We start from the raw sequence: 129269 nt of genomic DNA, 5'->3' as shown, positions 1-129269 counted from the left end.
GGATTAGTCACCCCCGAGCCCTCCGGGGCTGCAGGGTCAGGGCTGGAGGCCCCAGGAGGTCAGGAGAGGAGAGATGAGCTGGAGAGGGGTTTTGGGGGGAGACTTGGGTTTGTCAGTGTTGAAAATAGGTTAGAGACTGTTGTTAAATAGGTGATAGATGGTTAAGCATGTACTGTTAGTTTGGTTATGTCTTGGTTTGGAAAGGCAGGTGTCTGCTAAGGAAGGCAGGAGCCTCCCCTGAAATGGAGAATATGAACCCTTCCCACCCCTCCAAATTGCTGTAAATTTTAAATTAAGGGGCTCTCAGGCAAAAAGATGGGAGCAGGAATAACAGTTCTTTAATAGGGAAGAAAATCAAAGGACGAAATGAACAATGCAGTGACCAAACCAACAGTGCCAGAGTCAGAGCCCAGCCTGACACCCTGTGGGTCAGGGTGCTGGCAGCAGCCCCATTGGAATTGTGGCTCAGCCCTCCTGCAGTGCCAGGGGTGGCTCTGCTGGAGCAGGGATCCTGGAGAAGGGTGGAGTCTTCCTCTGCAGATCCAGGGGAAGCAGAGGCAGCTGCTGCTCCTCTGGGCAATCCAGTGCAGAAGCCGTGCTGGTGTCTCAAAAACCTCTGGATTATATCCAGGGAGGAATGCTTGGCTCCTCCCTCTGGGCTCACATCTCCCAATGGGATGCTGTAGTTCTTATCAGCCATGCAGGGACATTCCATGGCTGTTATCAGCAGGTGTCTCCTCCCAAGGGAGGAGTGGGTGTGGTCACTCAAAGAGAGAGATAAAGCAAACTGCCCGCTTGACAAAAGATAATCTGCCATACAGATGGTAACAGAAAACATCTTGCATTGCAATCTGGAACAGTTATTATATTGTAGAAGGGGTTAAAGGGTAGCTATGAGAAATAAAGTACTCAAGGTACCATAACACAGCTCAGTAAAGTGCAGCACCCCCCAGCCTGGACAGAGCTGTAATGGGCCAATCAAGCACCTTAAACCTTCATGCAAATGAAGGATCCCAAAAGAAACCAATCCAAAAGGACAAAAACAGGATAAAAAGGAGCTTCTGACCCACTGAATTGGTGCTGCTCCATCTGGGACATCGGGGCCATCGCTGCTGAGCAGCCCCAGCGCCGGCGCTGCTCCATCCTCGATGTTCCAGGTAGAGCAGCACAGCTTCCCTGGGTCAGAAGCCCCTTTTTATCCTGTTTTTTGTCCCTTTGGATTGGTTTCTTTTGGGATCCTTCATTTCCATGAAGGTTTAAGGCGTTTGATTGGCCCATTACAGTTCTGTCCAGGCTGGGGGGTGCTTCACTTCACTGAGCTGTGTTATGGTACCTTAAGTACCTTATTTCTCATAACTACACTTTTGTCCCCTTTTACAATATAATAACCAAACTAACAGCACATGCTTAACCATCTATCAACTATTTAACAACAGTTTCTAAGCTGTCTTTAACATTAGGGCTGTGGGAAGGGCTGAATCCCATCTCTGATGGTGCCCCCAGGGCAGGTTCTGGGATCTCAGCTTCCCCAGGAGGAAAGGACCTTAAATCCCACCTCATTTCATGGGCATGTGTCCCTGCCCGTGAAACAAGATGGGATTTAAGGTCCTTTCCAACCCAAACCATTCTGGGATTCCCTGTCCACTTCCAGCTGGGGAGAAGCTGGCCAGATTCCAGGGGCACCTAATCCATGCAACAAATAAAGCCTAATTCTGCAGCAAACTCGTGGTTCTGGGTATAAACACCCTAGGAAAGGTCTCAAAGCTGCAGCAGCTCAGCCCAGCATGTACTGTGGTCAGAGCCTTTGGGTGGGGCAGGATCACACCTGTGTTGGGGGGTTTAGGTTGGATATCAGGGAAATTTCCTTCCCCCAGAGGGTGCTGGCACTGCCCAGGCTGCCCAGGGAACGGGCACGGCCCCGAGGCTGCCAGAGCTCCAGGAGTGCTTGGACAGCACTGCCAGGGATGCCCAGGGTGGGATTGTTGGGGGGTCTGTGCAGGGCCAGGAGTTGGGCTCTGATCCTTGGGGGCACTTCCAGCTCAGGGAATTCTGTGATTCTGCTCTGGTTCTGTGCTCTGGAGAGTGATGGGGACAGGCAATGTGTGTCTGCTTTGTGCTGCAGGGACAAACAGAGACTCCCTGGAAACGCCCCTGATTTTCCCTCTGCTCTGGGCCCTGATTTTCTCTGTGCTCTGAGCTCTGATTTTCTCTCTCTCTGAACTCTGATTTTATCTCTGCTCTGAGTCCTGATTTTATCTCTGCTCTGAATCCTGATTTTCTCTCTGCTCTGAGCTCTGATTTCCTCTCTGTTCTGAGCCCTGGTTTTCTCTCTGCTCTGAACCCTGGTTTTCTCTCTGCTCTGATCCCTGATTTGATCTCTGCTCTGAGCCCTCTCCCTCCTGGACGCCCCAGCACAAACCCATCCAGGCTGCTCATTTCCCTGCAGATGCAATCCCCTCTGCCAGGGAATTTGCTGGAGCCTGGACCAAATAAGGAGCTCCTGGCTAATCTTGGGGAGCAGGAATCAGTCAGAGTCAGGCAGGGCTGGGAGCTCCCTGCAAGCTCCGTGCCTCTCAGGGCTCCTCACGCTCATCCGGCAGCTGCTGGAGCAAAAACAGCTTTGCAGCAATATTTAGAGAGAGGAAGGAAGGAAGGAAGGAAGGAGAGCCCCAGAGATTAAAAAAAAAACAACCTTTTCTTTACCTTTATGTCTTAATATACATTGTAAAACCTGGAGTGTTTCTTTGGGCTGGGGCTCAGATGGCTCAGGAAGTTTTTTCCATGTTTTTCCCTCCTGTGAGTCTTCAGCTCCTCGGGGTGCTGGGAGAGCTGAGCTCCACTGAATCCTCCCAGCTGCATAATCCTGGAATCCCGGAAGGGTTTGGGTTGGAAGGGACCTTAAATCTCATCCCATTCCAGCCCCCTGCCATGGGCAGGGACAGCTTCCACTAGACCTGGTTGCTCTGAGCCTCATCCAGCTTGGTTTTCATCCTCTCCATTCACTGAAACCTCTTCCCACATTTCTGCTCCAGCCAAGCTGTCAAGAATCCCTCGTTCTATAAAAAATCATGTTCTGGACCCCATAATTGCAACTCTCCCCAAGGAAAACCTCTCTCCCACAACACCTGTGATGTCCTGGGCAGAAAGATCCATGGCTGGGTCACGGCTGGAGGGTGGGAATCACCTCAGCATGGGTGGCTGTCCTTGAGCAAATCCTGGATCCACTGGGAAGTGAATCCATCCCTGGATCCTTTGGGAAGTGAATCCATCCTTGGATCCTTTGGGAAGTAAATCCATGCCTGGATCCTTTGGAAGTGGGTCCATCCTTGGATCCTTTAGGAAGTGGGTCCATCCCTGGATCCTTTGGGAAGTGAATCCATCCTTGGATCCTTTGGGAAGTAAATCCATGCCTGGATCCTTTGGAAGTGAATCCATCCCTGGATCCTTTGGAAGTGGGTCCATCCTTGGATCCTTTGGGCAGTCAATCCATGCCTGGATCCTTTGGGAAGTGAATCCATGCCTGGATCCTTTGGAAGTGGGTCCATGCCTGGATCCTTTGGGAAGTAAATCCATCCCTGGATCCTTTGGGAGGTGAATCCATTCCTGGATCCTTTGGGAAGTGGGTCCATCCTTGGATCCTTTGGGAAGTGAATCCATGCCTGGATCCTTTGGGAGGTGAATCCATCCTTGGATCCTTTGGGAAGTGAATCCATGCCTGGATCCCTTGGGAAGTGAATCCATGCCTGGATCCTTTGGGAGGTGAATCCATTCCTGGATCCTTTGGGAAGTGAATCCATGCCTGGATCCTTTGGGAATTGTGTCCCTGCAGCAGGCCAGGACCAGGAGCTGCTGAGTCACGAGGCGAAGCTGAGTCAAGGAATTGAGAGGAAAATGAAAGAGAAGTGTTCCCAAAAATGGAGATGTGGAGAGCTGGGTGCTGTGCTGGGGGGACCTGCCCTGCTGCCAGCTCCCTCAGGATGCTCCCAGGAAAGGAAACAGCCCCAGGGGAGGCAGGGAGATGGAGAAACCCCTCAGGGTGGCCTGAGGGATGCAGAGCCACCCCACAGGAGGGCACAGACACCCAGAGAGTGTCCCTCTGTCCTTGGCACAGCTCAGAGTTCGTTCCTGCTGCTGGAGAGGGGCTCCACATGAGGGTTCTGAGATGGTTCCTGAGGGATGAGCTCAAAGCCAGGGCTGTGCCAGGAGACCTTCCTGGGCCAGGGGGCAGCTGATGGGGCCTGGGTTTGTTCTGTCTGCTTTTGCAGAGCCTCAGAATTGCTGCTGTCACGTTTGGCTGGTGTTACCCTGCAGATTCCACTTATTCAGGGTGGAAGAATTTTCTTTCTATCATTCCATGAAAGGAAGGGGTAACCAGGTGGGGGTCAGGCTGTGCTCCCAGGGAACAGGGACAGGAAAGAGGAAACGGCCTCAAGTTGTGCCAGGAGAGGTTTAGATTGGGTATTGAGAAAAATTCTTCACAAAAAATGGTTTGTCCAGCCCTGGCACAGCTGCCCAGGGCAGTGATGGATTCCCCATCCTGGAGGGATTTAAAATCCGTGTGGTTGTGGCACCTGGGGACAGGGGCAGTGGTGGCCTTGGCAGTGCTGGGGGGAAGGTTGGACTGGATGATCTTAGAGGGCTTTTCCAACCTCAACAATTCCATGATTCTATCAGGGGGGTCACCAGAGGCTTCTCTTTTTCTTAGGACATGAGGCCAAAGCCCGTTTTGGTGCTGCTCCAGGGAGCTCCGGGTGCACAGCCCTGTCCAAGGCAGGGCTTCCTGGCCCTTCCTGCCAGACCCCCGACCTCGGGCAGGGCTGGTTTCCCTCATCCAGGGCAGGAACGCTCCCAGGGCTTCACTGCAGTGACCCACTAACCCAGCTGGCAGCGGGACCCAGCTGGCCGGGCGGTGCCAGCACCGCCTGAATCCCTGCCCTTCTCCCAGCCCTGCTCCCTGCAGGCATCCCAAATCCCCCAAATCCCCCAAATCCTCGGCATCCTGCGAGCCTCCGCTGCGTGCTGCAGCCCCCAGCCCCGCTCCCGCCGCCGGGAATGGCGCTTCCCTTCCTTTCTTTCCACCCGGGAGAGGTGAGGGTTTCCTGCTGCTGTCCTTATCTCTGCTCAGCAATTCCAGCGCTGCCAGGCTCGGGGGAGGGAGAGCCTGCCGGGATTTCCTGCCTCTGCAGCCTCTGAGCCAGGGATTCCTCTGCTTTTCCTGCTCCTGGCTGGAGCCCAGGGCAAGGTGAGACTTCAGTAGGACAGGGAGGTGCCAGCCTGGCAGGAGAGTGTCCGGTGCCTTGTCCTGGTGTTCCCGGTTTAGCACAGGGATTTTTAGCACACTCCAGCTGGGAGTGTCTGCTGGGTGGGGACAGATCCATCCCCAGCCCCATCGCAGATCTTCCCCCATTTCCATAATGTCAGCACATCTGTTTCTGCCCAAAATGCCTCCCAGGAAACGGCTCTGGATTGTTTTTATGCCCAAACTGAGAGAAAGGATGGACCCTGCAGCCAGAGGCTCTGCCGAGGCACATGGAAGTGATTACAGGGTCCCTGTGCCACCTCCCTTCCCAGCACAGGGTGTGGGCGAGCACAGCCTGTCCCTGTCCCTGTCCCCATCCATATCCTGTCCCCAGCCTCATCCTTGTCCCCATCCCCATCTTCATCCTCAGCCTCATCCTCACCCCCATCTCCAATCCCATCTACATCCCAAAACCTATTCCTGTGCCCATCCACACCCCCATCCTTGCCCCTTTCCTCACCTTCCTCTTCATTCTCTATTGCCCATCCTTGTCCTTGTCCCATCCCCATCCTTGTCTCCATCTTTATCCCTGTTCCTATACCCATCCCAATCCTTGTCCCCACCTCAATGTCCATCCCTGTCTCTGTCCCATCCCTATCCCCATCACTACCCATCCCCATCTCCCCATCCCAATCCTTGTCCCCATCCCAACGTCCATCCCTGTCTCTGTCCCATCCCCATCCCTGTCTCTGTCCCATTCCCACCTCCCCATCCTCATCCCTGACCCCATCCCCATCACAGTCCCCATCCTTATCCTCGTCCCCTTTCTTGTCTCCATCCTGTTCCTCATCCTTGTCCCAATCCCTGTTCCCACCCCCTCTAAGGCTCCCAGCTCCTCCCAAAGCCACAGGGATGCCCACACCAGCAGGATTCTGCTCCCAAGGCCAGGACAGGCTCCAGCTCTTCCCATTTTTTAACTGACTGATGCCAGTTTGGCTCAGGGAGTTGGGAAAATTCACTTTTTAGCATCCTAAAGGCTGCGGGAAGCCTGGCAGCTCCTCCTTCCCTGCCCAGAGGATTCTTGGGGCCTGTGGTTTGGATTTTCAACAGCCCCCAAAGATTTCATGGAACAGCAAAGTTTTCCCCCCTTTCCCTCTGCCCCCTCTGCCCATTGCCACCTCCCAGGTGCCACCAAATGCCACCAATCCCTGTGGGGGTTTCATCCCAGCTGGGATCTCACCAGGCAGAGGAGCTGCCAGCCCCTTGCAGCTCCCAATTTCCCTGGAGAGCCGTGGAGGTGTTTGAGCTTCAAAGAAAAGCCACATTTTGGCACGGGGAGCTCCTCAAAGGCTGCAGATCGTGTCCAGCTGGCCTGGACCCCGCTCAGAGTCCTAATGGTTTTCCATGGCCAGGCAAAGGACTCCTTCCAGGGGCTGGAGCCAGCCAGCTGCTGCAGCCAAGGGGCAGTGGCTTCACAGATGTGGCCCCAGAGCAGTGACATCCCTGGAACAGCCAGGCTCCAATCCCAGCACCAGTGGGAGCTGCTTTCCAGGGTGTGCACTGGATTGCAGTGGATCCTCTGCTGGGATGGAGGGGGCGCAGTGACAAATCCCATTGTCACTGTAGTAGACAGGGTGGAGGGTGTCCAGCTGCTTCCCGTGTGAGGAGGATTCCTGTCGGGAATGCCATGAATGTGTCCCTGATTTGTTTCTCTCGACAGCCCACGGGGGGTTTGACACTTCCCCTCTTGTTATCTGGCATTCCTCGGGCATGGCTGTGCCTCGGGACAGCTGCAGTCTCCAGGCCAGGGAAAAGGGGAAAGCGCTCCAGGAAGCTGCAGCAGAGCTTTGGGCTGCTCCCAGCCCGGATTTCCAGGAGCACTCATGGAGTGCAGCTGCCGGGATTTGAGCTCTTCCTGCCCTCCACCACCACCGTGGGTGCTCCCACCCCGACCCGAAGGCAGGGAATTCGGAATTCTCCTCGATCGCTGCCGAGCTGGAGATGATGGATGATGGCATCAGGGGAAGGATAAACAGCCCTGACCCTGCGTGCGTGGGGGCCGCTCGCTGACCCAGCTGAGCGCAGATTTTGGCCGGGGGCTGCCGTGTGCTCCCCCCGCGGCTCCCGGGGGATGAGGATCACGTTCCCTCCCGCCTCGGGGGAGCAGGATCCGAGCGGGGAGCGGCCGCAGCCTCCCGCCCAAGCCGCGACCCCGGCCCCGACCCCGGCTGGACGCGGGGGCGTTGGGGCGACCCGGGGGGAATGGGAGGCTCCAAGAGGGGGGTCTCTAAGAAGGGGGGTCTCTAAGAGGGGGGGTCTCCAAGATGGGGGTCTCCAAGAAGGAGGGGCTCCAAGATGGGGGGCTTCAAAAGGGAGGGTCTCCAAGATGAGGGGCTCGAAGACGGGGAGTCTCCAAAATGTGGGGCTCCAAGGGGGGGGGGGGGGTCCAAGATGGGGGGCTCGAAGAGGGGGGGGTCTCCAAGATGGGGGCTCCAAGAGGGGGTGACTCCAAGATGGGGGCTCCAAGAGGGGGGGTTCTCCAAGATGGGGGCTCCAAGAGGGGATCCCCCCTCATTCCTGGGATGTCCCCTCGGGACATCGCCCCTGCCGGGATGCCGGTACCGGGGAGGGGGGTGGGGGCTTCCACCCTGGACGGATTTTGGGTAAGATCTGATTGGCCCAGGCCGGGGCCGGCCGCCGCTGGGCCCCGCCCCTCGGGCTGCTCCCTGTCCCGCCCCGCGGGGCCGGGGTCGCCCCGTCCGCTCCGTCCGGCTCCGCTCGGCTCCTCCCGCTCGGCTTCTCCCGCTCGGGGCTCCCGTGGCCGCCGCGGGGATGCGGGCGGTGGCGGCGCTGCTGGCGGCGGTGCTGGCGCTGGGGGCGGCCCTGCCCCGCCCGGGGCTGCTCCCGCACGGCCCGGCCCGCGGCGATGCCCGGCTCCGGCCCGGGGACGACGAGAGCTCTCCGGGGCTGCTGCTCCGCCGCGCCCTGCGCCTCTACGGCCGCACCGCCCGCCGCCTCTACGTGAGTGCCGCTGGCCCCGCTGCCTTCCCTGCCCTGCCCTGCTTCCCCCCGGCCGCTCTTACTCCCCACCCTGCTTCCTCCTCTCCATCATCTCCCTCTGTCCCTCCATCTTCACTCTGTTCCGTCTCTCCATCCTGTGTCCCTCTCTCCATCCAGCCCTGTCTGTCTCCGTCTTCCCACTCTGCTCCCCTCAATCCCTCCTTCCCTCTAGCTTTTCACCCCTCCATCTTTCCATCTTTCCTCCTTCCTCCCCTGCCTTTACACCCCCTCCTCCTCCTTCTGCCCGCCCCTGTCCCTCCATGTGCACCTTCACTGTCCCGCCGCACGTGTTTTCCCCATCCATCCATCCATCCATCCATCCATCCATCCATCCATCCATCCATCCATCCATCCGTCCATTTCCCCCTTCCCGCGGTCTCCTGAGGAACAAGAGGGCTTTCTCCTCGGCTTTCTCGCCCGCAGCTGTTCCCCGGCTGCAGCTGGGATGGCCCCCGAGCCGCAGCTCCCTGGGGGATGCAGAAGCCCGAGGTCTTTGTTTTCTGCCCGGCCCGGATGGGGCCACGCGGCCTCGGGGCTCTCACTGCACCGAGCAGGGGGGGACAGGGCAAGGGGACAGCAGTGGTGACACCTCTGCAGCTCCTGAGCGTCCTGCACTGCTCTCCCCGCAGGTGGGGACCAACGGGGTCATCTCCAGCCAGGATTTCCCCAGGGAGACCCAGTACGTGGATGACGATTTCCCCACGGACTTCCCCGTCATCGCCCCCTTCCTGGCCGACCTGGACACCTCTGGGGACAGAGGGAACATTTACTACCGGCAGGATGATTCCAGGGACGTGCTGGAGCAGGCTCTGGGATACATCCAGGCCGGGTTTCCCCGCTCTGCTGCCACCTTCGTGCCCACCAATGCCTTCATTGCCACCTGGGAGGAGGTGGGCGCCTACCAGGAGCTCTCTCAGGACACCGAGCCCTCCACAAAGGTGAGGCCCAGGGGCTGAGCTTGGTTCCCATCCTACACATCATGGGAGGATGAGTTTCTCTTGTGTGGCACCCAAAATCTCTTTCTGAGCAGCTGGGTGGTGGCTCCATCCATCCATCCATCCATCCATCCATCCATCCATCCTTGGGTGAGCACCAGGAGGAACATGGAGCTTTCCCCCTCTGCTCAGAGCTCTGGCAGGGGTGGGGCTGTTGGCCAGAAGAGGTTTAGAGGTTGCCTTCATGGCTGGAGGTGCTTGAGCAAGGACATGGAGTGACAGAACAAGGGAGAATGGCTGCACATGGCTTGGATCAGATGTTAGGAAGAAATTCTTGGCTGTGAGGGAAGGGACATCCTGGCACAGGGTGCCCAGAGCAGCTGTGGCTGCCCCTGGGTCCCTGGAAGTGTCCAAGGCCAGGCTGGACAGGGCTTGGAGCAGCCTGGGATGGTGGAAGGTGTCCCTGCCATGGCAGGGGTTGGAATGAGATGAGTTTTAAGATCTCAACCCAAACCATTCCATGATTCTGATTCTTTTCAGACAAAGCTTTCCAGTGCTGGTGGCTCTGGCTTTGCAGGGCAGAGGGTGGCTGGGGGCACCCTGGTTTAGGTCACCCATTGTGCTCCTGACCTTTACTGGTGGCTCGGGGTTGGCCCTTCCTCCTGCCCTGCGCTGACTGCGCTGCTGGTGAGCAACCAGCTCTGGAATTTCCACTGTGGGCTGATTTTGTGCCTGGAAAACAAGCTCAGAGGTGGTCTGCCAGCTCGGGGGGTGACCTGTGCTCTCCACCCACGGGGCTGATAAGGCTCCTGCGTGGGTGGACCTCCAGCACTGCCTGTCCCTGTCACATCAGGCTGATGACGTGCTGAGGAGGTGACAGCAACGCTCTGCCAGCTGCAGGGACTCCAACCAGCTGAAAAGGATGAGAAAAACTCTGGTGATGGACACCCAGAGCTGGGTGAGGGGTGATGGGCTCTCCCCCAAAGCCCAGAAGCAGCCACCAGGTCCCCAAGGGCCACCAGGAGCCATGCAGGGCCCTTCAGCAGTGCCTCGCTGAGAGGGAAGCCAAGCAAGGCAAGAAGCTGAGGTTTGGAAGGAGACAAGGCACATTTTTTCCTCTCATTTAAAAGTTGGGAAAACAGCTGAAGAGATGCCATCAGGGGCCTCACAGCGACCTCGTGGCCATCGAAAACGCAGCCTCCTCTTCTTTTCTCTTCCCCGTTGTGGTTTTTTTCCCCCTCTGAGAAGTTTTGGATCATGCTTTAAAATGAAACTGGTCTTGTTTGGAAACGAGGAGCTCCAGGGAAAGCTCCTGAAATGCAGCTTGTGCCTGTGCTTTGCTGAGCTCCCCCTTCGCCAAAACTGCTAAAAATCTCCCCAAACACCACTTTTTTTTTTTCTTTTTTTTTTTTTCCCTTTCTTTTTTTCCCCTGACCAAATGTGGTGTTTATGGAAACGCTGCCCTCCTGCTGCTCAGAACCAGGACTGACTCCAAAACCTTTCCCCCTGCCCTGGAAAGTCACAGCTAGTCCCTTTTGAGCCCCAAAAAGTAGAAAATTGGGTTAAGATGGGGAGCAGAGGATCCCCAGACCCCTCTTTTCGGGGGTCCTGCCTGGGTGGGAGGTCTGGCAGTGCCGTGTCCCCTCCAACTCCTCGGGACACCCTCCTGGTCCCTGCAGTGACATTTTCCCGGGCTGCACAACGGGACAAGGCTGAGCCTGCTTCTCTAGGAGCAAAACTTGCCCTTTTGGGCTGGAATTTGCCCTTTGCAGCTCTTTGCTGGGGGCTTCCCCCCCCTCTCCTTCCCTTCACCCCACAGTGCCAGCACATCGATGTCACCCGGCGTGTCCCCCTGGCCACCCACCACCCCAGCCCTGCAGCTGCTGCTGCGATTCGGCTGCGTGGGGGAGGAATCCAGCCCCGGGGGGAGGGAGGGAGGGAGGGAAGGGGGGGTTATTCCACCCCCCTCCAGCTTTTTGGCCGCCTTTTCGGGGTCTCTGAATGCCCGAGTGTGTGACAGGCACAACAAGGCTCTTTATATCCCGCGGGGCCGCCGGGAAATCCAGCGATGCTCCGGGGGCCCTGCGCCCCAAAATCAGCGCGGGGGGAGCCCCCCAGCCTCCCTCCCTCTGCTCCAGGGGGTGAAACTGGGAATTCAATCACTTTTCCTTCGCTCGGGCGCCGTTCCCGGCGGGAAGGGCTGCTGCTCCCTGCTCGGAGCAGGAGCTCTGTGGGGTTGGTTTCTCCGTGGTTTTGGGAGATTGGGATGCTGGGTGGTTCAGCAGGGCTTGGCTGGGCATGAGCAGCCCCAGCTCCTGCTCTTCCCCAGGAGGTCTCTGCATGATCATGGAATGGTTTGGGTTGGAAGGGCCTTAAAGAACATCCAGTGCCACCCTGTGCTATGGAGCAGGAGCTCTGTGGGGTTGGTTTCTCCGTGGTTTTGGGAGATTGGGATGCCAGGTGTCTCAGCAGGGCCATGCAGGAGGAGCAGGAGCTCTGTGGGGTTGGTGTCTTGGTGGTTTTGGGGCGGGTGGGATGTCGTGGTGTTGGTTTCTCAGTGTTGTTGGAGATTGGGATGTTGAGGGGTTCACCAGGGAGGAGCAGGAGCTCTGTGGAGTTAGTTTCTCAGTGTTTTTGGGACATTGGGATGCCAGGTGGTTCAGGAGGAATGAGGCAGGAGGAGCAGGAGCTCAGTGGGGTTGGTTTTTGGGACATTGGGATGCCAGGTGGCTCAGCAGGGCTGTGCAGGAGGAGCAGGAGCTCAGTGGGGTTGGTGTCTCGGTGGTTTTGGGGCCGGTGGGATGTCATGGGGTTGGTTTCTCAGTGGTTTTGGGGCCGGTGGGATGTCATGGGGTTGGTTTCTCAGTGTTTTTGGGACATTGGGGTGCCGGGTGTCTCGGTGGGGCTGTGCTGGCTCCGGAGCTGCCCCGTCCGGGGGTGGTGGCCGTGGTGCCCCTGCCTGGCACAGCCCCAAGGCTCGCAGGGCTGGCAGGGCAGGCGGCCAGCCTGCCTATAGCGGGATGTATGGGAAGCTGGGATGTTTTTTCCGCAGGAAACCGAGCTAAAATTGTTCTCAGGGACGAGCGGGGGGTGTGGGTTTCCCTCTGGAGCAGGGGGTGTCGGTGGGAGGACAGGAGTGAGGGGCTCCCAGTGCAGGGGTTACATGGCCAGGGATGCTCCTGGGACAGCCTTGCACTGAGGGAGTGGCCTGGCTGTGCCATGGGCTCCTAGGAGGATGCTGAGCATCTTCCCAGGATGTGGCACTTGGGGTTTGGCTGGGCATGAGCAGCCCCAGCTCCTGCTCTTCCCCAGGAGGTCTGTGCATGATCATGGAATGGTTTGGGTTGGAAGGGCCTTAAAGAACATCCAGTGCCACCCTGTGCTATGGGCAGGGACACCTTCCACCATCCCAGGTGGCTCCAAGCCCTGTCCAGCCTGGCCTTGGGCACTTCCAGGGATCCAGGGGCAGCCACAGCTGCTCTGGCAATTCCAGCCCAGCCAGGAATTCCCAATTCCCAATCTCCCACCCATCCCTGCCCTCTGGCACTGGGAGCCATTCCCTGGCTCCTGTCCCTCCATGCCTTGTCCCCAGTCCCTCTCCAGCTCTCCTGGAGCCCCTTCAGGCCCTGCCAGGGGCTCTGAGCTCTCCCTGGAGCCTTCTCCTCTCCAGGGGAACATTCCCAGCTCTCCCAGCCTGGCTCCATGGAGGTGCTCTCTGTCTCAGGGCCCTTTTGGGGTGGTTGCAAGCTCCTGTGGTGTGTGTGGGGCCGCCTCTCACATCCCTGCTCCCCTTCCTTCACTCCTCTGCTGTGTTCCTGCCCCTCAGTGCCATCCCTCTGCTCTCCCTTTGGCAGCTCAACACCTTCCAGGCAGTCATAGCCTACAACGATGAGGACACCTACACCATCTTCCTGTACCCCGAGGGTGGCCTCCAGTTCCTGGGGACACGACCCAAGGAGTCCTACAACGTCCAGCTGGAGCTGCCAGCCAGGGTGGGCTTCAGCTGGGGGGACAGCGACGACCCCAAGAGGGACGGGCTCTTCCACAGCCTGGCCAGCAGCGAGCAGGCTCTGAGGAGCCTGGAGAGGTGGGTGGAACCTGGGGGGCTGTGGCTGTGGGCAGGGGGAGCAGGGTCACCTTCCCCAGGCCTGGAGCCTCTCAGAGCCTGGAAAAATTTGGGGAGTGACCTTGGCGTGCTGGGCTGCATCAGGGGCTGTACTGGGATCCTGGAGGGGTGGTGCCACCTTTGGGGTGGCTTTTCCAGCATGGCTGTGGTGATGTTCGTGTGTGCTGTGTCCACAGGGAGAGCAACACGGGAATCCCTGGCGTGTGGGTTTTCCACGTGGGCAGCACGGAGCACGTGGAGCCAGGGGGTGGCCAGGGAGCTGCTCCTGCTGTGCCTCAGAGCCCCCCTGAGCACCCCAACCCTGGCACTGCCAGCCACCCCCACCCTGTCTCCAGCCACACAGCCATGGCCCAGCGTCCCAGCCACGGTGGCCCGGTGCTCCTGGGCTTTGTCCCCGGCAGGAGGGACACCCAGGAGCCCAGAGGGGACGGTGGCACCGGGCAGAGCTTCTCTGCCAACCCCTCCTCCTACAGCTCGGGCCAGCACGGCGTGGGCGTGGAGGAGGACGTGCATTTCAACCCCGATGGTGAGCGGGGACAGCCCAGCAGGGACAATGACCCACTGGGGACAGTTACCCCTAAAAAAGGCCCCTGGCTGGAATTTCACCCCGTCCCAAGGGCTGGTGCAAGAGGAGGAGCTGCTCCTGCAAAGCTGCTGGCCTTGCAGCGCCTCCTCTCAGCCCATCCTGCTGCCAAGGGGCTGCTGGAGCCACACAGCCCTGCCTGCCAGCATGCCAAGGGGAAGGAGGGAGGTCTGGAGCTTGGGATGGGGTGGGAAGCTCAGGGGACAGGTCCCAGAATTGGCCTTGCCACCCTCCCCGCCACCGGGCCAGCTGTGGAGCCACCGTGGCACGTGCCCAGGGGAGCAGAGCCCTGTCCCCAGCCAACTGTCTCCCAAAAATACCGTCAGGAATTTGATCTCGTGCCCTCTGTCAGATCTGCCTGAAATCAGGCAGCAGGTTCCAAACCCTCCACCCCTCCTCTGCATCCCGGGTGACTCCCTTGGGAACCGCCCCTGCCAGCTGGCTCCTTCCCAGGCGCTGCTTTTGGTGCCAAGAGGGCAAAACACCCACGCCGTGTGAAGGGTGGCCTTGTCACCGTGTCCCCAAGCTTTTCCCCTTGTCCCCAGTGTTCACCTACAGCGCAGCCAGCAGGGAGACATGTGCCCAGCACCACGGGCAGTGCTCCCCTCACGCCTTCTGCACCGACTACGCCGCCGGCTTCTGCTGCCACTGCCGGGCCTCCTTCTACGGGAACGGGCGGCAGTGCCTGCCCGAAGGTACGCGGGGCGGGCGGCGGGCGCGGGCAGCCCCTGTGCCCGGCTGCCCGCTGCCAGGGGTGCCCATCTCCCCACCCAGGCGCCGTGCATCGCCTCAACGGGAAGGTGAGCGGGAGCCTGAGGGTGGGACGGGCGTCCGTCCGCTTCCAGGACGTGGATCTGCACGCCTACATCGTGGGCAGCGACGGCAGAGCCTACACGGCCATCAGCGGCGTGCCCCAGCCTGCTGCCCGTGCCCTGCTGCCCCTGCTGCCCCTCGGGGGGCTCTTTGCATGGCTCTTCGCCCTGGAGGAGCCTGGCTCTGAGAATGGCTTCAGCATCACTGGTGAGAGGGGATTTGGGAGGTGCTGTTGCTCCGAGGGGTGTGGCTGCTGCAGGGTGGGTGGGGGATCAGGGGTTCGGGGTGGCTCTGTGGTTTCTCCAGTCCCGCTCACCTCTCGCTGCCAGCCCTCCATGCTGGAGTAGCAGGGAAGGACGCTTTGGGGTTGTCCCTACAAATGGTGCCCATTCCCTTTTCCTGCCCAGGCGCTGAATTCACCCAGAGCCTGGAGGTGACATTTTACCCCGGTGGGGAGACGGTCCAGGTCACTCAGACAGCCGAGGGCCTGGGGCCGGACAATTATTTAAGCCTCAGGACACACATCCAGGGTGAGGTGCCATTCCTGCCAGAAAACGTCACCGTCCACATCACTCCCTACAAGGAGCTCTACTCCTACTCCAGCTCAGGTAGGACCTGTGCTCTCCTACCTTCAGTCCCCTACACACACACCCAAAAACATCCGAGCCACGTCCATGCTGACGCCATTTTCCCCACATCCCACGGGGCTCTCCGTGCCATCGGGCAGCCGTGACATCCTCGGGCCATCGGGAGTACGTGGTGGCCGCGGGCACTGCCAACCAGACCTTGTCCTACCGCCTGCGCCAGAACATCACCTTGGCAGGGTGCCCGCACGTGCGGCCGCCGGCGCGGCAGCGGCTCTCGGTGGCGCGCGCCTTCGCCCTCTTCGACAGCCATGAGCACGTCCTGCGCTACGCCCTGGCCGCCCGCATCGGCCCCGCACCAGGTGAGCGCCAGCACCCGCCCCCGGGTGCCAATCCGCGTGCCAACCCAGGGTGCCAGCCCCCAGCGGGGGTGCTGCTGTCTCCCAGTGCTGTGGTGTGCTGGCTTTGCCCAAAACCAGCCAAAAAGGAGGCGTTTTCCAAGCGGTTTGAGTGCAGCGCTGCTGGCACTGGGTGGCACGGCCATGGTTCCCTGCATGGGACAGTGGTGCTGCAGCACGTCGGGTGTAAGTGGGGGTGGTCACTGCCTGTGTCTCCCAGATCTTTTATTCCCCCCAACATCCCTGTGTGCCTGTAAGAGCATCACGGGATTGCACAGTCGGGACAGACGGAGACGAGAGATCTCTGAAGCCAGGTCATGGAACTTGTGGTTTATTGCAAAGGGCCTGGGTGCAGGGCCCTGCTGGAGCTGCCAGCCACAGCTCAGAGCAGGACTCAGAGAAGAGAGGGGTAGAGAGTATGAGAGGGTGAGAGTGTAAAAGAGGCAAGAGAGCCAAAGCATAAGAGAGTAAAAAAGGTAAGAGAGTAAAAGGCAAGAGCCAAGAGAGCAAGGTTCCCATTACAATACAATAAATCATCTTCTGTGTTGAATATTCCGATTCTCACTAACCAATCTAGTGCAATATACAAATCCTATAGCATTTCCATACAGCCTATAAAAATCACTACATTCCCACACTGTGTTACATTTTAAACCCTAAAACCTCCTCTTTGGACCCCTTCTGCCAAGCTAGCAGGGTCTGCTCTGACCCTTGGAGCTGTCTGCAAGCAGAGGGTATTGTTTGATCAAAAGGGGATCACCTTCAGCTGGCCACACCATTGTTTTCCAATTGTTCAGTAACTAAGGGATCTCAAAGCTTGCTTTCATTTCTCGCTTATAGTTTCTATATTCTCAAAATCTTTTGCCAGACAATCATATATTTATAAGGCTTTCCTGTTTCACCTTCCCCAACACGTGCCCACAGATGATGCTGAGAATCCCCGGGTGAGCCCGTGCCACGATGGCAGCCACACGTGCGAGGCCCCGGCGCGCTGCCAGCCCGGCGTGGGCACCGAGTACACGTGCGAGTGCATGGCCGGGTACCGCGGAGATGGACGGGGCTGCCGAGGTCAGCAGGGCTGGGGGGGAGCTGGGGGGCAGCTCTGGTGCCCACAGAGCCACAGGTCCCTGGGGAAGCGCTCCAGAAGCAGACAAAAAAGAGGAGGGAAAAAAAGGAGATACAGGAAAAAAGCAAAAGCAGTCGAAAAATAATTCCCATGTTTCATAAATCCAGCCGGCTTTGTTGTTGTTTTCCTATCACTCCAAGCTTTGCATTGCAAATTTATCTTCCAATTTTACAGTCCCTTTCCACAAGGAGCTGCCCAGTGCCAGTGAGTTGCACTGCACAGTGATGCTGGCAATGAATTCCAGGATCCTGCCTTTCAATAAGGAACAGGTTTCCCTCTCCTAAAATCCCAGGTTAAGTGACTAATCTGATCACTTAATTTCAGGAGAAGGAAACCAGGTTTTAAACCACAAATACTTGAGAACACTGGTGTGCCTTGAACAAACGCTTCTTTGTCACAACTATACACCAAAAGCGATCTTGTTCTTTTTTCCCTCCTATTTTGAGCTGATTAGAAAGTTAATTCCATAGTTGATTAAGTTTGGTGACAGACGTGGGATGGGCAGCATGGGGCAGGATATTCCCTGTCACACCACCAGCAGCCAGACCATGAGGATGGGGGTGTCCCACCACCACTGGGGTGCCCAGTGTCTCCTCCTTTCCCCAGATGTGGACGAGTGCAGCGAGGGCCTGAGCCAGTGCGGGCCCTTCTCCGTGTGCCTGAACGTGCCGGGCAGTTACCGCTGTGAGTGCCGCGGGGGGTACCAGCCGGCGGGGGACGGGCAGGCGTGCGTGCGTAAGTGCTGACCCCACCCGAGGTGTCCCCCACTCCTGTGCCCTACGGAGGGGCCTGAGCACCCCTCCCCTGTCCCCACAGCGCTGGCACCACCGAGCGACCCCTGCGAGGCCGGGCGGCACCGCTGTGCTCCGGGGGACCGGGCGCGGTGCCTGTCCCGCGGCGACGGCCGCGCCACCTGCGAGTGCCTCCCCGGCTACACCGGTGATGGCATCCACTGCTCGGGTAAGGCGGGCACGGGAGGGACCCCGCACTTGGCTGTCGGGGTGTCCCTGTCCCTGCTGATCCCATTTTCCCCTGCACAGATGTGGATGAGTGTGCTGAAAGCCCGTGTCACCCGGCTGCCGTCTGCTACAACAGCCCCGGCTCCTTCTCCTGCCGCTGCAGGCCCGGCTACGCGGGCGACGGCTTCCAGTGCACGATTGGTGAGGTGCCCGCTCAGCCCCACGCCCTCCCTGCCTGCCACAGCTTCCCCACTCAGCCCCGTGCCCTCCCTGCCTGGCACAGCTTCCCCAGCCCCATTCCCCACTCAGCCCCATGCCCTCTCTGCCTGGCACAGCTTCCCCAGCCTCACTGTCCCCTTTTCTGGCTTTCCAGCAGTGGAGGGGAACCCGCAGCGCCTCACGCCCTGCCAGCACGAGCGGATGTACCCACGGGAGGTGCCACCCCTGGGCGATGGCCACGTGCCCCAGTGTGACGAGCAGGGCCGGTACCGGCCCCTGCAGTGCCACAGCAGCTCTGGGCACTGCTGGTGTGTGGATGCTGCAGGGCAGGAGATCGCTGGCACCCGGACAGCACCGGGCACCACCCCACCACGCTGCGGGAGCCCAGGTCAGTGACACCCTCTGGGGCTGGGTCCTTGGGCATTTGGGTGGTGTCCCAATGGCTTCCCACTTTGGCCCACCTGCCAGCAGTGTGGGGACAATGAGGCCACAGTGAGGTGTGGGGAGCCATAAACTAAACAACTATAAATTTTAACTTGAGAAGTTTCACCTCACTCAGCATGAGGGAGAATTTCCCAATGCTGAGAGTGGCAGAGCCCTGGAAGAGCTGCCCAGGGATTGTGGAGTCTCCCTCTCTGGAGATATTCCAAACCCATCTGGACACATTCCTGTGTCACCTCCTCCAGGTGACCCTGCCTTGGCAGGGAGGTTGGACTGGAGGATCTCCAGAGGTCCCTTCCAACCCTAAGGACTCTGTGACCCTCTGCCCAACCACCCTTCCGGGGCTTCGCTGTGGGCAGGGTGCTGTCAAGTGGGTGCATTGAGGGGCTCCTGGGTGTTTAGGGTGCCCTGGCCCATTGGGTTACAGTGGCTGTGGCCATTGGGCCACCTCCTGTGTCAACTCATGTGGGGTGTCAAGGGGGCTGGAGTGGAGCAGCCCCAGCCCAAGGGGTACAGGTGATAAGTGATGCCAAGGTGCCAAGTGGCTCCAGAGGAGCTGGTGGCACCCCCTGAGCCCGGGCTGGGGGCGTTTGCTGCCAGCAGAGTCCATCCAGCAGCTGACGCCCTGCGAGCACGCGCGGATGTACCCACGGGAGGTGCCACCAGGGCCGTCCCCCGTGGGCGATGGCCACGTGCCCCAGTGTGACGAGCAGGGCCAGTACCGGCCCCTGCAGTGCCACAGCAGCTCCGGGCACTGCTGGTGCGTGGACGCCGCCGGGCAGGAGATCGCCGGCACCCGGACAGCGCCGGGCACCACCCCACCACGCTGCGGGAGCTCAGGTCAGTGATGCCCAGGGGGTGAGAGGGGCACACGGGGCTCTGCAAAGCCCCGAGTCCCCCCAGTAGCATGGTGACTGTCACCGTCCCTTTGCAGAGCCCACGGAGAGGCCCCCCAGCATGTGCGAGCGCTGGCGGCAGAGCCTGCTGGAGCACTACGGGGGCAGCCCCCGCGGGGACCAGTACGTGCCACAGTGTGACCCCAGCGGGGACTTCACCCCGCTGCAGTGCCACGGCGACAGCGGCTACTGCTGGTGTGTGGAGCAGAGCGGCAGGGAGATCCCGGGGACGCGCTCCGAGCCCGGCACCACCCCGCCCTGTAAGCGCCCCAAAGCCACCCTGGGCACCCGCAGCTCCCGGCGTGGAGCCGAGGGGGTGACACTGCCTGAGCCATCTGTGTGCCCTCTGACCTGCCAGGTCTGCCCAGCGTGGCCCCACCCAGCGTGCGGCCCGAGCCCCGGCCCGACGTGTCCCCACCAGCCTCGGGGACGTTCCTGCTCTACGCCCAGGGCCAGCAGATCGGATACCTGCCCCTGAACGGCACCCGGCTGCACAAGGAGGCGGCCAAGACCCTGCTCTCCCTGCATGTACGGTACCCTTGGGGTGGGCAGGGGGTGCAGCAGCACCCAGCGGGGTTGGGACAGGCTGAGGCTGCCACTCGGTGGTTTCACCTCTCTCTGAGAGTGCTTGTCAGGGTTTGAGGGGTCACCTCTTGGGGACGTTGGCTGTTGGCTGTGCTGGATGCCTTGGTGGCACTTTGGACAAGTGACAGGATGAGGGGGCTTGGCTTCCCAATAATGGGGGATATTGGGATGAAAATACTGACTGAGGGGTGGGGAGGCCCTGGCAGAGGGTGCCCAGAGAAACTGTGGCTGTCCCAACCCCTGGAAGTGTCCAAGACCTGGATGGAGCAGCCTGGAATAGTGGATGGTGTCCCTGCCCATGGCAGGGGTGGAACTGAATGTTCTTTAAGGTCCCTTTAACCCAAGCCATTCTGGGATTCTATGGATTCTATTTTCACCTCCCTCCAGCCATCCCCAGCAGAGAGAGAGGTCTCAGACAGGTCCCAGACCTGAGGCTGCTCACAAAGGTGCTCCCAGAGCTCCCCAGGGTTGGTTTCAGCCCAGACTTCCAGCTGCAGGGCCGCCCTTTTGTCCTTCCTTGGACTCCCCTTGGAGCGTGGCCACGTGCCTCTCCAGCCAGGCCAGACCAAGGCAGAGGAACGCTGAAATCTGGGCCAGGACCCTCCCTGCACCCTGGGGAAGTGAAGGACCTTGCCAAGTATTCCCTCTTGCCAAGTATTCCCTCTCCCCATCCTGAAGGTCATTCCCCAGGCTGGCTTCACTCTTGGAGCAGCCTCTCCTTCAGGCAAAGGGTTCAAATCCATCTGGCTGTGGGTGTGAGCTTACACCAGCTAGCCTAAAATCCTCTGCTGAGGGATTCAGCTGGGAGGGTGCAGTGGGAACAGAGCAGAGTTTTGCTGGGGAAATGGGATTTGAGTGTCATTCCCACTTTCAGCATGTCCCAGGTGGCTCTCAGTGCCATCTGATGGGCTGAGGTTTCTTCCTGAGCCTCCTGGCAGGATCTCACCCCGTTTTTCCATGCTCTCCTGACCCTGGCAGGGCTCCATCGTGGTGGGCATTGACTATGACTGCCGGGAGAGGATGATCTACTGGACTGACGTGGCCGGCCGGAGCATCAGCCGGGCGGGGCTGGAGCCGGGCTCTGAGCCAGAGACCATCATCAGCTCAGGTGGGCTCCTGTCCCCAGGGTTTATTAAAAAATGTGGATATTGATCTAGGACTGATATCCAACTGTGAGGGACAAAACCTCTCTAACAGTTTAACGTTAGAAAGTGTGTGTTTATTGTGGGATAGCTCCCAAATACACACCACAATTTACAGGTGATCACAGACCCCTTTTATCTGTACAAGGATTGAATACCCAAAATACAAATGCATATTCATAACTTGTGAGGTGTTTTACCAGGGGCAAGGATCTTTTGCACCTGGCTTGGTCTTTCTCTGCAAAGAGCTTTGTTATTTTGCCTTTTATTGAAACTTTTCTGTTTCCAACACTGCAACAGAAGCCATCCTGCTGATTTTATGCCTTCTAAGCTAGCTGAGCTATCCTGGGTGTGAAATAGATTTCCAAGAGCTTATGAGACCCGGCTTGAGGAGACCCATATTTCATGATTTACCCCAAGTGTTGAATTTGTGGGCATCCCCGACATGGGAAGAGATGAGAATCTTGTCTCCATGTTTCAGAAGGCTGATTTATTATTTTATGATATGTATTATATTAAAATAAAATTATATATTAAAACTTAAAACTATACTAAAGGAATAGAAGATAGGATTTCATCAGAAGGCTATCAAGGAATAGAAAGGAATGATAATAAAATCTTGTGACTGACCAGAGAGTCTGAGACAGCTGGACTTTGGCAATTAATTAAAAACAACCACGAGACCAATCACAGATGCACCTGTTCCATTCCACAGCAGCAGATAATCATTGTTTACATTTCATTTCTGAGGCCTCTCAGCTTCTCAGGAGAAAAGATCCTAACAAAAGGATTTTTCATAAAATATGTCCGTGACACCCAAGTTTGCTCCCTCCCCAGCTCCCTTTTGTTTAAATGTCTCGGGGCCTGAGGTGTCCTTGAGGAATTGTTGTATCTGACCAAGATGGAAAAACAGCAGCTCATACTGTATGTGCAGTTTAGAGTTTATATGTCGTTTATACACCAAAGAATTACAGGATTACAAGTATGTCGCAGACATCTTTTATGAAAAATCCTTTCCTTAGGATTTTTCCTCCTCAGAAGCTGAGAGGCCTCAGGAACAAAATGTAAACAATGATTATCTGCTGCTGTGGAATGCAACAGGTGGGTCTGTGATTGGCCCATGTTGGTTGTTTGTAATTAATGGCCAATCACAGCCCAGCTGGCTCAGACAGAGAGCCCGAGACAGAGCCTTTGTTATCATTCTTGGTTACTCTATTCTTAGCCAGCCTTCTGAGGAAATCCTTTCTTCTATTCTTTTAGTATAGTTTGAATGTAATATATATAATAAAATAATAAATCAAGCCTTCTGAAACATGGAGTCAGATCCTCGTCTCTTCCCTCAACCTGAGACCCCTGTGAACATAGTCACACAAGTATATGAAAAATTTAAAACCTAAAACCTTAAGGCATCACCATCCTCCACCTTTGGGCTGGCAATGCCTGAGGGCTCCCGGAGCAGCGTTTCCCCACCCTGAGCATTTCCCCACCATCTCCCAGCAGGGCTGATCAGCCCCGAGGGCCTGGCCGTGGACCACCTGCGCCGGGCCGTGTTCTGGACGGACAGCGGGCTGGACAGGATCGAGCGGGCACGGCTGGACGGCTCCGAGCGCCGCGTGCTCTTCGACAGCGACCTCGTCAACCCCCGCGCCATCGCCGTGGACCCCGTCCGAGGGTGAGCACCACAAATCCCCCACGGGGAGCTTGGGATTTGTCTTGGTTTCAAAAGCCGGGTGTTTGCTAAGGAAGGCAGGAGACTCCCCTGAAATGGAAAATGTAAAACCCCCCCTGTGACGGTGTTTGGAGGGATCTTAGGATGAGGGAAGAGACGAGGGTCTGACTCCATGTTTCAGAAGGCTTGATTTATTATTTTATAATATATATTATATCAAAACTATACTAAAAGAATAGAAGAAAGGATTTCATCAGAAGGCCAGCTAAGAATAGAAAAAGAAAGAATGAATAACAAAGGCTCTGTCTTGGACAGAGAGTCTGAGCCAGCTGACTGTGATTGGCCATTAATTAGAAACAACCACATGAGACCAATCAGAGATGCACCTGTTGCATTCCACAGCAGCAGATAATTATTGTTTACATTTCATTTCTGAGGCCTCTCAGCTTCTCAGGAGAAAAGATCCTAGAGAAAGGATTTTTCAGAAAATATCATGGCTACACCCCCCTTTTTCCAAATTGCTGTCAATTTTAAATTAAGGGGCTCTCAGGCAAAAAATATGGGAGGAAGGAATAACAATTCTTTAATAGGGTAGAAAATAAAAAGATAAGCAATGCAGTAAGCTAAGCCAACAGTGCCAGAGTCAGAACCCAGCCTGACACGCTGTGGGTCAGGGTGCTGGCACAGCCCCATTGGAATTGTGGCTCAGCCCTCCTGCAGTGCCAGGGGTGGCTCTGCTGGAGCAGGGATCCTGGAGAAGGGTGGAGTCTTCCTCTGCAGATCCAGGGGAAGGAGAGGCAGCTGCTGCTCCTCTGGGCAATCCAGTGGAGAAAGCTGTGCTGGTGTCTCAAAAACCTCTGGATTATATCCAGGGAGGAATGCTTGGCTCCTCCCTCTGGGCTCACATCTCCCAGTGGGATGCTGTAGTTCTTATCAGCCATGCAGGGACATTCCATGGCTGTTATCAGCAGGTGTCTCCCTGTGGTGGTGTTCATAGGGGTCTCAGGATGAGGGAAGAGATGAGAATCTTGACTCCATGTTTCAGAAGGCTGATTTATTATTTTATGATATATATTATATTAAAAGAAAATGATATATTAAAACTATACTAAAAGAATAGAAGAAAGGATTTCATCAGAAGGCTATCAAGGAATAGAAAGGAATGATAATAAAATCTTGTGACTGACTAGAGAGTTTGAGACAGCTGGACTTTGATTGGCCATTAATTAAAAACAACTACATGATACCAATCAAAAATGCACTTGTTACATTTTACAGCAGCAGATAATTACTGTTCACATTTAGTTTCTAAAGTCTCTCAGCTTCTCAAGAGAATTATCTTAGCAAAAAGATTTTTAATAAAATATGTCTGTGACATCTCCCCAGTTGTGGAAGGGATAAGGAAAACTGCCTACTGAACAGGAGACAAATGCCATACAGATGGCAAATAGAAAACAATTTGCTTGACAATCCAGGACAAAGGTGTAGAACTTGGCCATGCCAAAGCTCCTGTGGACACCCTGGGGGGACATTCCCTGGTTTTGGGGGACACAAGAAGTGATGTGACCTCCAGCTGGGGTTTGGGGTATCCCCAGCTGGCTGTGGCTGCTCCGGTAGCACAGCCTTGTTCAGCACAGCCGGCCTGGGCTCCCAGGCAGTTCCCAACCGTAGCAAGCTCAGCTCTCAGTGAGATCAGCTCTTTAGTGGTTATCAGCTCATTTTGATTTCAGCTCTTTGGCTTGCTAAGAGCCTTTGGCAGATGCAGGGGGAGAGAGGAGAAGGCTGTGTGAGGTTCCACAGCGATGTCTTTATTTGCAGCCTCTGTGAAAGTCTCAGGGACAGCTCTTCTGCCGAGCTGGGCAAAAGTAGCTCTTTATGTAGGGTACAGGAGTTTTAGGAATTGTCCAATAGTAAGGGTCGAGGAGAAAGTGACCTATACTCTTACAGAGAGATGAGCAAGGGTCTGAAAGCAGAAAAAGGGGCTTCTTAGGCCCAGTCATCATGAATAGGCATCTCCTATCTTGGGCTGCTGAATGCCAGGGAGGCCTTGCAGGCCCTGTGCCTGCCACACTGAAGCTTCCCTCAAAAAGCTGTTAGACCCCATTGGCTCCTTCCCCCGTTCCTACATCTGTTCCTCTGTCCCTGAGCTGCTCCTCCTGTGGGGATACCAGTTGTGAGTTTTTCTGGGTCTGGATTGAAGGCACTTGAGACAGTAATTTGTGTTCAGACTCAGTTGTTTATTATTTCTTATCAGTAAAACAGTCTCACTGCTGTGAGTTCAGCAGATTTTCATTGGAAGGCACAAAATGGCCAACAATCTCTTGGTACAAGGTCTTTTAAGACTAAACCATCCAATTAAGAGCTGACACCTAGATTATTTTCCCTTTTAACCCAATAACTGATCCCAAAGGGCTGCAATGGGGACTTTTCTGCCCAATTACAAAATGCCACCCAAACCCATGAAGAAGAAGGAAGAAGCAGCATGAAGAAGAAACCCAGGACCACACCCTGTGCCCTCCATCTTGCTGCCATCCACAACACACTAAAAACCCCAAAACCTCAATTTCTCACCCAGTGATACACCCACACTGCTCTCCATAATCTATTTCACACTTTTGCGGGTTCCAGTCTATCTTGAAGTCAGGAAAACTTTCTCCATGAATGAGGGTCAAAGTCAGAGCTGCCCTGGCGGTCAGGGCACTCCAGAGCAGACAGAGAAATATTCCTGGTGCCCTGGGTTTGCACATCCTCCCTACTCCCTGACTGGCCCTCATCTTTGTACTGCCCTGAGAGCAGGGTCACCCCCCAGGCCCCTGGGCAGAGAGAAGCTCAGACTCTCCATGTGTGGTTGCTGGGGCAGGATCATCTCACCACGGGGCTGAATTAAACATCTGTGGATGTTATGCAAAATTCCTTTTTGCTTCCTTACCCCAGACTACACTAGCAGCAATTCAGCCTGCTACAGGCCCCATCCTGACCTTGTCCTGCAGGAGGGATTGGCTCTGCTCCCCAGCCCCTCTTTTTATTGAATTATTCGAGATCTGGCTAAAACTGCTGTTTCAGTATCAGGATGTAGATTATTTTGAAGAGCTGTGCCCCCAGGGTGCTGTTGGGATACAAAATGTGCTGCTTCTCAGGCTCGCCCTCGTTGAGGAGCCGCGGTTCGGGTCGTAAACATGTCTGATATCGTTCTGCTTTGTTTGGAGAGGTTTTTTTCCTAATCAAATAAAGATGGTTCAGGCACTGATAAGGGAAAAACCAGGCCTTGCTCCTGGCAAGAACCAGGATAATCTCCCACCACTCCTTACTGTTGTGCCCTGTTTGTGCATTATTTCCCAAGCAACCTTTACTGGACGGACTGGAATCGCGAAGCTCCCAAAATCGAAACTTCCACTGTCAATGGAGCCAACAGGAGGGTTCTGGTGCACACAGACATTGGTTTGCCCAATGGCCTGACTTTTGACCCCTTCTCCAAGCTGCTGTGCTGGGCAGATGCAGGTAATGTCCCCAAGGATAGATCAGAGAAGGTCACAGTGAGCCTCAGGGGAAAATCCTGGGTGTCTTCAGCCCAGTGCTACCTGTGAGCTCCAGTGTTGTGCCTGTCGAGGTTTAAACTGGATTTTAAGAAATATTTCTTCGTGGAAAATGTTGTTGCTCAGAGCAGTGCTGAGTCCTTGGCCCTGGAAGGGTTTAAAAGCCATGTGGATGTGGCACGTGGGGACAGGGAGCAGTGGTGGCCTTGGCAGTGCTGGGAATAGCTGGACTTGGTCTTAGGGAGTTTTTCCGACCCTGAATTTTATGATTCTACATCTTCAGGCTGAAAAGCTGTTTCCAAATGTAATCAATCAGGAAAAGGCTCTTCCCCCAGAGGGTAATGGCACTGCCCAGGCTCCCCAGGGAATGGGCACAGCCCCAAGGCTGCCAGAGCTCCAGGAGCTGCCAGGGATGCCCAGGGTGGGAGTGCTGGGGTGTCCTGTGATTCTCATGAAATACAAAGAACATATTTGGTGTGGCATTTCCAGGGGGATGAGGAATATTTTGTGTTGGAACAGGTACCAAGCACCTGGAATGCACATTCCCAGACGGCACCGGCCGGCGCGTCATCCAGAGCAACCTCAACTACCCCTTCAGCATCGTCAGCTACGCCAACCACTTCTACCACACAGACTGGAGACGGTGAGCAGGGAAAATCCCAGCCCCTGCACGCCTGGGAATGCTCAGCTCCCCTCCCTGAGAGGAATTCCAGCCTGCTCCCAAATCCTGGAGCCTCCCCAGAGCTCTCCTGAGTCTCTGAGCGTGGCTTCAGCAGCACCTGCTTGTAAATCTCAGCACGGAGGAGTTGTTTAGACACAAGCCCAGCTCCCTGGGAGGGACAGAAACAGTGGTTTGGGGTGTTTTTTTTAAAACTGAAACTTGGCTGAAGTCTCTGGATGTAGATGAGGTCCAAGGAAAGATCCTGTCCTCAGCCGTTCCCTTCAGCAGCTGGAACTTGCCTCTCTTCCCACTCCAGCTGGAAGCTCTCACAGCTCCCATCCAGTCTGAGGTTACAACAAACACTTAAGGGCTTGCCACGCTTGGAGGAGACTCTCAGGGAGATAATCTCTCCTTGGAAGGCTCTTTTCTGTGGCTGCATCACCACAGAGAAATGCACTGACTGAGCTGGAGGAGGATTTTACGGGGCAAATTTCTTTCCACTTGTCCTGCAGGTGTTCAGAGCAAGCTTTTCAGCTGTCCGTTCTTAAACACACATCAATAGGGGAAAAAACCCCAAGTTTCATAGGTGAATAAAACACTTCTTCCCCTTTTTTTCACCAGGGATGGGGTGATAGCTGTAAATAAAGAAACAGGCTCCTTCACTGATGAGTATCTCCCAGAGCAGCGATCCCACCTCTATGGAATCACAGCAGTTTATCCCTACTGCCCTGGAGGTAAAAACCCACCCCAACCCCATCCCCTTCTGAATTCTGATGGCTGCTGGGGGCCTGAAAAATCTCTACTTCACACTAAAAAAATCTCCATTTCTCCCCACAGCCAGGAAATAGTGACTCCATTTTCAAGGAAACAAGGATCTTTGCATCCAGAGGGATTTCAGACCCAGAGAACTGTTGCTGCATACAAGGGGGGAGAAGTCCCTCTCCAAGGCCAATGAAGTGCCCTGCTTTCCTGCAAAAGATTTTCAAGTATTTTTTATAGTTATACCTCAAGACTTTACTACTGTATTTTTTTACCAAATGGAAAATGTGGAGATATCACCAAAAAAAAAAAAAAATCCTGGGAAGCTCAAGCCATGACTCGAACTCTTGCTCATGCAAGATTTAAAATGTAGCTTTTTTTTTACTACAATGTTTTATTTTATTGGAAGAAGAATGGATTCATTTGTCATAGTTTTGACAATCTGACCAAGAGGTCCTTTTATCCAAAAATAAGAAATTAAGTGCCTATGGGAAGCTATGGATGCAGTAAATTACTGGGTCTAATTAACAAACAGCCCTGAAGACAGAGATTGTGTGTGCTCCAAAATCCTGCAGAACAGGGATGGGATGTGGCAAAGGCATTGAAGATTTTCCAGAGGATGATTCTGTGTTTTCACCACTGCCTCCATGCATGTCTTTTAGTATTTATATTAGAAGAATATGCTAGAATTGATCTGTTCATGCTTGTTGGGTCTTCCAAGTGCCTTCCTAGACCTACCCAGTGTAGACCAATACATGTTCAGAAATACCAGTTACGTTGTAATGCTTCACTTTTTCTAAGTTACTTCAATAATTGAATTAAAAAAGGTTGGTTTTAAGTTGCCCTTTGGATTCAGTTTTTCACTATTTTAGTTGTAAGGGAATATTTCAGCGTGGGGAAGCAGCAAGCAAGCCAGGAGCAAGCTGTTCCTAGGGCAAGACCTCAGGAAAAGAAGATTTTATGTAACATTCCCCTTCACACAAAGCCAAACACAATGAAAAAGAGACACACACACACACACACACACAAAAGTCCTATTTGCCAACTCAGAGCTCACCAGAACAATCTGTTTCCCTCAATTTCATTTATTTCAAGAAAAACCTGGTAATTCATCAGAAGTCAGAATTCAATTTCCTGTTTTCTTTCCCAAACAGGCAAATTAATCCCGTTTCAAGCTGCATGCCAGAGTGGAGCTGCTCCTAATTGCACTAACACACAGGGGGCTGGAAGCTTTTGTCCCTTCATCTGCCCACTTTGCCCAGTCTGTGGTCAGTCTTGGGGTCAGCAATGATGGCCTGCACGGCCACGATGGCTTCGTTGATTTTGGTCTGCAGCTCGCGGAGCTCCTCGATGTGCAGCAGGCGCAGGATCTGGGCAGCCTCGTTGATAACAGCATCTGGGGAGGGGCACGGAGAAAAAATGCAATTATTCAGCATTTTACCCAGCAGTTTCAGCTCACAGGAGGGATTTAAGGGAGTTTCAGTGCCCTGCATGGTGTTCCTGCTGGTGGTTTCCAAGGTGGAAGCAGAGAACAATTTTCTGTGCTGCTGGAGGGGAATGGGGTGGCCTCCAAACCTTCCCCATCATCCTGCAGCCCAGGGGGCAGGGAACGAGGGAATCATAAAAAATAAAAATACAAAATAATACAAAAAAACCCCAAAAATCAAAGCAAACAAAAAACAACCAAAAAAAAACCAACATAAAACCAAAATAAAAACAAGAAAAACTCCAAACAAACAAAAAAATCCCCAAAAACAAAACCAAAAAACCCACAAAAAAACCCAAAACAAAAACCCCAAACAAACAAAATAAAACATAAAACTCCCACCAAAACAAAAAAAACACCAAGAAACAAAAAACAAAAAAAAACCTCCCATAAACACAAAATTTAATTCACAACCCCTAAAAAAACTTAAATTAATATAAAAATAAAGCATACAAACAAATATAAAATAATAAACTTATACTTCTCTAAATAGAAATAAAAATATACATTAAAAAAACTATCTTAATAAAATAATAAAAATTTAATAACACAGAGATATAATTATATAAAATAAGAATTTCAATATTATAATAAAAATGCATTGCATAAAATTATATAAAATAAGAATTTAAATATAATAAAATTTCTAATATAAAAATGTAATTATATAAATAATATTTTAAATATTACAATAAAATCTAACAAAATAAAAATTCAAATATTATAAAAATATATACATATAATATCAACTTATTAACTTAAAATATCCACATTACAATAAAAATTAATAGAAATAATAAATTAAAAACACAAAAGGCTGGAAGGTCCTTAATGATCATCTCATTCCAAGCTCCCACTCCAAGGTTGGTGTGAAACATTCCAAGCAGTGACTCAAGTAATGTGGAGCTCCAGGTCACCTGTCTGACTGTTCCTTATCAATAATCCATCAGGTTTATCAATAACCCATCAGATTTATCAATAGCCCATCAGGTTTATCAATAACCCATCAGGTGATGCCAACCTGAGGTGCCTGGATGGGATTTTAGGCAAGAGGAGGCAGCTGCAGTGCATGGAGCAGCACAGCTGTCCTCTGCTGGTAGCAGCAGGATTTACCAACAGCAGGATGCATTAAAAGCTGTTATTTCAACAGATTCCAAACGGATTGGATTGAGGCTTTGCTGTTCCAAACCCAAAATGCTCAGGGATGCTCATAAATAACCAGCTGGGAGGGAGGAATTCTTTCCACTGCAGGGATTTTTACTGCCCACATCAGCTCTGGATTTGACAGTAATAACTCTGTCAAAGGCAAACATTCCCATTTAAAAGTCACATTAGGGGCAGTGCTCACCTCCCGTGTCAAATCCAAGAATGTGCTTTTCCAGAGCAACAGGCAGACCCTGGAAAAGGAAAAAAAAGAAAAACAAAACTGTTAAAAATGTCATTTAAATGTTTGGCAAATCAAATCAAGTACTGCAGCAGGTACTGGGGAGAAAATACGGGTTTTGCTTAGAGAAAAATGTGTGAAAAGTTTGAAAAGTTGATTAAACAACTCCCTTTGTGTCCTGAAGCACCAAACCCAGATTATTATTACAGAAAAATCTTCCTGCTTAAGAATCCTTCAGTGGATACACAGTGCCTGCATTCAATCCTTAAAAGGCCAACAGCAGGACTGGGAGCCATCACCCAACCCTGCAGCTTCCCAGGAAAACAAAACTGGGCTTTCTTAGAAACTTCTGCCTTTCAACAGCTGCCAGCCTTTGAGCAGGGGCTGACAGCAAAGAGCTGCAGGAATTCTCTGTAATCAACTTTTGCTGAGCTCACAACATCCCCAGAAGCATCTGCTCAAGTGTTAAGTTTAGGAATAAAGGGAAATATTCCATTTTTCTAAACATTTTATCTATTAAAACGCTCCAAAGCAAAATTTGTGAGTGGTCATTTCTGAGCATTGCTCTGTTTCCTCTGTCCAGCTGCAGAGGAGTGGTCACACTAAATCTTTACTCAGGGAGCTTCAACATGCACTTAAAATTAGATTTAAACATTCCAAATCCCAGAATTTGCTTTTATTACCCTCAGCAAGTTTTTTTTTTTTTCAACATTTGCCAAAAGCCTTGCATTTTGCACAACAAGAACATCAGAGTTCAATACCATTAATTTCTGCAGGGATGGGGCTGTAAAGCTTTTAGACAGTGAAAATTTCCTTTAAAGGCTTTTATACACATGGAAAAAAAAAAAAGAATCTGAGCTGATCAAAACACACATTAAACACAAACTGGTGGCTGCAACTCATCTGCAAAAAGTGGGGTTTTTCCATGGCCTTTATAGTAAAATCCATGTTCAGCTGCAATCCTAAAAATCCATCTCCACTGTTAAAATTGGTGATCAAAATGCCACTAAAGCCACTTCAGAGAGATTCCAGAAACATCAGACTTCCTACAAGGATTTTTTTTTTTAAGAACTGAGGTTTGTACTTAAGGTTCCTGCCAGCCTGGGGTGTTTCTGAGGAAAAAATGTCATTTTTTGTCTTTTTTTCCCTCTCAGTTCTTTGTGGATGAATTCCCCAAGGTTCCCCCAGTGTCACCTGGTAGCAGGAAATTCCTTACCCTCCCTTCTTCCCACGCTTTTGAGTCTGATCCTTTTTAGGGAGCTGCCTTTGGAATCCCTCAGCCCATCCTAAACAAGCTCATGATCCTTCAAACAGGATAATAATACTAAAAAAAGAGGATAATAAACTAAAAAAAGAGCACCTTTACATCAGGAACTACACACACAACTTCACTTCCAGCCTCATTCCCTACAAATCTGATTTATGAATGCTGCACAAAAATGTGGCCATTTAGAAATCAGTCAAAACCTGCAGAATATATCTAATAATCTAATTGTCCTTTTTTTTATTTATATATTTTTTTTTTTAATCCCAACCCAGCCATCCTCTCTGCTTTGGAAATATTTCCTTTTTTTCCCCTGGCACATGAAGATGTTGATGGTCTCTCCTGGCACAGATTTTGCTGCTTCTCACCACTCCCTTTTCTCCACACCCCTTGGAATGTGGCACTCCTAAGGAAAAAAACACTCCCAGGTTATCTCCCAGACAGAGACCTGCTGAAGCTTTGAAGATCTATGAAAAATGAACAATTCCCTGGCAGGAAAAAAAAAAAAAAAGAAAATCCCATTTTGATCCCAGCTGTGCAGCTATGAAAACAACAACTAAAAGCTGCTTTTTATTAACATTACAGAACCTTAAAATGAAGACAACAGGCTCAGCTGTTTTCCTATTTTCCTGCTCTTTGAACAGTTTTATGGATTTGCAGGTCCAAAGCTTTGATTAATAAATAAAGAAAGAAATAGATCATGGATTGTTGTGAGCAGCTGCCAAAAAAAAGAAGGAATTTGGGTTCTTTGAGCAGATGCAGCTGTTTTTGCAGGCACACTGACACTCATACACCTGCAGGGCAGGTGAGGCTGCCTGAGCCTTTCCCAGCTCTGCCAAATGCTGGAGAGATCTGGAATGATGAGGAAATCCTAAGCTAAAAACCCCACAGTCATCCCCTGGAACATCTTCCCATAGCCAGCTCATGGTTAGCAAAGAATTCTGCAAAAATCTGACTTTAAGGGCAGAAATTTCCTTCACTGCTCCTTTTTTTTTCCTTGGGGAAGAGAGGAGGGAGGAGCTGCATTTCCAACATCCCATTTCTTGAACACATGTGAGGTGTCCATATGAAAAAAAATCACTCTGAACAAGGAATATTTCAACTTCTTTATGGAGCCAACACTGCTAATCCCAAGGAAAAGCCAGGCCATGCATTTCTCCTCACTCCATAGGGCTGCTGCACTGAACAGTCAGGATAATCCTGTGGAAAACAACTCAGGGAAGAGTTTTTCCAGGATTTCTCACACAGGTGTGTTTGTATTGACATGGAACAAACCCAGCCTTGTGTCCTGCTCTCCACAATCCCCCAGATCTGCTGGAACCAGCATGGCTGGGATAAATGAAGCTGCCCCCATCCTCCTAAATGAAGTGGTGGGACAGAAATGGTTTTGACTGAGGGGACAGAGCTTTATCTTCATTAATTAGCATGGGGTAATGAAGCCATGGGTACAAACCTCCTTGGACTGGCTGGCTTTGGCTATGGCATCCTGTGTCAGGCGCTCCTGGACCAGAATCCGAATTGCCTGGGGAAAACATGGAAAGGGAACAGGAATTAATTCATGTCCTGAGGCATTTCTCAGTAATTCCAAGAGAAAAGGAGCCAAAATTATAACCTCAAACCCACTTTTGTGACAGTTTTTTTTTTTTTTAATATTTTTCCAGCCCTCAAACCTTTCCATTTTGGCATGTAGGATCTCACCCAGTGAGAGAACCAGAAGTGACAAGGACATTGATTTTATACCATTAATTCCTGCCCCTCCTGGGACAGAAGCTGCAAAATAGAAGGAATACCCTGGAAATCTTGGGGTTTTTAGCCTGGAGAAAGGGAGGCTCAGGAGGGTGACAGGAGGGAGGAGCCAGGAGGAGGTTGGGATCTCCTGGCAGGGAACAAGAGACAGGACAAGAGGAAATGGCCTCAAGCTGTGCCAGAGGAGGTTTAGGTTGGGTATCAGGGAAAATTTCTTCCTGGGAAAGGTGGACAGGCACTGGAAAGGGTTTCACAGTGGTGGAATCCCCATCCCTGCAGGGATTTCAAAGCTGTGTGCATGTGGCACTTGGGGACATGTGGCAGTGCTGGCAATGGTTGGGCTCAATGGCTTCAAGGTCTTTTCCAACCTAAACAATTCCATGATTCCAAAATGAGCTGATCACAGCCCCAAAGCAGCAGCAACAATCTTCTTTTCCTGAATTCTCACACCTTGAACTCTGCAGCAATGCAGCTCCTCTGGAAAGGAAATGCTGCCTGGGGATGGAAATGCTGCATTGGGAAGGAAATGCTGAATTGGGAAGGAAATCCTGTCTTAGGAAGGAAATGCTGACTGAGGATGGAAATGCTGCCTTGGGATGGAAACCCTGTCTTGGGAAGTAAATGCTGCCTGGGGAAGGAAGGAAATGCTGAATTGGGAAGGAAATCCTGTCTTAGGAAGGAAATGCTGACTGAGGATGGAAATGCTGCCTTGGGATGGAAACCCTGTCTTGGGAAGTAAATGCTGCCTGGGGAAGGAAATGCTGTCTTAGGAAGGAAATGCTGCTTTGGGATGGAAATCCTGCCTTGGGAAGGAAATCCTGCTGCCAGCATCTTTTAGAGGTGCTGAACCTCCTCCCACATGCAGAGAAACCTGGAGCAAGGCTTCCCAGGCAGGCTTGGAAAAGACTGAGAGCAGAAAGGAATTAATTTTTGAGAGCAGAAAGGAATTAATTTTAGCCTTGGGAACAAGAGCAGCCTTGACTTTGACAATCCTGGTGCTCATCTGTTTTCCCCAGCTCCAGCACATGGGGTGAAATCTTATCAGAGCTATCAGTTACTGATACCTACAGCTCCAAATGCCTCCAAAAATAACTGCAGGAATACCAGGCAGGCAGATTTCCACAGGAAAGAAGAACTGGCTCTGTCAAACACATTGCTCAGACTCTCCCTGATGAGCAGCCAAAAGTGACAGAAGCAGCTCTGTGTTTCTCCCCCAGGATTTCTCCCAGTTTTGGTCATGATTAAAGTTGAACTGATACCAGAAAGTTGTCACTTAAATACTTCTAGAAATCTGTCACTGAAGGAAGTGGCCTGGACAAAGGAATGGTTGGATGGGGAGTTTCATTCCAGCACTGAAACCAGACCTTGTGGAAGAGAATTCCAAGTGCTTTTGGCATTAGGAAATATCCAACTGTGTCCCACAGATGCTTTCTGATCAACTTGCCAGGTTTAAATGAAGAAAATGGGATCTAAATCTCTGGCCAGATGTCTGTGCTGTGCCTGCACCCTCTGGCTCTCCCAAAAATCCACTCCTGAGTGTCCAAGCCTGGACAGGGATCAGAAATTCCCTGCAAACCTGCTTATTGTGGGGAAAATTAGAGAGTTTGATTGACACCTTCTAATATCATCATCTCAACCCTAAAAGCAGCTTTGCACTGTTCCTGGAATGTGGATTTTTCACTGCAGGAATCCACTCTTACTGGAATTAAAAGCAAGAAAATTCTGGCTGATTTTGCCCAAATCTGTCTGAAAAAAAGAGATGTGGAAATAAAAATATTTATGCAGAATTATACACCCAGCAAAGTTTGTTTCACTGGGTGTGTATCATTCTGCATAAATTTATTTATGCAGAATTATAAATTCCCTAAAGTTTCCTTCAAAGAAGATCTGAAGGAATTTTGGTAAGAGCTGAACTCATTCAAGCTGCAAATCCTCCCTATCACCACACCCAGAATCTCCTCCCCCTACCTGATATCCCTTTGCACTGATTTCTGGGGGGTTTTGAGTGGTTTTTGGTGGAGGCTATGAGACCTCCATGCTCCTTAAAGACTGAAGAAAAATATTTTGGGAAGGGAAAGTAGGAAACTATACTGGAGAGAAGGGGAAAAAATGATGGAATAACTGCAGGCTGAGAACTCCTTAAAAAACCAGGTTACCATAATACTGTTCCAAGAGTTACAGACTTACACTAAATAAAACTCAATACCCACAGCTTTTGGTTTCTCCAAAATAAGTTTAGCAAATATCACAACTATTGCCATGAGCAGAACTTTAAGGGTTTTTTTTTTTTTTGAAGTTAAATGCTTTTATTTTTATTCCAAACCAAACAAAGTTTATTCCCATAGTATGACATGATCAAGTAGGAACTTGGGATTTTACACTCTCATCTATAATGTATTTTTTATTTTAAAAAACACAGTATGGGCCTGACCCCAAATCTATAGAGTTTCACCAGAAAGTCAGAAAATTTCTTCAAGATATAAAAAAGATGATTTAGAGAATTAATTAGCCTATTTAGGGCACTTAAACCCCATAATTAGTTGTCAAAACTAAATTAAACTGATTTCAGTAATGACAAGGAGCAAACAGATCACAGAATCAAAAGAAAAAGGAAACTTTTAACAGTGGTTCCTCCCTTGGATGTTGTTTTAAAACATCTTTGGCATCATTAACTTTTAAATTTTCAGCTTTCTCTGATTTCTAGCACTGGAACAGAACTTTCTCCTTTGAGGATGCTCCTTAAGGAACTCAGCTAAAATTGTTTACCAGGATAATTCTCCCTGCATGGATTTCCATGAAATGTGCTCTTATCTCCTTGAAAAGACACAGAGATTTTTTTTTTCTTTTCCCATCTTTGCCTAAAAATTCATGTTTATCAGTAACTGCACCTCAAGCTATGAACACACACCAGGCACTGGGGAAAAGAAGGAAAAAAGGGGGTGGGAAAAGTGTGAAACTCACCTTGAGCATCACCAAGTAATCATCATGTCTCTGGATCTGAAGCAGATTAGCCAAAGCCATCACTCCAGCCTTGAAATCAGGATTATTCACTGGAAAAAAGAAGGATTATTGGAAAAAAGGGTTATCATTAAAAAAAAACATGATAATTTATTTTGGTTTCACTGATTCCAGCAGGAAGAATTGTCTCCCTGACTCCATGGCATTGGATTGCTCTTCAGGATGGACAAGGGCAATTCCTCAGCACCCCTGAAGTGTTCCAAAAACAAGGCTGTGGCACCTGGGGACATCATTCAGTGCTGAGTGTGGCAGTGCTGGGTTCATTGTTGGCCTCTGTGGTCTTAGAGGGCTTTTCCAGCCTTAATTCCATCATTCCAAGCAGTGAGGAAACAATTTGGCTGCAGAGGAATCAGCACTGGGCTACACAAGCAGGTAAAGTGTTTGAAAATAAAGCAAATTACAGGCAGATATTCTCTTCTGAACATTATTTGTACATTTTTGTTGTTTTGTATCTTTTTATCCCTGCTGCTGCTGAGGGCAGGCTCAATCCCTGACTTTTTGGAGATGGAGGAATGGAAGAATATTTGGAAGATTTAGGGTTGATTTTAGCAGCTCTTTCCCACTACTTCCATTTATTGTGACTCTGCCTAGCAGGGAAAAAAAATTAAAATTATGATGACAGAACAGCTGGGGAAGAACTGAGGCAACATGAAATCCCTGACAGCATGGAAGTAACCAGCCTGCCACCATGTTGCCTTGGATATTTTTATTTTTTAAGGCACCTTGCTACTTCTCCCTCACTTACAAGAAGTAATTATGATTTACAGAGCAAAGCTGTTCATGTAAATGTTCAGATCTGCATTCCTAAAGCTTTAAATGGGGCTTTAAACAATCTACATCATAGGATGAAGCAAGTGAGGGACAGCCAGGCCAGGGAGCACATCCCCACCCAGGAGCTTGTGGCACACTCACCATCCAGGTTAATCAGTGGCTCTGCATTTTTTGCTGTGTTGTCTGCATTTTTAGCACCATCAGGGGTGGAATCCTTGTACTTATCAGCTGCAAAATGAGGAGGCAAGCACAAAAATCGTCAGCACTAATGGCAAAAAGAACTCAAAGTTTAACAAGGAGCTGTGGTGTTACAGCTGGATTTTTGGGGTGTTGTGGCTACCCAAGAGCCTTGTGGGATTATAAACTGAGATCTCTGAGTTTATAAACTGGGATTTTGGAGCTCCCCATTAATGATACCAAAAGCTGCAGAGAGATTCCAGGAGCAGCCTCAGAGCCTGCTCCAGGCTTTTATTTAGGGCAGGATCCTCTTCATTACAGCCTCACCCCAGAAGGCTGAACAAGTGTTGGAACCCTGGGAATTGCTGAGAATTTCAGACTTTCTGTGCTGCCAGGCTCTGACCCCCAGGAGAACACTGCACTGACCTGAGGCCCTGGAGAAGCTTCCAGAATGGAATGACAGAACTGGGATTGTGGGTGTGGGGTTTGGATAGAAGTGTGTGGTATCACAGGGTGGAAAACTCAGAGTTTAAGGGTTTCGAATCTACTAATAGATATAAAACAAGATGGAGGTTTTAGGGTTGGAGGCTGCTCCTTCTTCTCCATGGGTTTGGGTGGTTTTGTGTAATTGGATAAGAAAGTCCCCATTGTGGGCACGGGTGGTTGGTTATTGGGTTAAAAGTGAAAATAATTGAGGTGTCATTTCTTAATTGGACAGTTTATCCTTAAAAGGCCTTGGAGAGAGAGAGATGGGCTCCATTTTTAGCTTGTTAGAGAGAAGTGCTGCAAAACTCAGGGTTTGTGAGGCTGTGACAGAGATAAGAACTGATAAACATCTGAGTCCCAACAAGAAATTCCATGGTGCCTTGTGAAGGCTGGCCCAGAACAGAGGCTGGATGGAGCTAAAGAATAAAGCAGGGATTGATTCAAAGCATCTCCTCCATGGATCCACCTTGGGCAGCACAAGAGCCCAGCCAGGCCTGCACCCAAGATGAACCAAAATGGCCCCAAAATGCACGGCCGGGCACGGGGTCTCTCCCTGGGATCAGTTCTGCTCCATTTGCACCTTGCAGTTCATTGTCCCATCCCAGCTTTAGCCCCTGCAGTCCCACCCTGCTTGTTTTTCTCTCTCCAGCCCACGGGGTTTGTGCTCTTGGGCTGAGGTTTGGATCATTTGTCCTTGGTGCCCAGCTGGAGCAGGAATTGTTTTGTCTCCCTGCTCTGTGCACACAGCTCAGAACTGCACAGCATCAGAACCATCCCCTGATATGGAGCCCAGACCCACCCACTAAAGCAGCACAGAATCTGAAAATACAAAAACTAAAACCTGAGGCATCACTGCCTTGCAATTTAATCCCAACCCTGGCAAAAAAAGAAGCAAATACTCAGCAAAAAAACTGCATCTCCCAGATCTGCCACTTCTAAAATCCATCAGTTCCTCTGCCTAGAGCAGGGATCAAGAACTGGGGGATGATGTTGGTCCTGATGAGTAAATAAAACATTTCCAGCTCAGGGTTTGTTTCACAGCCCACACTGGGGATTTCCAAGCCTTTGGAGATGGAAATTTCCTGAACTCCTCCTTATTCACACAATCCCAAGGAACAGGCAGCTCCTTTTGCCCATCATGAGGGACTGAGAATCACAGCACAGGTATTTGTATCCCATCCCTGCTCTGGGCAGAGCTCAGCCCTACAGGAATTAAAGGAAATGGAAAAGCAGCACTGTGGCTGTTATTGTTTTTCCACCAGTAATTATTTGTATTCCCACTCTCTCCATAAGGAAATGGAACTGCTGTGACTTGGGGAGATTTAACTCCACTTTTCCATAACTTTGTCCTAGTTCCCAAGGGTTCCACATCCACTCCTTGTTAAAAAAAAAAAAAAATTAAAAAAGGGGTCTAAGAATAACTTCTCTGAATAAGTTAGTACTAAATATAATGCATTTAATACCCTTCAGAGGAAGTTCTCATCAAGGCAATCCCACAGGGAGAAAGGGGGTAAATATCTACAATGGGATTGGCTCTATCCAGAAAGAAGAGAAGAGAAGAGAAGAGAAGAGAAGAGAAGAGAAGAGAAGAGAAGAGAAGAGAAGAGAAGAGAAGAGAAGAGAAGAGAAGAAGAAAAAAATGCAATTATGCTGCTCCAGTCCCATGGGAGCTGAAAGGAAATAGTCCTCTGAGCAGGGGGTGGAAACAAGCACATGAAATTGTGGTTTATTTTTTAAAGGAGTGAAATACATTTTTGACACCGTCTGATTTTGATGAAAACTTAAAACCAGTGGGAATTTCTGCAGGGGAAGGTGCCCCTGCCTATGGAACTTGGTGTGTGCAAGGGCACTGTGACATCACAACTCATTTGGTGACCCTGTGGGGGTGCCAACTCCTGTCCCCAAGCTGCAGAGCTGCGGGTGCCACACAGGGATGGCCTGAGCAGGATCCCAGAGGGATGCTCAGCCTGGAGGAGCTCCTGCTGGTGGCCTTTGGGTTCAGCTGTTTCTACCCCAGCAGCACCCCCCGCTCCTGCCCACCCTCCTGGGCCACCCTGGTGTGGGATGTGCCCCAGCTGGAGAAGGGCAGTGCCCCCAAGGGCATCACCATGGCAGAGGTGCTCTACTGGAGCATGCCAGCCCTGTGCCTGCTGCTCCTGCTGCTTTTCCTCAGCAGGACCTACTGGAGGAAGGTGAGGGAGGGGTGGTACCAGAGGCCAGGAGCCCATGGGGACAAGGAAGGGCCTTCCCAGAGCGTGCCCAGCCCCAGCAGGCAGAGCTGAGTCCTGGCCACCGTGAAGAAAACCAGGACAGGCCTAACATTCCTGGGGATTGGAATGAGATGGGGTTTAAGGGACCTTCCAACCCACATCATTCCATGATTCCCACACAAGCTGCTCCCTGGGGCAGCCCTGAGGTGCCTCTGTCCCTGTCCCCCTGTGCCTTCCAGAGATGGGGCAGGAAGCATGGATGCTCCTGCAAGACCTCCCAGCTGCTCTCCAAGCTGAAGGAAGATCCTGACTTGCTGAAGCTCTACCTGAAGCACCTGCAGAAGTGCAGGACATCCTTTGTGGAAGTGTTCCAGGTCAGGCTGGCCTGGCAGGATATGGCCCTGCCCAGGGGGGGTTGGACTGGAAGGTCTTTACAGCTTCCTTTCAACCCAAATTTCTCTGTGATTCTCCAGAAAAACCAGCAATATACAGGAGGGCTTCGAGGAGGAGAAGACACATTTGGCTGTTTGCCAATTGATTCCCAGCTGTAGCAAGGATCCCAGGAAAGCTGCACAGTGGGTGGAGCTGTCCCAAAGCACAGGGACAGCACAGCTTTGGCAATAAAGGTTGCAGGTGAAATTGTCTCCAAGGGAAATGGAACATGGAATGGATGCAAGGAACAGAGGGAGTGGCCCCACACTGGGAATGCTGCAAAGTTCCTCCAAATCAAAGTTCCTCCAACCAAAGGGAAGGAATTCCTGGCTGAGATAGAATTCCCAGAGAAGCTGTGGCTGCCCCTGGATCCCTGGAAGTGCCCAAGGCCAGGCTGGATGGGGTTTGGAGCACCCTGGGGTAGTGGAAGGTGTCCCTGCCCGTGGATTCTTGAGGTTCTTTCCAACCCACACCACGTGAATTTCACCCATGATTGTGTGAAATTAATCAGAATCCCCCACTCCCCTCCAATTTTGAGGTATGAAATGGATTTCCTCCTACCATTATCTCCATACTCCAGCCTCACAGCCAAGCCAAGCAGCCAATCCACAGTTTCCTGTCGCTCCTGTATTTTGAAGGGACAGTTCACATCTTTCATGTACTGGGGAGCAAAAAAAAAAAGAGGAAAAAAAAAAAGATTTTAGTCGATGAATCACTTGGGAGCACAGAACTGTTGTCACTTTCCCACAGGCCTCACAGAAAATATTAATTAACAAGAGGTGTCACTGTGAAATTCCTGCTGTGGCATCTGATCCCTGCTGGAGTGTCCCAAAGCACCCCTAGCTCAAGTCTGACACCTGATAATGGAATTTTACTTTTAATGAATGTTTTTTATTGCCAGACTGTACCAAAATGCCCTTGCTTCACTCTCTGCTCATGTCACAGGGCAAATGGAACAAGGGAAGGGGGAACAAATTGGAACAAAGCCTTCCCACCTGGAATGAAGCCACCTAAGGCTTCCCCACACCAGAGCATTCCCTGCAGCAGCAGAAGTAAATTTCCCTTTTTTAGGGATTTTGTCCAACAAGAGAGGACAAAACCAGGCTGAGCTTCTGTCCCAGACCATGAGATCCAGCCCTGGCTGCTGCCAAGGCTCCCAAAAATCAGAACATGGTGACATCTGTCATGTCTCTTTGCTGCAGGGACAGGAGTGCCACACAGCTGGGAAAAGGAATTTCTGCATTCCAGGGGCTGGAAAGCAGGAATTCCCTGAGAATGATGGAGAAGACACTGTCACCAAGCCAGGAAATTCCAGATATTCCCATTTACCTCCAGGATATTGGAATCATTCATTGAGCAAAGCAAGAGTTTCCAGGAGGGGAAAAAAAAAATGGGATGGATGGGCACTGGGAATTACAGAGCAGGGAAATGGGAGCAAGAGCAAAAGCTCAAGAGCTTTGTGGTGGCTGCAAATGCTCAGGAGCACAGAGATCACCCAGAATCCATCTGGATGCAGAAAATCCATCTGGAACCAGAAAAATTCATCTGGGTCCAGAAAAAAAATAATCTGGGTCCAGAAAAATCCATCTGGGTCCAGACAAAAAAATCAATCTGGAACCAGAAAAAAAACCACCTGGATCCCAAAATAATCAATCTGGGTCCAGAAAAAATCCATCTGGAACCAGGAAAAAATCCACCTGGATCCAGAAAAAAAATCTGTCTGGAAACTGAAATGATTTGATTAGGATCAAGAAAAAAAATTACATCTGGGTCCAGGGAAAAAATCCATCTGGGTCCAGAAAAAATTCACCTGGAACCAGAAAAATCCATCTGGATTCAGAAAAAAAGTCCATGTAGGTCCAGAAAAATCTATCTGGAATGGCAGGAGGCGCAGGGATGAGGTTCCCCCACATGCTGGCAAGGCCTGCAGGAGCCTCATCCACCTCCTTTTGGGACAGAAGGAGCATTAATGCAGAAAAAATTTGTTTATTTGCAGTCAGTCCTCTTTCTGCTTCAAGAGCTGACTCAAATCAGGCAAAAAAAAAAAAAAAAAAAGAAAAAAAAACCAGTTTGGGATGGACACTCCACCTACTAAACAAACAATGCTGAAGGAAAACTATGCACAAAATTCCCCCATTGTCATAAACTCCCCCAGTTTGGCTTCAATAACACATTTAAATTCCTAGAAATGTAACAGGACAAATATTCAGAGCTATTTATTTGTGTTCCACAGCCACAGCAGCTGTGAAATATCATTTATATCATTTACAGCAATGTCTGGAGCAAGGAAATACCTTCTCAAAGGATTTGGGCCAGTCCTCACTGTGGATGTTCCTCAGATTCCCTCGGTCCTCGATCTTGTAGTGTCTGATTTTCTGGTCCTCCAGCCAGACAATGAAATTCCTGAACTCTGTTTCATCTGTGGGGAGGAGCAAACAGAGCAGGAATTCAAAAATATCCCAAGTTTTCATCTGATTCATACAAATCTTGATGCCTTTGAGCACTTTTCCCATTAAAAACCCCACATACATATAGAAACATATAGAAAACACACTAAATAGGTATTTAGTGGGTGATAAATATATATTTAGTGGGTATATATTTAGTTAATATATATTTACTAGTTAGTACATATTTATATATTTATAATATATATTTACTTATGTATTTAGTTAGTATATATTTTAGTTGGCATATATTTATATATTTAAAATATATATTAGTTTGTATATTTAGTTAGTATCTATTTATTTTAGTTAGCATACATGCATATATTTAGAACATATTTATTTATATATTCAGTTAGTATCTATATATTTCAGTTAGCAGGTATTTATATATCTATAATATATATTTCTTTATATATTCAGTTGGTATATATTTATTTTAGTCAGCATATATTTATATACTTATACTATATATTAATCTATAAATTTAGCAGGTATATATTTATTTTAGTTAGTATATATTTACATATCTATAATATATATTTATTTATATATTTAGTTGGTATATATTTATTTAGTCAGTATATATTTATATATTTAGAATATATATTTATTAATATATTTAGTTAGTATAGATTTATTTTTGTTAGTATAGATTTATATATCTATAATATATATTTACTTACATAGTTAGTATATATTTATTTTTGTTAGTATATATATTATATATGTTAGTATATATTATATATTTATTTATGTATTTCGTTAGTATATATTTATATATTTACATAATAAATTGTTGTTTATAAATTATATGAATATATAAATATATAAATATATAAATATATATTATATAATCTATATTTATATACAATATACAAAAATATATAATTTATGTAAATTATTACTTATATATTTATTTATTTGTATTTTTAATTGGTATATATTTATATAACTATAATATATATTTATAATTTAGTTAGTGTACGTTTATTTCAGTTATTATATATTTCTTTATTTCTTTATATATATTTAAATACATATTATATATTTATTTTAGTTAGCATGTATTTATAAATATCTATTAGCGGGTTATAAATATATATATTTATATATAAAACCCCACTGTATATAATATATATAAAACCCCACTAAAATTGTGCATTCACTGACAAAAAATCAACCCTGAGTGTTTTTCATTTTTTAGCTGACTGACCTCATTAAAGGCATCAGCCAACAGATTCTTTTTATTGGGAATACAATTATAACTTATGGAGCACAGGGAGAAAGGTGAAAAAACAGCAGAGAATTTGAGTTTCTAACTCTGTTTTCAGCACACACACAACACCTGCAGCACTAATCCCCAGCTGCTCTCAGAAAATATAAATACAGCATAAATATTGAGGCTGCACATTTTTTCATTCACTGTTGATTCCTCTTGACCCCAAATCCCCATTTTTGGGGGCTGGAACTCCACAACTCCCAGGCCGTGTGCGCACAGGGATGTCCAGGCTGGGTGACACAGGAGGTGACAGCTCTGGGGTGTCACTGCTGCCCCAAAGCCCAGCTGGGCCGTGCTGGCTCTGGATGAGCTTTAGCCATGGAATGGTTGGGGGGGAAGGGACCTTTTCCATCTCACCTCATCCCATCCCATCCATCCCATGGATCCCATCCCATCCCAATTCCACCCCACAGATCCCATCCCATGGATCCCATCCCAATCCCAATTCTGTCCCGTCCCATCCCATCCCATCCCATGGATCCCATCCCAATCCCATCCCATCTCATGGATCCCATCCCAATCCTAATCCCAATCCCATAGATCCCATCAACCCCATCCCATCCATCCCAATCCCATCCCATGGATCCCATGCCAATCCCATTCCATGGATTCCATGGATCCCATTCCAATCCCATCCTATGGATACCATCACATCCAATCCCAATCCCAATCCCAATCCCATCCCCTCCCGGTCCCCCCGCAGCCCCCTCACCCCTGCAGTTGAAGCCGGCGGGGTTGTGGTAGTCGAGCGCCGAGAGCTTGCGGCGGAACATGGTCCCGGTGCCGCTCCCGGAGCCGGCTCCGATCCCGACCCGGATCCCAATCCCGGTGCCGGCGCCGCCTCCCCCGTTCAGGCCGCGCCGACAGCACAGCACAGACCGGAAGGAGGGGAACGCCCGCCCCCTTCGCGGCGTTCCGCTCTCTCATTGGTCAGTGCGCTGAGCGGCGGCCAACTCAACCAATCAGAGAGCGGAACGGGCTGCCGGGAGGGGAAGTAGTCGCTCTGCCTTGGGTATGGACGCGGCGGCGGAGGGGGCGGGGCCTGTGTAGTGGGCGGGGTCCGTGTCGAGGGGGCGGGATTAGTATGAATGGGCGGGGTCAGTGTGAGGGGCGGGATCCGCGTGGGGCGGGGTCTACGTAGTGGGCGTGGTCTGTGTGAGGGGGCGGGGCTTTGGCTCTGTGTCCGCCCCGTGGGAAACTGGGGCGTGCGCTGCGCTGTATTGGGAGCTGTGCTGGGGATGCTGGGAGCGCTGAGCTGTTCTGGGAGCGCTGGGAGCCGTCCTGGGAGCTGTACTGGGGGGTACTGGGAGTGCTGGGAGCTGTACTGGGAGAGCTGGGAGCTGTATGATGGAGGTACTGGGGGCAGTGAGATGCACTGGGAACACTGGGAGCTATACTGGGGAGTACTGGGAGCGCTGGGAGCTGTGCTGGGAGGTCTGGCAGCTGTACTGGAAGCTGTACTGGGAGGTCTGAGAGCTGTACTGGGAGTACTGGGAGCACTGAGCTGTACTGTATGCTCTGGGAGCTGTACTGGGAGTATTGAGAGCGCTTTACTGGGAGCATTGAGCTATACTGGGAGCTCTGGCAGCTGTACTGGGGAGCTGTGCTGGGAGAATTGAGCTGTACTGGGGAGTACTGGGAGCATTGCACTGTACTGGGAACCATGAGATCTGAACTGGGGAGCACTGGGGAGCAGTGATGAGCACTGGGGAGCAGTGATCTGCACTGGGCAGCACTGGGAAGGTTGCAGTTGAAGGTTTTTTCCCTGGAGAAGGAAGGAATGAGCTCTGGCTGGGAGCGAGGCCGCCCCCATCCCCTGTGTCCCCCCCCCGCGTGGCTGGGGTGGCACTTTGCAGGCAGCCAGGCGGTGACAGCGTGACGAGCCACTGCAATATTCATTCTGACATTTCCTCCGTGCCAGCCCTTCCCTTCCCAGCTGGCACCGGCTGCAGGATGGCAGCAGGAGGAGCCAGCCCCCGCCATGGCCTCAGCGGGATCCAGGGGGCTCTGCCTCCCTCTCCCTTCAGGACATTCCCCTCCCATCCACTGGATCTCCTCCAGCTCCTTCCTGGAGTGGTGTCAGGGGCTCCCTGGCACCTCAGCCTCCTTCAGGTTTTCTGGAATTCCAGAATTCCAGAATGGTTTGGGTCGGAAGGAACAATAAAACCCATCCAGTTCCATTCCTGCCATGGCAGGACACCTTCCACTGCCCCAGGGTGCTCCAAGCCCTGTCCAACCTGGCCTTGGGATCCAGGAGCAGCCTGGGTCTTCTCAGAGCACCCTCTCCCACCACCCTCCCAGCCAAGAATTCCACATATCCAACCTAAACTTCCACTCTATCCCTTATCCCTTGTCCTGTGGCTGCAGTTCCTGAGGCAGTGTCCCTCTCCCACCCCACAGCTGGAGCCAGCAGTGACATTGAAGCCATCAGGACAGGGACAACAACCCCAGCATGGAGAAAAGGAGCTTGGGCCCATGGTGGCCTCAGCCACACGTGTCACACACTGTTTGTACCACCAAGAGTGACACGCAGTGACATTGAAGCCAGCAGGACAGGGACAACAACCCCAGCATGGAGAAAAGGAGCTCAGGCCTATCCCCATGGTGCCCTCAGTCACACACTGTCCATGCCACCAAGAGTGACAAGCAGTGACATTGAAGCCAGCAGGACGGGCACAACAACCCCAGCATGGAGAAAAGGAGCTTGGCCTCATCCCCATGGTGTCCTCAGCCACACAAATCCATGCCACCAAAAGTGACAAGCAGTGACACTGAAGCAGCAGGACAGGCACAACAACCCCAGCATGAAGAAAAGGAGCTCGGGCTCACAGTACCCTCAGCCACACAAGTGTCACACACTGTCCGTGCCACCAAGAGTGACAATCATGGAGGCAGTGACACCCCCCGCTCTCCACCCCTCCTGCCTTCCCCACCCTCAGAGCAGCCCTTCCCCCCGTTCCCTGGTGGCTCCAAGCCTTCCTGCAGGAGCACAAATGCATCCCCAGGAGCTGAGTTGTGCCTCTCCTCTCCCCGCTGCAGCTAATGAATGCAATTAGTGCAGATGGGTTTATTCTCATTAGGGAGCCGGGCCTGGCTGCGGCCTGCGCGCGGAGCAGCGCCTCGCCCACGCTCTCCATGGAAGCTCCTCACCTCCTCCTGCTCGGCAGATGCTGCTCCAGAGCCAAATGCTGGATGTGAGGATGGAAGGGAGAGAGTGTTGGAGCTGGAGGGGAGCCAGGGAGCCATGGAACAGCTGAGCTGCCTGGCAGGCCAGGACAGACTTGGCTCCTTCCTCCCCAGCGACACCATTTTGCTTTGGAGCTGCTGTGATGGACACAGAAAAGGATGGAGGGGCTGGGAAATGCTGGGAAAAACTGGAATATCAGCATAGATCCGTGCTGGGCTCAGTGCTGGTGGTTTTACTTCAGAATCTATGGTGACACCTTGCTTGGAGCAGCCTGGGATCGTGGAAAGTGTCCCTGTGAATGGCAGGGGGTGAAACTGGGTGATGTTTAAGGTCCCTTCCAACCCAAACCATTCTAGGTTCTGTGATTCCATGATTCTTACTCTGAACTACCAAAACACCTCCTGATCACATACTCTGCTCCTGCCAAATTCCCCACATCCTGAATTTCCCCTCCAGTTTCACGGGACCCTCAGGAGTGAGTGTTTGCCCACACATTTTGAGGCTGCTTGGCCTCAGCTCATTCCTGGGGTTCTGCTTTGAAGCTGCTCTGATGGACACAGAAAAGGATGGGAGGGCTGGGAGGTGCTTGGAAAAACTGGAATATGAGCACAGATCTGTGCTGGGCTTGGTGCTGGTGCTTTTATTTCAGAATCTATGGTGACACCTGGCTTGGAGCAGCCTGGGACTGCTGGACACTTTTGCTGACACATTTTAAGGCTGCTTGGCCTCAGCTCATTCCTGTGGTGAGGAACAAGGTATCACTGTAGGTTCTGAAATAAAAGCACCAGCACCAAGCCCAGCACAGATCTGTGCTCACATTCCAGTTTTTCCAAGCACCTCCCAGCCCCCCCCATCCTTTTCTGTGTCCACCAGAGCAGCTCCAAAGCAGACCCCAGGAATGAGCTGAGGCCAAGCAGCCTCAAAATGTGTGGGCAAACACTCACCCCTGAGGGTCCCGTGAAACTGGAGGGGAAATTCAGGATGTGGGGAATTTGGCAGGAGCAGAGTATGTTTGGTTCTGTGATCAGGAAGTGTTTTGGTAATCCAGAGTAAGAATGATGGAATCACAGAAGTCTGGAATGGTTTGGGTTGGAAGGGACCCTAAAAATCATCCAGTTCCACCTCCTGCTATTCACAGGGACACCTTCCACTGTCCCAGGCTGCTCCAAGCCCTGTCCAGCCTGGCCTTGGGCACTTCCAGGGATCCAGGGGCAGCCACAGCTGCTCTGGGCACCCTGTGTCAGATCCTCCCCATCCTCCCATTAAAAAATTCTTCCTTATATCTGAGCCTGAACCAACCCTCTTTAAGATTAAAACCCTTTTTGCTGTCCCTCCAGGCCCTATAAAAATCTGTCCTTCTTTAGAAGGTTTCTTCAGGCCCTGGAAGGGGCTCTGAGCTCTCCCTGGATCGTTCCTTTCTCCAGGTGAGCACCCCCAGCTCTCCCAGAGCATTCTCCAACCCCTGGAGCAGCTCCATGGCCTCCTCTGGATTTGCTCCTGTGCTGAGTGCCAGGGCTGGGAGAAGGAGGAAAGAGAGGGGAGAAGGGATGGGCAATGAAATTGGGGATTTTGGTGTCTCTCAATTTCTAGGAGCAATGTCCCACCCTGAACAAGCCTGTTCTCCCCTGACCTGCCCCATCCTGTGGGGCTGCTGAAACCTCAGGCCCAAAACTCCTGCTAAACCCTCCCTGACAGGGAGAACCCCTTGGGAACTGCATCCAACCACAACCAGGATGGGATCCCACCTCCCCAGAGCTCGACAGGCACAGAGCAGCATCTCCAAAGGCTTGAAACAAATCCAAAAGTTTATTTCCAACGAGTACACAGACCATGTGGGATGGGGATGCGCTACACCACGACTGGCTTTCGCCTACAGCCACCCCCTCCCCAAATCCTGCTGCTGGCAGGGTGACAACCCATGGACAGAATTGCCACCAGCAACCTTTGCAGACAATAAAAGTCCTTTTTCCAGTACTCCAGATATTTTTTTTTTCTTTAAAAGCCTGGGGGTAGTGGAATGTGGTTTGAGGCCAGGCTGGAAATCCAGCATGGGGATGGAGGGATGGGTGGGATTTTTGTTGTGAGGAGGGGAAACAACCTTGGCAGGAGATCTCTGCTTGGCTAACAAAGGCAGATCTGTGTAAATAGAAATACTGGGGTGAAATACCTGGCAGCACACCAATGGCAACACCACAACCAACAGAAAATCAAGCCCAGCAACGTAAAACACCTTCAATGAATAGTTTGGGTTAATTCAAAATCTCCCCCTCCCCGCTCCCCCATATTCATGCAGGTTTATTTTGTTGTCTAAGGTATTAAGAATTCGAGTTGTAAAATAGGCAAGTCATTAAAAAATTATTACAAACCACTTTTGTGACAGTGTTTGAGAAAGGGTGGGGTGGGAGCCCCGGGTCAGACCGGCTGCACTTCACTCTCTGTGACAATAAATCAGATTCAGAAGAAAAGACAAAACTCAGGATGGGGTTTTTACATCTCTGCCTGGTAACACCAAGAGTGAAACCAGCTGCAGAGCAAACCACTTCATCCACCCTTCATCCTAAAGCTACGGGAGCTGTAGTAAAAAGATCAAAACTGGGGGAATTAGGGGGGGCTGGGACCATCTAGGCTACTTGTGGCTTACAAACATTCCCAGGTGCCAAAAATTTGGAGTCCAGTGTGAGAAGAACTGGCCTTCTCCATAGAAGAACTAGAAAAAGAGTATGAAAAGGTAGAAAAACCAAAAAAGCACTTTTTTTTAACGGGCTAGAAAGAGTTACCAAAAGGTACCTAAAGACTTTTCCCCTCCCAGATCCATAGGAATTTTTAAAAGCTCACACCTGATTCAGAACTGCTTCAGCAGGGTCACCACAGGCCCCTAAACCCCTTTGTGACCCCCAGCTCATTTTGTACATAAATCCCCACATTATGATTCCCAAAGTGATGGTTCCCAAAGGGATGGTTCCCAAAGGGATGGTTCCCAAAGGTTCCCAGGAGGACAGATGAGCAGGGGAAAGCCAGGAGGTGTTTAGCAGCAGAAAGGAGAGACAAGCCACATCCACAGAAGCATGGACCCGAGGAGGAGCCCAGAAAGGTGGCATGTGTCCCCAGAGAGCTGGGAGCAGATGAAGCAGACCTGGAAATAACTGCCCAGCCTGGCAGGAGCCCAGGCTGTGTGTAAACAGGGAATCAGGCACCTCCGGGAAGGGGCGGCCCCACGGCTCCCAGGGCTGCTCCCCTGGCCCATCCCAACATGGGGAGGGGACAGCGGGAATGGGAGGGGAGGTGGGGGCAGGAAGGGGCAGGAACATCCCAATGTAGGGCAGCATCCCATGGAGGAGCAGCATCCCATGGTGGGACAGCATCCCATGGAGGAGCAACATTCCATGGAGGAGCAGCATCCCATGGTGGGACAGCATCCCATGGAGGAGCAGCATCCCATGGTGGGACAGCATCCCATGGAGGAGCAACATTCCATGGAGGAGCAGCATCCCACCATGGAGCAGAATCTCACCATGGAGTAGCATCCCACTATGGGGGTGTATCCTGTCATGGAGCAGCATTCCATGGAGGAGCAGCAACCCATCATGAGGCTGTATCCCACCATGGAGCAGCATTCCGTGGAGGAGCAACATTCCATGGAGGAACAGCATCCCACCATGGAGCAGCATTCCACCATGGAGCAGCATTCCATGGAGAAGCAGCAGTCCACGGATGAGCAGCAGTCCATGGAGGAACAGCATCCCATTTTGGAGTAGCATTCCACCATGGGGCTGTATCCCACCAAGGAGCAGCATTCCATGGAGGAGCAGCATCCCACCACAGAGCAGAATCCCACCCTGAAGCAGCATCCCACCACTGAGCAGCATCCCAGCAACATTCCAGACCAGCCCCAAGGGAAGGAAGTGCTACCAGGAACTGGGAAAAGAGCAGGACCAAGCGAGGAGAGCAGAGGCACAGAGGTGTAGGAGAAAGGAAAGACCCGGAAAGAAGTGGTCAACTTTGATTTTTGGATTTCTGGCTCGCCCTGCACCCGGGCTGGCACCTGCCCTGTGGCAGGAGGCATTTCAGGCACGTCTAAGGCATCTCAGGAGCTCTCTTTGCTTTCAGAATCACCTCTGTTCCCTCCCTACGGCTTCTTCCACCAGCACGTGGTGCCAAACGCTGGAAAAGAAAAGTCTGGAGCGGATGAACGGAATTAAACTCTCATGCACTACCACTGAATGTCATCACAGGGCTAGGAAGCACCAAGCACAACACAGGAACCACTTTTACTTGCAGAACCAAAGCTAACCATAGAGAGAATGGTAAAAAGTGGGGTTTGCTGGGGACACAGAGCTGCTGGTGTCCCCTTGACCCCCCCCCCCCCCGCTATGCTACGGCCAGAAATGAAAAAGCACAAGACCAAACATTGAGTAACAGCACAGCCACCAACCTGTCTGCTATATATCTGACAACTTAAATCAAAAATATTAGCTCAGAAAGAAACCAACAATACCATTCCAAGAAGGTTATACACATCCTTAGCAGTTAACTTTGCTCAGCACAGCTCTGGTGCTTTAAATATGGAACAATCGAACAATTTTGTGAGCAGAAAAGTGACACAGATTTATTCTTTACATGGGTTTTTTTTTTTGTTTTGTTTTTCTCTTTCTAGACAACTCTACAGACTTCAGATCTTTTGCCTTGCAATGCAGATCATCTGATTCCCCCAAAGGTGGCCAGGTTCTTTAAACATGCACATCTCTGTAGCTTCCAGGCCGTGTTTTTTACTTATTTTTGTTTAAATTCAGCGGACCAGCAGGTCGTCCCCATTCCTAAAAACTCTACATCAGTGTTCAGGGTGGCCTGAGTGCCCGTCAGGCTCCTCCTGGGTTTACAGGATCACACAGAAGAACTTCTTCTCTCTAAAGGGGTTTTCTGAGGCCGGGACAGGGGTCAATAGAGGGTCCTCCTTGGCGTGGGCTTCACAGTACGCCATCAGGTCTGCTGCTGCTTTGGACACCTGCAAAAGGAAGAGCCCTGGGTCAGGGACAGGCTGTGCTGGGGACATCCCACCTGGAGAGGTGCCACCAGGCTGGCAGCATCCCTGGGCAGGGAACCCTTTGGGCACCTGCAAAAGGAGGAGCCCTGGGTTAGGGACAGGCTGTGTGACCGTGTTCACAGGGGTCTCAGGTTGAGGGAAGAGATGAGGGTCTGACTCCATGTTTCAGGAGGCTGATTTATTATTTTATGATATATATTACATTCAAACTATACTAAAAGAATAGAAGAAAGGATTTCCTCAGAAGGCCAGCTAAGAATAGAATAGGAAAGAATGATAACAAAGGCTCTGTCTCGGGCTCTCTGTCCGAGCCAGCTGGGCTGTGATTGGCCATTAATTAGAAACATCCAACATTGGCCAATCAAAGATCCACCTGTTGCATTCCACAGCAGCAGATAACCATTGTTTACATTTTGTTCCTGAGGCCTCTCAGCTTCTGAGGAGGAAAAATCCTAAGGAAAGGATTTTTCATAAAAGATGTCTGTGACATGGCTGTGCTGGGGACGTCCCACCTGGAGAGGTGCCACCAGGCTGGCAGCATCCCTGAGCAGGGAATATCAGATCTGAGATGAGAACCTGACTGACAAATACAGCAGCACGTTCCTGCAGGGGCTGGTTCTTCACCTCTGGGCTCTGAGCTGTTCTGTCAGCCTGAATTCCCATTCCCAGCCTTCCCCCAATCCCATCCTTCACCTGACAAGGACTGACTTCAGCATCCCTGCTGGCTCTCCCACGCATCCCTTGGCAGGAACATCCACAGCAGCATTTCCTGCCCTCACCCACCAGCCTCGCTCTTTATATCAGACATGGCAGCAGCTCCTGAGCCACCAGAGCTCATCCCAGCCCTGGAGCACTTCTCTCCCTGGATTTAAGCTCTTAGCAAGGAGCTGAGATGCCTTGGGGACAATCATTCCTTCCCACCACCCCACAGGGCTCCAGGTGATGCTTCCAGCTGCCTCTCACCCCCGGGAGTGCCCAAGGCCAGGCTGGATGGGGCTTGGAGCAACCTGGGCTGGTGGAAGGTGTCCCTGGCAGGGGGTTGGAACAAAAAGGGCTTTAAGGTCTCCTCCAACCCAAACCATTCTCAGATTCTACGATCCCATCTCCCACTGCCTCCTGGCTGGATCTGCTCTCCCAGGGCCATGGCTGGAGATTCGGCTCAGCCTGTGGTTTATCTCACCTCTCCCCTCTTTTTTTGGTGGCTGGGGAAGGGTTTGAGCAGCAGAGCACAGCTCTCTTTCAATTTCCCTCTTCTTTTGATTTCCTTAATCTGGGGCTCTTAACACTGATGACTGAATGGTCTACTTCAAACAAGGGCATCCCCCACAAACACCCCCTGGCTCCACATCCCATCTCCCTCCACCAGCTTTGGGCAGCAGCCACCACCTCCCAGCCTTCCCGGAGGCATCTCCCAAGAATCCCTACCTTTATCCTGTCGATGTTGGCCTCCATCTTCAGCTGCTCCACCAGCTTGCGGGCCTGTGCTATGCTAGCAGTGTTGTTGCTAGCCATGGGCAGGCCAGGAGGGCTCCCGGGATGGGCTGTGGGCAGGAACACACCAGGATCAGCTGCTGGGCTGCTCCTGCCAGCTCCAAAATGGGGTTTTCATGGGATTTTTTAAAAAAAATATATATAAAAAATATATGTCAATTTATATATGCCAGCCCCCAAAGGATGGGCTGGGGTTGCATGTGTGGAGGGTTAAAGCCATCCAAATGAGGGGGTGAGGATGGGAAATGCCAACCCAGGACACGCTGCCAGTGGTGTCCCCAGAGCTGGGGTGGCACTGGGACTGTCCAGAGCCCAGCCTGCAGCAGCAGGAGCCCAGCTGAGCTGTGCTTTGCTGTTTGCTGTTCCATGACAGCCTCTGACAGCAACAAAACCCCAGGGAACAGGATTTCTGTGCCAGGCTCATTCCCTGCCCATCCTCCAGCCCCTGCCGGTGCCCAGTGTGTGTCCAGCGTCCCTTGGCCTCCCTGCCTTTGTCCCTGCTGCCAATTTGCACATTAAGATGCTAAACAGGATGCTGGAGTTTCCTGTTTCTGGAGATTTCTACCCCAGGCAGGAGGGGGATGCCCATTAAGGTCACTCCAGGCTGGATCCCGGATGTTTTTCCAGCACCTTCTACCAGCAGTGAGCTCTGGCAGAGGCAGCAGAATCCCAGCATCCAGCTCCTGCAGCAGCAAGGGTTTTCCAGCAGTGCTCCTGCCTGACTGGGGCAGCCTGCCAGCTTCAAAATGGGCTGAAAATTTTCATGGGATTATTTAAAAAAAATAAAAATATATACACAAATATATATACAAAATATTTAAAAATATATAATTAATCCTAATATAATATATATAATATTGTATTATATATATAACATAATATGTTAATTCTATATTAACATATTATGTTAATATAGAATATTAATATATTTATATATAGAATATAGAACATATTATGTTCTATATTCTATATATAATTCTAATATATAATTCTAATTATATATTAGAATTAATTATATATTTTCAATATCTAATATCTTACATATAATATATAATATATAATATATAATATATAATATAATATTATATACATATAATATTATATTATATATGAGATACTAGATTATATTAGATATTAGATATTACATTAGATAAAATAGATTACATTAATAATATATATAATATGTATAATATATAGTATGTTATACATTATATTCTATTATAACTAGATTAAATAGTACATAATATTATATATTTTGTAATATATAGAGATGTATATTATATTATATTATATTATATTATATTATATTATATTATATTATATTATATTATATTTTTATGGGGTTTTATGGGATTTATATGGGATCCCACATAAATCTATGGGATTTATAGAAGGAATCAACCTGGCACTGGTGCCTGTGCTTGGAGCACGAGCCATGCCAGGGCCAGCTAGGTTTGAGGATGAGGAGGGGAGCACAGGGAGGGGTTGTTTTTTACCAGAAGCTGATCTCTCCGCTGATCTGTGCCTCTAAGGGAAGCTCTGCTCCTCTTGGCCCTTCACTGCCCTTAAATAAAGAGAACAGAAAATGAAACTCAGCTGCATGGGACCATCATTCCTGGCACCAGGGACCCCACAGGCGCCGGGTGCCACATCCCCAGGTTCCCTCCGTGTGTCCCCCGCCCTGTGCCGTGCAAGCCCAGCCCCCAGGGACATTTTTTGTTTGCATTCAGCGAGGTTTTCAGCACAGGAAGAGGTTTCAGTCATGGGCAAGTAGCCCAGGGCATGGGCTGAACAGTCTGGTGCACAGGAGGAGCATCTCCTGGGGAGCGCTGCCAAAACGCTCCAGCCCAGCTCCTGGCTGGATCTGCTCCCCCCGGCCATGGCTGGAGGTTCAGCTCAGCCCATGTTTTGTGTATCTCACCTCTCCCCTCGTTTTTTGGTAGCTGGGGAAGGGTTTGAGCAGCAGGGCACAGCTCTCTTTTGATTTCCCTCTTCTTTCGATTTCCTTAATCTGGGGCTCTCAACACTGATGACTGAATGGTCTGCAAAGGATTCTAAAATGAATCTTTTGCTTCACAGGGCACCATTTGTGTTGGGGAAGTTTTTTCTCTTTCACAAACAGAACGAGACTAGTGAGAGACGTGCCTTGGAATTTTATTACAACATCAGCCTCATTTTCTCAACATTAGATAGCTGAGACAATAGAAAAATAGAAAAAGCTCACGTCCTACCAGCAGGCCCCAAAGATTTCTTTGTTACAGAACATTTTAAAAACTTTCTAGCCAGCAGCATATTGCCAAAGTTACAAACAATTGTTCTAACCAATCACTAAAGGTACACATACTTCACACAATACTTACTTATTTCTAAGTAAGAAATATTTCTTACTTAATAGAACTTACTTCTATTAACAATGCACAATACACCATTATTAAGCTTAAAACCTTCTACTATCTTACTAAACATATTTTTCTAGAGTCTTAAAGTCTATCTTAACCAAACCTAAAACTCAAGCTATTGTTTCAGGTCCTTATTTACTATTTACTTTACTTATTATAATATTGTAACTTTTTCCTACCTTCAAACTTTACAACTACAACTAATTCTAATTTCTCCACTCTTTCTGTTTTTAAAACCTACTTTCCCAACTTTCTAAAGCTCTTCTTACCTCCACTATTTCCCACACCATGGAATGTGCCATGGTTCTGGCACAGCAGCAGGTTCAACCAAAAACTGGGTTGGGTGCCACAGAGACTTTGCCAAGGCAGCAAATGTCATCCCTGGAAGGGTTCCAAAAGTGTGTGGATGTGGCACTTGGGGACACAGGTTAGTGGAGGGCTTTTCCAGCCTAAACAATTCCATGTTGTGCCCTTTCATACAAGGTCTTAAGCTGCACCAAGGGAAATTTAGGTTGGATATTAGGAAAAAGGTTTTTTTACAGAAAGGGTGATAAAGTTCTGGAATGTTCTGCCCGGGGAGGTGGTGGAGTCCCCATCCCTGGATGTGTTTAACAAAGCCTGGATGTGGCACTGGGGGCCAGGCTTGAGTTGAGCTGTCGGGGCTGGGTTGGACCCAATGATCTTGAAGGTCTCTTCCAACCCAGGGATTCTGTGAATTCTGTGAAAGGATCTGCTCCAGTGGCAGGGAATCACAATCCTAAACAGGGACTTCCCTGTTTAGGACCTATGGGAGCAGGGAGGGCTGCTGAGGGCATCTGTATGCCTGTTACAGCCCTGATCCTTGAAATAATTCTGTATATCCAACCCTGCTGCCACCCTCCTGCAAGGAAACCCTCCCTTGCTCTTACTGCAGCCAGCCCTAGGGACGCTGAAATGGGGAAAACAGCCCCAAAAATAAGGGGAGGGAAGGGTGGGACCCTCCTGAGAGGAGCACTGGCCTGTTGGGACAATGTTGGGGACTTTGGGACAACTCAGAGGAGCCTCCCAGGAGCCACCACACCCTGGGCCAGGCTCAGCCACTCTGCAGGTGCTTCAAGTAGAAATGAGAACCATTTTGGGGCCAGGGATGGTTTTAGAGCATTTCCACCCCTGGGGAAACATGGGGTGTTTCCTCCACCACAAATAAAAACAAAAAAGCAGCAGGTGACACTTCAAAGTGAGCTGGTGAATGTCCCACCCTGGACTACAGCCCTGGTGGAGCTGCTGCAGCACTAAAGCAGCTCTTAAATCCCAGAGAGGAGACCCCAGTGCACCCCCAGGAAGGTGTGGAATCCCAAAATTCCACGGGTGTTTTTGTTTGGATTGGATGTATCATAGAGAGATGGAATTGGGTTGTAAGGCACCTTAAATCCCATCTCATCCCACCCCTGCCATGGCAGGGACACCTCCCACTGTCCCAGGGTGCTCCAAGCCCTGTCCAGCCTGGCCTTGGGCACTGCCAGGGATCCAGGGGCAGCCACAGCTGCTCTGCTCTGGGCCAGCCCCTCCCCACCCTCATATTCCTTCCCAAAATCCCACCTAACCCCGCCATGCCCTGTGTCCTGTCCCTCCATCCCTTGTCCAAAGTCCCTCTCCAGCTTTTTGCGCCCCTTTGAACAAACCCAGCCCTTTCCACACACAGTAAATAACCCAAGGCCCCTCTGCACTACAGACAAACATCAAAACAAGCCGGCAAGATCCCGAGCTGTGATTACAGTGCAGAGCCCAAAAGAGACACCATCCATGTACTGGCCCTGTAAAACATCATTAGCATGAAAATAATGAGGAAGGACTCATTAACCTGTGGGCTCCAAGGCAGGAATCCCATTATCCAGGCACACACGTGCCATTAAGTGAGGGAAATAAGGCACTGCCTGAATTCCCTTGGGAGTGCCATAAAACTCCTCTCGTTGCAGGCAAAGCTCAGCACAACAGCACTGAGTGGGTGTGAGAGCAGCCCTGTGATAATGGGAAGGCCAGGAAATGAAATATAAATAAATAAAAATAAAATTAAAATTTAAAAAAATTAAATTTAAAAATAAAAATAAGCTCAGCACAACCACAGAGGGTGTGAGAGCAACCCTGTGATAATGGGAAGACCAGGAAATGAAATAAAAATAAATAAAAATAGAATTAAATTTTAAAAAAATTAAATTTAAAAATAAAAATAAGCTCAGCACAACTGCAGACAGTGTGAGAGCAGCCCTGTGGTAATGGGAAGACCAGGAAATAAAAATTTAAGTAAATAAATTAATAAATAAAATAAAATAAAAATACCATATAAATATACATGTAAATGTAAATTTAATAAAGGAAAATATAAATACAAAAAAGAAAATATAAAAATTAAATATATTTTTCTATTTATCTATAATATAATATATAAAATAATATATAGCATAAAATTATAATATATCATTTATAAAATTATAAATTTATAATATATAATATATTATATATTATATATAATGTATATAACATATAATATATATAACATATAATATATAATATATATAATATATATAATATATAATATAAACCATAAAATTATTATATATATGTAAAATCTATTTTATAGCTACATAGCTATACAGATATATTTATATAGATATAATCTATTTTATGTAGAAATATAAAATAAAAAATATAAACAAAAATTTCAAATCCAAAGGAATTTTGCTGCCTAAGGCCAGGAGCTGAGCTCTGATGGAGGGGACCTGGAGATGAATTGGGCTGATGCTGGCACAGCTCCTCAGTGACCTGTATCCAAGTGCTGCCATCACTCCAGCAGGCTGGGAATTCCCAGATTCCCCAAATGGGGTCAGGCATTCTCCCTGCATCCCCCACATCTCCAGCCCTGCCTCTGGAAGTTCCCATCCCTGTGCTGGCCCAGGGAGGGAGGTCACCGCCTGGAAATGCAATGCCTGGAAAATAAACTTCCCTCTAAATGCCATGCTCAAATATTTTGGCATTTTTCCTTGGAGCTGAGGACACTTTCCAGGGTTTTGCTTGCTTGCCTGCAATGAGTAAAGAGGAGCTGGGGGTTGGAGGAGAGGAGGATGCTCCACAGCTTGGCTTGGCTTAAATCTCTTCCCTGTGAGGGTGATGAGACCCTGGCACAGATTTCCCAGGAAAGCTGAGCCTGACACTGAGCTGAGCTTTGTGTCCAAGGCCAGGCTGGACAGGACTTGGAGCAACCTGGAACAGTGGGAGGTGTCCCTGCCATGGCAGGGGTGGCACTGGGATGGGATTTAAGGTCCATTCCAACCCAAACCATTCTGGGATTCCAGGAAAGATGCTGGAAATAAATGTCTGGACATGAAAATTTTGCTGCTGGTTTTTGCTAGCTGGTCCCTAAGCTCCAAACCCACCTCATTTGTTGCTCTCTGCTGAATGAAGAGCTTTGGGTACCTTTGAATGACTTTTTTTTTCTGTCACCAGCAGCACCCAGCCTGAAGAGGCACCAAAAATTGGGATTTAGGTGAACAAACAGCGAGGCACATCCCTGATCCCTGGTGCCAGCTCTTGGTCTGCTCATTCCAGCTTTCCCAAAAATTTCCCAAAGAATGCCCAAATATTGGAGAATTCAGTGCTGCCAAAATACCAGGGAATAAAGATACCCAGATACTGAGGGATAAGAAAGCCCATACAGAGGGAAATACAAATTCCCAGATATTTGGGAAATACAAATGCCCAAATACTTGGGAACAAAGATATCCAAATTTTGAGGAATTAAATAAGAATGTTCAAATACTGAAGGATAAGGATGCCCAGATACTGAGGGATAAGAAAGCCCATACAGAGAGAAATACAGATTCTCAGATATTTAGGAAATAAGGATACTTATTTCCAAATACTTGGCAACAAAGATGTCCAAATTTAGAGGAATAAGAATGTTCAAATACTGAAGGATGAGGATGCCCAGATATTTAGGAATAAGGATGCCCAAATACTGGAAAATAAAGATGCCCAAATACTGAGGAATTAGGGTGTCCAAATCCTGGGGAATTCAGGGATATCCAAAGACTGAGGAATAAGGATGTCCAAATATCAGGGAATAAGAATGCCCAGATACTGGAAAATAAAATGCCCAAATTCTGAGGAATTAGAAAGTCCAAATACTGGGGGAACATGGACACCCAAATCCTGGGAATTCAGGGATATCCAAATCCTGAGGAATAAAGATGCCCATATAAAGGAAAAAATGATTCCCAGATACTTGGGAAACAAAAATGCCCAAATACTGGGGAATAAGGATGTCCAAATTTTGGGGAATGAGGATGCCCAAATTCCAGGGAATAAAGATGTCCAGATCCTGAGGAATCTTCACCAAAATCTTCACCTGTTAACTGTGATGTGGAGCAACAAACGTGGATGTGGGGCAGCTTGATGGGCTGAGATTGGGATTGAAAATGCTCTGAGCTAAAAGCCACCATTGCTCTGGGCCAACCAGCCCTCCTCCATCCCACCCTCCTGGATTCCTGGATGAATTTCCACACCAAATGGCGCATCCAAGCCAAAGCAGGCACTGCAAAAGGAGCATTTCTTGATGCTGAGCCCTCCTGCTAAGCTGCCATCCCATTCCTCCCTCCCAGCCTGGGCTCCTGTGGGGCTCTGGCACCCCAGAGCTGCCAGCTCTGCTTGCAGGAATAATTAAGCTTCATTTGCCAGCTCCTCGTCAGCAGCAGCTGCTGCCTGCTCTGCACAGAGCTGAGAGGCTGTGGAGCAGAGAGGATCCTGGAATTTGGGTGCCTGGTGCTGGATCCATCCCCAGTTCCAGCTCCAAACCAATGGAATCAGAGCTGAACCACCTCCAGAAGTTTTTGCTCCTCTTTTAGTTGGGTTTTAGCTCAAGGTCCATGTGGGTGGAGATTAGAATTCTCCTAAATGTTAAAAAAAATTGCATTTTCCCATCCCTGGAAGTGCCCAAGGCCAGGTTGGATGAAGCTTGGAGCACCCTGGGATAGCAGAAAGTGTCCCTGCCCATGGCAGGGGATGGAAAAAGATGAACTTAAAGATCCCTTCCAGCCCAAACCATTCCATAGCTTATGGTGGAATGACCTTAGAGGGCTTTTCCAACCTGGATGATTCCATGGTTCCATTTTCCAGATTTTTTTCGCCTCCCAGCAAGGTTTTTCCCTGCTTTCCATCTCTCCCCTCTGAACCAAAAGGAAAAGCAGGAATGCAACAGAAAATGCTGACACTGGCCAGGCTGAAACCTCTCCCTTCCCTCACCACCAAGACTGAAAGCAGCATCACCCACCCCAAAACCAGCTCCTTTTTGGGGTGCAAGCAGCAGCCTCCCTGCTCCTTGCTTGCAAAACAAAGTCATATTTTCCATCCCTGATGCATTTTCCACTCACTTATAGCAAAGTGGGTGAACCCCACTGGGACAGCCAGGATTTTGGGGAGAGCAGGGATCTGGGTTGTTCCTACCAGGCAGGCATCACCCATCTGGGGGTTTGAACCAGAAAATGGGGGAATTTTGGACAGAAAAGGGGCTTTTTTTGGACAGAAAAGGGGTTTTTTTGGACAGAAAAAGGGCCTTTGGTCCAGAAATGGTTCCATGCTGGGTATTATAATGGAGAAATGGGTCCCAAATCTCATTCACTCTGGGATTTCTCCCTGTCCCTGTGCTTCCCAAGAGCTGAGCCCAGCCCAGCTCGCTGCATCCCCACTGAAACAAGCAGGATCTCCCAAAAACTGCCTTTTCCTCCCCAAAATGAGCCAGGATGCAGCATCCAGAAGGGATAACTGGGAATAGGGTCACTGTCTGGCTGGAGCGTGGGAATCCCTCGTGAGGGGCTGGATGCCTTTGCCAGGCATCTTGTGGCTTTTGCTAAAAGCCATGGCTAAAAATAGGTGGCTCAGCTGAAAAAAAATTGCTAAATATATCCAGAATATATAAAAATACAACAGGCAAAATAGAAAATAGCAGAGCCACGTTTTCCAGAGGGTGGGAGATGGGATAGTCCCACCAATCCCAACAGGAGTTACAGATCTGGCTGGGAAAAGAGACTTAATACACCCAAATTCCACATGTTTCACTCTTTCCTTAAGGAAAGAAAATTATCTGAGCTTGATTTGTTCCATGGGGCAAAGAAAACCTAAATCCTGAGTGCTGGTTCCAGCCCCAGCTCCCAGCCCCTCTCCACAGGGATTTTATTCCCTTTCCCAGCCATTTTTTTATCCCAGAGGTCCAATCTGGTGTTTAAATCCCTGGGAAGCAGCTTGCAGGTCAGAGATGTTGCTGGCAGATAAATAAATAAATGAATTAAAAGACAAGGGAGTGGAAAAACCAAGCCTGTTTCCATGGCAACAGCTTCCTTATCCCTTTGGCAGCATCCCTTCCCTCCTGGCAAACCCAGACAGGAGAGCTGGGATGGGCACCTGCTTCAGCCCCAATTACTGATCCCAGAACTGCCTGGGATAGAAAGGACCTTAAAGCTCATCCTGTTCCACCCCCTGTCATTCACAGGGATCCCTTCCACCATCCCAGGCTGCTCCAAGCCCTGTCCAACCTGGCCTTGGGCACTTCCAGGGATCCAGGGGCAGCCACAGCTGCTCTGGGCACCCTGTGCCAGGGCCTGCCCACCCTCCCATTAAAAAATTCTTCCTTAAATCTGAGTCTGAACCAACCCTCTCTAAGATTAAAACCCTTTTTGCTGTCATTCCAGGCCCTACAAAAACCTGTCCTTCTTTAGAGGGTTCCTTCAGGCCCTGGAAGGGGCTCTGAGGTTTCCCTGGATCCTTCCCTTCTCCAGGTGAGCACCCCCAGCTCTCCCAGAGCATTCCCAAGGATGGGAATTACCCAGACAAGGCAATAACACATTCTGCTCTTCCCTGATTTCTGCTTTAAAGGAAGAGCTCAGCACTGGGATTGGCTCTGTGCCCTTCACTCACCTTGTGGGAAGCTCAGCTGGAGTCAGGAGGCTCCAGCCTCACATTCCTGCTGTGTCCCCTCTCCCTGGAGCAGCCCCTGCCCCGTGGGCATCACGTGCAGGGGAACCTCAGCTGCTTTTGTTTTCTCTCAGGCCCTAACTGAAGGCTCAAACTGAATAAACAGGAACCAACCTCAACTTCCTTTTTATGTTTTTTTTGGGGGTTTTTGTGGGTTTTTCTTTGAAAAAATATTGTTCAGGTGAACAATATTTTTTTTCAAAGAAAAAATACCAGCAGCTCTGGTCCCTCCTGCCACTGTTCCTACAAGGTTTTGGCTCTTTCCATCCCAGTGCCACAAGGAGGGAGCACAGACCTGCTCCAGGGTTGGAAAAAGGGTCCAGAGCCATGGGAAAGCCACTAGGGAATGCACTGGTAGTTGAGCAAACCCCCAGGCTGCTCTGAAGTTGTTATTTGGGGGAAAATCCTGGGAAAAAGTGCTGGTGCACAAGGGATAATCCCAGTGGTGGGAGCAGGTCAGGCTCTGGGTGTTCCCTCACCTTCACCAAATACCAGGGAACAAGGATGCCCAAATTCTGAGGGATAAAATGGAATAACATGCCCAAATACCAGGGAACAAGGGTGCCCAAATTCTGAGGGATAAAATGGAATAACATGCTCAAATACCAGGGAACAAGGGTGCCCAAATTCTGAGGGATAAAACTGAATAACATGCCCAAATACCAGGGAACAAGGATGCCCAAATTCTGAGGGATAAAATGGAATAACATGCTCAAATACCAGGGAACAAGGATAGCCAAATATTGAGCAATGCCCAAGTACTGGGGAATTCAAGGACGCCCAAATACCAAGGAATACAAATGTCCACATAAAGGGGAAATAAGGAATTTCCAGATGCCTGGGCAATAATGATGCCCAAAGACTGAGGAATAAAGATGCCCATAAAGAGGGAATAAAGAATTCCCACCTACTTGGGAATAAAAATGCTGAAATATTGAGGAATAAGGATGCCCAGATACTGAGGAATTAGGGTGTCCAAATACCGGGGAACATGGACACCCAAATCCTGGGGAATTCAGGGATACCCAAACCCTGGGGAATAAGGATGCCCATAAAAAGGAAAAAAAAAATATTCCCAGATACTTGGGGAACAAAAATGCCCAAATTCTGAGGAATAAGGATGTCTAAATACTGAGAAATAAGAATACTCAAATACTGGAGAGCAAGGTTGACCAAATATCAGGGAATAAGAATGGCCAAATATTGGAGAATTCAGGGCTGCCCAAATATCAGGGAATAAGGATGCCCAGATACTGAGGGATAAGAAAGTTTATACAGAGGGAAATACAAATTCCCAGATATTTGGGAAATGAGGATGTCCAAATACTTGGGAACAAGGATATCCAAATTTTGAGGAATAAGAATGTTGAAATACTGAATGATAAGGATGTCCAGATACTGGAAAATAAAGATGCCCAGATACTGGAAAATAAAATGCCCAAATACTGAGGGATAAGGATGTCCAAATACTGAGGAATAAGGATTCCCAGATCCTGAGGAATATGGATGCCCAAATGCCAGGGAATAAGGATGCTGGAAAATAAAATGCCCAAATACTGAGGAATTAGGGTGCCCAAATTTTGGGGAATAAGGATGCCCAAATACTGGAAAATAAGGATGTGCAGATCCTGAGGAATAAGAATGCCCAAAAACCAGGGAATTAGGATGTCCAGATATGGGGAGGAAGGCTGTCATCTCCTCCTGCTGTGACTCAGAAGGGAAGGGGCCAGGCTGTCACATGCTGTGACACCCCAGTAGGGCACACATCCTGTCACACCACCTCCAGCCCCAGCCCCGTGCTCCCCACCAGGGCTCAGCCCTGTCAGGCTGCACTTGAGTGAAAATGAAAATGCCTTAAGGTTTAATGAGGTTTTTTGGGGGGGGTTGGGTTGGGTTTTTAAGGGTTAATAAAATGTTAAAAACACCCAGAGGTCACCAGGAGACTGGAGGCTGCTGCAGCACAGGAGGGGAGGAGAGGAGAACACAGAGCTTGAGAAATTCCCCAAAATCCATGGATGGATCAGAGTATCTCCAGCACACAGACCACAGAATCCCAGAGTGCTCTGGGTTGGAAGAAACCTTAAAGCTCATCCCACTCCAGCCCCCAAGCTCATCCCATCCCAACCTTAAAGCTCATCCCACTCCAGCCCCCAAGCTCATCCCACTCCAGCCCCCAAGCTCATCCCATCCCAGCCCCCAAGCTCATCCCATCCCAACCTTCAAGCTCATCCCATCCCAGCCCCCAAGCTCATCCAACTCCAGCCTTCAAGCTCACCCCATTCCAGCCCCCAAGCTCACCCCATTCCAGCCCCCAAGCTCATCCCATTCCAGCCTTCAAGCTCATCCCACTCCAACCTTCAAGCTGATCCCATTCCAGCCTTCAAGCTCATCCCACTCCAACCTTCAAGCTGATCCCATTCCAGCCTTCAAGCTCATCCCACTCCAGCCTTCAAGCTCATCCCATTCCAGCCTTCAAGCTCACCCCATTCCAGCCCCCAAGCTCATCCCATTCCAGCCCCCAAGCTCATCCCATTCCAGCCCCCAAGCTCATCCCACTCCAGCCCCCTTCCACAATCCCAGGCTGCTCATCCAGCCTGGCACTGAACTTTTCCAGGGATTGGGAATCCACAGCTTCTCTGGGCATTCTGTGCCAGGGCCTCACCACCCTCCCAGTCAGGAATTTCTTCCTTATCTGCTCATCCAGCTCCGAACTCCTGACCTTTAATTAAGGGAAGCAGGCAAGAGCTATTATTTCATATTAATTAACATATCCAGCCATGGGTTTCAGTTTTTTAACATCCTGCTCTTAAGTACTGGCCAGGGTGAAGATAAGGATCTTCATGGGAAGATGGGAAATGAGGATTGAAAGGGAAGGGAAGATGAAGGGAGAGCTGCAAATGGAGTTGTTTCTCCCAGCATCACATTTCCAAAAGGATTTTTCGTTGTGTCAACACCACATTTCCAAGAGGATTTGGAAAAGGACAAATCCACCTTGGAACGGGTGGAAAAGAGGAAAAAAAAAAGGGAAAAAGAGAGGAAAAAAAATAAAAGGAAAAGGAGAGGAAAAAGAGTATAAAGGGAAGGGGAAAAAAGAGAAATAAAAAGGGAAAAAGAGAGGAAAAAAGGAGGAAAAAAAGGAGTGAAAAAAAGGAAAAAAATTCCCTGTGCATTCTGTATTTCCACAATCCAGAACTTTGAAAAGGAATTTTCTGCAGCATGCATTCCTGCAAATCACCCCAAATTCAAGGCTGGGGAATGGTTTGACTCCATGATGTCAGGGATCTCCTCCAACCTAAATGATTCCATGATTTCCCAATCCCTGATTTGGTTAAAAGATCCAATTTTAGGGGCATCCTCTATGTGACTACAGAAAATGGGGAGGAAAATGTGGATTTTTCCACGCTGCTGGGCCCACCCCTCTGCAAATCAATTTTCAGCTCAAATAAACCCCAAATCTCTTTTTTTTTTTTGCTATAGCCTCATCATTTTCCCCCAAAAATCCCTCCTGCAGCAGGCAAAGCCTTGGGCTGCAGAAATCCTCATGATGAGAAATCAGCCCCCGATGATTTCACCCCCATCAAACCTTTATTAGAATTTTATTTTAAGTAACACTCACAGGGAGCCCAATGACCCTTTCCAGCCTCTGGGAATCACCCAACAAGTGACATCAGCACAGAAACAACCCCGTTAAGCAGCCCCATTAATTTGAGCCCCCTCCCCTCAGGAATTACCTGAGACTGCTTTAATTAGGTATCCACCGTGCAAAAGAATTAATTAATTGGTGATAAGCACCTGAACCACATTACTCATAAGGCTCTATTTCAAGCTTCAAATACAGCAAACAGGTCACAGCCCAGCTGAGAGTGTAGACAGAATTCCCAGGGCTCCTGCCTGGTATTTCTCTTCCCATCCTTGTCGTGGAAAGAACAAGGCTGGGAAATTTTCTAATTTTCTTTTACCTTTTTTTTTTTTTTTTTGGTATTAATTTTCCTTCCATCCTTGGAAGTGTTGGACAGGGTTTGGAGCAACCTGGGATAGTGGGAATTGTCCCTGTCCATGGCAGGGGGTGGGAATGAATGATTTCAAGGTCTCCTCCAACCCAAACCATTCAGGGATTCCATTTTTTTTTCCCCCCAGGTTTTTCACAGCTGCTGCCTTCAGAACTACTCCAATAGTGGCTGCACCACATGGAGATGGGGGGTTCTGGGATAATTTTGGAGGATTTGGTGTGGTTTAGGTGTGGGTTGTGGGGTAAAACCTCATTATCTTGGGCCTGAGAGAGCCATGATGTGAGTAAAGCATCTGCTGAGGGCCACAGCCCAATGGGCAGGTGGAGGGGCCACATGGAATGAGGAGGTTTCTGAGGAGGAAAAAAGATGAAAAGGAGAGGAAAAAAGGGTATAAAAGGAAGGAGGGAAAAGAGAAATAAAAAGAGGAATAAGAGAGGGAAAAAAAGCAAAAAAGGAGGAAAAAAAGGGGGGCAAAAAAAGGGAAAAATAATTCCCCCAGTGCATTCTTTATTTCCACAATCCATCATTTTGAAAAAGAATTTACTGTGGCTTGTGCTGGCTCTGACATTTCACAGCCTGGCAAAGCTGAGGCTGTGAGAGGGGTTCTCCAGGCTGAGGGGGATGTGAGCAGGGATGGAGAACGAGGTGTAGACAGGGACACAAGGATGTGGGCAGGGATGCAGGCAAGGATGCAGGAACTGATGCAGGCAGGGATGTGGACAAGATCTTAGCAGGGATGTGAGCAGGATGTGGTCAGGGATGCTGTCTTAGGCTGGAAATGGGGCTGTGTGTTCAATCCCCATCTGTCAGAGCTGGGGCAGTTCTCTGCTGTCCATGGGGCAGTTTTTCCTTTATCTCTCCCCCAGCCAATCCTCCCTGCAGGAGATCTCTGCTGTCCATGGCCACTGAGTGTCCCTGCAGGGCTGATCCAATCCCAGCATCCCATGGGGAGATGCTGCATTGCCCAGGGGAGGAGCCAAGCATTCCTACCTGGATCCAATCTGAGCTTTGGGACAGCCCAGCAGCCTTTGCCCAGTGCATTGCCAGAGGAGCAGCTTCTGCTGCCCTGCATGGCCAGAGGGAGCCCAGGCCCATCTGCAGCAGCCCTGGAGCTGCAGAGGAAAACTCCCCCCTTGTGCAGGATCCCTGCTCCAGCAGAGCCACAGCTGGCACTGCAGGAGGGCTGAGCCCCCATGGGATGGGGCTGTGCCACCCCCTGACACACAGGGGACAGGGCATGGTTTGGCTCTGTTTGTACTATTTTTGTACTATTTGTTTTCTTTTTTTGTACTATTGCATTTGTATTTTTAATTTTCTTTTTTTGTACCATTGCATTTGTATTTTTAATTTTCCCAATAAAGAACTGTTATTCCTATCCTGCAGGAGGGCTGAGCCACCATGGAATGGCACTGCTGCCACCACCCTGACCCACAGAGTGTGAGGTCTATTCTGACGCTGTCAGTGGGGTTTTTTTTTTGTTTGTACTATTGCATTTGTATTTTTAATTTTCCTAATAAGGAGCTGTTATTCCTACTCCCATATCTTTGCCTGAGAGCCCCTTAATTTCAAAATTATAACAATTCAGAGGGAGGGGGTTCACATTCTCCATTTCAGGGGAGGTGGCTGCCTCCCTTAGCAGACACCTGGCTTCCCAAACCCAGACTGATGCACACAGGGATGTGTTGGGGATCTGGGCAGGAGCTGATGCAGGCAGGGATGGACACAGGGATGGACACAGGGATGCACACAGGGATGTGTTGGGGCCCTGGGCAGGGCTGGAGCCGTGGCAGAGCTCAAACCAGGTTATTTGGGCGGGCTGGCAGAAGTAGGTTGTTGGTGCTGCTGCTCTGACCCATATTATCCCAATTAAATTTAACTCCCTGCCCCGCTGCTGCCTGCCTCTCTCTCCCCTGTGCCCTGCTGCATTCCAGGCTAAAGCTGGCCCTGTTTTTGGAGGCAGGGTGTACACCTGGGTCCTGCCCAGGAATGAGGAGAGGAGGGCATGGCCAGCATGGCAGAACTGGGGCAGCAGCAGCAGCATTTCTGATCCAGGCTTTTCACAGCATCCAGTAGTGCCTGCACCACAAGATGGGAGTTCTGGGATAGTTTTGGGGGTTTTGGTGTGTTTTAGGTATGGGTTGTGGAGTAAAAAAACACCAAATCCCCCAAAATTATCGCAGTTGTCTTGGGGCTGTGGTAATTTCAGGTTTCACATCCCTGAGAGCAGTGAATGAGTGAAGCATCTGCTGAGGGCCACAGCTCCATGGGCAGGTGGAGGAGCCACATGGAACAGGGTTTAGCAGGTTTCTGAGGGAGGGGGGAAGAAAAAAAAAGGTATAAAAGGAAAGGGAAAATAAAGAGAAATAAAAAGAGGAAAAAAAAAAGGGTGTAAAAGGAAGGGGGGGGGGAAGAGAAATAAAAAGAGGAAAAATAGAGAAAAAAAAGGGTATAAAAGGAAGGGGGAAAAAAGAGAATTAAAAAGAAGAAAAAGAGAGAAAAAAGGGTATAAATGGAAGGGGGAAAAAGAGAAATAAAAAGAGGGAAAAGAGAGGAAAAATGGTACAAAAGGAAGGAGGAAAAAAGAGAATTAAAAAGAAGAAAAAGAGAGAAAAAAGGGTATAAATGGAAGGGGGAAAAGAGAAATAAAAAGAAGGAAAAGAGAGAAAAAAAAGGGTATAAATGGAAAGGGGAAAAGGAGAAATAAAAAGAGGGAAAATAGAGAAAAATGGGTATAAATGGAAGGGGGGGGAAGAGAAATAAAAAAAGAAAAAAGAGAGAAAAAAGGGTATAAAAGGAAGGGGGGAAAGGAGAAATAAAAAGAGAGAAAAAAAGCAAAAAAGGAGGAAAAAAAAGGGGGGGGATGTGCTCAGCAGCTTCCCTTTGCTGCAGGCCTGACCCACCTACATTTTCCCTGACCACGCTGCTCCTGCAAAAGAGCAAAATTGGCTTTTTCCTCCCCATCTGCTCCCTCCGAGCCTTTCCCAGCCCATTCCCTGGCCTGTCTCCATCCTCATCCTCATCCTCATCCTCTCTTACTGACCCCCACAGAGAGCACCTCACCTTCCCTGCAGAGCCCCAAGCCCTGGCAGAGAACCCTCCCTGCTTTCCCCAGCTCTGGGTGACACAAGCTCAGCACACACTGGTGAATTTACACTCACACAGCAAAATAAGAATAAAGGATGAACAATTCCAAGCCTGAGGAACGCTGGAAAGGCTGGATGAAGCATCCCAGGCCAGCTGGATCCCCTCCCTCCCCATGCAGGGATCCCTCAGGTGTTTTCATTTATCCCAGTGCCCACTCCCAGAGCTTTGATCTTTCTGGAATCACTGCCTTGGCACCACGGTTTTTTGTGTTAAATATTCCATATGTGCTCTTTTTAAAGTATATCATTCACAAGTTTGAGCTTACTAGTTTAAGGTTAATTTCTCTTTTTCCATAGTTTGCATGTTTTTCCTATCAACTACTGCATACCCTGTGTTTTCTCCTTTTGCAAGGAGTTGTATCTCTGTATTTTTAATTTTCCTAATTTTCCTATGTTAGCTAACATAACTCCCAAAGGGTTATTTTTGGGGTGTCTCTGCTAGTATGCTTTTATTCCCCCTTTTATTTTATTTGTTTTTTTCCTGTGTCCAACTTTCTGGTTTTCTGTCCCATTTTTCAAGATTTTATCTATTCATCCCCTTCCTCTGTTTTCCACTTTTCTCTAACAACCCAAATACCACTTTTCTTTCAACTACACACACACAAAAAAAACCAAAAACCTTTTTTTTCCACACTACTTTTCAATACAACACACCTCCCTCCAAGGAGATATAGTGAAGCTTAAAATGCACAATCCACATTATACACAATATGCATTATTATACATTACACAATATACACAAGCTACATTACATCTACTTTCATTCCTCTACATTCACTCCCTTGTATTTCTCATTCCCCAGGGTTAAACACCTTTCCCTGCCTACCTGCTACTGGGCAATCTGTGTTTCAGTGGGTTTCTCTGTTTTTCCTGAGCTGTGAAGTCACTGGGAGCAGCTGCTCACTGGGGGAAATCTCAGTTCCAGGCAGGATGTGGGAGCAGCATGGATTCCAAACCAGCCTAACTTTTCCATCATTTAACAGAAACACTTACACAGGGCTTAGATTTTCAGGCTTAAAAAATAATAATCATTGCCTCCCTTATTTGCTGCTTATACCTCTCCTTAAGCCTGGCTGGCTGCATTAAAATAATCTTTTTATTCCCTTTATTCCCCGTTTTTATTCCCAGCGTGGAGGGAGGAAGGAGGAGGGAGAGTTTCCCCCAGCTCTGGCATTAAGTGGGGAGTGAGGGAAGCACCAGAGGTGGATCCAAATCCCTGAGCAAGGATGTGAGGCTGAGCAATTCTATTAAATCAGCTGATAAATAATGCAAAGGATTTGGATGGGGCCGGCCCTGCCAGCACCACACAAACACCACCGCGTCTCCAGGAGGTTCAAAATCCAAGGGATGCAGCAAGAATTGGCCCCAAAGCCTTTCCCAACACCTGAAGCTGCCCCAGGGTCACACTGGAGCTCTGTCCCCACCATGGCCTTGTCCTTTCCCAAGGTTCTGCACAAAGCCATGGAATCCACCAGGCCTGGCCAAGGTTCAGCAAATTTCCCAAGGTGGGGAAGCTCTGCCTGGGCCCTTTCCAGCAGCAGCCACAGGCCTGGAGGTTAATTAGAAATTAAAGAGGTTCAGACAGCTTGTGATGGTTCCCAAGTAAGGACCCCAAAGTGCTGCAGGACCAGAGAGGGGCAGGAAATCCCTGAGAAGGAACCTGGAACACGGAGAAAACCCAACCATGTTCCTGCAGGACACCCTGGGGACTCCTGGACCCACATGGACTCACACCAGAGCCATGGGCACAGCTCTGACCTGCCCTGAGTGATGGCTGAGAGCAGAGATTCCTTCCCAACATCCCATCCATCCCTGCCCTCTGGCTCCTGTCCCTCCATCCCTTGTCCCCAGTCCCTCTCCAGCTCTCCTGGAGCCCCTTCAGGCCCTGCCAGGGGCTCTGAGCTCTCCCTGGAGCCTTCTCCTCTCCAGGGGAACATTCCCAGCCCTCAGAGCATCTCTGTGGCTCCTCTGGACTCCTGGGCACTGAGAATTGTTCCTGTCTCAGGAGGCTCACACCAAGCCCTGCCTGTTTCTCCCAAGGTTTCTGTGCTGAGGCCCTTGGGCTGCAGACATGGCAATGACAAATGGCACAGGCAGGGACACTGGCACTGTCCTGGTGTCCCCTGGTGACAGTGGCATTGTGAAGACGTTTTCCTGGCACCCCTGACTCTCCACACCTTCTTTATCCTCCTTCCCTGCTCCAAAGCAAAACCAAAGAGGAATCAAATCAGAGCTGAGCATCTCCCATCAGCTGACAGCTGCTGCTTCCTTACCCAAAATACCCCAAAACGACCCCAAAGCACAGCTCCTCCAAACCCACAGCTCCTGCACAGGAACTCACAGCTCCAGGGAGGATTTTCAGCCAACTGAAGCCTGGAGAATCCTTCCAGCATCCCTTCAGCCCTCCCAGGCTGTGCCTGTTGGACACCTGGCAGTGCTCCCTGTGCCATCCCAGGGGATGCTGCAACAGGTTCAGTATTCCTGAACCTCATCCAGCCCCTGGTTTGTCCTCTGGGACACAGCCCAGATGGGAAAGCACAGCTCCTCCACACCCCTGCGGGCTCTGGGGGCTGCACAGGGACACTCTGCCTGTCCCCAGGGTGCCACCACCGTGGTGGCTCTCCCTGGCTCAGCACCACGTCTGTTCCTCGGGAAAATGAACCAGGAAAAACAAATCATTAAAAGGGAATTGGCAAAAATTGCGGAGGAATTTCAGAATTTCAGGCACTGGCTCCACAGGGTGGAGTCCCCAGCCCTGCAGGGACTGAAGAGCCGTGGGGATGGTGGCACTTGGGGACATGGGTGGGAATGGCTGCTGCGCTTGAAGACTGGAGAGGGCTTTTCTGAACAATTCCACAATTTCCTGGCACGAGAGAGACACGGCAGCACCCAAACGTTAATGACCTTAATGGCCCTAATTAGCACAGGAACCCAGCCGGCAGTGTCACCCTTGTCCCGCAGGTGCCAGCCCTGGGGGCTCCTCCTGCCCAGGCAGGGGCAGGAGGGCAGGGAGGGCAGGGAGGATGCTCAGCATGGATTTACTCCGGGAATGTGCCAGAATTAGGGGGTGGTGGCACAGGGCACCAATGAGGTCCCCTCTGCCTGCAGGGATGGGCACAGGCAGCAGGGAGAGCAGGAAGCAGCCAAGCCTTGGGGCTGGGATTGTCCCCCTGGCCCCTCAGAAGAGCAGCTGTGACACCAGGAACACCCAGGGGTTTGCACTGGGAACACCCCGTGCTCTGCCAAGGATTTTTCCCCTTTTGGGGGATTTTATATGACACGGGAAGGAGCACAAATCCCTGAGGAGCTCCAAGGCAGCTCCTTCCCACACAGATCCCTCTTGCAGCGCCCATCCAGGACCTTTCCAGGTGGGAAATCTGTTCCTGGGGAGCATTATGGGATGGACAGAGCCAGCTTTCCTTCCCAAAGCCCTCGGGAGAGCAGAGAGGAAGATAAAGCTGTTAAACTGAGCCAGCAGCTCAGCCAAAGGAGCTTATCCAGCAGCACCCCTGGAATAACCAACCTGCAGCTCAGGAACCTGCAGGAGAGCAGCAGAGAGCTCCAACCACGAGAGCTTCCCTGGGATAAACTAATTAACCCGGGCTCTAACGAGGATGATGATGACAGACGAGAGGGGAAGGAAGCTGCTGAGTGAAAAGCCAGGGAAGGACGAGATAAGGTGAAAACTAATTGTGTTTGGGAGGATAAGCAGGTCCTGGTGCAGCTGCTGCTTCCCAGGAATTATCCAGGCTGCCTCAGCTGCAAGGTGCTGATTTTTCGAGGCTTGGCCCAATGTGATTACAGAAGGGATTTTTTTATTCCCACCAATCCTGGTGCTTGGAGTCCATCATTCCCATGTGAAATGAAGGGATTTAGACTCCAGCCTCAGCATGGCTGCATCTGAGCCCATCCCAGATGGTCTCTTAGATCCCTTCCAACCCAATCCACCTGTGATTCCCTGATTTCCTGATCCTCTGATTCCCTGATCTGTGATTCTCTGATTCCCTGGTCCTGTGATTCCCTGATCCTGTCATTCTCTGATCCTGTCATTCCCTGATTCTGTCATTCAAGACCCTTGATTCCCCTGATCCTGTGATTCTGATTCCCTGATCTGTGATTTCCTAATTTGTGATTCCCTGATCCTGTGATTCCATGATTCCTTGATCCTGTGATTTCCAAATCTGTCATTCCCTGATCCTGTCATTCCCTAATTTGTGATTCCATGATTCCTTGATCCTGTGATTTCCAAATCTGTCATTCCCTGCTCCTCCATCATTCCCTGATCTGTGATTCCCTGCTCCTGTCATTCCCTGATTCCCTGATCTGTGATACCCTGATCCTGTCATTCCCTGATCCTGTGATTTCCTAATCCTGTGATTCCCTAATCTGTCATTCCCTGATCCTGTCATTCCCTGATTCCCTGATCTGTGATTCCCGGATTCCCTGACCCTGTCATTCTCTGATTCCCTGCTCCTGTCATTCCCTGATCTGTGATTCCCTGACCCTGTCATTCCCTGATTCCCTGCTCCTGTCATTCCCTGATCTGTGATTCCCTGACCCTGTCATTCCCTGATTCCCTGCTCCTGTCATTCCCTGATCCTGTCATTCCCTGATTTCCTGCTTCTGCCATTCCCTGCTCCTCCCTCCAGCCTCCTCCCTGCCCACCCAGCACCTCGATTCCCTTGCACATCCCTAATCAAAGGCATCATTAATTAATTAACCACTGGCCTGATCCAACACCCACACCCCACCAGCACCATCCCAGCCCCACCCTGGATGGGGTTGGGAGCAATCCTGGCTTCTCCATGGAGCCAAATCCCTCCAGCTGGATCCTGCCCAGCTCAGAGCTGCCTCTCCACGAGCCCCAGACCTGTCCCTGCAGCCACCCCAGCAGCAGGACCAGGACACCCCTGGCCATTCCCCCAGGGAATTTGGGTGGACAAAACCCCTCCTGTGCTCTAAAGGGAGTGGATTTGGGGGGTTTGCACCATGCAAAGGTGCAAAAATGCACGAGGGAAAAATGCACACGGAAAGCTGGGCTGGAAGTGAGCAGGGAATAAAACCGTGCGAGGACAAGCAAAAAAAAATCCCTGGCTCAGTGGAGCAGGATGCAGCCACATCCTTTTCCATGGAATGGGGTTTCATCCCTCCTCCCCACAAAGAGGCTGAGCCCAGAGAGGGAGAAAAGCAAGAGAAGAGCCTGAAAAGCAAGAAAACCTGAAAATCCGACCGAATCCCTCAGCTCCTTCCTCCCTCTTCCAGGCTGGCTGTGAACACACACGGACACATCCCGCTTTTCCCATCCCGCTTTTCCCGTCCCGCTTTTCCCGTCCCGCTTTTCCCGTCCCGCTCCGGGCACGGCAGGGAGACCCTTGGAGAAGCCTCGCTGAGGATGGATGCCACTCGAGCCTGAAATGCTGGTTTTTCCCAGGCTGAATCCCTAAATCCCAGCCCCAAAGGGGGCGATCCAGGCGGAGGGAGCGGCCCCGCGGTCCCGGTGGGATGGGGCGGGATGGAGCGGGACAGCCGCCCCTGGCAGCGATTTTTTGGGGATCCGTGGGGCTCCAGCACCGTCTCTCCAGCCCTAATTACTATGGAAACAGCCGGCGCCGGCCTGTCCTCCTTCGGTGACTCACCGGGATTCAGGAGCCCCTGGAATTCCAGCGGGAGCATCCGCGGGGCTGCCGGGGGGGATGGCGCTGCCCACCCCGGGAAAATTGCGTTTTTATTGCATTTTCCATTGGGCATGGGGTGGCAAAAGCAGCAGGTGGGATTGGGGATGAATAACAGTAATAACAGTAATAATAATAATAATTCCTATAAATATAACTAAATATATAATTATAAATATAAATATAATAGAGCTTCTTCACCAGCTCACAGCCACCAATCCATGGGAATCCCTCTAGGATTGCCTGCTCCTGGTCTTGAGAACCCCCATGCCACGAAGCAGCCTCAGTCACCACCTCCCCCCAGATCCAAAATGTGCCCCACCAAGCCACCAGCAAGGAGAAAACCCCACGAGATCCTTCAGGCTGGTGCACCATCCACTGGCAGCAGAGCTGGCAGCTCCCAGGGAAGCTGGGAGAGAGGGATGGGCACGTGTGGAGGGACCACGGGGCCTCCCAAGCTGGGAATGTCCCATTTTGGGGACAAGGCTGCCTCCAGGCCTTGTCCAGGTGATGCTGAGACAGCCAGGCTGATGCTCCAGGTGAGCAGCCAGCAGCACAGCGCACCAAGCAGCATCTCTGCCTCCTCCTGCAAGGCTGGAAATGCCTAAAAAAATCCCCAAAATTGGTGCCAAGGAGCAGCTGGGGCCATGCCCAGCCTTGTAGGGCCAACACAGAAGCTGGGGTGGGATGGGGCTGAGCCCCACCCCTGAATCCCACGAAACAGGGTGGGAAAAGCCTCCTTAAAACCCGGGGAGCACCTCCAAACCCCCTCCCAGAGAAAGGCTTGGCCCCAGGGCTTTCCTGGCAATAATTAATTGAGTCATATTTCAATCCAGCCAGCGGCCATATGGTTGGAAAGAGGATTAAAAATCTGCATGCTCCAGTTGCATTCAGGGAAATCCAGTTATAAGGAAAAATCCTCCGTGCCTGGCTGCAGCCTGCTACCACCCATCCACACGGCCCCAGCCCCTTCTCCGGGAGAGAGGAGCTGGGGATGATGGATCAGGAGCAATTCGGGAGGGCAGGGGGAAATGGGGAAAGAAATAAGAGCAGCAGGAAATGGGGAAAGAAATACGAGCAGCAGGAACAGCAGAGGCAGATCACTGCTGCTCCCAGCCCCTGCCCTTTGGGCACCGTGCTCTAAGTTCATTAGCAGCTCATTAGCGATTGATTAATGAGGGGGTATCGCTGTGAGGTCAGGATTGGCCTTAAATAATTTAATAAATATAAATCATTTTCCACCAGAATGGTGGGATCTCTGACAGGGATGGGAAGGGTCCTTAAAGCCCATCCCATTCCACTCCCTGCCATCCACACCTTCCCCAAGCCCTGTCCAACCTGGCCTGAAACAATTCCAGGGATTTGGGGCAGCCCCAGCTGCTCTGGGCACCCCGTGCCAGGGCCTGCCCACCCTCCCAGCCAGGAATTTCCTCCTCATTCCTATTCCAAATCTTCCCTGTGTCAGTTTTTTGCTGGATTCCCCCCTCCCAGCCCTGGACCAGTTTTCCTCGAGCTCATCGCGGTGATTTTCCCGGGAATCCTTCACCCAAAGCACTGCTGGGAAAACAGGGATTTGGATAGAAAGGAGAGGGGCATGGCTGTGGGGAGGGACCTGCACGGACATCAGCCCCAAATCCCTCCAAGCCAGGCTGGGGCTGATCCCAGCACAGGCTGCTGCAGGGATTTGGGATCGGGAAAGTCTCCCCATTCCTTCCTTCCTTCCTTCCTTCCTTCCCGTGATTACAAAAGATAAAAAAATCAGGGGAGAAAGAACACTACGTCTCATTCATCCCCGGAGAAAGCCTCGCCTGTGATGGCAAATCAGCTGATTAAGGAGGATCAAACCCTTTAAATCCAACCTTTGTTGGGAGCCTGAGCTCGCTGCACAAAGCACCTTCGGCCCCAGCCGCGCAGGGTGGGACCCCGGGCTCCCCTGGGCTGCGGGGAATTGGGGGATTTGGGAGATTTCTGCTGATTTAGGAGCGGCTCGGTCCCCACGGGGCTCAGGGACAGCGGGTGGGGACAGCCCTGCCCAGCCCCACCTGCGCCAGCGCTCCCAGTGCTCCCAGTGCTCCCAGTAACAGCCCTACCAGCGCTCCCAGTGCTCCCAGTGATTCCATTGCCAGCCCTGCCAGCGCTCCCAGTACTCCCAGTACTCCCAGTGCTCCCAGTAACAGCCCTACCAGTGCTCCCAGTGCTCCCAGCGCTCCCAGTGACAGTCCTGCCAGCGCTCCCAGTGCTCCCAGTGATTCCATTGCCAGCGCTCCCAGTGCTCCCAGTGCTCCCAGTAACAGCCATCCCAGTGTTCCCAATGCTCCCAGTGCTCCCACTGCCAGTGCTGCCAATGCTCCCAATGCTCCCAGTGCCAGCGATCCCAGTGCTTCCAGTGCTCCCAGTAACAGCCCTTCCAGTGCTCCCAGTGCTCCCAGTGATTCCATTGCCAGTGCTCCCAGTGCTCCCATGCCGTACCTGGAAGCGGTGCCCCGGTCCCCGCGGGGCGGGCGGCGGCGGGACGGACAGATGGACAGAGAGATGGATGGACGGACGGACGGACGGGCGGACGCTGGGATGGAGGAAGGGATGGAGGAGGGAGGGCCGGAGGGATGCGGCCGCAGCAGCAGCAGCAGCAGCAGCAGGAGGAGGAGGAGGAGGATGGTGGTCAGCAGCAGCCCCGGGCGGCGAGTCCCCACCCAGCTTTGTCTGCGCTCATCCCGCTGCCTACAGGAAGCGGCTCAGCCCCGACTTCCTCCTCCTCCTCCTCTCCTCCTCCTCCTCCTCCTCCTCCTGCTGATGCTCTGCACTCCCCCGGCGTTCGCGGATCGCTCCTGCCCAGAGCCCGCTGCCTCCTCCCTGCCTGCCCTCACCCTGCGCAGGTCCCGCTCCCTGTCCCTGTCCCTGTCCCTATCCCTGTCCCGCTCCCTGTCCCTGTCCCTGCCCCTGTCCCTGCCCCTGTCCCAGCTCCTGTCCCTGCCCCTGCCCCTGTCCCTGTCCCTGTCCCTGCCCCTATCCCTGCCCCTGCCCCTATCCCTGTCCCTATCCCTGCCCCTATCCCCGTCCCTGCCCCTATCCCTGTCCTTGCCCCTATCCCTGTCCCTGTCCCTATCGCTATCCCTGTCCCTATCCCTGCCCCTATCCCCGTCCCTGCCCCTATCCCTGTCCTTGCCCCTATCCCTGTCCCTGTCCCTATCGCTATCCCTGTCCCTATCCCTGCCCCTATCCCTATCCCTGCCCCTATCCCTGTCCCTGTCCCTATCCCTGTCCCTATCCCTGTCCCTATCCCTGTCCCTGTCCCTATCCCTGTCCCTATCCCTGCCCCTATCCCTGTCCCTATCCCTGTCCCTGCCCCTGCCCCTGTCCCTGTCCCTGTCCCTTGGATGGCCCCTTGTCCCTCGGCCACCCCATGTTGCCCCGACCCCGCACCCCAGACCCGCTCCGTGCCCACCCCACACCCGTGTGCACTCCCAGTTCCTACACCCGCCCCATATCCCCCCGAGCCCCTCCTGCACCCCCCTGCGCCCACCACACCCCTAAACCACCCCTGAGCCCCACACACCCATCCCTGCACCCCGCAGCCCCCCTAAACCCACCCCTGCCCTCTCTCAGCCCCTGCGCTGCTCCAAACACCCCATGCCTGGATCCTTCCATGTCCCTGGAGCCCCCAAAACCCCGGATCCCTCCCAGCCCTTCCCTCCCCACCAGCCCCCATCCCCCTGGCACCCCAAACCCCTCCCTGCCCCTCCAACCCTTTCCAACTCCAAGGTTTCCATTTAGGGCACAGCTCGGGGGATCACTCAGTATTTTTATTTTATTTTATTTTATTTTATTTTATTTTATTTATTTTGGTCTTTATTTTATTTTATTTTGTTATTTTATTATTATTTTATTTTATTATTATTTTATTTTGTATTATTTTTTAATTTATTTATTATTTTATTTTGTATTTTTTATTTTATTTTATTTTTTATTTTATTTTATATTATTTTTATTTTATTTTATTTATTTTTATTTTTTTTATTTTGGTTTATTTTGTTTTTTATTTTATTTTATTTTGGTTTATTTTGTTTTTTATTTTCTTTTATTTTGGTATTTTATTTTATTATTATTTTATTTATTATTTTTTTTTTATTTTTATTTTATTTTATTTTATTTTCAGTCAATATCAGCCCACATGCCCAATTTGGGGGATTTCAGGTGGAAGATTCTGGAGGCATGAGGGATGGGGTTTTTATGAGGTGGCTTTTCCCTTTTTCCTCCTTCTGCCCCAGCCCAGCTGTGTCCTCATGGAAATCCTTCCCTGGCAGGGTGGGCAGGCCCTGGCACAGGTGCCCAGAGCAGCTGGGGCTGCCCCAAATCCCTGGAATTCTTCCAGGCCAGGTTGGACATTGGGGTTTGGAGCAGCCTGGGATAGTGGAAGGTGTCCCTGCCATGGCAGGGGTGGGATGGGATTGGATTTAAAGCTCCTTCCAACCCAAACCATGTGGAATTCCATGATTTTCTGAAAGTGCACAATGATTTTCTGGATTTAAGGCTCCTCCCAACCCAAACCGCTCTGGAACTCCACGATTTTCTGAAAGTGCACGATGATTTTCTGCTGTGCCCTTTGCCCGGGGGCAGAACTGGGGAGGGGCACAACCCCCAAAACATCCCAAACCAGCCCCAAAACATCCTAAAGCAACCCAAACCAGCCAAAAAACCAGCACAAGGCAGCCCAGACCAGCCCCACAGCAGCAGCAGCAGCAGCGCCGAGGGATGCGGCTCATTTTGGGAGCATCCCCGCAGGGTGGAGCGGGAGCCGCGGGGGCCCCGGGGCCGTGTCCGTGTCCCCTCCCCGGGCCGGGCTCCGCTCGCTGTCGCCGCCCGGGTTTCCCCTCCGGTTTCCACAGCAACGCCGGTGACAGATTTCCGTCCGTGACTGATTTCCTCCGCTGCCCTGCGCAGGGGAGCTCAGCCCTGGCACATCGCCCCAAAAATCACTGAGCTGTCCCTGCACCCGGCTGGCACAGCCCAAAATCCCACCCCGAGCTGTCCCTGCAGCCCTGACACCCACCTGGGATATCCCAAAAACCCACCCAGCCCTGGCATCCACCTGGGATATCCCAAAAACCCACCCAGCCCTGGCATCCACCTGGCACATCCCAAAAAACCCACCCAGAGCTGGTCATACAGTCCTGGCACCCCCTGGGACACCCCAAAAACCCACCCAGAGCTGTCCCTGCAGCCCTGGGACATCCCAAAACCCCACCCAGTCCTGGCACCCACCTGGGACATCCCAAAAACCCACCTGCGACATCCCTGCAGCCCTGGCATCCACCTGGGACACCCCAAAAACCCGCCCAGAGCCTGGGACATCCCAAAAACCCACCCTGCAGCCCTGGCACATCACCCCCACATCCCAAAATCCCACCCAGAGCCGTCCCTGCATCCCTGTCCCCCCTCCCCAGTGCCCCCAGCACAGCCCAGGGGTCCCGTGGGACTGCACTCATCACAAGCTCTGCCTCCAGTGATGGTTTCAGGGTGCCAGAAATCCCCTAAAAAGCCCCGGGGGATGTTTGGTGATTGTCACCAGTTGGTCACTGCTGCCTCACTGGGGTGGTGCTGGTGGGCACAGCCAGCCCTGCCTGTTTTGGGGGGGTTTTGGTAAAAAATGAGGGTGCAGTGCCAGGCACCCACTGGGGCACAGCCATCCCTGCTGAACAGCAGCAGAAAGCAAAGGGGGGGGGAATTAATTAGTAAATTAAGGATACCACTGGAATGCCGTGGTTTTATGAAAGGAAGTTCCTGTGTCCCCCAGGCAGGGGGCACAGCAGAAATGGGGAGGGGCACAACCCCCAAAACAGCCCCAAACAGCCCCAAAACAGCCCCAACATATCCCAAACCAGCTGAAAACAGCCCCAAAACAGCCCAAAACATCCAAAACCAGATGAAAACATCCCAAAACAGCCCCCAACAGCCCCAAAACATCCCAAACCCAGCCCAAAACAGTCCAAACAGCCCAAAACAGCCCAAACAGCCCAAAACAACCCAAACCAGCCCCAAAACATCCCAAAACATCTCAAAACATCCCCAAACAGCCCCAAAACATCCCAAAATGGCCCAAAACATCCAAAACCAGATGAAAACATCCCAAGACAGCCCCAAACAGCCCCAAACATCCCAAAACATCCCAAACCAGCCCCAATTCACCCCAAAACATCCCAAACCAGCCAAAACCAGCCCAAACCAGCCCAAACAACCCAAAACAGCCCCAAAACATCCCAAAACATCTCAAAATATCCCAAAACAGCCCCCAAACAGCCCCAAAACATCCCAAAACAGCTCAAAACATCCAAAACCAGATGAAAACATCCCAAGACAGCCCCAAACAGCCCCAAACATCCCAAAACATCTCAAAACATCCCAAACCAGCCCCAATTCACCCCAAAACATCCCAAACCAGCCAAAACCAGCCCAAAACAGCCCAAAACAGCCCAAATTCATCCCAAAACAGCCCCAATATTGTGCATTTTGCTCCCTAAAATTGGCGTTTTGCCTGTGGTCGCCCTACAAATCCCAAATCTCCGCCTGCTCCATCCAGCCCGGAATTGTGATGGGAGCTGCAAAATTTGGAAGTGCAGCCCCTGGAGCAGAGATGGCCCCGGAGCAGGGGAGTTTGTTTTGGTTTTTTTGTGGTGTTTAAATCCATGGAACGGCAGCAGGGAGCAGCTGGAGCAGCTGGAGCATCCCAGGGAAAAGGGCAGGGATGGGAACTCAGGGACCTTTCCCTCCCCTGGGGACCTCCCCCGTGCTGAGATGAAGCAGGAATGGAGGTCAGGGCATCAGAGGGAAGGGGGATTTGTTAAATTCATTCCCATTCAGCCTCCTCTGAGCACAGCCCACGGGCAGGGCAGAGCTCCCTCCCCTGCTCACCCCCCTCCAGACCCTTCCCCATCTGGTTTGAGGAAAATTCCGGGGTTTTATGGGCCAGGCATGAAATCTGCAGGCTATACTTAGCAGCAGACAATGCAGTCCCCCCTCCCAGAAGTGGCTCATTCCCTCCTGCTCCTCCCTCCTGCCCCAAAAATGTCGGGTTTGAGCAGAAATCAGCAATTAGGGCCCCGGACCTGCCGATGGCCAGCGGGATATTTATAGAGGACAAAGGGAATGTGCTGGGAATGTGCAATTATCTCTGGAGCCTGTGGAAAAGGCTCTGGGTGCTCCTGGCAGTGGGCATGGGGAGGGGCAGTGGGGGCACAGCCCCACATCTCCATGCCAGGATCCAGGGCCCCAGCCTGCAGGGGAAAAAACCACTCTGGAGGCTTCCCTGATGCTGCTTCCCCATGGAAAACAGGCTCTTCATCATCATCATCATCATCATCATCATCATCATCATCATCATCTTCTTCTTCTTCATGGATTCCCAGCCTGGTTTGGTTTGGAAGGGATCTTAAATCCCATCCCATCCCACCCCTGCCATGGCAGGGACACCTCCCCCTGTCCCAGGCTGCTCCAACCTCACCTTGGACATTTCCAGGGATCCAGGGGCAGCCACAGCTGCTCTGGCAATTCCAGCCCAGCCAGGAATTCCCAATTCCCAATCTCCCACCCATCCCTGCCCTCTGGCACTGGCAGCCATTCCCTGGCTCCTGTCCCTCCATGCCTTGTCCCCAGTCCCTCTCCAGCTCTCCTGGAGCCCCTTCAGGCCCTGCCAGGGGCTCTGAGCTCTCCCTGGAGCCTTCTCCTCTCCAGGTGAGCACAATTCCCAGCTCTCCCAGTCAATGGGGACACTGAAAGGTTGTGGGTGTTGGCACCTTCCACAGTTTTCCTTGGCTTTAGGAAGGAGGTGCCAGGATCAGCAAACCTGGCCCAAAACTCACGTGGAAAATAACTGGCCAATTATGTTCTGAGTTTAATTAGCACCAGTGGGAGATGGGAGGGTGGTCCTGGGTGCTGTGGAGGGGAAAGGCAGCACAAACCTTCCATCAGACACTGGAGAATCCACGAGAGCCACCCAAAACCATCGATCCCACAGCTCCTGAAGGCTGGGAACCCCCCTGAGCATCCCACTAGGGACACTCCATGCTCCCACTTATTTCAGGAGCTCCCCCTGCACCTCCTCCCAACTCCAGAGTGTTGGAACTCCCAAAAAAATCACCAAAACCCACCAAAAAACCACCAAAAACCACCAAAAAACCACCAAAACCCACCAAAACTCAGGATTGAAAGGCTCAGCCCATCCACTGCCCTGCCTGAGGCAGGAGTTGCCTTAAGCTGAGCTGGGAGCACCGGAGCAGAGAACCCCAATAAATGCAAGGTCATCCTTAAATCCAGCCCTGCTCCATCTCCCCCTTAAGCCTGGGAGCATTTTCCACCTCCAAGAGCCAAAGTGATGCAAACAACTGTCACTTTATTGTCACCTCCAGCCGTTCTGCAAAAGGCACACAACAAACTTCATTGGTACAAAAGAATTTTGCTCCGGGGATTTTCGCTCGGTTTTCCTGGAGTTTGTTTTCTTTTTTTTTCTTTTTTTTAATTTTTTTTTTTCCTGCTCCTTTTGCAACACAGTCACTGGGCTCTCCCATCAGCCCTGATGGGAAGATCCTTTCACAGAAAGGATTATTTTTGTGCAGACAGACAGATCCTTATTGCAGGGGGAACAGCCCCAAGGGCAGCAGGGCACGGCCACCTGTGGGAAAACTGGGAATAAATGGCACCTGTGTGTGTCCCCCTATTCCAATGGCACCTGTGTGTGTCCCCCTATTCCAATGGCACCTGTGTGTGTCCCCCTATTCCAATGGCACCTCTGTGTCCCCCTGCTCCAATGGCACCTCTGTGTCCCCCTGCTCCCTGCCACTGCTGCTGTTTGTAGGGACAAGCTCCATCCCAACCCCACTGCTCCACCCCAGCTCTGGGTGCAGGATAATGGGATGGGGCAGCCCCCTCCCCATTCCTCAGCAGTGTTTGCACATTTCTTTGCACATTTCTTTACACGTTTTATCCCTTTTTTTCCCCTCCAGCTCTGTGTTTCTGCAGGGTGAGGGTCCCAAGGAGAGCACCCAGAGGGGGGCAGAGGGAGGGGAAAAAAGGCTGGGGATGAATTTGGGGAATTTTCCTGCCTGTGCCAGCATGGAAACTCACACTGCAAACCCAGCTGTGACTCACAAATGTTACCCCAGCACCCAAAGAGAGGTTTCTGGGGTATGTCCCCCAAACCAAAGCATCCCCCCAGCTGCTCTGTGTGGATTTAGGGAGACAAGGATGCTTCAGGGACCCCCATCCTGCCCTGCCAACATGGGATATTGACATTATTTGCCCATAAAACCCCTCAGGCAGGGCCAGATCAAGCTCTGGGTTAGGGGCACAGTGCCACAGTCCCACAGCAGCTCTCCCATATCCCAACATCCCAAGAGATTTTTATTTTTTTTTGCACTGTGCCTATAGCTCCTCTCCATTTCTTTTGGTACCAGCTCCCATTTCTCAGCTCCCTCCCCCAACATTTCTTATAAAAATAAGATTGTGCTTATTTATAAAATAATTATATTTTTTTTGTTTGCTTGTTTTTTTTTTAAGAAAAGCTTCCAGTTAAAAAAAAAAAAGGTGGTGTATCAAAATATGGCAAAACTTTGGCTGTCAATGGCTAAATTCTAATTAAAAATATCCACTACAAAGGCATTGTGCTGTGATAATTAACTCTGCAATCAGCAAATATTCCACCTGGGCTGTCTGCCTTCCCTGGGACACACTCAGAAACCACCCCTGGATTTTCCTAGCACGTCACCATCATCCTCTGGCAGAATTATTCCAGCTGTAAGACACCTAAGGATGCATGAAAAGCCTTGGGGAAAGGGAAGGGAGATGCAGTGGGAAGAGCCACACAGACAAGGCAAGGATGCACATTCTCCTCGAGAGGAAAGTCTGTTTTCTCACCTTGGTGCTTAAGAAAAAAAAAAATAGGATTGTTGATAGAGTTCATGAAAGAAGAGAGGCAGATCTTTTGTATAAAAGGTGTTTCAGAGCAGGAGTAAAATGCAAATGGGTCTATAAGATCCAGACATATATAAACATACATACCTTGATATATTTATATATGTATTCTCTAGATATTCAATGTTTGGAATGCATTATTGCATTATCCTTATAGGAGATTTATTTTTTTTTCCATCCTGCTTTGCTTTCTTTTTTTTTTTTTTTTTTTTTGTGGGGGGAGGGTTCTTTTCTTTTTTGGTTTTGGGGTTTTGCTCTCAAAAAAAAAAAAAAAAAAAAGAAAAAAAAAGAGAAAAATATAAAAAACAAGTTGCAAATGGCTCTGAGAGCTTCCAGCCATCATCCACCTGGCTGGGACTGCTGTGGCCTGACCTCCAGCACGAGTTTTTGGAAAAAGCTGGGCTCATGCTCTGCCCCAGGAGCTGCTGGCCATGCCTTCCTCCATGGAACGCCACCATGCCCGGAGACCCCTGGCTGGTTATTGCTTAATCCTCCCTTCCCATACTGGCCTTTAGGGTTATTTACATTTCTTTGGCTTGGCTTGAACACGACAGTCTGGCACTTTCCATCCACCCCAGAGTCACCTGGGGGCGAGGAGGGGGGGAGAGAGGCCACGACAAAACACAGGGGGGCTTCTGCCAGCTCCAGCTGAGCTGTGCCCCTGCCAGCCGGGACAAGACAACTTGTGTTTGGCACAAACTCCTCTGGAATCCGCTCCGTGCCCCGGGGGATCCCCATCCTGCCCCTTCTGCAGCAGGGACAAGGTCTCCAGCATGGTCTGCAGGGAGCAGGGCAGGGCGGCGCTGGAGCCTCGCCACGCTCACACCACGAACTCGGGCACCTCGTCGTGGGTCAGATCCAAGGAGAAATATTTGCTGGTTCTTTTCACAGGGAAGGTGTCCTGGATGTTGATGCACTGCTGGGCCAGGCAGCCGTTGCAGTAGAGCCCCTCGTGGTCCAGGCCGTGGGCGCAGCCGAAGGTGAAGCTCTGCGCCGTGTCCTGGCACAGGTTGGCCAGCTGCAGGAAGTCCTTCTGGTAGAGCCTGATGTCATCCAGGCTCAGGCTGTGCCTGTCTGTCGATGTCTTGGGTTTCCTGCTCGTTGTCTGGGAAAAGCCAAGAGGAGGCTCAGGATGTGCCAGGGCGCCCCCAAGGCTCACAGAATTCACAGAATTCACAGAATCACAGGAGGTTTTTGAGACACCAGCACGGCTTTCTCCACTGGATTGCCCAGAGGAGCAGCAGCTGCCTCTCCTTCCCCTGGATCTGCAGAGGAAGAGCCTCCACCCTTCTCCAGGATCCCTGCTCCAGCAGAGCCACCCCTGGCACTGCAGGAGGGCTGAGCCACAATTCCAATGGGGCTGTGCCAGCACCCTGACCCACAGGGTGTCAGGCTGGGCTCTGACTCTGGCACTGTTGGTTTGGTTCACTGCATTGTTCATTTTATCCTTTTATTTTTTTCCTTTCCCTATTAAAGAACTGTTATTTCCTGCTCCCATATTTTTGCTTGAGAGCCCCCTTTATTTAAAATTTATAACAATTCGGAGGGGTGGGGAGGGTTTACATTCTCCATTTCAGAGGAGGCTCCTGCCTTCCTTAGCAGACTCCTGTCTTTCCAAACCAAGACAGTGATTCCACCACCTCCCTGGGAAGAACATTCCAGTACTTTATTATTCTTTCAGCGAAAAATTTTTTCCTAATATCCAACCTGTGCCTTCCCTGACGTAGCTTGAGGCTGTGTCCTCTGGCTCTGTCACAGACCAACCCCACCTGTCTGCAACCCCTCTCAGGAAGTTTGAGAGAGCAATGGGGTCACCTCTGAGCCTCCTTTTCTCCAGGAATGTTGGGAATCCCAAAGCCCCAGCCCCACGTACCTGGGGTAAGGAGTCGGTGCTCTGCCCCCGCAGCTTCACCACCGTCTCTGAGGAGCTGGAGGTGGAGGAGCTGATCTCCTTCACGATGAGTCCTGCACAAAGGAGGGTGCAAAGCTTATTTTGGGGTGGCTCAGCTCTCCTGGCATCCACTCCTGCTGTCCATGGGGACAAAGGCTGCCCCAGTGCAATGCGGTGCCTTCAGCCCAACAGCTCCACTTGCAAACAGCATTGCCTATAAAGCATCCCAAATCTGCCCCAAATTGGCATCCAAAGCTGTCCCCAGGGAGCCTGGCATCCCCAAAGATCTCCCAGTAGCTCCCAGCTCAGAACTCCAAGTGACTTTTGGGGTGCAGGCACAGCTCCAGAGAAGATCATGGAGTCCAACTGTTCACCAGCAGTGCCAAGGCCACCGCTGTCCCCTGTCCCCAAGTGCCACAGCCACATGGTTTTCAAATCCCTCCAGGGATGGGGACTCCACCACTGCCCTGGGCAGCTGTGCCAGGGCTGGACAAACTTTTCTGTGAGGAAATTTTCCCAACATCCAATCCAAACCTTCCCTGGCACAACTTGAGAGAAGTTCCTCTTTTCTTTACCCCATCTCTCCTTCAACCCATTGGGTGAACAGTTTTTCCCAGCATCCCAAAGAGACACCTGGGGCTCACTCTGCCCTGCCAAACACCAAAGAACTACGGTCCTAGGGTGACGTTGTGATGTCTGTATCCCCATTCCTGTGTTCTGTTCATGCTGGATATCATGTTCTGTGACTTCCAGACTGGCTCTGAAGAGTGAATGTTTTGTTTTGTTTTGTTATCAGTTTTGGTTTCTTATCAGCCACTCCCCCATGGCAGGCAGGACACACAGACAGGGCAGTACCTGGTGCTGCTTTTGCTTTTTGCTTTACTTTTCACTTTGCTCTTGCTCTTGCTCCTGCTCATTAGTTAGTTTAGCTAAACAGCCCAAATTTTCCCTGGACTGTTTCTCCTTTCCCTTTTTTGGGCCTACTCAAGCCTGCTCCGGGCTGGGGCCTGGCAAACACCGAGAGTTTGCCCCTTGTGGCTGCAGCAGCTGCCCCAGCACAGGAGGGACTGAGAACAGAGCGAGCACCCCAGAGAGACTTTCTGAATTTGTCATCATTTCAGAGCGGTGACAGAGCGGTGTCACCTGGTATTGTTCATTCTGTGTGCTGGGGGTGCTGTGCCTGGTAAACAAACAGGTTCTTTCCACTTCTCTCCAAGGAATCCTTCCCAAACCGGTTGTGGGGAGGGGCTGTGTGGGTTTGCTTTCTGGAGGGGCCTCCTTTGGAGGTTTTCTCCCAAATTTGCCCTAAACCAGGACACGTGGAATGACCAGGCTTGGAAGAGACCTTAAAGACCATCCCATCCCAGCTCCCAAAGGCGTGACTGGCGCTGGGGGATTGGGAAGAGAAGCGGCCACCACCTTACCCGAGTGCCCGTTGAACTTGCGGGACAGCAGCATGTCCTCGGTGATGTAGACACACATGTCGGGGCTCACCTCCATCTCCCCAGCCTGCTCCAGCTCCCGGGGGTCATCCACCAGCATCTCAATCTCTGCAGGGCACCAGCAGACAGGACAAGTCAGCCGTGCTCCTTTGGAGCACTCTCTGTCTCATATTTTATGGAAAATCCTTTCTTTAGGAGCTTTTCTCCTTGGAAGCTGGGAAGCTTCAATTTCTCCATGTTTTGCTGCTTTGGAATGTGATTTGGAGAATTGTTTACCCAGAATGTGAAACTGTTTTTACTTGCTGACCAATGACAGCCACCTGTGTCGAGGCTGTGAGCAGTCACAAGATTTTATTGTCATTCTTTTCTATTCCTTGCTAGCCTTCTGATGAAATTCTTTCTCCTATTCTTTTTTGTATAGTTTTAATATGTAATTTTCTTTTCATATGATATATATCATAAAATAATAAATCAGCCTTCTGAAACATGGAGTCAAGATTCTCATCTCTTCCCTCAACAGTAACATCTAGCAGAAAGCAAATCTGCCATTTGTAGGAATAAATTGTGCGAGATGCTGTTAAAATAACAACTATTAGGAGCTGTTACCCCTCCTAAAGAAAAAAAAATTAAAATCTTTAGTGTCTGACAACCTACAATAATCAGGACCTGGGACCCCTGCAAACACCACCACACACTCTCCAACCAAGCACAGCACCTGGACAGCCTGTGATATTCACATGCCTCTGAACAGAGAGAAGCTGTGAGACGAGCAGAGAAGAAGGAGAACTCAATTCTTATCTGGCTTGCTGTGCCTGTGTTGTGCTAAAGTAGAATGCAGTATGGAGATTGTTTACCCAAAGTGAGGATGTTTTGTTCCCTTGGCCTATCAGGGCCAGGTGTGTTTGTGTGCTGGACTGTCATGGGATAGTCATGAGAGAATCAGAGATGAGTGCAGTTTTGTGCAGCTGTGAGCAGACTGAGTGCATGGCAGATTCAGTTTAGATACAATGCTTACGGTAAGTGACAGGGCTAATATGAATAAGATTATGTTTATTACTCTTCTCTGGATTTAAACCAGATTCTAAGGATTGGAAGTAGATTCTAATTAATATACTAGAAGAGTAAGATCCTCATCAGTAGATCGAAATGTAGAGGAATAATCATACGACGCCTACGAACTGTCAGTATCAGGCGGCTGCTTCAAACCCAAAGTGGTGATTTGATGTGAAGTAATAATAGTAATAACAAAAACCATAGTAATAAATAGTAATAATAGTAATAATAAATAGTAATAATTAAAAACACAGTAATAATAAAGTAATTCATTAGCCTTCTGATGATGGAGTCTGTTCCAGATTGCAATGCAAGATGTTTTCAATCACCATCTGTATGGCAGATTGCCTTTGTCAAGTGGGCAGTTTGCCTTTGAGTGACCACATTCACACCTCCCTTGGGAGGGGACATCTGCTGATAACAGACCATTGAATGTCACTGCATGGCTGATAAGAACTACAGCATCCCATTGGGAGATGCTCTGCCCAGGGGGAGGAGCCAAGCATTGCTACCCAGATATAATCCAGAGGTTTTGAGACACAGGCATGGCTTTCTCCACTGGATTTCCCAGAGGAGCAGCAGCTGCCTCTCCTTGCCCTGGATCTGCAGAGGAAGACTCCACCCTTCTCCAGGATCCCTGCTCCAGCAGAGCCACCCCTGGCACTGCAGGAGGGCTGAGCCACAATTCCAATGGGGCTGCTGCCAGCACCCTGACCCACAGGGTGTCAGGCTGGGCTCTGACTCTGTCAGTGTTGTTCTAGTGCACTGCATTGTTTATTTTATCCTTTTATTTTTTTCCTTTCCCTATTAAAGAACTGTTATTTCCTGCTCTCATATTTTTGCCTGAGAGCCCCCTTAATTTAAAATTTACAGCAATTGGGAGGGGTGGGGAGGGTTCACATTCTCCATTTCAGGGGAGGCTCCTGCCTTCCTTAGCAGACTCCTGTCTTTCCAAACCAAGACAAGTCAGATGCACCATTCTCTCTCCCCTTTGTCAGAGTCACCTTTGATTTACATAACAACCCGAGGTGGTGCCTCACCATCATCCTGGGAATCCTCCTCCAGCCGCTCCTTCCCGCCGCTCTCCACGCCCGAGGTGTGGGAGCTGCCGTGGCTGGTCATGGAGCTGCAGGTCTTCAGCTTGCGGTGGGCGCCAGCTCCAGAGAAGGCGTCCTCAGGCCCCATTTCCCTGGCCTTGGGGTCGGCCTCGATGCCGGAGGTGTGGGAGCTGCTGTGGGAGGCCGTGGAGTGCCGGGACAGCCGCTTGTGCCGGGCGCTGCCGGCGCTGCTGCCGCTGGCGCGGGAACGCTTCTCCAGCTGCTCCATGTCCAGGTCCAGCGTGTCGCTGATGTAGGACTCCCGGTACTGCTTCTTCTCTGCAGTGAGTAAAATATGCACAGACATGTTTTATGTAAAATCCCTTCATCAGGATTTTTCTCCTGAGAAGCCTCAGAGGAAAAGGAAAACAATAATTATCTGCTGCTGTGGAATGCAACAGGTGTGTCTTTGATTGGTCTCATGTTGGTTAGTTTTAATTAATGGCCAGTCCGGCTGTCTCGGACTCTCTGGTCAGTCACAAGATTTTATTATCATTATTTATTATCATTTTCCATTTCTCTTCTTTCCTTGCTAGCCTTCTGATGAAATCCTTTCTCTATTCTTCTAGTATAGTTTTAGTATATAATTTTCTTTTCATATAACATATATCATAAAATAATAAATCAGCCTTCTGAAACATGGAGTCAAGATTCTCATCTCTTCCCTCATCCTGAGAACCCCTGTGAACACCATCACATTTGGTGAACCCTGAGTGAGGAGCATTCCCACATTTGGTGACCCCAAGTGAAGAAAAATTCCCCATTTGGTGATCCCCAGTGAAGAAAAATTCCACATTTGGTGACCACGAGTGAGTGGCATTGATTACCCCTTCATGGAGTCATCACCACAGGGGGAAAAGGAATCAGAGTGATTCCCATGACCTCCAGGGCAAACTGGACCCTCTGGAAGGGCGCGGATGTCCTGGCACACAGAGGAGTTGTCACCCGAGCCCTGGCACAGCTGGAGATGGGCTCTGTCCCAGTGGCATTAGGGAAGGTGGGGCAGGAGCTCCAAAGCTCCTGTGCTGGGCTGTTCCTCCAACAGAGGAGGAGGAGGGAGAAGGGGAGGAGGAAGAGAAAGAAGAGATGTTTAGGAAGAAGAGAAAGAAGAAGACAGAAAATAAGGAGGAGCAGGAAAAGAAGAAAATAAATGAGGAAGAAGAAGATGAGGGTGAGAAGGAAGAAGATGAGGATGAGAAGGAAGAAGATGAGGATGAGAAGGAAGAACATGAGGAGTAGGAGGAGGAAGGGGATGTAACAAGGTGGAAGAAGATGAGGAGGAAGAAGAGGAGAGGAAAGAGGAGAATAAGGAAGAGAAAGGAAGATAAGAAGGGGAAAGACAAGAAAGGAGCCAGAAGAGGAGGAGGAGGGAGAGGAAGAGAAAGAAGAGGAAGAGGAGGAGGAAGAGAAACAGGAAGAGAAGGAAGAGGAGGAAGAAAATGAGCAGAGTGGGATGAAGATGAGAAGGAGGAAGAAGATGAGGAGAACATGGAAAAAAATATGAGGAGGATGATGAGGAGGAGGAAAACACAAGAAGAGGAGAATAAAGATGAGAACAAGGAAGAAGATCAAGAGGACAAGGAAGAAAAAGATGAAAAGGATGAGAAAGAGGAAGATGAGGAGGATGAAGAAGAGTACAACAAGAACAAATAATAAAAGGAGGAAGAGGGGAAAGAGGAAGATGAGGAAGACAAAGAGAAGGTGAGAGGAAAGAAGAGGAAGAAGAGCTTATGCTTTCACAAGGATGAGGGACATGGAGAAAGGAACACACAAAAAAGATGAGAAAGAGGAAGGAGTTGAGGCAGATGAGGAGGATGAAGGAGTAGGACGAGAAGAACAAATGAGAAAAGAAGGAAGAGGGGAAAGAGAAAGATGAGGAAGAGAAAGAGAAGATGAGGAGAGGAAAGAAGAGGAAGAAGAGCTTATGCTTTCACAAGGATGAGGGACACTGGGAAAGGGACGGATGAAAAGAAGGAGAAAGAGGAATAAGTTGAGGCAGATGAGGATGAAGAAGAGTAGGACAAGAAGAACAAATGACAAAAGAAGGAAGAGGGGAAAGAGAAAGATGGGGAAGAGAAGATGAGAAGAGGAAAGAAGAACACCTTATGCTTTCACAGGGATGAGGGACACTGGCAAAGCTGTGCTGAGACAGAACCGGGACGCCGGCGACGGCAGCAGGGCTCGCACCCACCCCACCACAGAAGAACCAGGAGCTCCCACAGGTGCCAACACCCCGCGGGGGCCCGTCCCGGTGCCTCTGGGGCTGGAGCACCTACCCTCGTTCTCCTCCAGCCGGCGCACCTGGCGCAGCACGGGCTGCAGGTTCATGTAGAGCCGGTGGCTGCTGCTGAGCAGCTGCAGGAGGTGGCGCGAGCGCAGCGGGCAGCCCGTGTAGTAGATGAGCTTCCGCGCCGAGGGCAGCCCGTCCGGCAGGATCTCGAACTTCTTGCCCTGCGTGGGACAAAGGGAGGTGTCAGCCCCAGGGGAGGAGGAGGCTCCAGTTCCCACCCAGCCCCGCTGCAGCTCCTCAGGGACCCCCTCAGTGGGTTGTTGTCACCTGCTGCAGGTCGGTGTTAAAGAGGCCCACACCCTGCCTGGGGACAGCGGAATCACTGAGGGGTTTGGGGTGGAAGGGACCTTAAAAAACACCCAGACCAACCCCCTTCCACCTTCCACTGTCCTAAGGAGCTCCAAGCCCCATCCAGCCTGGCCTTGGGCACTTCCAGGGATCCAGGGGCAGCCCCAGCTGCTCTGGCAATTCCAGCCCAGCCAGGAATTCCCAATTCCCAATTTCCCACCCATCCCTGCCCTCTGGCACTGGCAGCCATTCCCTGGCTCCTGTCCCTCCATGCCTTGTCCCCAGTCCCTCTCCAGCTCTCCCTGGAGCCCCTTCAGGCCCTGCCAGGGGCTCTGAGCTCTCCCTGGAGCCTTCTCCTCTCCAGGTGAGCACCCCCAGCTCTCCCAGCCTGGCTCCATAGGAAAGGGTGCTCCAGCCCATGGAGCATCTTCTGTGGACCAAGAGCTCCATGTCCTCCCTGTGCTGAGGACCCCGGAGCTGGAAGCAGTGCTCCAGGTGGAGATGGTGGCACTCACCACAAACACCAATTTCCCCACATTTGTCCATGGGAAATCGTAGAGCAGCTGCTTTTCCTCATCCAGGTTCTGCAAAAAGAGGAGAGGGAGGCACGGCTGAGGATTCTGGCAGGGGCATGGAGCTGGGCTGAGCCATCACCTTCATCACCTACCTGGAAAATCTGAATGCCCCGTGTTGTCAGCCCCAGAGTCAGGGAGGCCTCCACTTCCCTTTTGTCCTAAGGGGGAAAAAATGAAAATTTAAATTGTGTATTTAAATACACAATTTCCAGCATGAAGTGGTTAAATCCACCCCACCTCAGCCTAGGGATCCTCCCACAATCACCCCAGCCACCATTCTATGATTAATGTGCCAAATTGAAAATGGAAAGTGACTTTGGACACGGGCAGAGAGTGACAGGATAAGGGGGAATGCTTTTGAACTAAAAGAGAAGAGGTTTGGATTAGATGTGAGGAAGAAATTATCCCTGTTGATTTCAGCACATCTGTGATGTCAGCAAGGCCTGTGAGGGTGGGCAGGCCCTGGCACAGGGTGCCCAGAGCAGCTGTGGCTGCCCCTGGATCCCTGGAAGTGCCCAAGGCCAGGTTGGAGCAGCCTGGGACAGTGGAAGGTGTCCCTGCCCATGGCAGGGGTGGCACTGGATGAGCTTTAAGCTCCCTCCCAACCCAAACCATTCCAATCAAATGTTTTTTTAACCATTAATTAATTAAATTTAATTAATTAAAACACCTCACGCTCTCCCAGCAAACAAACTGCTTTATTCCCAGGAGAGAAAAAAACAGCATTTATTTCTCAGGGAGAGCATTCCCAAAGTTCAGATCCCAGCAGCCAGAGGGCCAGGGCTCACCTTGTACAACCTGTAGTAGTGCACGGCCACGTCGTCCAGCCTGACAGCCTCCTTGATGTACTTGAGATGGGCCTCTGAGGCTGTCAGGGCAAACTGGTCCTTGTGCATGTTGGGGACGTGCTTCAGGATGTAATCCTTGCCCCTCTTGGCAACCACCTGTTTGGGGAGGGAGAGAAGCTCGTCCAGCTGCCCCGTGCTGGCTCCTGGGAGTGGTGGTTTCAAGGGAAAAGGGCAAATTGGAGCTTTGTTCTAGAGACCTCCAAGCAAAAATGAAATCATTACAGCAGCCAGTGACTTCTTGCCAGCTGGATTTCCTGCTGGGAATTGTGCTCCATGTGGCCATTCCATGGTGGCACCTGTGCTGGGGCACTCATGTGGCTGGGGACACAGGCCCAGGGCCACCATGCCTCAGTGAGGTGTGTGAAAAAAGGAGAAATGGGCAGATTTTGGGACAAATCCAAGGAAAGAGGTTGGGAAGGAGAAGAAAAACCATCAGGGAGAGCTTTGAGCACCTGAAGGGGCTGCAAAAGAGCTGGAGAGGGGCTGAGGACAAGGGATGGAGGGACAGGACACAGGGAATGGCTCCCAGTGCCAGAGGGCAGGGATGGGTGGGAAATTGGGAATTGGGAATTCCTGGCTGGGCTGGAATTGCCAGAGCAGCTGTGGTTGCCCCTGGATCCCTGGCAGTGCCCAAGGCCAGGCTGGACACTGGGGCTTGGAGCAGCCTGGGACAGTGGAAAGTGTCCCTGCCATGGCAGGGGGTGGAACTGGATGAGCCTTAAGGCCCTTCCAACCCAAACCACTCTGGGATTCTGTGCCACCAGGTCCCAAAGGGCTCCACCTGATGCTGGTGGGGCAATGACCCCAGGAGCATCCCTGCAGCTCACAGGGAATTCCCCAGCAGCCCCAACCCACAGCTATTCCCACCCCCACAGCTCTCCTGTCACCATGATATTCTCTGAAAAATCCCTTCGCTGGGATTTCTTCTGCTGGCAAGCTGAGAGGCCTCAGAAAAGAATGAAAACAAGAATTATCTAATTGTTTGGGAATGTGGTTTGGAGATCATTTACCAACAGCTGCATCTTTGATTGGTTCCATGTGAATTGTTTTTAATTAATGACCAATCACCATCAGCTGTGTCGGACTCTGAGGCATCAGTCACAGAGCTTTCATTATCATTCTTTTCTAGCCCTCTGATGTATCCCTTCTCTTTCTTTAGTATAGTTTTAGTATATACTATACTATAATATATACTATAATATACTATATTAGTAATATATATATTATTACTACTTATAATATATATTATAAGTATTATAATATATATAGTAATATAGTAATATATATAGAGTAATATATATAGAGTAATATATTACTATATATAATATTATATATATTATATATAGTAATATATTACTATATATAATATATAAGTAATATAGTATATTATATTACTATATACTATAGTGTATATAGTAATATAATGTAATGCTATAATGTAATATACTATATTTTAATATGATATAATGTGATATGATATGATATAATGTGATATGATATGATATAATGTGATATAATATAATATAATATAATATAATATAATATAATATAATATAATATAATATAATATAATATAATATAATATAATATAATATAATATATCAGCCTTCTGAGAACTTGGAGTCTCATCTCTCCCCTCCTCCTAGGAGCCCTCACAAGCACCACACTGTCCCAGGTTATTTCCAAGCAGGACTAGCCCAGGATGCAGCCAGAGCAGCCCAGAGCAGGGAGCAGAGCAGGATTCCTTACCCAGGCAGGGAAATAGGCCTCGGGCTCGAAGTATTTCCCGTAGTGCTTGTTCCTCTTGAAGTCCCCCAGGTCGGCTTGGAGGGCGAAGGCAGTGAGCAGGAAATAAGCCTCTTCCCTCAGCACACACTGGGAGTGCAGCACCTGCTTCCTCAGGTGCCAGTAGTAGTAGTACCGAGCTGTCCTGTCACTGGGGAGGGACAGGGGACACAGAGGGGAAATTTTCCAGAGTGGAAATCTGTCACAGACACCTCATATGAAAAATCCTTTCCTTAAGATTTTTCCTCCTAAAAAAGCTGAGGAGCCTCAAGAACAAAATGTAAACAATGGTTATCTGCTGCTGTGGAATGCAACAAGTAGATCTTTGATTAGCCCATGTTGGTTGTTTCTAATTAATGGCCAATCACAACCCAGCTGGCTCGGACTCTGTCCAAGCCACAAGCCTTTGCTATAATTCTTTCTTCTTTGCTAACCGTCTGATAAAATCCTTTCTTCTATTTTTTAGTATAGTTTTAATATTATATATATCTCATAAAATAATTAATCAAACCTTCTAAAACACAGAGTCAGATCCTCGTCTCTTCCCTCATCCTAAGACCCCTGTGAACACCGTCACAGAAATCCATTTTGATTTAGGTGAAATGTGCATCTTTGAGTTAAGTCTGTAGTTTGAAAACATAGCTGTTTAGTCTGACTACCTGTTCTGGTAAAAAACCTATGCTCAGAGAAACTGCTTCAGCCAGAGGACAGAGGTAAGGGGGGGCAGACAAAAAAACCAGGAAGACTGCAACAAAAGCAGATCAACCTGACCCAGGAATTCTTTCTGATAATAAAGAATTAGCAGCAAATGTAACATAAAATCAGTAAAAATAAATATGTATAAACCTATTGTGAAATTGCATGCATATGTATTTGAGAGGAAGATAAAAAAGGATCTGGAGTTCCCAGAGGTGCCTGTGTCTTTCAAGGAGAGTAATCTCCACATGTGCCCATCGCTGTAATAAACATACCAGCTTTACAGCTTTCACACAGTTGTGGAGTTTGCTTGCCTCTGCAAAACACAGGGGACACAGGGAGGAGTCAGCAGCCAGGGGACACCAGCTGGGCAGCCCTCAGGGAGGGGGCACCAAGAGGTTTTGCTCCCTCTTTTCTATTTGTTAAAATTTGTCAAAATTTGTTAAAATTCTGCAAACGCGCAGCTGCCTCACCAGCCAGGTGGAGAAACCCCCTCAAAAAGTCTGTGCAGATGTCACTGTGTCCCCAAAGCCCTCAGGCCATCATTTTAGCCCCAAAGCAGGAGCTGCAGCTCCCACCCAGCCGTGGGTAAGTTCATATCAGGCTGTGCTAAACCCCTAAACACATCCTCCCCTGTGGAAGTCACATTCTCTGGAAAAATCCCTTTTGCCCAGGATTTTTCTCCTGGGAAGCCTCAGGGAAAAAGGAAAACAATAATTGTCTGATTTGCTTCTCCTATGTTTTGCTGCTTTGGAATGTGTTTGGAGATTGTTTACCCACAGGTGATTGTTTCATTGGATTTTTGGTGAGTGTTTTGACTCATTGGCCACTCTGGGCCAAGCTGTGTCAGACTCTGGAAAGTTTTCATTATTATCTTTTTAGCCTTCTGTCTGTATCCTTTCTGTATTCTTTAGTATGGTATGGTTTAGTATTCTTTAATATAATATAGCATCTTAAAATAATAAATGAGCCTTCTGAGAGCATGGAGTCAGATTCATCATTCCTTCCTTCGTCTGGGGGCAACCCAAATACAATAACCCCCAAATAAAACCCCCCAAAAGGCTTTGTCTGGGGGAAATGTCCCCACCTGGCCCTGTCAGAAACCACTCAGCACCCACCCATCACCAGCCCCAGCTTTTAGGGTGTGCTCAGCACCCCAGGAGGGGCACAGGCATGCCAGGAGGGGCACAGCCACCCCAGAAAGGGCACAGCTACCCCAGAAGGGGCACAGGCATACTAGGAGGGGCACAGGCATGCCAGGAGGGGCACAAACACCCCAGGAGGGGCACAGCCATGCCAGAAGGATCCCAGCCATCCCAGGAGGGGCACAGCCACACCAGAATGGGCACAGCCACTCCAGAACGGGCACAGCTACCCCAGGATGGGCACAGCCATCCCAGGAGGATCCCAGCCAGCCCAGGAGGATCCCAGCCACTCCAGGAGGTGCCCAGCCATGCCAGGAGAGGCACAGCCACCCCAGGAGGGGAACAGCCATCCCAGGAGGGGCACAGCCATGCCAGGAAGGGCACAGCCATCCCAGGAGGGGGACAAACACCCCAGGAAGGGCACAGCCATGCCAGGAGATGCACAGCCACCCCAGGAAGGGGACAAACACCCCAGGAAGGGCACAGCCATCCCAGGAAGGGCACAGCCATGCCAGGAGGGGAACAAACACCCCAGGAGGGGCACAGCCACCCCAGGAGGTGCCCAGCCATGCCAGGAGATGCACAGCCACGCCAGGAGGGGCACAAACACCCCAGGAGGATCTCAGCCATCCCAGGAGGGGCACAGCCACCCCAGAACGGGCACAGCTACCCCAGGATGGGCACAGCCATCCCAGGAGGATCCCAACCACCCCAGGAGGCGCCCAGCCATGCCAGGAGAGGCACAGCCACCCAGGAGGATCCCAGCCACTCCAGGAGGTGCCCAGCCATGCCAGGAGAGGCACAGCCACCCAGGAGGATCCCAGCCACGCCAGGAGGTGCCCAGCCACCCCAGGAAGTGCCCAGCCCCAGCAGAGGGGCCCGGGCAGGGGCACTCCGTACCTGATGAGCCGCCCGTTCTCCACGTAGTACTGCACTCGGAAGTGGATGATCATGGGGGGACCAAACTGGTCGATGCCCTGGAATGGAGGAGGTTTTCAGGAATGCCCTGGGGATCCCAGCATCACACCCCAGCCCCTCTCCTCATCTCTTTGGGGTCATGGCTGTCACAGCCACCCCTTGTCCCCCAGGGCACTGATGGAGTTTTTGTTCCTCAGTTAAGAGTTTGGTGCCCATTTTTCCATGTAAAATGCTGGAAATGAAGGGGATCTGGATTTTAAAAGGCTGGGTGTGACAAGCTCAGGTGTTCTGCAACACCTCAGTGCTGCTCTCCCTCTCCCAGACCATCATCCACCAGCAGTCAAGCCTGGACACCACCCCCTGAGCACTGAAAGAATGAAAAGGTGCTCTGGGGAGAAAAAACCCAAACTGATGTCAGAATTTGAAAGAAGGGACCTCAAAAATTCTGCTGAAGGATAAGGGAGGAAAAGAAAAATCAGAGGGGAAAAAACCCTCAGAGCTCCAGGGACAGAGCATGGAGGACCCATCCCAGCTGGGGCACATGGTGGCACTCAGAGTGACAGCCCCAGGGCTGTGGTTTTGCACATCCACCCCCAGCCCCACAGTGACCAAGTGCCCCCCCCACCCCTTGGCAGCATTCCCGGGTCCTGGGAGTGACCTGTGATGGGGACAGAGGTGGCCTCAGCTCTCCATGCAAGACCTCACCGCTGACCTTGCTGGCCTCCTTCTTCCACTCCTTGGGGCAGTACTTGTAGAGCTTCTGGGCCAGGTCCATGTACACATGCTCATTGTCTGTGAGGGACAGAGGTGGCATCAGCATCCCCACGTGTCCCCCTGCCTCCCAGTGTGACCCATTGGTGAGAGGGAATGGGGAATTGTGAGTTCCTTGCCATCAAAAATGGTAATTTTCACACTCAGGCCCTTGACTTACTCTGGATGACGCTGAGCCCGAAGAGGTGACAATCCTTCAGCCTCAGCAGGTCACACACCTGCACCAGTAATTCTTGGCACAAAATCTTCACCTGTTAAAAAAAAACAAACCCTTAAATGAGGCCTGGAAGCATCTGTGCCCACCAAACCCCTCAGCAGGACCCCAAGCAGGGTGGGGGTGACAGGGTGGGCTGTGGGGCTCAGCTGTGGCCCCAAAGCCTGGAGCAGAGCTCTGCCAGGGCTGGGATGCTCAGAGGACCACGGGGCAGCTCGAGAGCAGTGGTTGATGGAGGAACCCAGCACTGGGGAGAAGTTTTGGGGGCAGAAATCAGAACTTTCACAGTCTCATTCCACCCCACAGACACCTTCCACCATCCCAGGGTGCTCCAAGCCCGTCCAACCTGGCTTTGGACACTTCCAGGGATCCAGGGGCAGCCACAGCTGCTCTGGGAAACCTGTGCTAGGGCCTCCTCACCCTCCTAGGCAAGGATTTATTCCTATTATCTAATCTAAATCTTTCCTCTTTAAGTTTAAAACCATTCCCCTTAGCCCCTATAAGGATAAGGGGAATGGTTTTAGATTAGAGGAGGATATCATTATCCACCTCTTTCCATCTTTTTTTATAAGCTCCCTTTAAGTCCTGAAAAGAATTTCAACATTTTCCTGACTCAAAAGCAAGATTGGGTGAGGGTGAATTAACAAAAAAAAAAAAAAAAAACAAAACAAAACAACAAAAACTGGGGGAATTTCACATTCAATGCTCATCCCAATCAGAGCCAAACGCCCTCCTGTTTATTCCCTGGGCTAGAGGAGGCTGAAGAGCCACCCAGAAGGGACTGGTGCAGTGATGGGGCTCGTGGCATGCTGTGGGATGCCAAGCAGCTGGTCACCCTCCCCAAACCCAGCATCACATGGACCAAGGAGACTCAGGAGAGCCTGAAACACCACTGCAACCCCCAGGGGAATAACCCACGTGCATTTCCCCGGCAGAGCAAGGCCAGGCAGGCTCCAGAGGAAACCCAGGGTGTGCGAACACAACCTCAGGGGGTGAGGGAAGTGTCAAGCTCAGGAGGAGGAGGAGGTTCCTTACGTTGATGATGATGTTGAGGGAGTCGTCGTTGGGGAGGAAGATGCACACGCTGCGCCGGTCCTGCATGACTCTGTTGTTGTGGAAGGGCAGCTTGTTCATGGTGCTCTGGCCTGGGGGCTCGGGGGGGCTGCTGGGGGCACCTCACCGGCGGGCCGGGGCGGCCTCGGGCTCTGTGGGTGCCATCCCTGGGGAAAACAGGGGGGATGAGCCCTGGGCAGGGCACCCTCTGCTCCCCAGCTGCATCCCCCAGCCCTGCCACCCACCAGCACATCCCACACGGTGTGGGCTCATGGCTGGGGTGTCCCCCTGCTCCAGATTGCCAGGCAAGATGGATTCTATCAACATCTGTGTGGCAGCTGTCCTCTGCTCATTGGGCAGTTCTTCCTTATCTCTTCCACACTCACTCCTCCCTCGGGGACACATCTGCTGATAACAGCCATGGAATGTCCCTGCATGGCTGATAAGAACTACAGCATCCCATTGGGAGATGGGAGCCCAGAGGGAGGAGCCAAGCATTCCTGCCTGGATAGAATCTGGAGATTCTGGAACACCAGCACGGCTTCTGCACTGGATTGCCCAGAGGAGCAGCAGCTGCCTCTCCTTCCCCTGGATCTGCAGAGGAAGAGACTGCACCCTTCTCCAGGATCCCTGCTCCAGCAGAGCCACCCCTGGCACTGCAGGAGGGCTGAGCCACAATTCCAATGGGGCTGTGCCAGCACCCTGACCCACAGGGTGTCAGGCTGGGCTCTGACTCTGGCACTGTTGGTTTGGTTCACTGCATTGTTCATTTCATCCTTTGATTTTCTTCCCTATTAAAGAACCGTTTTTCCTGCTCCCATATTTTTGCCTGAGAGACCCCTTATTTAAAATTTATAGCAATTCAGAGGGAGGGGGTTCACATTCTCCATTTCAGGGGAGGCTCCTGCTTTCCTTGGCAGAGACCTGGCTTTCCAAACTCAGACACCCCCAAAACCCCTGAGCACACCTCACCCCACCTCAACCACCCCACCACAGCCACCCCCATGGTTTTAGGCCCAGCCCCAAAAACCTGAGCCAGCAGTTTGATTGTCCTGGCTCAGGCTCAGGAAAACCTCAGGAAAGGCTTTTCTGGTATAATTAAAATAAACAGAAGTTTATCCACTGGGAATAACCCGGTTGGGGCAGCAAGGAGCAGTGCTGCAAGCAGGAGGTTTCCCTGCCAGCCATGGAAAGGCAAGAAAATGCTGTGGGGTCTCCTAAGAGGATCCCAACATCCCTTCCAACATCCTTCCCCCAGTTCTGACCCTTCACTGGGGTGGAATAAAACAATCCAAGCACCAGCAGGGATTTACAGACTGGAATTGACATTCAGAACCAACAAATCCATCCTAACACTGACCCCAGGAAACTCTCATTTCCGAGGGTGAATATTCCCAAAGCACTTTTTACCCCACCATCCCTGAGGACACGAATTCCCACGTGACACCATGAGGAAGGACTTTAAACTCTGACCTAGTTCAGCCTTTTCCAAGCCCAGATTTACACTGGCAGACGACAGCAGAGTGTCTCCCTTGCCACCAAATATTTGCTTTGGTCTAAATGGAAGCGCCTTTGGCTTCCGAAAGCCTGGAATTCCCGCAGCAGCACGGGGAAAAATGCCCTGAGGTGACTTTTTGTTGGTGGTTCCTGGGGTTCTGCAGAAGTTGGGAAATCCGGAGGTGATGCTTTCCCACAGCCAGGGCACTCTGGGACTGCAGCACAGAGGCTGCGTCCCTGCGTCGTGGATTCTGGATTGCAGATGTGCATTGCATCCATGCATTGCATTCCTGCCTTGGGATGGTGCATTGCATCCATGCATTGCACCCATGCATCGTGCTGGTACATCACAGATTCTCTGCCTTGCATCTGTGCGGATCATGGCCCTCCGCTGCATCCATGCATCTTGGATTCTGGATTTCACATGTGCATTGCATCCATGCATTGCATTCATGCCTTGAGATGGGGCATTGTGGCCATGTATTGCATCCATGCATTGCATGCCTGCATCCCGGCCATGCACTGCATCTTCACGTTGCACCCATGCATGCTGGTGGTACATCATGGATTCTCTGCATTGCATCTGTATGCATCATGGCCCTCCACTGCATCAATGCATTGTGGCATCCATGCATTGAGCTGGAACATCATGGCACCTATGCATTGAATCTGTGCAGCACAGATGTGCAACCTGGCCATGCATTGCACCCACACGTTGCGTCCATGCATTGTGGCATCCACGTATTGAGTTGCAGCCTCATGGCATCCATGCAGTGCAACCATGCATTGCAGCAGTGCATCATGGCATCTGTGCACTGCAGCACTGCAGTGTGTCATCCATAAATTGAGCTGGAACATCATGGCATCCATTCACGGAATCTGTGCAGCACAGATGTACAACCATAAATTGTGTTGGCATCTCATGGCATCCATGCATTGCATCCATGCAGCACAGATGTGCAGCCTGGCCATGCATTGCACCTACACATTACACCCATGCACTGTGGCATCCATGCATTGAGCTGGAACATCATGGTATCCATGCAGTGCACCTGTGCATTGCAGCAGTGCATCATTGCACCTGTACATGGCATCAGTGCATTGTGGCATCCATAAATTGTGTTGGCACCTCATGGCATCCATGCAGCAAACTGGCCGTGTAGTGCACCCACACATTGTACCCATGCATTATGGCATCCATGCATTGGGCTGGAACATCATGGCACCAGTGCAGTGCATCTGTGCATTGCATCAATGCATTGTGGCACCCATGCATTGAGCTGGAACATCATGGCACCTATGCATTGCATCCATGCAGCACAGCCGTGCAACCATGCATTGCACCTACACACTGCATCCATGCATTGTGCCACCCATGCATTGGGTTGGAGCACTATGGCGTCCATGCAGCGCACCTGTGCATCGCAGCACTGCACTGTGGCATCCATAAACTGTGCTGGAGCCTCATGGTATCCATGCATTGCATCCATGCATTGCACCTACACATTGCACCCATGCATCGTGGCACCCACGCATTGAGCTGGAGCACCACAGCACCCATGCAGTGCATCCCTGCAGCACAGCTCTGCACCGTGCCTGGCCCCTCTCCATGGTATCCATGCCCCGAGGCCGTGGCCGATCCCGACGGGAGCCAGGTTGGTTTCAGGGCTCACTGAAGATCCCAAGAAGATCCCGGTGCTCACGGAGCGGGGCTGAAGGAATTTGGCACATCCTGGCCCGGCTGGGCACCGGCAGCTCCCGGGCACCGTTGGGATGTGGCTTGTGAGGGCTGGGCTGGGGAGGGGCCATGTTCCCGGCAAAGCAGCCGTGTCCCAGGGCTCCTGCAGCACCCTCCGTGTCCTGCTCCTACCCACAGGCTCCTCGACTCCCAGGGGGGCACCAGAGCTTCTTCCCGAGCCAGCTCAAAATTCCAGGCATGGGCAGCACCCACTGCTGAGCTACTGGAGAATCCATCCCTGGGATTCTCTCCCCCACTTGGGCAGGAACACTTTCCACCATCCCAGGGTGCTCCAAACCCTGTCCAACATGGAAAACTTCCAAGGATGGGGCAGCCTCAGCTCCTCTGGGCAGCCTGTGCCAGGGCCTCTCCTTCCTCACAGCCAAGAATTCCTTCTCAATATCCCAACTAACCCTGCCCTCTGCCAGTTTGAAACCATTCCCTCTTGTCCTGTCACTCTCTGGCATTCTGGGGCTGTTCATCCCCACACCAGTCCCTGCATTTCCTCCTCCTCCTCCTGCAGCCTGGATTGATCCCAGAGCACCAGGGATTAAACCACACGAGCTGGCGTCAGCAGAGCAGGGACATGGGAGAGGAAAAAACCACCCAAGCCCAAACCCTATATTTTGGTATTTGTATAGAAAACATCCCAGCTCCTGCTGCTGAGTGGGAACATTCCATCAGCCCACCACACAGGGACGGTCCCTATGGAGATTCCCTCAGCTCCAGGTGCTTCCTGGGGGCTTTGGCAGCCCTGGGAGGTGCAGGGATTCAGCAGGGGACACACAAAGCCCTTTCCAGGGTGCTGTGCCTGCAGCAGCCCTGGCCAGACGCCGGGAAATTCTTTCCAAGCATCTGCTGCTCATTGCCACAATGTGGGCTTTGATTCCCTGGGACCCCGCGCCGCTGCCCTCAGCGAGTCCCTGCTGCTCCAGAGGAAGTGCTGATAGCAGGCACAAACATGGAAGCATGGAATGGTTTGGGTTGGAAAGGACCTTTGAAGATCTAGCCCAACCTTCCGGGCTCCAAGCTGGAAATATGGATTGGAGGGAGAGCCTCCCTGGATTGCCCCACAGCAGATGGGGTGACACAGATCACTCCACACTCCAAGCAGGAACCTCCACCCCAGGCAGTCTTCCAAAGGGTTTTCCATCCAAAGTCAGCTGGAAAAAACACCGGGAATGAGGGCTTGGGCATGGATCATCAGAGTGAGGAGATCCAGGTCTTCCAGCCATGTTTTCCCTGCTACAGGGAAAAGAGCATTAAAACTCCATAGGAAGGCACTGCAAAGTGCTCATGACTCCAGAGTTGAGAAAATTTCTTGATCCACTGTGTTTTCCAGGCCCAGGCTGCTGGAATATTGTCTCCCTCCCTGGTGCTGATGCCATGGGATAAATCCTGTCACAAAGCTCGGCTGCAAAGAAAACATCCCACAAAAAACCTGGGAAAAGCAGCCGGGGCTGGCGCTGCTGACTCGGCGAGGGATTTGTTCATCCCAGGGTCCTGCAAACACATCCGAGGGCAGGCAGAGCCTGGGACTGGTTCACATGGAGATGCTGGAGCAGGATCTCGGCAGAAATAGAAATTTGGATGTAATTCCAGGGTGGGGATTGAACATGGTTTGAACTTGCTGGCTGAGGTGGGGTTTTCTTCCAGATTCCGTGCGTGTGAAGCGAGGCTGGGTGGATGGGCAGCGTTTTTCCCTCTTCGAGGATTTAAATGGATTTAAAAGAAGCTGATGAGTCTCCATCCTCGTGGGTTTGGGTCAGGTTTGTCCCTCTGTGGTACCCACCAGACATCCCAGTGCCCCCCATTCAATCCAGCCTCCAGGCAGATCCCGTCCACTTCTCTATCAACCAAATCCATCCCTCCTTGCAAAAATATCCACTTTTCCAAAAAATGCAGCTCTATCAGACATTGCCATCCCTGGAGGAATGTCTGATTTAACAGCCACGTGGCTGCGGCACTTGGGGACATGGGTTAGTGCTGGGGGAACGGCTGATTACAATCCTAGAGGCCTTTTCCAATCTAAAAAACTCCACGATTCCCTGATTCTAACCCACCTCCAGGCTTTTGTCCCAGCCCTCTGAGGCACCCCAGGGGCGAGGGAAGGGATCCAGCCCAGGACCCACACGTAGGCAGGGGCCATCCACAGCCAGAGGCTGCCCAGAGCGCGGGGCGAGACGGGAAGATGAATTCACGGGGCAGGAATTTCTTGTTTTGAAGAGTCTGGAGTGGGTCTCACCCCACATCACAGGCACAGGTATGCACAGAGCTGTTATTACAAGTTTTAGGGCCGTCCCTTAATGCAGCTTCTCCGAACCCAAAACCCAGATTAATTCCTGCTTGCGGTTGCCCCGTAATTAAAATCGTCTCCAATTCTTCATGAACTCAACAGTTTCCTCCTAATGAAGAGAGGCAGATGAAAGAGACCTTCACTGGGAAAAAGGACTCAGTTATAAATATTCCATTACTTCATCCACCACAAAAGCTATTTGGATGCTGGAAGCTCAGCCTGGGCAGCCAGGGGCCAGCCCCCACCAGCCTCAGCAGATACCCCCGAGTGCTGGGGGGATCCAAAAAGCCTCTCCAAGGAAAATTCCTCCAGGAGCTCCCCTGTATCCACCTCCTCTTCCTCATCCTCCTCCCCCTTGGCTATTGCATGGGACAACAGCAACGGGCAGGAATGGCTGGGCCATGTGAATCACCCTAAAAATGGGATGATGCCCCCTCCTGCTGGGGATGAGCCCCATGGGACATCACATTCCACGGGGAGACACAGGCTGAGCCATGGCAGCTCAGGAAGCTGCTGCCCTGCCTATCTCACCATGCACAGAGCAGAATCTAGCCTGGAAGCGCTGATTTTCCATCCAGCCCACAGCAGAGCCACCCCAGGCCTCTTCATTCCCTGACTTTGGAGCACTGAAATATAAATAAAGCATCCCTGCCTCCACCAGGGATGGACACAGAGATGGATTTCTCCTGGCAAGGGCTCCAGGGAGGGGAGGGACAATGCCTGCTCTTCCTCTTCCCTCCTCTGCTCCAGAACCAGCCCCTTCCATCAGATTTCCTTCCAGGAAACGTCGCCTGAGCCTCTGGGATTAGAACAATATCCAGACTGGGTTGGAGAGGGTTGTGCTCAGGGCAGCCCAGCTCTCCCATCCAGCTCCTGAGCCTGTCCCACAGCATTCCCAGGCATTTTAGGAACCATCCCCCAGCACCAACAAGCCCAAAGCTCCCAGAGCTCTGATCCCACTCCCAGGATGACAGGCATCACTCCCAAGGCTGCACATGGATGTGGAGCACTGCCTTTGCTCCCCTCTCCGTGGGCAGGCTGCAGCCCACACCAGCAGCAGCTGCCATAAATCCCTTGGGATTTGGCTGCGGGATCCCTGGACCACAAAGCAGCCCCAAGGGCCAGAGTCACCATCCCAAACCCTTGCACCACAGAAAGCACAGCCCCGAGTCTCCAAACCACAGAGATCCCTATTTAGAAATTAAAGTCATATTTTAAATTTAATTAACAATATAATATTAAATAATTAATAATGCCACGTAAATATTAATATTAATAATATGCAATGATGAATGTTTATGTTATTTTCTACAACAACACACTCCCAAGATGCTGTGACCCTGGGTAAACTCTTCCTTCCCAGTAGGAGGCACTTTTGGGGAGCCTCATTCCCAACATGCTGCTCACAGGCTCCTCTACACTGGGTGCCCAAACCCATTCCCACTGTGGGGAATGTGCAGTGCTTGCTGCACACGGAGAGGGAAAAAACGGGATGCAAAGTCCTCTGCAGACACACAAGAACCCAAAAACCAGCTCCATTTTATGCCAAAAAATTCAAATCCATGCCTGGACTACCCAGAGCTCCTGCTGCCCTCTGTGGCATCCTCGCCTCCAGCTCCAAATCCAGCAAAACAAAGCCAAACCAAGTTCCTGATTTTTTTAATCCTGGGGCGGGCAGAGGGAGATTTGTCTTCCCTCAGCAGCGCCGCTCTCCAGTTTTCCAGCTGGGAAAGCTCCTCAGCCATGCCACAGCCTCCATCAACTTCCCTGCCCCAGCCACAATCAGGGAAAGCTTTTTGGGAAAAATATCCCAAGCCCACTTTTCAGTCAAGGGGGGGAAAAAAAAGCAGGATAAAACTCAATTAAGGAGCAGGCAGATATTTTAACCAGCGCCATGGTTTGTGTACTCCATCTGGAGTCCAAAGGCTGCCGGGTTTTTTTTTTAGCAGGAGGGAACTGACATCATCTTAATTTCAAATTCCCATTTATTTTTACATCTGGTCTGAATTAATCTTTCTCAGCGTCCTGACTTTCATGTAATGGAATAATTGCTTACAGACTCGGGGTTTAAAGAGCCTGAATAAACCCAGTTTAAAAAAAAAAAAGAAACCCCTTTAAAAACCAGTAAAAATCCAGTAGTAAAAATCCAGTACCTAGAACCAAACTCCAATATGCCTTCGGGATTGGGAATTTTAAACGGAACATCTCTTTCAGGCAAGAGAGCTCGAATTAATCCCAGCTCTATCCAAGACTCCGAGAGGGAGAGCGAGCCCTGTGGAAAAACACCAACACAAACCAGCCCAGAATTAGGCAGAGCAGCAAAGCTCCATCGGTGCCACGCGGGAAGCAGCTCTGGAAAAGCAGAGTTGGGCTCTGAGGGGAAAACATCCTGATGGCCAGAAAGGCACTGGCCACGAGCAGGAAGAGGAGGATTCAGGAATGGGAGATGGCAGAAAGGTGGCAGGGGGCCAGGGGCATGGCAGGGTCGGGATGTGCCTCACTCCCACGGGCGAGTCAAAGGACACAGGAACACCAAGGATGGTGCTGGGAAAGCTCAGCCCCATTTCCCCGCTGTCACCAGGGCACCGGGTCAGATAAAGCCCGGCCTAGGAGCTGCATGGATTTATCCAGAACGTGTCAGGGATGGCATTCCCAGTGGGAAATGCAGAGAGGGCCATCGGGGACACCACCAGGGAGCAGCTGGCACCCTGAGCACCTCCATGGGGTGGGGGGCACCCGAGGGTGAGGGGAGCCCCAGGGACAGGAGGATCCATGGATGAGAGGATCACAGGATGGGAACCAAGAGATGGTGGGGACCACAGCTGAGGGGACCTGTGGGTCACCACGAGCCACAGAAAAGAGCTGGCACAGGCACAGAGCACCCACGGGTGAGGACACCCAGTGGGGATGTGTGACCCAGGGGTGAGGGGACAGTTGGGTGAGTGCAACCCAGGGACAAGGGGGCCTGTGGGTGAGACACAGGGGTGAGAGGGGACCCATGGGCACCTGTGACCCAGGGACAAAGGGAGCCATGCCCACCTGTGAACCAGGAATGAGGGGACCCATGGGTGACAGTGACCCACAGGTGAGAGGACCTGTGGGTGAAAGCAAGGGGTCCCATGGGTGAGGGGACGTGTGGGTGAGTGCCACCCAGTGAAAAGGGTCCCAAGGGTGAGTGAGAGACCTATGGGTGAGTGAGACCACAGGTGAGCGAGACCCGTGGGCGAGTGTGACCCAGGGGCAAGGAGATCCGTGGGCGGCTGAGACCCAGGGGCCGGGGCTCCCGCAGATGTGGGGACGAGTGTGACCCAGGGGCCGGGGGTCCCACAGATGTGGGGATGAGTGTGACCCAGGGGCCGGGGGTCTCGCAGATGTGGGGACCCAGGGGCGAGGAGTCCCGCAGATGTGGGGACCCAGGGGCCAGGGGTCCCACAGATGTGGGGACCCAGGGGCCAGGGGTCCCACAGATGTGGGGACGAGTGTGACCCAGGGGCGAGGGGTCCCGCGGGCGAGCGCGCCCCGGGAGCGGCTCCGGGGTGGCCGTGGCGGTGTCGCGGCGGTGTGGCGGCGGCGTGGCGGCCGTCGGGGGCCGTGGGGGGGTTCCGGCGGAGCCGCAGCTCCCGCGGGCGGGCGGGCGGGCGGAGGAAATGACTCGCATTCCTGCAGCCGGGGCCGCTCGCACCGCTCCGGCTCCAACTCGCCCCCGAGCGCAACAAGCGGCCGCGCCGGGCCCACCCGCGGCACGGCCCCGCGGGGGCGAGCCGAGCCGGACCGGGCTGAGCCGAAGCGAGCCGAAGCGAGCCGAAGCGAGCGGAACCGGGCTGAGCCGAGCCGGGCTGAGCCGAGCGGGAGCGCGGTGCGGGGCGCCGGGCACGCACCTACCTGCGGCTGTGGGAGCGCGCTGCGTGCCGGCCGTGCCGAACCGAGCCGAGCCGTGCCGTGCCGTGCCGAGCCGAACCCCGCCGTGCCGAGCCGAGCCGAGCCGTGCCGAGCCCAGCCCAGCCCAGCCCATCCCGCCGCCCCCGCCCCTTCCCGGGCCGCCCCGCACCGCCCCGAGCGGCACCGGCACCGCCTCCCGCCCCGGCGCCGGGCCCGGGACAGCGGGGACAGGGTCGGGAACGGGGTGGCCGCGGGCTTCAGAGAGGAGTGGTGGCCCCGGAGGAGGCGTAGGGAGCCGGGCACGGTGCCCACGGAAGGCTCCGGGAAGAGCCTGAGCAGGACATCCCCTGGGAGGGCACTCGGGCACCGTCCCTGCGGGATGGAGCCAGCGAAGGTGCCCGGGAGCGGAGCTGAGCTGAGCATCCTCCAGCCGGGAGCGCGGCCGGAGGAGCCTCCGAGGGCTGGGGAACTCCGCTCTGGAGGGCTGGGAGAGCTGGGGTGTCCAGCTTGGATTGACCTTAGAGCCCCTTCCAGTGGGGTTCCCAGAGAACTGGAGAGGGAGTTTGGATAAGGGGGAATGGATTCCCACTGCCAGAGGGCAGGGATGGATGGGATATTGGGAAGGAATCCTTCCCTGTGAGGGTGGGCAGGCCCTGGCACAGTTGCCTAGAGAAGCTGTGGCTTCCCCTGGAAGTGTCCAAGGCCAGGCTGGACAGGGCTTGGAGCAGCCTGGGATGGTGGAAGGTGTCCCTGCCCATGGCAGGGGTTGGAACAAGATTTTTTTAAAGATCTCTTCTAATCCAAACAACCTTGGGTTTCTATGATCTCCTAGGGAAGGGACTCACATGTCCTTTGGGGGGGTCCCAACAGCCTTGTGTAGGGGAACCCCCCACACCCATCCCAGTATCCCCAGCCCTGGGAGATCATAGAATCCCAGCTTTTAGGATTCAGGTTGAGGCAGGAGCAGAATTAAACCCCATTCCCATCAAATCCCCCCCTAGCAGCTGGATGAAGGTGAGTGGGGCTCCCTCATGTGAGGCCTGGCCACCCTTAGGAGCTGATGCACACACAGATCCCTTTCCATAGGTGACCCAGGCCCGGAATAGCAACAGCAGCAGCACCATAAATTAGCAGCAAAGCATCTCCGAGCCGCTCCTCCTTCAGAAGTGCCATCTGGCGAGATTGTTTTTGGAGGAGTTATTTATTCCTCACTTTTAACTGTCTAAAGGCGTTCCTCGGGCTGACCTGTGAGGCCGCCTCGGCCCCCGCAGTCTCTCCGAGGCTCTGGGAGAGAGGAGCCGCTTGTTCCCAGCCCTAAATAAAGAGCAGCTCTGCTGTGAGCACCCTGACACTCCTTGCTGAAATCTGTTTGCAGCTCAACAGCTCGTGCTGGGTAATTCCATTATGGGAGTGCACGGTGCCGGCGCTGGGAATCCAACGCGCCGCTCTCCTCGCGGAGAAAAACAACCTGGCTTTCTGCAGGGCTGGGGCTGGATATCCCTTGGGTTTGGGATCACTCTCGAACTCCTGTCCACGCCAGCTGGAATTGGGAGAGGGCTTCTACCCCATACCTCCTGCTCGAGTCCTTACAAAGCCACTGGTGCCACTGCCAAGGGCATGGAGAGCATCCTGTCCAAGCAGGGCCTGTCATTCCAAGCAGGGCCTGTCTTTCCAGCCAGAAATGTCTTTTCCCCCAAAAAAATCCCACTGGAAACACCCCTCCTGCTGTTGACACAAGCAAAGCCTCCCTTTGGCTCATTTCTCTGAACCCACAAATCATTTTAGGGCTGTGGGGTGGCACAAGCAGGACACGGCCCTGTTGCTGCGGTGCTGAGGGGGACGAGTGGGTCCTGCTGAGCACATCCCAGCCCCATCCCAGGCCCTGTGGAACACAGGGATACAGGAACCCAGCTCCTGCCTTGCTGCAGAGGCTAAATAAAGCAGCAGGAAGAGCTCTGGGATGCCAGCGAGGCGATGTATAAACACCGACGTGGATGGCGCGGCTGCTCCAGAGCCGGGGGGAAAATCTCAGCTCATTCCAAAGGGAGATGCTCCCAGGGCAGGAGGAGACACTCCAGGAAAAGCCATCCCAGGCTGCAACGTGGGGAGAGCTTGGAAAGATGGACCTCAGCCAGGGTCTGCTCTGCCTCTGCTCTCTGTGAGAGGAAAAGCCCAAAGACTCCGGTGACATTTCCCTCACAGTTCTGGAATTAATCTCCCTCAAAGTCCCAAGGAGCGGAAATGCAGATGGAAAATGGAAAAAAAAAAATTAATTCTTTTGGGGTTGGTTTGGGTTGGTTTGTTTTGCATTGCTAAGCCTATCTCAAAATAATAATAATTTAAAAAAAAAAAAAGGTGCTGTGGTTATGACTGAAAATACCATTCCCATAAAATACACAGATTTTTCTTGCACTGGATGTATTTATATGGAAAGGACAGGAAATAGCAGCAGCTCACTGTGATCCTGCATTATCACCAGGCGAGTGTCTCCCATCCCAGAATTTCAATGCTGGCATTGTCACTGGCAGGAAGGGACACAGAGACGTGGGAGCTCTCTTATCTCATAGTGTCCCTCGGATTTTGTTAATGGCATAAAAATTATTATTCAAAAAGCAACAAAATAACAACTAAACACGTCCCTCTCTGCATCCCATCCCCTTCCCAAAGGCTGCTGGATTAGGCTTGCTGCTGTCAGTGCCCAGCATCCATTTCTAGGATTTTTGGGATGTCCTGCTAGGAAAATTGACCCTGGAGCAGCAGCACAAGGACCTCAGTGCTGACCACAAGCCTTGTGGGGTGCATCTGGGGACAGGGGTGTCACCTCTGCTCGATGACACCTGGCACAGCATCAGGCTCCACGATCCTGATGGGCCCCTTCCAGCTCAGCATATTCCAGGGCTCCAGCTCTGGCTGCAGCTGGGATTTAGAAATTCCTCCCTGGACAAGAGAGGAAAACAAATCCCAGCTACTGTGAGAGGGCTGTGCTGGGGCTGGGAAGGTTTCTCAGCCCATAAGGGGAAGAAATTAAATAAAGAATCCCTGGTGTGGAGCCACAACAGCCGGAGCGTTGCTATAAACTGCGGAGAGGAGCTGGAGCTCGCTCCCATTCCTGCATTTCACGGGGATTTCCAAGGAAGCTCTGCCTCCTTCCCTGGCCAGGCTGGGGTGGCTGAGTCCCTGTCCCCCCAGCACAGGAGCAACCAGGCTGGAGGGACCCTCTCCAGCTTTTCCTGGGCTGTTTAGGAGAATTCCATCTGATTTTTGGCCATAAATACCCAATTCGTGGAGATCTCTGCTTCAATTTGGTTTGAATGTAATATCATTAATAAGCCTGAGCTTATTAATTAATAATAAAATAAATAAATAATAATAATAAATAATTAAAAGCCTGAGCACCCATTAGGACCCCTCCTCAGGGATTTTTCCTCAGTGCTGCCCCTGGGGGTACCCACCTGGGGAACAGCTCCAACTCCCTCCATCCCAGCTGAATTTTGGGAAAACTAATCCCTGGATGGTTCTGGGAAAGGGGGAACATCCCTGGCAGAGGCCTGGGGGACATCCCAGCTTAGGAGTCAGGTGGAGAGTGGGATGGCTCCTTAATTCTGGAATTTTGGCAATGCCAAACCACCCCTGGCTCCCCAGGAATTCAGGGGATGCTCCCAGAGGGGCTCTTCCCACCTGATTTTAGCTGAGGGAGGATGCTACCACATTTAACTGGCCCCCAAAAAATCCCCCACTGTATTTACCATGCCCAGCCTTTGCTGGGAAGTCAGCAAGGACGAAAATAAAAAGGAGCTGCATGAGATTTAAACCCAACGAGGCTGGAAAATGAGAAAATCCAGCCTGAATCCCCGAGTGTTGGAACCATCAGGAAAATCCAAGCGTGCGCCCGGCAGGGGAGCATCCTCCAGCCCCGCATCCTCCTCCTCCTCCTCCTCAGCAGCAGGGATGCCATTGGAGCCCGGGACATTCCTCGGGATGGCCGGAGGGAAAGGCGGGATCGCCCCCAAACCCAAACCCCCACTCCTCACCCAACCCGGCCCACCAAGGTGGGGTTTATCAGCAAATTATTGATAAATTCAGGGATTTTCAGGCAGGGATTTTCTATGGAGTAAGCCTGCTTTTCCCACGGCCCCATTCCCAAATCCACTCTCATTTCCCTCTTTAAAAACCCCATTTTCTCCCCCTCCTATCCTTTCTGGTTTGGGGGGCCCCAAAAAGGGCTTTTTCATGGCCCGGAGGTTATTCCTAGAGTTTGCTCCCAGGCTGGCAGAGCTGCTGCAATCCCATGGAATTGTGGTGTAGAGCAGGAAAGGGCGGTGGGGAGGGGCAGACAGGGAGGAAAGATCACAGGAGTGAGCAGGGGAATATTTTTAGCCCGTCTGTTCACCAGCACTCCATGATTCCAATCCCATCTGACAGAGGGGCAGACGCCTCAGGGCTGCTGAAACAGGAGAGAAACCCCAGCAAGGGCCCCCTCAGGGGGGTCACCAACAGCCCTGACCTACAAAACATCAGAGAATGCCCCCCTCAGTGGGATGGGGTGGGAGGAAAACTGGGAATTTCTCTGTTGGAAAAAAAAAAAAAAAAAATTAAAAAATGGAGTTTGGGTGGTGAAAGACTTCAAAGAGCCAGGGCATCCATCAGTGCTCCAAAGGAGGAGGTGTGTGGGGTACATTTTCCCCTGGCACCCCGGTGATCCAGCTCCTTGCTCCATGCTCACCTGTGCCCATGGATTTTCCATGGCAGCAGGGCTGGGTTTGCAGGAGCCACAGTGAAATTTGGGAATGGGGTCATGAAGCCAAAGGTTTTGCTCCAAACCTGATCCAGGGTGGATCAGGTGGACCTGGGATAAAGCTGGAAAAAGGGGTCAGGGGGGCAGGGCTGGGTTTTCTCTGTGCAAAGTGCAGCAGCATCAGGAATGGATTGGGCACGAGGGGTCATGGACCAGCACCACATTCCCACTGGGAGAACTGGAGATCCTCCAATGCACTTCCTGAAGGGAACCTAGCAGAACTCTCACAGCCCGAGCCAGTTAAATTGTCACTCTGATTTTTTTAAGATTTTCTAAGCCTTCTGATGTTTACACTCTTGTAACAAACTTTCTTACACGCTTTCTGTAAATAACTTCTTGTTTTGCATTCTTTTATAGAGGAGGAGAAATTTGATGGACTGTTGGTTTGTCCAGTGTCATTGGAGAAGTGGCACTTTCACCCTCCAATCCACTGTCACTTTTAAAAATATATAAATGTTAGAGTCAGAAAATAAACTTCCTTTTTCCACCTTGAGAACAGCAGCGTGTGTGCATCGTGTTATTTCATGTCCTATAGTGACAGTTAAATTAGGATTTCCCCATGATTTAATAATTTAATTAAAATAATTTTTAAAAATAATTAATTAAATACGTTTAGTATTTCCCCATAATTTAATTTAAACCCCAGCTCCATCACAGAAGGACACAAAGGCTCCCATCCCACCCTGTTCCCTTCACCCACACCGCCGTGCCCTGGGGTGGCACTGCCCTGCTGGGATGTGCTTTCCTTGGCAAGGTTTGTAACAACCCTGGTGCTAGCACAACTTTCTGGGGGCCTTCCTGAATAACCCTAATCCTAACCCTAACAGCTCTGCTGGTCCTGTTCCCATCCCCAGGGAAAGCAGGCAGGCACCTTTTGCCTGTGGAAACAGGACACCAGCCTGGTGCTGTGTAAACAGGATATTGCAGCAGGGAAAAGCCAGCCCAGTCCCCCCCTCGATGCCCAGGGAGCCCAGGGAGCTTGGCCATGGCCCCATGTGTCCATCAGGCACCCATCAATGATTTACTGCTGCTCTGAAGAGCTGTTTGTGCTCCCAGCCTCGCCGCTGGGCCCGGCCAAGGTCAGCGCTCCATTTGGCAGGGAAGGGATGGATGCCAAAGGGGAGAGGGGATGGGAGGCCAGGGCAGGGAGAGGCTGAGCCCCCTTGGACCCCAGCAGCAGCCCCAGGGGCTCATCCTGAGCATCCCTGCTCCCACCAGAGGAGCCTGGAGCAGCTGAGGACAAATGATTCCACATTTCTACGATTTGGGTTGGATCTTAACGCCCATCTCATTCCATTCACCACTTCCACACACACCTCACCCCCCTGTGGCACCCCAGGGATGCCAGGGCTGGTCCCAACAGCCCCTGCCTGGGGTTTGAGTCACAGCAGGGCTGAAAATCCCCTTTGGAGACAGCGAGAATCACTTCCCACCGGGAGCACCAACATTGCCTAAAACCAGTCCTGGGAGCACCAGCATGGCCTAAAACCAGTCCTGGGAGCACCAGCATGGCCTAAAACCACTCCTGGGAGCACCAATGTGGCCTAAAACCACTCCTGGGAGCACCAACGTGGCCTAAAACCACTCCTGGGTGCACCAACATGGCCTAAAACCACTCCTGGGAGCACCAACACTGGCCTAAAACCAGTCCTGGGAGCACCAGCATGGCCTAAAACCACTCCTGGGAGCACCAGCATGGCCTAAAACCACTCCTGGGAGCACCAACGTGGCCTAAAACCACTCCTGGGAGCACCAACACTGGCCTAAAACCACTCCTGGGAGCACCAACACTGGCCTAAAACCAGTCCTGGGTGCACCAACATGGCCTAAAACCAGTCCTGGGAGCACCAACACTGGCCTAAAACCAGTCCTGGGAGCACCAACACTGGCCTAAAACCACTCCTGGGTGCACCAACATGGCCTAAAACCAGTCCTGGGAGCACCAGCACCAGGATGCTGGGGTTGGATCAAACCAGGCACCTCACACAAAGGGTTCCAAAGGTGCCAGGGCTGCCAGGCAGGATTTGTGCAATTCCTCTGCTTTTTGAAGCCGCCGCCGTGCCCTCCCCCCACGCCTGGCCAAAAGAGAATTGATTTTCATGAAATGGACTGAGGCAGCTTCCAGGAGGATCCATAGCTGGGCTAATATTTGCCTAATGGGCTCCCACAAATAGCTCGTTAATCCCTTTGTGTTTATTAATGGCACACAGGAGCCAGACAGCTGCAGCCAAGCTCCCTGTGCCCCTGAGCTCCCAAGGACCCCACATTTTGGGGTCTCCAAGCTCCCTGTGTCCCTGAGCTCCCAAGGACCCCACATTTTGGTGTCTCCAAGCTCCCTGTGTGCCTGAGCTCCCAGGAACCCCAGATATCAGGGTTTCCAAGTTCTCTGTGTGCCTGAGCTCCCAGGGACACAGATTTTGGGGTCTCCAAGCTCCCCAGGTCCCTGAGCTCCCAGGAACCCCAGATTTCAGGGTTTCCAAGCTCCCTGTGTCCCTGAGCTCCCAAGGACCCCAGATTTTGGGGTCTCCAAGCTCCCTGGGTCCCTGAGCTCTCTGGATCCCTGAGCTCCCAGGTTTTCCAAGCTCCCTGGGCACGTTGCTGTGGTCCCATATCCCTGTATCCCTTCACTTTGGTCACCCCCTTTTTTTCTCCCTGAGTCTCTCCTTCCCAAAAATGGGCTAAAACCCCCAATTTTGGGGCTGTACAGGGAACCAGCACTGGACACCAGCTCTGAAACCAACACAGGGTTTGGCTGGGATTTATCCCAGTCTGGTTCCCTGGGGAATGTCACGGGACAAGTGTCACTGAGTGCTCTGGCACCCATGGGACAGCCTGCAGCTGGCAAAATGTCCCAAAAAGCCTTGAAAACCCCCAGCTTTAGGGTTGGGAATATCTCCCTGCAAACAGTTCATTTATGTGTTTATTTGCTTATTTAGCTGTAAATTATTATCAGAGCTCAGGAACATCCTTGTAAACCTGTAAGTGAGCAAATGCATTTGAGGGCTTGAAAAATCATGGTGTATTATTGCAGTGTATTTTTCTAGATGGGATTTTGGGGTGCTCCTTAGGCAGGGAAAGTCTGGGGATATATATACATATATATATATATGTATGTATATGTGTATATATATAAAAATAAAAATATATATATTTACATAATATTTTTAATATATATATAAAATATATTATATATATAATATTTATAATGTATAAAATATATATCTATATATTAAAATATATAAAATATATGTATTTATATATTATATATAAATATAAAGAAAATATCTATTTCTATATATTCTATATAAATTTATAATTTATATATTTTTTATAATTATCTATATTATATATATTATTTTTATATATCATTTGGTCATTTAGATATAAAACCCAAGCAACCTGGGCTGGTGGAAAGTTTCCCTGCCCATGGCAGGGGTTAGGAATGAGATGGTCTTTAATGTCCCTTCCAATCCAAGCTATTCTGGAATTCCATGAGTCCTGCTGCCTCCCCTCCTTCCTCTGCAGCAGGAAAAGGCATAATTTTCGTTTGGTTTGGTTTGAAGGGCAGCTTTCAGTGGAACCTTTCCCAGACACCATTTCCCTGGGGAGCAGCAGCTGTGCATCTCTGGGGGTTCCCCCTGCCAGCCCCACACGCTGCTCCCAGGAAAAGGGGGTGTCTGAATGGTGACAATGCCATCCCCAGCTCTCACCCAGCAGGGTTATCCTGCTCCAGAAGTATTTATCCCTCAGGAAGTCAGCAAAGCCCTTCCTGGAAGAACATTGTCCCCCAGATTATCACCAAATCGAATTTCTGGAAAATGTGGCCTTGAAATGACATCATTCCCTGGGAATGATGACACCTGCAGGGGCTGAGGGGACACCAAGGGCAGGTGAGGCTCAGGGATGTGCCCCAGCCCAGGTGATTTCCATCCCAAAGGACAGGAGCTCCTGGGGTGAGCACAGTGCCCAAGCCACCTCCCCCATGGCTGGTGTGGCACCCTGACCTGGGCTTCTGCACTTCCAGGAGGGAATTTGCTCCATGTTTAGAGCCCTCCCTGCCTTCCCAGGCTCTGGGATTGTCCCAGGAGCCCAGGTTTCATTAGAGCAGACTGGGAGGGGAAGAGCTGGCTCACCCTTCCCCAGGGCTGTGTCTGGGAGTTGGGGCAAGGCAGGAGGGAGGAATCACAGCTTTGGGGACAGATCTGGGCCACCCTAAAATGTCCCTTGCTGCCCTGGAAGCTCCCAAACCTCTGCCCCATCCCTGGAAGCGTCCAAACCCAGGTTGGATGGGGCTTGGAGCAACGTGGGATGGTGGAATGAGTGGAATGAGTCCCTGCTTCTGTGAGGTCTTGAAGGTCCCTTCCAACCCAAATAATTCTGGGATTTTAGGATTCCAGCCCATTTTGGGGTCCCATCCCAGCAATGGGTACATTGGGTTTATTGGACCTGTTAATTTTTTAACAAAAAAATTGAACTCCCCTCCATGGCAGGACCTGTGTCTGGGATCATCAGGGCAAGTCCCATCGCCAAAACCTCAATCCATTCTCCCACGGGCTCACATTTTCATGGCACCCTCAAAATCCCTGGATTCCTACCCCAAACATCCCAGAGCAGCTGGACCTGGCCCTCTCCCCTTCCCCACCAAGCTGTTTATGAGCTCTGTGAGCACAATAAGCCAAAAGCAGCTGTGGCTACAACCTCCTTTTATGTGATTCCTTTTTTTCCTTCCTCTGAATTCTTATGATCCAGATATAAAGCCCTGGGAAAGAGAGGTTGAAAGGAGAACCCTGACACCCATTACTGCAGGGGCATGAAATGCAGAGCCCTGACTCTCATCCATCCCAGGAGATTATTTCAATCCAATCCAAAATGATTTCAATGATCCAAATGATTTCAATCCAAATCCAATGGGGTTTTTTTTTGTTTGTTTGTTTTTAAAGAAAATACTAAAAATAAAGCTCCTGGAAGGCAGTGATGGCCAGTGAGGGAGAAATCCCAGGTGTTCCTTGTTCAGCCTTGCCCACCTCATGTTTGTACAATTTTGCCCTGTGCCAACATTTCTTTGTCCAGGGCCTTTCCTGAAGGAAGGAAAGGGGTGAAGGATGCTGTGGGCATCCCAGGAAAAGTGGGAAATTGTCACCCCTCTGCCACCCTGCTTGTGGCACCACTCCCAGCTGCTCCAGCTGCACTTGCTGTATTTAAAATTAATGCATTTTTTGCAGAAGAATCAGGGTCCTGCTGTGTTATCCCATCCAATAAACCAAATAAATCCTGGCTCAGCCCAGATCCCATCCTGCTCCAAGGCCCAGGGACAGATGCCTCCATCTCCACCCATGATTTTCTGCAGTGTAGGGCTTCCCCTTTGCACCTTTCCTGGTGCAAACTCAGCCTTTGCAGCCCTTGTTCTCAAGGGATTCCTTAATTGTGGTGCTTTGCAGAGGGGAGTCCCCAAACTCAGCCATCCCAGCTAATCAAGCTCCCCCCAGCCAGCTCTCCTGATTGATGGAATCCCAGAATGGTTTGGGTTGGGAGGGACCTTAAAGCTCATCCAGTGCCACCCCTGCCATGGGCTGGGACACCTTCCACTGTCCCAGGTTGCTTCAAACCCCAGTGCCCAACCTGGCCTTGGATACTTCCAGAGATCCAGGGGCAGCCACAGCTTCTCTGGGCACCCTGGGCCAGGGCCTGCCCACCCTCCCAGCCAGGAATTCCTTCCCAATCTCCCATCTAACCTTGGCCTCTGGCAGTTTGAATCCATTTACACCCCAAAATCCTCCCATTTACACCCCAAAATCCTCCCATTGGATGTGGCAGCACATCCCACAGCCCAGATTTCCACAGACCCTCAGCACACACTTGGAGCAGGTTGTTTTATGGCACCAGTGATGAGGAAGATGCTGCCTTGAAGAAAAGAAGGGTTTGGGGTGTCAGAGCAGGAATTCAGGGCTCTCTCCAGCCCCGTGGTGCTCTGGAGAGCCTGGAGCTCCCCAGGCCTTACCCCAACACCAACTGCTTGGCTCATCACCCCCAAACCAAAAATCCCCCCCAAATAAAACTGAAAAAAATCCCAAAGTCTCCAATGTTGTGCTCTGTATGTGAGGAGAGAGCTGCAGCATCCCTCCCTGGAGCTGCCAGGACTCCTGTGCTCTGCCAGGGCAGCTGCCCCAGCTGAAGGCTGCTGCCACCTCCTCACCCTCCCCATCCACAGTGGGGATTTTCCCCTCTTCCCAGCAATATTCCCAGTGCCTGAGGCTTTCCCAGTTTCTCAGAAACAGGGAATGCTGCTGCACACGTGGATCTGCCCAGCCAGTGCTCCTAGGAAGTGATCAGCTGAACAAAGTAGAGAAATATCCCTCCCAGTTTCCTTTTCCAAGTATAGATCCCTGTTTTTAGGTATAATCAGGGCAGGTTCCAAGGCACAAAAAGCCTTTTTTCCATTCCTCCCTCTCCAAGCTCAGCAAACAGCCCTACCTGCAGAGCCAGCTTGGATTTATCACATTCCCATGGCTGTGTTTATGACAGGGCTGGATCTCAAGCTGTTACATGAAGAACACCAGGCCTGCCCTCCCTTGAGCTAGGCTTCACACCCAGCCTAAACCTAATCCACATCTCATCCCTCAGACACCCCAATTACTCCGTGCAGGGATTGCTCCTACCAGCTCCTGGAATTGTGCTGCTCCTTCCACACTCCATGGAGAGATCCCTTACCTCCCCAGCTATTTCAGGAAAGGGCAACACATCTGTGGGAGCAGCAGAATCCCATCCTGGAGCTGCCCTATCCCAGAGCTGCCCCATCCCAGCACTGCCCCATCCCAGCAGCGTGGGAAGCTCCCCACACAAGTGCCCAGGCCAGCCGGATGGGGTGAGCCTGGAGAAGACATTTAATTACACAGGGCTGGGTGTTTTTCCAGTTGCAGAAGCCCAGCTGATTATTCCCTCCCTGTGCCAGGTGCTATTAGTGCTGTTTGACTATTAATTGGCAATTAATAATATCTTTGCATGATGCAAATGGGTTCTAAACACCTGCAGATCGATTATTTTGATCCCTTCAGGTTTGCAAAGTGCAGGGTGTTAGGGGGGTGGGATGATGGGGTTTTTTTTGCTGTGAGCTGGAAAAGTGGGTGTTTAGGGGTGCAAAAACACAGCACCTGTGGATTCTTCGCTTCTTTTTTGCCAGGGTTGGGATTAAATGGCGACATGGAATTTCTTGTTGGGACTCAGATGTTTATTAGTTCTTATCTTTATTACAGTCTCACAAACCCTGAGTTCTGCAGCACTCCACTCTAACAAACTAAAAATGGAGCCCATCTCTCTCTCTACAAGGCCTTTTAAGGATAAACTGTCCAATTAAGAAATGACACCTCAATTATTTTCACTTTTAACCCAATAACCAATCACCCATGCCCACAATGGGGACTTTTTTATCCAATTACACAAAACCACCCAAAACCCATGGAGAAGAAGGAGCAGCCTCCACCCTGAAACCTCCATATTGTTTTGTATATCTATTACTATATTCTAAAACCTTGAACTCTAAGTTCCCCACCCTGTGATATCACCCACTTCTAATCAAACCCCACACCCACAATCCCAGTTCTGTCATTCCATTTTGGGAGCTTCTCCATGGCCTCAGGTCAGTGCAGTGTTCTCTTGGGGGTCAGAGCCTGGCAGCACAGAAAGTCTGAAATTCTCAGCAATTCCCAGGGTTCCAAGAAGCCCCCAGCAGGAATGGGCAGCCCAGGGAATGCCTGGCTGGGGAATTTCCCTGGCTGACCCACGGGATGGGTGCGAGGGCTGCGGGGCAGGGCTGGGGCTGCTGCTGCCCAGCTGATGAAAGGCCACTGGGACGTGTCTGTCTGCCCATGGACAGGACATGCCAGGCTGGTCCTGCTCCAGGTGCCACGAGGGAGGAGGGAATGACATTAAAAACAGCCTCAAATCCCAACAGGAATGGGATGGAAGGCAGCATCTCACGGAGCTGGCTTTGCTTATGCTAATGGGGGAGAAGAGTCTGCAAACAGCTCCAGGTGAGAAGATTGGGCTGGGATTTTCCATGGGCAGGCAGCCAGCCCCAATCCCTTTTATCTGCTCTCGGGAATGTCTGATTCCTGGGGGGATGGCTGCCCCTCACCCCGAGGCTCTCCAGCATCCTTGAGTTGCAGCATCCATGGGCCCCATTCCCAAGGTCGGGGTTTTTGGGGGAATTTGGCTGCCCCTGAGCACCTCATTCCTGCAAACATCTGCAGGAGACTGGGGAGAAGCTGGATAAGCAGCACAGGCTCCACCCACGGTGTTCCAGAGGATTTGGGGTTATTTTTGGGAAGGGCAAGGAACACAGGATCATTTTGTTTTCTATTTCCAGGGGCTTTCATGGGGAGGGGGAATTGTGCAGAGAGGTCCTTTCCCCTCCACAGCCCCATTCCAGCAGGATCAGCTCCCTTGGGATTGTAAATAAAAGCCATGGTGGTGGCAACCGCTCCTGAGTCATTTACCTGCTTTAAATCCATCAGGATACAAAGCTGAGGTGATTTTTTTCATAGCACAAGCTACTTACACTCTGAGCTGTGTTCCCACACTGTCATTCCCTTTAATTTTGGGGGATCAGATAGTTCCTGTCAGCCCTGCTAACTCTGCTGGCTGCCCAGCAAGTCTTGCTCTGGGCTTACAGAGGCATCTCTAGGAAAGATAAGCAAGATAAGGGAATTACACACCCCAAAAGAAAAGAAGAGGCTCCCCAAGTGCAGTGGGAACACTTGCCTGGAATTCTGTCTCCCTGACTCCAGGACTGGTTTTGCAATCAGATCTCCCAGAGAATGAACTCACACAAAGAACATGGAAAACCAGCAAAGGCCCCATTTTTCCCCCATCTGGGCAATTCCCAGAGATGGGTTTGCAGACCTGGAGAGCAGGAAAATATAAGTCACTTGTGCAATGGGCTGTGTGATGCTGTCAAGTGCTCAGGGAGACCTTTCAGGGAAGGGAAAGCGAGTTGGGAACAGAGCAAAAGTAATTTTTTCCCTGTTTCTGCCCAAAAGCTTTTCCTGACACTGAGCAGACCCTGCTCAGAGAACACCTCAATAAAGACTTTCCTTCCCAGGCTGCACATGAACTTCTCACAAAAAAATAATCTGTGTTCCTTTGATGAATCATTTGCATTCAAGTTAATTAAACTTTAATCAGCAAAGCCAAAGAAAATGAGAGGTTTTTTTCTCTCCAGCAGAGATGAGATAGAGCTGGACCTGATTCCTATCAAACCCAACACTGCCCAGCTCCTCCAGGTCTCCCCATCTCTTGTGGGAAACAGGGTGAGGAAGAACAAAGGGTGCAAGGAAACAGCAGGATAATCCATGGGTTTTCCAAGTGAAATGGCAGCACTGAGTTCATGGGGATAAGAATTCCCTGCTCCTCCCTGTCTGCTTTCTGGTGCCTCGCTTGCAAACCCTCAGTGCTGGAAAAACCCTCCCCACCCAGGCAGGGCAGCCAAGGGCAGGGGAGCTGCTCATTACCTGGGCTGGCTGAGCTGCTGGGAATGAGGCTGCTCCCTTTCCCTTTCTGTCCCCTCCCTCTCTCCATCCCCATCCTTGTCCCCATTCCCATCAGATTCCCATTCCTACGCTTGTTCCTGTCCCCATTCCTGTTCCCATCCCTATATTTATTCTTGTTCCCATCCTTATCCTTATTTCCATCGTTTTCCTTGTTCCCATCTCCATTCCTGTCAACGTTCCCATCCCTTCTCCATGTTCATCCCCATCCTTATGTTTATCTCTGTCCCTATTCCTGTCCTATTCTTCTTCCCATTTCCATCCCTAGTCCTTTTCCCATCTCTATCCCAATTCCTACAACTGTTCCTATGCTTCTTCCTGGCCCCAATCCCATCCCCATCCTTATCCTTGTTCCCATCCCCATTCCTGTCACCATTTTCATCTCCATTCCTGTCACCATTCCCATCCCTTCTCCATGCTCATACCTATCCTTATGTTTGTCTCTGCCCCTGTTCCCATCCCTATTCTTATTCCCATTTCCATCCCTATTCCTTTTCCCATCTCCATTTCCACCTTCATTGCTGTCTCCACTCCCATCCCTTTCCCAGTTGAGGGACAGACCCTCTCCCTCAGCAGCTGGAGTGGTTGTAGGTTTTTTACCCAGCCCTGATTTTTATCAGGATTTCAGTTAAATCCCAGGTTTCCAGCTAAATTCCAGCTTTTCTTGCTGAGGACAAAGCTGTGTAGGGCTCAGCCAGGCTGTGCGACCCAGCTCAGGCATTTCCCTGAGGGATAAAACTCTGGGAAGCAGAGATGGATGACCCTGATCTGGTGGGTGACATCCCTGCCCATGGGATCCCTTCCCATCCAGACCACCCTGGGATTCCATGGGTCTGTGAAGAGCATGGATATGGAGCAAAACCAGCCCTGGGGACAGTTTGCAAACCAGCAAGAATTCCTCCTGTTCCCTGCAATCCTCAGCACACTTCCCCCTCTGCTAATAACTCACTGGGATGTCACAATAACAGCCTGCACCCTTCCTGTGGGTGCAGCTCCTCTGCCAGGGACAATGGCTGGAAAAATAACTTCAATCCTTACATTTTAGGCCTAAAATTGGGTCTTAGTAGGGAAAAGGCTGGGATGGACTCTGGATCTTCTGCTGGGAGCAGCCCACCCACTGCATGGACAGGGGACTGTGGGAAATAACCTGATAGGCCAAGAAATGCTTATAATGCATTGTAATTAAGGAATAGTTGGCTTCTGATTGTAATAGCATGAATTATAACCTCTGTATTGTCTCACCCTTCACATGAAACTAAAAATAAAATAAAAGTTTTTAAAACACCTCTCAGTTGCCCCATCTCTGGGTCAGAAAAGAGCTTAATCCAACAGGGCACCAGGAGCTGGGCCTCTCTGCAGGAAGAGTGATGTTCTTGGGGGTGGGTGATGGGGATATTTATGGGATGGAGGTCCCCTAAGTTTGCTTTGCAGGAAAGATGGGGGAGAGGGCTTGCTGTGAAGGGAAGGGAAGAGAGGAGGAGGAAATGCAAACTAATTAACTAATAAATATGCTGGGTTGGCTCGGGGCAGCAGGAGAGCAATCCAGAGGGCTGACTCACTCTGACTCAGGCAGAGGAGTGGGATGGAATCTGGCTCAGGAGCATCTCCTGCCTCAGCCACGCTGCCAGGACTCAGGGGCTGATCCCAAACCTGACAGGGCCAAGCATCCTGTGGGGACCTTCTTCATGTGGGCTTTGCTTTCTTTGGAGAAATCACTCTCTAGAGGGAAACAAAGCTAAATTCACCAGCTGGAGCAAGCAGCTGAAATGGAGTCAGGCTTTAGGATGCAATTCCCTGTCTCTCCATTTCTACCTTAAAATCAGGACAAGTGGGAAATCCCCCTTGATACAGCCAAAGCAACTTTGGCTGTGGGAGGAGGTGATGGTGTCACCAGAGTTGGGATCCCAAACATGAATCCCAAAGCCATCAAAAATGTCCAGACAGCAGGATGACCAAAGGGATGATGGAGTCATAGAATCCTGGAATGGTTTGGGTTGGAAGGGACCTTAAAGGTCATCTCATTTCACCCCCTGCCATGGGCAGGAACACCTTCCACTATCCCAGGTTGCTCCAAGCCCTGTCCAGCCTGGCCTTGGGCACTTCCAGGGATCCAGGGGCAGCCACAGCTGCTCTGTGCCAGGGCTTCCCCACCATCACGGGGAAGAATTCTTTTCCAATATCCCATCTAACCCTGATCCGAGTGAAGTAAATCCCCCTTGTCCTGTCCCTCCATCCCTTGTCCCCAGTCCCTCTCCAGCTCTCCTGGAGCCCCTTTAGGCTCTGCAAGGGGCTCTGAGCTCTCCCTGGAACCTTCTCCTCTCCAGGTGAGCACCCCCAGCTCTCCCAGCCTGGCTCCAGAGCAGAGGGTCTCCAACCCTTGGAACAACCCCATGATTTTCCCCGGGTTTGTTCCAGCAATTCCAATCTTTCTGATGCTGGAGAGGCCAGAGCAGCTCTGCAAGTGGGGTCTCACCTCAGCTGAGTGGATCAGAGGAGGAGAATCCCCCCTTTCCCTGCTGCCCCTGCTGTGGGCTCAGCCCAACACCCAGCTGCATTTTGGGGCTCCCAACCCACATGGGCGCCTCACACTGAACTCCTCACCCACCAACACCCCCAAATCCTTCTCCTCAGCGTTCCCCTCCCTCCATTCTCTGCCCAGCCCGTGCAGGGACGGCTCTGAAGGGATGGAAGGAGCCGGGCCCCGCGGGGAGGCCGTGCGGGCCCGGCATGTCGGAGCAGGCCGCCGGGGAGGTGCTGCCTTCCCCCGGCTCCTGCTCGCCCTGGCTTCGCCCCGTTCCTGCCCGATGACTGCCTGGGATTGCTTCACCCCACACGCTCCAGCCCTGCGGCAAAAGCTCCCCTTGGCACCCACTCCCTGCTCCCCGTGGTGCCGCCCCGGGGACGGGCACGGCCGCGGATCCATCGAGGCGTGGGGGATGTGGGTGCGTGGCCCGAGATGTGGGCAAGGGCATCACATCTCTGCACCCCCACTTCCAAGAGGCTGTGCCAAAATGTTTGCAGGAGATGAAGCTCCTCCATCAGAGCCCTGATATTCCCCCTCCACCCCACAGAAGTGACAGCGTGCTCTTGGAGAGATGAGTTCAGTGAGACAATCCTGCCCTC

General features: G+C 51.1%; 4 protein-coding genes and 1 long non-coding RNA gene across 11 annotated transcripts; 2 read left to right on the top strand and 3 right to left on the bottom strand.

Moving 5' to 3' along the window:
* The first annotated feature begins 7844 nt into the window (after nt 1–7844).
* On the top strand, nt 7845–28566 carry NID2 (nidogen 2). Of its 6 annotated transcripts, none has more exons than XM_071426094.1 (22): nt 7845–8260; nt 8929–9237; nt 13089–13321; nt 13537–13886; nt 14489–14638; nt 14718–14963; nt 15164–15364; nt 15484–15702; nt 16663–16806; nt 17471–17599; nt 17681–17824; nt 17905–18024; nt 18200–18430; nt 19087–19323; nt 19418–19639; nt 19738–19907; nt 20943–21072; nt 22607–22778; nt 26116–26273; nt 26828–26951; nt 27591–27703; nt 27807–28566. In XM_071426094.1, the coding sequence occupies exons 1-22, from the start codon at nt 8072–8074 to the stop codon at nt 27815–27817; spliced, it is 4002 nt and encodes a 1333-aa protein (XP_071282195.1). In that variant the 5' UTR covers nt 7845–8071; the 3' UTR covers nt 27818–28566. The 6 variants fall into 6 exon arrangements, with proteins under 6 accessions (XP_071282195.1, XP_071282194.1, XP_071282193.1 ...); XM_071426093.1 differs by having other exon boundaries at nt 22604–22778; XM_071426092.1 differs by having other exon boundaries at nt 18197–18430.
* Nucleotides 28567–28793: 227 nt separating this feature from the next.
* RTRAF (RNA transcription, translation and transport factor) lies at nt 28794–45337 on the bottom strand. Its single transcript, XM_071426097.1, has 8 exons — nt 45144–45337; nt 42997–43121; nt 41264–41363; nt 37539–37625; nt 36570–36658; nt 33316–33384; nt 30563–30611; nt 28794–29124 (listed from the first exon to the last, which is right to left on the bottom strand). Exons 1-8 carry the CDS (start codon nt 45202–45204, stop codon nt 28970–28972), a joined length of 735 nt encoding a protein of 244 aa, XP_071282198.1. The 5' UTR covers nt 45205–45337; the 3' UTR covers nt 28794–28969.
* A 4068-nt stretch (nt 45338–49405) lies between these two features.
* On the bottom strand, nt 49406–79086 carry GNG2 (G protein subunit gamma 2). The gene is made up of 4 exons (XM_071426089.1): nt 78843–79086; nt 55647–55714; nt 54085–54200; nt 49406–52620 (listed from the first exon to the last, which is right to left on the bottom strand). The coding sequence occupies exons 3-4, from the start codon at nt 54169–54171 to the stop codon at nt 52492–52494; spliced, it is 216 nt and encodes a 71-aa protein (XP_071282190.1). The 5' UTR covers nt 54172–54200; nt 55647–55714; nt 78843–79086; the 3' UTR covers nt 49406–52491.
* LOC139589615 (uncharacterized) lies at nt 70245–70427 on the top strand. The gene is made up of 2 exons (XR_011679078.1): nt 70245–70287; nt 70343–70427. It is a non-coding gene; the product is annotated as an uncharacterized lncRNA (long non-coding RNA).
* Nucleotides 79087–84736: 5650 nt separating the features above from the next.
* Nucleotides 84737–111940, bottom strand: FRMD6 (FERM domain containing 6). 2 transcript variants are annotated; one of them, XM_071426087.1, is made up of 15 exons: nt 111813–111940; nt 110084–110202; nt 102382–102566; nt 101293–101383; nt 101020–101153; nt 100344–100420; nt 97567–97753; nt 95758–95913; nt 95062–95127; nt 94910–94978; nt 94093–94267; nt 91760–92095; nt 89649–89774; nt 88207–88298; nt 84737–87438 (listed from the first exon to the last, which is right to left on the bottom strand). In XM_071426087.1, the coding sequence occupies exons 3-15, from the start codon at nt 102478–102480 to the stop codon at nt 87154–87156; spliced, it is 1893 nt and encodes a 630-aa protein (XP_071282188.1). In that variant the 5' UTR covers nt 102481–102566; nt 110084–110202; nt 111813–111940; the 3' UTR covers nt 84737–87153. The 2 variants fall into 2 exon arrangements, with proteins under 2 accessions (XP_071282188.1, XP_071282189.1); XM_071426088.1 differs by having other exon boundaries at nt 101074–101153.
* Between the last annotated feature and the right edge of the window lie 17329 nt (nt 111941–129269).

This window comes from Agelaius tricolor, unplaced genomic scaffold (assembly GCF_023055355.1).
Source record: "Agelaius tricolor isolate 1412-34295 unplaced genomic scaffold, bAgeTri1.0.p SCAF_5, whole genome shotgun sequence".
Taxonomy (NCBI): domain Eukaryota; kingdom Metazoa; phylum Chordata; class Aves; order Passeriformes; family Icteridae; genus Agelaius; species Agelaius tricolor.
Note: the sequence above shows the minus strand (reverse complement) of the source record. Positions and strands in the feature narration are given on the sequence as shown.

Bases quoted from the DNA above. Each gene is read 5' to 3' on its own strand.
- GNG2 (XM_071426089.1), bottom strand. From the start codon at position 54,171: ATGGCTAGCAACAACACTGCTAGCATAGCACAGGCCCGCAAGCTGGTG. The intron at 52,621-54,084 runs GTAGGGATTCTT...TTCCTTTTGCAG, and splicing joins CCAACATCGACAGGATAAAG to GTGTCCAAAGCAGCAGCAGA.
- RTRAF (XM_071426097.1), bottom strand. From the start codon at position 45,204: ATGTTCCGCCGCAAGCTCTCGGCGCTCGACTACCACAACCCCGCCGGC. The intron at 43,122-45,143 runs GTGAGGGGGCTG...TCCTCCCCACAG, and splicing joins CGCCGGCTTCAACTGCAGGG to ATGAAACAGAGTTCAGGAAT. The intron at 33,385-36,569 runs GTGAGTTTCACA...TGTTTTCCCCAG, and splicing joins ATTACTTGGTGATGCTCAAG to GCAATTCGGATTCTGGTCCA.
- FRMD6 (XM_071426087.1), bottom strand. From the start codon at position 102,480: ATGAACAAGCTGCCCTTCCACAACAACAGAGTCATGCAGGACCGGCGC. The intron at 101,384-102,381 runs GTAAGGAACCTC...TTTTTTTAACAG, and splicing joins CCCTCAACATCATCATCAAC to GTGAAGATTTTGTGCCAAGA. The intron at 95,128-95,757 runs GTGAGCCCTGGC...TTTCCCCCTTAG, and splicing joins ACTACTACAGGTTGTACAAG to GACAAAAGGGAAGTGGAGGC.
- NID2 (XM_071426090.1), top strand. From the start codon at position 8,072: ATGCGGGCGGTGGCGGCGCTGCTGGCGGCGGTGCTGGCGCTGGGGGCG. The intron at 8,261-8,928 runs GTGAGTGCCGCT...CTCTCCCCGCAG, and splicing joins GCACCGCCCGCCGCCTCTAC to GTGGGGACCAACGGGGTCAT. The intron at 14,964-15,163 runs GTGAGAGGGGAT...TTTCCTGCCCAG, and splicing joins GAATGGCTTCAGCATCACTG to GCGCTGAATTCACCCAGAGC.